General features: G+C 38.0%; 1 protein-coding gene across 1 annotated transcript; it reads left to right on the forward strand.

Moving 5' to 3' along the window:
- Positions 1–37,058: 37,058 nt before the first annotated feature.
- Positions 37,059–112,559, forward strand: CYYR1 (cysteine and tyrosine rich 1). The gene is made up of 4 exons (XM_036446843.2): positions 37,059–37,479; positions 42,408–42,510; positions 103,457–103,614; positions 110,206–112,559. The coding sequence occupies exons 1-4, from the start codon at positions 37,407–37,409 to the stop codon at positions 110,337–110,339; spliced, it is 468 nt and encodes a 155-aa protein (XP_036302736.1). The 5' UTR covers positions 37,059–37,406; the 3' UTR covers positions 110,340–112,559.
- The last annotated feature ends 31,620 nt before the right edge of the window (positions 112,560–144,179 follow it).

Raw genomic sequence — 144,179 nt, forward strand, 5'->3', positions numbered from 1 at the left:
TGTCAATGAAGCAAACACCCTAACACATGTCAATGTATTTTGACAGGAAACAGCTTTATAATTTTCATTTTTAACATCCTATAATCCTTTAATTCTCATAAGCTCTATAACTTAAGAACAGGAGATGCCCAATAATCTTAAATATTTTTTTTGTAGAATCCCTCAAATATTTTGTCTGTATACATTTCATTTACAAGTGCACAACCTAAATAAAATATAATATTTCAAAATGGTAGAAATCTTAGAAGAGGCCATCTGGTAAGAAGAAAGAACAAAACTGTAGCTTCTTTGATGAAAGAAGCAGTAAGATCTTCCTCATCATTGCTTCTGTTGATACTTAGGGTACTAAGCAATTATTATAATTTAAATAGAATTAGTCAATTCAATATAATCCTGGAATCCTTATATAAGACAAGGTAGCTGCCAGGTATATTTTCATCTTAATTGGGAAAAATACTTACATTTTTTAAATCTACAGTATTTACTCAAGGAAATTAAATTTTGAATATTTTAATTTAGCTAATTTATTTTATTTTTTTATTTAGAAGAGGGAGAAAGATAGTAACATCAATGATAAGAGAAAATCATTGATCAGCTTCCTCCCGCACACCCTACACTGGGGATCCAGCTAGAACTCAGGCATGTACTCTGACTGGGAATTGAACTATGTCCTTCTGGTTCATAGGTCAACACTCAACCACTGACCGATGCCGGCTGGGCTAGCTTGTTAATTTACCCTATATAATAAAAGCCCAGTGACTGAAACAGTGGAATGACCAGAATGACCAGAGACCAGAATGACCATGGCCCCTCACCCTGGCTGGCCCCACTCCCAGGAGAAAATTAGGGGCAAACAGGCAGGTAAATAGAGTGGTTAGGGGCGATCAGACAGGCAGGCAGAGGTGCTTAGAGGCATTCAGGCTAGCAGTTAGGAGCCAGCAATCCCAGATTGCAAGAGGGATATCCAACTGCCAGAGAAAGGTCCCAGATTGGGAGAGGGTACAGGTGGTCTAAGTGACCCCCCCCCCCATGCATGAATTTCATACACTGGGTCTCTAATTTTTAAATAAATTCTCACTTATTAGACCATCCACTTGTTCATGGAGGCTTGCCATCCCCATATCCAAAGAAAAGAGGTGAGGGGAAGGGAGGAAAAGAAAGAGGAGAAAGGGATGAATGAAAAAAGAGAAAACAAAGGAAAGAAGGAAGAGAGGGAGGGAGGAAGAAGGAAGGGCAAATGAGAGAAGAGTAGAGGGAAGTAGGAAGAGAGAATGAAAGGACATAAAACTTAATATTTATTGCTTTCTTTTGGCAGGCAAGTGTTTTATATCTTTTATTATAATTAATCATTGCAGCAACCCTATAAGACAGCCTTATTATCTCCTCCATTTATCACCCGGGAAAACTGAAGAACAGAAAGTTTAAATAAAGTTTTAGCTAGTTAAGTGGTGCTAGTAATAGAACAATTTCAGGTGGCTAAAGAATGTGTAGTGCTAATATTATGTTCACTACTGCACAATAAACATGGTTTAACATTTACTAAGTTGAATATTAGAAGCTTAAAAAACTTAAGTCCCCATGCCTCATTTTTGCTTGAAGGATAAAAAAGTCTTTGGTGACCTAAAAATGTATTGCATTTCAGAAAGAAGAATGTAGCTGATGAAAAGTGAATTAAAAAATTGACAAATTGATTACACAAACTATCAATTCTGCTGAAGTTTAATACTTATTCCTTTATTTGTTCAGAACATCAGGCTCTTAAAAATTGGCACCAAGAGAAACAATTTTACATATATTCTATTATTTTCAATATTATTTATCTTTGTTGCATCCCTATCATTTTTCTATCTTTTTTTCTGGATACTGCCTACTTGAGAATAGCCTAACCCCTCAGGCATTTTTCAGAAAGATGAAGTGGCACTTACTGACCCAGAGCCATTCACAAAAAGGACAGTTAGTAGCTGTTTGTAGCCAACACTCACAACTGGGATATGGGTGCATTGGCAAACAAAACCTGTCCAATACCTTCCTATTCTAAAGTGGCCTTGGAAGTTTTGGCCTAAGAATTTACAGTTGGAAACAAATATACCAGATAAGAGATATTTTAGTTCTGCAGTTTTAACTTTACAAAACAGAAGGAAAATCCACTAAGTTAAAAAAAAGAAAAAATATTAAATATGAAAACTTACATTAAAACTTGTGTATGGAGATGGGTTTCTTATGTTGTAGAAAACAAGCCAAAATGTTTATTAAAAGTAATCTTTAGTGATAATTACCTGCTTCTAAGTTTTCCCCCTGTCATTTCTGTTGGATTGCACCAGTAATCTGTCACCAACCTTTTCGTACCTGTAGTAACTTATAGAAGACTCAGCTCTACCCTTAATCCCATGACAGTGATGAGACCATTAGATGAATGTTCAGGGGAGTTATACAAGGAGGCAGTGTTGTTCATCTGATAACTCCATTTTCCACCTAAGAAATCTTCCCTGTTGCAGTAAGAAAATAGCAATAACTTTTGCATGGTAGTGATAATCAATGGCGTGCTTCTGCATGAGAGCTTTCTAGGAGCTTTTGCTGCTGGTCTTTTTCAGTCTCATAATATTATGAAAGTTGAAATGAATTTTGCACATCACCCAATCACTCTCCCTATTGACAAATAAGAACATTGAAGCTTAGAGAAATGTAATGAGTTCCCTAAATCACCAAGGCCACTTAAGGGCGGAATAAGAACCAAGCATCAATTCTCCTGTAAAGTAGCTTATTAGACTTTCCACTGCACCACACATCTTTGCAGTTCTGCTATTGAATATAGACTAAATTCTAGATTCCTGTTATCTATCCACTCACCGATCATTTATCTATTTTATTTATAGACCAGTTTGCTTCGGAAAGGCTGTAAATTGACTTGCAAAAATAGACACAGCACAGTGAGACTTTAAACATTTAATTATGAAGTGAAAAGAGCATGAATTTTGGAAAAATAAGCTGAAGCCATGATTGAGGATAATGAGCAAAATGTATGTTGGGGGACTTTTCCATTGACTAAGCTTGAGACATGAATAAGAATCCAAGATTTCTAGTCTGCAAAAGAAGAAACATGATTGCATCAGGTAGATCAGATAACTGAATCATTGGTTTCAGTGGATTAAAGTAGCCATAAAATAAGAATAACTCACAGATAAAGAAAACTGAAACAAATTCACAGATATAGAGAACAAACTGATGGTTGTTGCCAGAGGGAAGGGGTGAGGAGTACAGATAAAAAAAAAGAAGTGAGGAGAAAAAGAGATACAAACTTCCAGTTAAAATGAAGTAAATCACAAGAATGTAAATTACAGCATAGGAAATATAGTCAATAAGCTCTCAGTAACTTACCATGGAGACCACACTGTAAGGTATAGAAATGTTGATTTACTATGTTGTGTATGGGAAACAGATATAACTTTGTATGGCAGCTATACTTCAATAAAAAAATCGAATAAACCAGTTGCTCAAGGGAGCAGTTAATACTTTCTGACAAAATTAATAAATCATTTTCTTGAAGAAAATGGCACCTCTCCAAAGAAATAAATTGCAAATAAAATCAGCTTTGTGCTGTAGGTCCTTTCTGACCATATGTTCTGTCAGAATGTAAAAAGAAACTGAGTAGAACATTTTGTTCATTATGGTTTTACAAAATTATAAATAGAACTTTTTAATGTTATAACTTAAAGCACAAATATAATTAAACTCCTGCCTGACTATAATTATACCAGTATATTTAAGGATATCATTTTATGTGGAGTCACAGTCAGTAGTAAAATTGCTGCCCCATGATACCATTTTCCTACTGATGTTGGAAACTCTGTCATTTAAGGTGAGAAATCTGGGGTTTATGGGATGTTCTGAAGTTGTAAGAACATCAAAACTCTCAAAAGATAGTGATTAAGCCTGTGGTCACAGATAGTAATCACTAAAACATTATACACTTTAGAAATAAGGCTAATTGGTTCATTTACACTTTCCTTAATTTCTTTAATTATTCTTTGAATATAGTTTATTATGCTTCCATGAGTGATTACAATGTTTATGGAAAGGAAAAATCAGTTCTAATTAGATCTGTTCCATTTCTGGGTCAAGCTCACTAACATTACATAGATGGACAGAAGGTTGCCTATTTATTTATTGTGAAATAATCACTGATTGATTAAAGCAAAAATCCTTTAGCTTTGATCACTCAGAAGCTCAACATTTATCATTTCATCAAGAGATTGATCCCAATCAGCCATGTTGTTACCTTTTTGTGTCTTAGCAATGGCTTTCCAAAGGATCCAGATTCACATTTTGTTTTGGTTTTTATAATTGTGTTTATTTTGCCTCCTATTTCATTTCAACAGTCCATTTGGTCAGTCAGGTAAACAAATTTCCTATCAAACTTTTATCCCAGAGCTCATGAAATGGACTACCCCATTCAAAAGACGCTCATCCTAGAATCATAAATCATAGACCAGAAAATCAAATTCCATTTTTTTTATCAACTTGGTTGAAATTATTTTATTTTTCATGAGAGATAACATAAAGATAAAAGATTTTCTTGTAACGTCAGCTATCCATTGTCTTCCCAAGATTTTAATTTCTTTCATATTTCCAGTTCAGTCTGGTAATGGAACTTCTTCCTACGTAAATCAATAGACATGGGAGTTTCAATGAGTTTGTCAGTTCTCAGAAGTTTACTCAGTGCACCTCAGAGACTTACAGGAAGAAAATGGGTCACCTGTTACACATGCTTTTCCATTCACCATTCCTCAGAAAGTCATCAATAACCATAGTTCTCTCTTTCATAAGAGACCAGAAACATTTTTTCTCTGCCTATCAAATGGCCTTTTTTGTTTCTTGTGGCATTGGGAACTACTGCCTGAGCAGCTCTGAACATACCTTCCTTAAAAATGGTTATACCTGTTGCTTTACTTAGAGTGGTGCAGAATTTATAGTAATTTCTCTTTTAAGCATCATGTTGTTTTTACATACTGATTTCTTCATGATATTCTTGATACATATTTACTTTTTTTTTAGTTGCCTCTTTTCAACATTCTCCTTGGATTATTGTTTTTCTTTCTAGCTAGCAATTTATCATTTTATTAATGAGTTAAAAAGAAGAGAGGCAGTCTTTAAACCTATTCACCTTCCCTCAAACAGATGGTCCATTTTGTTCTCATTGCACCAGTAATTGGGAAATATTTTGGTCAAGATGTCAAACAACAGAGCATATATCTACATTTTACTAGAATAATTATTTATGTTTTCATACCAACAACTGGGACTCAGATAAACTATAATTCCTTTGCCTACTCTGTACACACCCCCCCCCCACACACACACACACAAACTTCTCATGCCCTATTTTTAAAACCCAGAAAATCATTAAAAATTTACAGGGCAAACCATCTATTTTTAATTTAATTTAATTTAATTTTAGAGAGAGAGAGATTTGTTGTTCCACTTATTTATGCATTCATTGGTTTCTTTTTGTTTGTATGTGCCCTGACCTGAGATCAAACCAGAAAACTTGGCATATCAGGATGATGCTTTAACCAACTGAGCTACCTGCCCAGGGCCACAAACTACCAATTTTTAACATTTCTACTGTAATACTGTAGTTGCATTAATCAGGGAGCATTCCATGATGTTAACTCATTTCAATCTCTTTCTGATGAATCTCTGCTATTGAGGAAAAATGTGAACAATGCCAGCCTAGCTCTTTTCTGCAGTCATTGAGTATTCAATGATCCATGAGCCAAGTATCTAAAGTCATAGTCACATTTCTGCACCTTCTTTGTCATGGGATCTTTGGGCTTATAATAATACAAGTCTTCTAACATCAACACATGAGTTTCATAGGCACATATCCAAACCATAGTTTAGTTTTTGTACCAGGTAAGGTCCTGGTTAAAAAAAAAATCATTTATTTATTTTTTAATTAAATTTGTTGGAATGACATTGGTTAATAAACACAGGTTTCAAATATGCAACTCAAGAAAACATCACCTGCTTACCACCCAAAGTCACGCCTCTTTCTGTCCCCATTTTTCTCCCCTTTGCCCACTTCCACCTCTCCCACCTTCTTTTCTCCTGGTTATTACCATACTGTTATCTGTGTCTATGTTTCATAGTGATTTCATATATACATGGTGATTTATGAAGTATAGATAGGGTTTAGGGAATTTAATGAGAGCTGGTGTTGGAACTGAGGCTAACAACGGAGAGAGGTCTTTCAGAGGGGAAGAGAGTGAGAAGAGGTGATGAACTTGCAAAGGGCATCTGTATGGAGAGGGCCTCCTGAGGGAAACTCTAGCTCCAGTAGAGGGAGGCAGCCAATACTCAGGGAGGGAGCCTGGAAAATACATACGTAAGCAAACCTCACTCTCTGTCTGTGCTTCCCATTGGCTGGATCCAACCTGAATCCAGGGATCCTACGATCTAGGTTAGCATCCCAGGACATAGAGCAAGAAAAGAATCAAATGTGGAACTTGAGGGAATAAATGGAAAATATTCAGCAGTCACTACACTTGAAAATGCTATCCAGGTGAGGTCACAAGGCATACATAACAAGACAGAAAATCTGAGCTCTGGAATGGCATTCTAGAAGTGGGACGCTACAGATAGTCTCATTGAGATTCAACTTGCACAATCTGTCATCCGACCTTTACATCAATTTCTAAGCTAATTTGTCTTTGTATCTCTCGTGTCCTTAGATAGTCATTTGCATAGTAAATTCTCAATATATCCATATGGAGTCATTGAATAACTTTCCTCTGACTTTTGTTTTATATGAGTTTCCATCAGTAATGCTTCAAAAATACCCAGACCAGCCATGTATCAACATGTGATGGTAGGCCAGATTTGGGCGAATACTCCAGAATGCTGTATTTCAAAGCAGCGTGATCAAGAGAAGGACAGCAGAGAAGGACCTGTTAAGTGAGTCTATTTAGGAAAGTCTCTTGGAATGCTTTGTAGTTTCACTGTGACTTGGCCTCATAAAGTTAAAAATGGCACAAATGGAAATGTTCAGCAGAAATTCATAAACTCTTTTTTCTCAATTTCACAATGAAAAGAAGTGGGGGAACAGGGATTGCAGCCAGTTTCAGGGGAAAATAAATGCAAGAACACTTTTTCATGCCCACAAAGATGAATGGCCTGTAGCGATTGCCATTTGAAAATGGCAGTCTCAAATTGTAAGCATCAGTGAGCTATTTTTAAAGGCAGGTAGGTCCTGTTCAGATGGAATGCACATGCTTCACTATTCTACAGAATATATGTACTATGTTTATTGCATCCAAGAAAAGAGTTTATTTATTTTTCCCTCTAAAATTTTAGTATCTCAGGAAAAAAAATCTGTACTGGGTAGTCAATGAATGCTCTACGTGAGTATGCAGTTGTATTACTTTTTAGGCACAAAAGTAAACCCTTTACATCCTAGCATCTAATTAAGATAAAAATTCACCCCGCATGCAATTTTGCCTCCTTAACATCTTTTATGGCAGAGTCACTCTGACTGGCAAAGCATCTTCCATTTTGGTCACTGACCCAGAAAGTACAAATGAGAGCTGGTAAAAGGATAACAATGTGCCTTCTGAATGACTCGCTGTGAAATGCCTCAAACTCAAAAGGCATCTTAATAAAAATCACCCACCAATTCCATTCCTCTAGAGAAACACTAGAGAAGCACAAGGAGGAAATTTGAATTACACAGCTCCTCCTGCAATAATCTAAAGATATTTTAAGCTCCATTTATCGATAAAACATTTGGATGTGGTATCTTGCTGTTTTGGAGTCAGAAGAAAATGCAAAATCCTAATAGTTAAACCCAATTAATGATAAATGACATTTCTCTATTTCACACTTTGCTGCTAGTGAGTGTCATTTATCTCAACACCATTTAAAAAGCTCTTTTTATTTCTTTTATTTTTTCTTAATATATTTATATTTATTTCAGATAGGAAGAGAGAGAGTGAGAGAGAGATTGAAACATCAGTGATGAGAGAGAATCATTGATCAGCTGCCTTCTGCATGCCCCCAACTGGGGATTGAGTCTGCAAACTGGGCATGTGCCCCCTTAAGTGGAATCAAAGCTGGGACCCTTCAGCCCATAGGCCAATGCTCTATCCACTGAAAAGCCCTCTTTATTTAAAGAAATATACCAAACAAAAGTAATTTTAAGTAGTTTTATGATATCTTTTTTTTTTTTTAATCTTCTTGCCTCCCTTCACCTGATTCCAGCCCCATCCCAGGCCTTCACCACTCTATGTATTGTGTCCATGGGTAATGCATATATGCATATGTTCTTTGATTAATCTCTTCCTCTCCCCTCCTTCCCTCAGATTTGTTCATCAGTTTATTTTGTTCATTAGATTCCTTGTTCATTTATTTTGACTTTTAGATTCAATTGTTGATAGATATGCATTTATTGCCATTTTAGTGTTCATATTTTTACTTATTTTTTTCCCTTCCTCTTCTTAAAGAGTACCCTTAAACATTTCATGTAATACTGTTTTGGTGGTAATGATTTCCTTTAGCTTTTTCTTGTTTGTGAAGCTCTTTACCTTACCTTCAATTCTGAATGATAGTTTTGCTGGGTAGAGTAATCTTGGTTGTAGGTCTTTGCTATTCATCAATTTGAATATTTCTTGCCATTTCTTTCTGGTCTGCAAAGTTTCTGTTGAAAAATCAGCTGACAATTGTGTATGACATATATTTTTAAAAATAAAGTTCTTGTAATTTGCATCAATTTCAGACTTTTTGGCATTACCTCCTATAACATACTTTTTTGTCTAGCTTATTACATAAATAATGTTAGCATGATGTGTGAATGAATCTATTTGTTTCTAATCATTTTTTAAAATTATAGTTTTATTTATTTATTTTTTTTAAGAGGGGGTTGCATGTATAGTAATTTCCTGGGACTGCCCTAACAAAGTCTTATAAACTGGATATCTTAAACAATAAAATTTTAAAGTATTTTTTAAAATTATAGTTGATATACAATATTATATTAGTTCAGGTGTATAACCCAGTGTTTAGACATTTATATAACTTACAAAGTGATCACCCAGATAAATCTAGTAACAATCTGACACCATACAAACTTACTAAAATATTATTGATTATATTCCCTATGCTATACTTTACATCCCCATGACTAGTCTGTAACTACTAATTTGTACTTCTTAATCCCTTCAGCTTTTCTATCCTTCCTCCCCACCCTTTCCCATCTGGGAACCATCAGATGCTCTCTCTATCTATGAGTCTGTTTCTATTCTGTATGTTCCTTTGTGTGTGTGTGTGTGTGTGTGTGTGTGTGTGTGTGTGTGTGTGTTGGTTTGTTGGTTGGTTATTGTTGTTGTTGTTCCCACATATAAAGTGAAATTATATAGCATTTGTCCTTCTCTGTCTGACCTATAATGGAATATGACTCAACCATAAAAAAGATTAAAATCTTGCCATCTGCAACAGCATGGATGGACCTAGAGGGTGTTGTGCTGAGTAAACAATAGAAATTTATTGTTTCACAATAAACTCTGGAGGCTAGAAGTCTAAGGTCAAGGTGTCTGCAGATTGGTTCCTCCTGAGGACTGTGAAGAAGATGTCTCTCTCTGGATTTCAGATGGTCTGCCAGCAATCCAACACTTCTTGATTTATAGATGAATCACATCAATTTCTGCCTTCATTTTCACATAGCATTCTTCCTGTGTGTGTGTGTGTGTGAGAGAGAGAGAGAGAGAGAGAGAGAGAGAGAGAGAGAGAGAGGGAGGGAGAGAGAGAGAGAGAGAGAAAGAGAGAGAGAGAGAGAGAGAGAGAGAGAGAGAGAGAGAGTCCAAATTTCTCCTTTGCATAAGGGCTTCAGGCATATTAGCTTGTAGGCCTATTCTGACTTCAATATGAACTCATCTTAACTAATTACATCTACAATAATTTCGTTTCAAATAAGATCTCGTCAAAGATACCAGAGGTTAGTATTTCAACTTATGAATTTGGGAAGGGCAGACACGATTCATCCTATGACAACAGGTCTGACCAATAATTTCAGGGTTTTTTTTCTTTTTGTGTCCAGTGGCTATACTTTCAATTACTTCCAAGTTTATTAATGAGCTTCTACAATGTCTTCTGCTTTTAAATCCATTCAATGCGTTATTTCTTATTCTTTGCTTTAGGTGTGCTTTATTTCACTCTTCTACTTCTTTTCTCATTAGTTTCATTTCCCTTTATACTGTATTGTGTGGAGGAAAGGGAGGAGAGATCAACCAAAGGACTTGTATGCATGCATATAAGCCTAACCAGTGGTCACAGACAACAGGTGGGTGGGGGCAAACATGGAAGGGGTTTGGAATGGGAATGGGGGGATTAGGACAAAAATGTGATACCTTAATCAATAAAGAAATTTAAAAAAAATTTTTTAAATAAATACTGTATTGTGAGCTAGGGTCAAGATCTTTTTTTTTTCATTTGAATACCCAAAAAGCTTAATCTATTTATTAGAAACACCTTTTATTAGTGAACTGCTATTTTTAAGATATTTTGCACATTATTATTTAGATTTATTCTTACATGAGATATTTTTTATGTTCTTATAAAGAATATTTTTCTTGCAAGCTTTTTCTCCTACACCATTTCCTGCTTGTATATAAACAAACTTCATCAATACAGTGACACTATTTAAATCATTATTTAACTTAAGAGTTTTTAAATGAAGTAACTTTTTTTTCTTGAATATAATCATCTTGTTCTACAAATAATAAAATCTTTATTTTCCTCTTAACTATCCTCCTACTTTTACTTATGTTTTATATTATTGGCTGGGGACCAAATTAAAATACTGACTTTTTAACAAGTGCCATAATCTTGTTTATAACCTTAAGGGAATATTTTCAATACTTCACCACAATATATAATTTTTCCTACAGGTGTTTTTTTTAAATATTATTTGTCAGATTAAGAAAATCCTTTTCTATTTCTAATCACCCAATGAATTTTTGTTTTGTTGTTTATTTTAATCATTTCAACCACTGAGCCATGCCAACCAGGCCTGATATGTTTTTAATCTGTATTTACCTACCTGGAATAAACCCCACTCAGTCTTACAGATAAAACTTTCCCATGTTTATTAAAGTATCTTCTCAGAGAAATATTCTGAAAAACACATGTTGGAGTTTTTCTTGAAATTTGTCCCACAAAAAGGAGCTTATATCATGACAATTCAGATAATTCCTCAGGGAGGGACACTCTAGGGCGGGAAGTAGCTGTACAATAGTCACTAAATTGGATGGACTATAATGCTACGGTTGGTTAAATATTATGGGCTCTTTGTGAGATTGGTTAAATGACATGAGGCTCTTGCTGAGGTTAAACACCATTAGAATTTTAGGAGGGGCTCATACATTTATTAATTTCTATTAGAGAATTAGAGAATTTTATCAAGAATGGCAATTACTTCCAGGAGGAACACCTGATCACATTAGACCATAACATTCTTCCAAGTTTTGAACAATTCCTTTTAAAGTAAAAAAAAATAATAATAAAAAAAGGATCTGTTTATTAATTAAGGGAGGTTGTGCACAACTATGAGATGTGCCTAAGATTTCATCCAATTGTAGAACAAAAGAACTAGTTCACAGAAGAAGTTTAAAGGGATAGTGGTAAAAAGAACACATATGTTATTTGCTGGAACCCTATTGAGTCCTGTTGATCCCTACACCATGGTACATATCCTTAGATCCACCACTCATTTTTCTAGTTATTTGATATAAAAGGATAACCATGTAGGGATCACACATAGCTGTTATGATTTTCATGTTAGCATGACTTACCCCAAAAAGAAGTAAGAAAATGAGAAAAGGTGGGTGATGGGTAGAAAAAAAAAGAAAAAGACTTCAATGGTTATCACGAAAGGAATGATTATATAATCAGGATCTATCAGTAAAACTAATTAATTCAAATGATGATTATAGGATGTTTTCAATAACATTAATACGAATACATTGCTAAATTAACATCAAAAGAGCAGATTACAGTATAGTCTATTCTCATTAAAAATAATGTGTGCATAAATAATATATATAAAAATCACATCCTATATAATAAAAGCCCAACAACCAAACAATGGAACGACCAGAACGACTGGTCAATCAGTCGTGCACTGACCACTAGGGGGCAGACACTCAATGCAGGAGCTGCCCCCTGGTGGTCAGTGTGCTCCCATAGTGGGAGTGCCGCTGGGCTGACCTGTATGAGTGGTGCTCCAACAAGGGGCCAATCCCCGCAAGCCACACCCGCACCAGTGCACGAATCCGTGCACCAGGCCTCTAGTTATCCTATAAAAGCTTTTAAAGCTGTATTTAAAAAGAAGATTTTCTCCGTGTGAAATCATTCTTTACCATGCTTTATTGACTATATATTAAAATGTCGAGAGAGGTACTCTTTTGAACTTCTGTCTTATTTCCTATGCCACCTTACTGAGATTAGAGCTTAATGTGTTTTTATTCTGAGCATGCCTGCCACAAGTAGAACACATTACTTCACCATAACCCATGGCATCTTTTGTGCAAATCAACTGTCAAGTAACCCACCAAATGCCATTTATCCAGTCCTCCTTACAGTTGCCGGAGGTTCTGGAATCTTGAAGTCGCTGGCCGATTTCCCCACAGCGATACTTTGTGACTCCATCAAGCATTAGAATCTGCCTGCACAAAAGGGACAGGCATAAGAATGTAGTGGCCTGAGTGTCATGTAGTCATTGGTGGCAACTTTCCTGAAAGCTGAGTAACAATTAGGTAAGTGCTTGAGCGAGTAAATCAGATTCCCATTTTAAGTTTGAAGAAAACCAGAACACAGCAGCCAGCTCCCATCTGCAGGCACAGCATCTCCAGAAGCCAGGATTGAGTACAAGATACCAGATGTCATCAGCTTCTTTCATTTCATTCGGCAGAACTCTGATTGAAAAAATTATTGCTGAGTATTCCAAGCTCAGTGTGTGTCCTATTGATTTTTATTATCATTGCATATAATGTCTCAGAGATCAGAGACAGCTGAGAAAAAAAGTAGATTTCTTCCCCCTATGCAAGGTGGAAATCAATTCCCAGTTGTCTTTTCTTCATAAATGACATATTAAATTTAGTGGTAATATGCCTCCTGGCTGTTAGCCAATATTGTCAGCAATCATATAAATTAACATGAAATTTTTTTTCTAGATATTCCATAATACTTCAACACCATATACAAATGCTTGTCTTCAAATGACAAGATATTTATTGAACACATTAATGAAACCCCAAATATCCTTTCTCCAAGGGAATGCATTATACTAAATAAGCAATAATCCAAATGATTGGGATATTACCCTTCATTTACTTAATTTTTCTTTGACAGCTTTTAACCGTGATTGTGTATTTAAGCCATTATATGAACTATTATATAGACATGACTGATATATGGACTAACTTTTGTGACATTCTATAGATGTAGAAATTTAGGTCATTGGAGAGAATGCATATTGATACTAGACACCTGCTTTATTGGAGAAAATGTTATGATTTCATTGTTCCTACTTATTATTTGTACCTTTTTTTTTAAATGTGCAGAATTACATCTGAATAATCTCCATAGTATGGATAGTTTTCTGAATGTACACAAAATTTCAGAAAATTATCTCTATGACTGCTGCCATTAATAATCTTTGTAGTATTATAGTTTTCACAATGGTTTTAAATATATTTACCATTGAAACAATATACCATGGCCTCTTCCTCATTAATTTGACCTCATCCTTTTTGTCATTGTACCTCATCTGTAGAGAGCTTAAAGAGAGAAAAATATTTGGGCAGAGAAGTTTTAGGAGCCTTGGGAGAATCAGGATGGCAGATACAAATGCTTGTCTTCAAATGACAAGATATTTATTGAACACATTACAAATGCATATCAGCATATGTTCAGAAAAACAAACAAACAAATAAAAAAAAAACAGAAAATTTGATGCAGTACTTACAAAGGTAATTTAGTTAGAAGGAAAATTGATTGTTTTGGACAGAACTCTGAGGAAAGCCTGTATAGAAAATATCCAACCATGAAAATGGATGAAGGAAAAAACTTGAAGATCTCTTATAAATCCTGAGGGAGAGTAATTTTATGAAATCAACAAGTATATAGTTAATGAAGTTTCATTCTAAAACAGTTCACAGTTTCTCCACGTTTTCATAAAAATGTTCTAAGTTGCCCAGCCAGTGTAGCTCAGTTGGTTGAGTATCGACCTATGAACAAGGTTATGATTTGATTCCCAGTCAGGGCACACACCCGGATTCCAGGCTTAATCCCCAGTGTGGGTTGTGCAGGAGGCAGCCAATCAATGATTCTCTCTCATCATTTATGTTTCTTTCTCTCCCTCTTCCTTCCTCTATAAAATTAATTAAAATACATTTTTTTTAAATGTCCTAAAGTCATTATAATTGAATTTATTGAGATAGCATTAGTTAACAAAGTCATACAGGTTTCAAGTGTACAAATCAAAACATCATCTGCATACTGCATCCTGTGCTCAGCCACCAAAGTCAAGTCTCTTTCCATCTCCATTTATTCCCCGCTATGCCCACTTCTGCCTCCCCTGTCCCCTTTTCCCTCTGGCTAAAGTCATGTTAACTTACCTGAAGATATATAGTACTTAGCTGTCTCTTCATATGTATCTCCCACAGCATGTACTCTGCCATATTAGAAGTATAAAAGACATTATCTGTTCTCCCAACACAGTTTTGTGCTTGTTTGATTTGATATATTTCACTACTTTTGAATTGGTTATTGAAGTAAAACTTAAATTACTCTTCTCTTAATACCTATCCAATCCCCAAAATCTTAGAGAAAATTATATGTGATCTCACTTGGCATGTACATTTTCTCTAGGAATAAGAAAAGAAACTGAGCTTATGATGTAGATATTCAACTGAATGCCAGAATCAAACGTTTCAAAGAAGAGATGGGAAGAATTCACCAAGTATGTGGCAGAGACCTGATTAGTGTTTGTTCAATGACCACTGAGGGTCCCCTCCCTCCACCATTTTCCAGGCACTATGCAGTGTGCTGGGAAAGAAGGACAATGGGAATACAAGCCTAGCATCCTGTAGCTCACAGTTTGGACAAGACATAGGTAAGAGAGCAAGTCATTACCGTAGTGGGCCAGCATTTTAAGAAGCATATAAAGATGCTATGAGAACTCAGAGGAGAAAATACTCCAAGTGATATTTTTGTATTAATCAAATGTCCAGCACTTGATCATTAGTGTCTACATTTAAGAAACATTTTTTTTTTTTAATTTGCGTAGGTTCCACTGTGAGTTTTTCTTTCACCTCCCTAACTAATGCAATTTGGGTTGTAGTGACATTTAAAGAGAAGATGTTATTTGTTTATGGAAGCAAATAACAGGACATCTGTTATTGTTGCATTTTTTTTTTAGGAGATAGAATACTATAGAGAAAATGTAAGTCAGTGTATGCTCTAGTTCTTGTAAATCAACAGAGATCATGTTTAAATGTTATATATGCAGTATCACCACATAAAAAGCACTTCTCCAGCTTTTTCTTCTTTTACCCAGGTGCAGAGCCAGTAAGAAAAGCCATTTTTTATGCATATTCTCCTTACAATGTATAAACACATCTTTTTCTTGGAAAATTACAATGCTTTATTTCCATGTTTTTTTTTATTTTATTATGGGGAAAATGGCTATCCTACAGATCTGCATGCCCTGCTCTGCCGCCCCATGCATATTCATCAAAGAATAAGAAGATTTCAGAGAAGAGACAACCTTAACTCATGGGAAGTCAAAATCAGAAGAGTGTTGCTAACATCAATTTCATTTGGATTCAGAAAAGGCAGTCTCCATAGCAACATCATTTTCACAAGACACAGAAATGCTGCATTTATTTTATTTTTCAGTGGAAAAGCAGAGGGTAAGATTATCATTTCCCCCCATATCCCATTTATCCTCTAGCCTCTCACAGGCCCTATTGCATTCAGAAGGAGCTTTCTGGACATAAAAGACGGCTCTTTATTTAAGTGGAATAATACTCTTATCTGAGTTTCTTACAGAAACATACAGTGTTAGAGGATTTGAGATCGATCTGCATTAAATGACTCATGAAATTAGAAACATATTATTTGACCCTAACTCTGAGAACTTGGGGGCTAGCTACTTAAACATGAATCTAAACCCAACAAAAGAACTCTTTTAAGAGTCCAATAAAATCCAATTTGTATGACCAAACAGCTTAGAAAAACATCTGGCCTCTCTGTATTTTTGCACTTGCTTTGAGGATTTGGAAGGAGAATTGTTATATTAATAGTTTTAATAATGTTTCATTAATAAAATGTTTTTATATTAATCCTTCAGGTATTGCTGCTTTTAAAATGTATTTTCTTCTTCATGAAAGATGATAGTGAAAGAGGATATGTAGGGAATAATTGACAATAATTTTTTCTCCCTATGTAATTTAAATAATTATCTTTAGAAAAAGTATTGATTTTCTTCTCAGTATCATACACTGAATAATCTAACATCTCTGGTTGTAATGCTAAACTACATTTTAGTATTGCAATTATATTATAATTCTATAAATGCATTTAAAACCTTGGGGAGGGGAAATTCTAAAATAAATGTTTACCCAAGAACCTGGAATAATTTTATTAGGAATAAATACCTATTTATTCAATAAACCAGAATAAATCTTCTTGGAGCTTTCATGGTCCATTGCCTACATTTGCATAATTAGGTGAGAGATTTTCTGATGTTTGTAAATCAATCACATCATGGGTCTGCAAACCAGAGTGATGTTAATGAAAATATTTTGTACTATCATTAAACAAGTAATTCTTTCCTAATACATCCATTTTATATTGAAGGTTTATAAAATTACTTTGTATCCATTAAAATTACAAGATGCAGAAGAAAAACATGAAATTCTAGTATATACATAGCATAGACCTTATCAGTCCCCTCCAAAACAAATTGTTTTATTCCTTTTTGCTTGTACATGATAATGATGGAATTAATGCTGTGAAAAGAAAATTATGGAATTCCCTGAGAAATGTACTTTTATACATTTTATTCAAATGTGTAATATAAATTATATAACTTATAGACAAAAAAAGCTTTATGGGTAAGATTTACATTTTCCAAAAAGAGATAAATTTACTTGTCCAAAAGAACATTTAGTTGATGGAAAAAAACCAGGGTCAAGATACAGCCAACTCTAATAAAACAGAGACAAACTGACAAATGACTAAAAACTCTAAACAAAAACGGAGCCATTAGAGTACATTAGTTTTAAAGATTATAAAAATATATTAAGCAAATATATAAATATCTAATTTTGATGTTGTCCTCATTTGAATATGGAATAATTATAAATGGTAATATTTATTATACTAAAGATCAAAAGCCATCAAATATAGTTTATCCTAATATGCTATTAAATAAATGTAGCCTGCTAATTGCTACATCATTGTAGCATAATTTACCAATATTCTAGAATATTCTGTTAGCTTAATAATTCTGTTTTCTTTTCCTTTATAAATGTTTGCTATTTAAAATCCTCTAAGCACGTATTTATCTTTTATGTTTTTTTGAATCAAATGAAAACTTTTTTTATATCAAGCAGAAACTTTCTATTTCATTTACTTTTCTCTGCTGATATTTCTTACCTTATCTTTTTGTTCCAATGTCTACCATATTTCTAACCACAAAACACTGTCAGAGGCATAGAATCATAGCACAGACTGTCAAACTTCAGAGGGAAGACAGGGGAGTGAGGATGGGGAGTTTGAGGGGGGTAAGAGAACAATCAAAAAACGTGTATGCTTATAAGCATAACCAATGGACACAGATGAAGGCCTGGGCTGGGCTAGGAAGTGGGGGACATATATAATACTTTCAACAATAAAGAATTAATGAAAAACCATGCACCAAAAAATGCAGTCAATACCAGCCTAACTTGTGGGTCCTCTGGGCAACTTTCTCAGTCTTCCACTTACCTAGCTGCCCTCGGAGCCCCTCCAAGCTTTTTGCAGCTTTTTCCATCCTGCCTGACGTTGCACTGCATTCCTCTCACCCTTTAACCAGTGCTTCAAATCTTATGTCCCCTGAAAACTGTTCCCAAATAACCTGTCATTCTTAAACCTACCGCAGAGCATTCACTTCTGAGACTTCTATAATTACTATATTCCTATATTTCTGCAGGCCTCATGCATACCTCCGATTTCCATTCATATTGTTGAGTCTAGAGGACAAGGAGAGTAACTATGATTTCTGACAAACTAAGTGTTTTTGAGTCACTGTGGAGCTCCCAATTTATGAAATGTTTTCTAATTTCCCTCCCTCCCCCCCATGGCTGAATGTGGCACCTCTACTCACTGCCAGTTTTAGAATTTGGGAGGAACCATCTATAAACTAGGACTTCTTTTCTCCCCCCCCCTTTTTTTTTCTTAGTCAACTGGTCAAATGGAACTCCCCAGGAGACTCTCACTATGTGGGTGCTGGGACAGGTGGCAGTTGTGCTGAAGGACGTGCACTGGGAGTGAGAACAGCCCGTTCCCATTACTCAGCTGTGTGCCCTGGATCAGTTAGTGCCTGGTCCAAAATATGTCACCTCCAACGGAGGTGGGTGGGCATTAGTTTATGGGCTGGTGAGTCAGATAACACCCAGTTCAGGAAGAGCAACATGTTCCTCTCGTGTTACCATCAGGGGCCCAGTCTCTACCTTCCAGTTCCCAGTACCAAGCCAAGAGCTGTTTCTTGAAAACAAAACAAACAAACAAACAAACAAACACCAGTTACTTGACTAAATAGGCAGGATGTTCCTCAAATATCCTAAAGAAGTGGTTTTCAAAACTGTGACCTCAGAACTCTGTAAGAAATGCATTTTAATTTGTAAACCAGTACAACACACGAAGACCTTTAACAAATGAACACATTTAATAAATGTTGCCTTCCTATAAGCTACGTACACTGATATTTGCCTTTCTATACTATTCTCTTATATATTTTTCGAATGTTGCTCAAGACTTTATGAATGGATTTCACACCTCACTAATGGGTCACAACACACAATTTTAAGCATGCTACCCTCAAGGCCTCACAATACTGTTCCTACTGGGATTCACATAGAACAAGCCCATCAGCTATAAAAAGCTCAAGCAAAATTGATTCTCCTGGTTGGAAAGGTCCAAATGGCAGAGCAGCTTGCCCTGTAGGACCTGCCCATGACGCTGGGCTTAAGCATCTGCGGGTCACCAAGAAGTGGGTCAGAGCAGCATCCCCAATGGGATACACATGGCCATCAAAATTAAAGGGGTCTGTGAAGCATTCTCCTTCTCTGTAATACAACATGCAGCAGTTTGTCCTTCCGTTTTGAGGGGATTTAACTACATGCTTTAGTAGTAAGAACAATATGTTTCAATATCATCCAAAGTACACTTCTTATCAGTAGCCACCACACCTCCAGGGAAGAGAAAAGGTGAGCCGCACTATGAGATGCTGGAGGACAGAATGCAGAGAGAAGTCTCTGCTTGACACAAAAGGAAGTGGGTGAGACTTTCGGGGTCCCTGGTTGGGGTCTGAAGGAAAAGAATGAACAGAGGTTAGATGTTCAAGTCCAGACTTATGTAATGGCTGAATCTGCTACAAACAGCCAGAGAAGTTGAGGAACCAACCCCAGTGCTGCAGGATTTTGTCCCCGACAGTTCCGGGGGGAATTTTTATGGCAACTGACATGAGGGTCACATAGGACCATATGTCTTCCAGGTTGGAAATGGCAGATTGGCATCATGAGTTGGAGGAAGATACATTATCATACGGATTTCTCTTATATTTGAGGTCGGTGTGATGGAAATCCTTAGTTTTACCTGGGTCTAAAGAAGGCAACAGATGATTGCTCACACTTGGACCAACTCTCCAAACTTTAAAAAAATAAATAAATAACCCAGGAAGTCGAAAGAATCAGACAGAGGGTCAAACGCTGTGTCACTTGCAAATGATTGGGAGGTCAAAGTGGCACTCTAGACTCCACTGAGTCCCCAGCTCCCGGATGCTGTGGAGGAGATAGCCAGCTAGTGCCTGGAGACCGTCAAGTATGCCTCACAAGGACCCAGTAGCCAGAAGTCAGAGCTCCAGAAACCAGAACTGTGAAGCCCCCAGAGAAGTTCCACAATCCCCAGACTCCTGCAAGAGAGGACACACATATTCTGACATCAGCAGAGTACCCAGCTGTACCACAGTAGACACCACAGCGGGTGCCCTGCTAGACAAGAGTCCCATGAGTGTCCTGAGGACACACAACAATTCACATGTAAATCCGGGTCTCTCCCCTTGTCCTCATGGGAGCATGAGAACTGTCTTCTCACTTGGGGCATAGGATGGGGGACAGAGAAAACAGGCCTGAAAGGGGGTTTGAATTTTTCTTGCCTTCAGTGGCAATAAAAGGTAGTTAGGTTGTTAGGAATTTTTGATCAATGATAGAAAATAATGCAACCATTATCCTATATAATAAAAGCCCAGAGACCATAAAGGCATAAAAACCAGAATGACCACTAGACCAGTCATGAGGTACATTGACCACCTCTCAGTCCCTCCCCCCGGCCCATAGGCACCAATCGCCAGATGGCAAATAGGGAACCAGGGTGGGTGGAGGCAGGGCAGGACTGGGGACTGGTGAGCGGGCAGAAGATGGCCCTGATTGCAGGGTAGGCCTAGGAACCTTACCCAGGCACGATTTTGTGCACTGGGCCTCTAGTATTTTATAACATTTGAATCTATAAGAGTACCTAATTGATCCTACTACAGCTTTGACTGGATTTAGGTTAATGAAACCAAGTGAAAGTCTGGTGTTTGAAATTTGCTTGTGCACCACTAAATGACCTGTGTAGGTTGAGCTACAGAGAATAAGAAAAGAATCATTTTCTTTGGGGGCAACATGAATATTGTGAATAGAAAACTTCTATCTACTCATTCAACAGGCAATGAAATGAGGGCTGGGTAGTGTCATTATAAATTGAGTAATCCAATACTGAATTTTACAAATAATAAAAGAGACCAAATAAATAAGGCTTCTTGATCAATATCCCCCACAAACTTAATAGCAGAGCAAGCACTAGAATCCAATCTAGGACACTGTTTATTCCAAAACTTAACTAGCTTCTTTAAACTCTCTTTTATGTATACACAACCTAGATTTGCAATCGGTGCATAAATGTGGAAGAAAGCATCTGTATATTAAGTTCCTATTCACTACATCAACTAAAAAGGTGATGCAGGAGATAAGTGAAGTACTTCAATAACCTACTTTTGCAGTATTCATGTATTATGTATGAGCAAGGAGGATATCAAATTACCATTATAACCCCCAAGAGGGGACTAGAGAGTAAAAGTCTAACAAACACTTGTCATTAGGAGCTTCTGATACATAAGTAAAACATGCATCAGGGAGATAGATAATTATCTTGATAATGCAAATATTTAACCACAGGTCTAAATGCACAAAGTTACACTAAGGCAATAGATTTTATATAAAATGGCAATTGTTTCATAAATAACAATACATTGCACTTGCAACATATATCAAACCATATTCAGGAAAAACAAAGTTCCTAGATTAACACGACACGTTAAATACAGACATGTGGCCTTAGCTGCTTCGGCTTAGTGGTTAGTGTCAGGCTGCAGACTGAAGGGTCCTGGATTTGATACAGGTCAAGGGCACATGCCCAGGTTGTGGGCTGGATGTCTAGAAGGGGGCATGCAGGAGGCAGCCAGTCAATGATTCTCTCTCATCATTGATGTTTCTCTTAACTCTATCCCTTCCTCTCTTAAATCAATAAAAATATATTTAAAAAAATAACATATACAGATGTGCATGAACTCTCATTTGTGCAAACTTCTTTTCAGACTAAAAATATAGTCCTAGATTTCAATCCATATAGTTTGATCTTTGAAAGGGCAACATGACTACCTACTTCTGGTTCATTCATTTCACTATGTCACTTTCTGCAACACTTTCAGCTCTAAATAGCTTGTCTCCACTGCTCTCAACCCCCTCTAGTGGACACTGGTTAGACACATGGATTTCCTTTCCAGACAGATGTGCTCCTTCCCAACAGTGAGCTTCTCCTTTTCACAACCCTCCTATGTAGTCACCCTCCAAAGAAGACCAAAGTCACATCCCTTGACCAGGGGCTCCAGGCATCCAATGATGGACGGATTTAAGGATATGGAGGCCTGGGCTGTTTTGTCCTATTCAGATGTCCACTGACAGCTTAGGCATAGGGAGCTGGCTCTGCTGCCGCCTCTGCACTCTCCAGCTGAGAGCCCAGCTCAGGTCTTCTGGCTGAGTAGCGCTCCCCCTAGGGGAGTGCACTGACCACCAGAGGGCAGCTTCTATTATACATTAAGTGACTGCCCCCTGGTGGTCAGAGCGCATTAAAGAAACCAGTTGTTTCGCCATTGGTTGATTTGTATATTGGCCTTTTATTACTTAGCCTTTTCCATTGTGGTAAAACACACACACACACACACACACACACACACACACACACACACACAAAACATGAAGTCTACCCCTAACAAACGTTAAATAAGCAGTGCATATTGTTAACTATAGGGTGTTCCAAAAAAATGTATACACATACTTTGAATAATTATCAAGGCAGTGTTTATTAAAATACATTTTATTTTCAAAATTGAGCTATCAGCTGTTAGAGTGTGTGTACATTTTTAGCATACCCTTATATACAGCATTATTGTATAGCAGATCTCTGGATCTTTCTTAACTTTGCATGATCCATTGCATTATCAGCTTGCCATTTCTCCCTCCCCCAGCCCTTGGCAACCACCATTCTACATACTACTTGAATGAGTTTAATTAGTTTAGATCTCTCATATAAATGGAATCATACAACTTGTCTTTCTGTGATTGGCTTATTTCAATTAGTATAATGTCCTCCAGACTCATCTTTGTTGCCATATATGACAAGAAGCTCCTTCTTTGTGAAGGCTAAAAAGTATTATGTTATATGTGTAGACCACATTTACTTTACATTCATCTATAAGCACTTAAATTGTTTTTACCTCTTGGCTACTTTGAATAGTTCTGCAATGAACATGGAAGTGCAAATATCTCTTTAGGATCCTGTTTTCAATTTTTTGGAACAAATACCGAAAGCGCATTTTGTTGTTAATTGTCTTGTTCACAGATTAACCTTATATATAGGCCTTAATATTTTATTATCCAATTGAAAAATATATAATCATTTGGATTACATTTACCATGTCATGATCTTTGTACATTATGTTGTTATGTATCTTAGGAAATTAGGGTAGGGGATACGTTATTTTACAGGGGCGATTTTATCTTGTCCAACATCAAGAGTATGAACTAGATCAACTTTTCACAACCTGTGGTTTGTGAATGACCAGCAGTGAGTCAAAGCATTCTAGAGAGTTCATGACAACTCCCATTTCTGTCTTGTTAATTAATTCACAAAACAATATCAATTACCATTACCCACAAGCATATAATGAAGGCTGCTTTTATATATTTCCCATAATATACCTGTTTTCCCGAAAATAAGACAGTGTCTTATATTAATTTTTGCTCCCAAAGATGTGCTAGGTCTTATTTTCAGGGGATGTCTTATTTTTCCATGAAGAAGAATATGGTACACATTTATTGTTAAATGAAAATAAAGGAAAATAATTACCTGTATACGGTACGGTAGTACGGTAGTTGTCAACACAAACCAGACAAACTGTGAATCCTACAGTTATCAAGAATTTACTCATTTGTTCAATGACAATCATGTTATCATCTTCTGGAACATCATCATAACAATCCAATTCCTGAATTTCCTGGTGAATTTCTTGTGACTCCATTTCTTTCAGAATCAGTGGACCAAATCTTTCATGTTTAGCCTAGGGGGGCCTTATTTTCGGATGGATGCCTTATATTTCACTCAGAAGGAAACCTGTAAGTAGGTCTTATTTTCAGAGGATGTCTTATTTTCGGGGAAACACGGTAGTAGATGCCATAGTATTCAAAATTCCACATACATTGACTTCCAAAATAAAATATCCAAATCAGTATAAAGATCTCTGTCTTTTGCCTCCTCAACAGGAACATGAATCCAACACATTTATAAATGTTTTTGAGAGGCAGAGGTAAAATCTCCAGGTTTTTTCCAAGCCCATCCAGACCTCACGCCTGCTTGAGGTTTACTCCTAAAGGTAGATCAAGAAAAACTTGTGATAAGATTAATTTTTCAAATAACGTGGGCAATTCTGCAGTTAAATCAGAATTTTTGTTCTATGTCTCATTACCTTTAGCTCAGCACCCCAGACACCAATAATCATTAAATGATGGTATTTAATATGAAAATTATTTCATTAACTCTAGATCCAAACTAGAAAGATGATCTAAGCTAGAAAGTTTCTTTTTTAAGATAAAAGAGGATGACAGCTTAAACAAGGTGTTTTCCTAAGGGGACTTAGGAATATTACTATTTCAGCTTCCCTTGAAAGATTTAACATCCGATAACATTTCTAAAACTTTCACTTGGGAATGTTGTGTACATGGAGCTGGCTTGTAGTAAATATTGCTACATATACAGCTTTAAAAATATTTCCAAAGGGCCATAAAAATAAATTTTACTGCTCTCACTGTTTAATAATAGATTTTTAATTACAGCTTATTTTTTCCTTGGGATTTGGGAGGTTTGTTTTATTTTTCTGTCTTCTTTATAAAGAAATAATACACTCAAGAATTTATTTTTTCAGGAATTTATGAGCATTCAAGAACTTGTTTCTTAGGTTGTGCTGGGGTTTCTCCAGCGTTCAAGGCTTTAAGGCATATGGACAAACAGTAATCCAAAAGAGAAATGTTTTGCCCTAGCCAGTTTTGCTCACTGGATAAAGCATTGGCCTGCAGACTGAAGGGTCCCAGGTTTGATTCTGGTCAAGGGCACATACCTTGGGAATAGCATGGCGGAGGGCAAGCAATTGTTATGTCTCTCTCACATCGGTGTTTCTCTCTGTCTCTCCCTCTCTTTAAACAATAAAATTAAATTAAAATAAATTAATGAAGAAAGTTTTCTCAGATGAGAATGAAAAAAGGAAAAAAGACAGAGATGTTTTAGTAATTTTCTTCAGCTATTTCATACAATTGACTAACAGGTTATTTTCTTAGCCTGTCTTTATGCCTTCAACTGAAGTGCTTTAAAGAAAGTATTTTGTTATAAATTTGAACTGATTCTTAGAAAAAGAAATGGGCTAGCAAACAAAGGAAAGACATGAAGGAATCTTAAATTCAATATACCAAGTAAAAGAAGCTCATCTGAAAAGGCTTCATATTGTAAGATTCCAACTATACGCCATTCTGTAAGAACCAAAACTATGGATCAGTATAAAGATCATGGCTGGGCCCTAAGCAGTTTTGCTCAGTGGATAGAGCATCAGCCTGCGGACTGAAGGGTCCCAGGTTCCATTCTGGTCAAGGGCATGTACCTTGGTTGTGGGCATATCCCCAGTGGGGAGTGTGCAGGAGGCAGCTGATCGATGTTTCTCTCTCATCGATACTCTATCCCTCTCTCTTACTTTCTGTAAAAAAATAAAAATAAAAAAATTAAAAAAATCAATCAATAATATATATATATTTTTAAAAACTCACAGTTGGGAGTGAAGGGATGAATAGGCAAGCTCAGAGGATTTTTAGGGTAGTGCAACTACTCTGTATATTAATTACAATGATGGATACATGTCATTATACATGTGTCCAAATTCACAGAATGCACAACACCAAGAGTGAGCCTTAATGTAAACTATGATTTGGGGGATTTATGATGTGTCCATCATATTGTTTAAAAAAATAGATTTCTCTACAAATCTTTTGAAGTATAAGCACTACTTAGAAATATCATCTAGGTTTATTAATTAAAATGTAGCCTAGAGTAAAAAATACAAACGTTTTTGGGAAAGAGATGTGCTCCTCTTTTGATTCATTCAGTTGTTTATCTACAATAGAAAAATTTGTTTAATATCATACCTGCTGCTTGAATCTCAGAGAGTAGTTTCTCTGAGTTGATACAGGTTAATTAGATTAGATGAAGACAATCTTCTATTCCCGAACAACTGACTCAATCTGAATTTTCAATCAAGATTTATTTATTCCTTGGTAGTCTTAAAGTGTTTTTAGGCTCCAATTTAAAAGAAATTCTGCTCCCTCTTTGTATACTTCAATATTGCTTCTATTACTGAAAACAGAATGTCTTTCTTTTGGAGTATAGAAAGTATATATGTGCAATGTTCCTCCATAGGTTATTTCTTTAAGCTGATATCAAGTAATGCCTTGGTGGAGAAGAACTGACAGCTGGTGAGAACTTTATAGGTACCTCTCAAGGCATCAGTGAGACAGAAATGAAGGGGGCAGACTGTAGAGAGCCACGCAAAGAGTAAGGACTTATTTTCCCCTCTTCAAAACACTGTCTCAGGGACATCTGTTTAGAGTGGCAGATTGCTCAGATGCATTTTCCCATGCTGTCTTCAGGACTCTACCCAAGATGACAGGAAAGAGTAAACCAAAAAAAAAGGAGAAAGCCATATCTCACAAGGATAAAGAAAGTAGTAAAAGAGACAAGAGCAGACATGTTTTAAAAAGTTAGAAAGAGGAAAACAGAAATGTGATAAAGGATTTAGCTGAAAGCTACCTGCCTTCCCGCAAGTGATGTGCTAGCCTACCAAACTACAATAGCTCTGAGCAGGCAGATGGGGCTCAAAAGAGGAGGTAATTGAAATTCCCTATAAGAAACAGTTCAATAATGGATCCTTCCGCTGCCCAATGCTCCAGGTCAGAGCACATTCCTGAGATAAGGAGTGAATCTTTGATTGAGAATAGCAGGGGCCATATTTTATCATATTCTCTCCCCAGGCCTGGAAAAGAAGGAAGGAGAGGGTGGAGGGAGTAGCAGTTTTACATCCTTTTACTCCACCCCATAATGTCATGAATTACTGAGGCCAGTACTTGGGTCTACACAGACATCTCTCTTGGGGAGCTATGACACATAACTCAAATGAGCATATAATTAAAAAATCATTTTTCTTTAGCTTTTAATTGCATTATGAAAATTGCAGCTTTTTAAAATTTTATACATTTTCTTAATTATGTTTTGTTTTTTGTATTAGTAAAATTAGTCTTAATTCCCTACCTACTTGCCAACTGACAATGAGAGATACAATTTGAAAGTGGAGTGGGTTATCCTTTGAGATAGCTTGGTGGGACCTGGATAGTATTATGCTAACCAAAATAAGCCAGTCAGAGAAAGACCAGTATCACATGATCTCACTCATATGTAGAATCTAATGAAGAAAAAAAAAATGAATAAAATAGATCCAGAGACATAGAAGTATGGAACAAACTGATGATTCTCAAAGGGAAGAAAGGGGTGTGTGGGTGGGTGGGGAGAGATTAACCAAAGAATTTATATGCATGTATGCATAACCCATGGACGTTGACAATAGTGTGGTGAAGGCCTGATGGATGTTGACAATAGTGTGGTGAAGGCCTGGAGGGGGAGGGATGGATGTGGGTGGAGGGGGGTAATGGGGGGGGGGAAAAGAAGACACCTATAATACTTTCAACAATAAAGATACATTATTTTAAATGTGGTAGCCACGCCGAAGCCGGTTTGGCTCAGTGGTAGAGCGGTCTGCGGACTGAAAGGTCCCAGGTTCGATTCCGGTCAAGGGCATGTACCTTCGTTGCGGGCACATCCCCAGTGGGGGGTGTGCAAGACTCTCATTGATGTTTCTAACTCTGTATTTGTCTCCCTTCCTCTCTGTACAAAATCAATAAAATATATTAAAAAAAATAAAATAAAATAAAAAATAAATAAATAAATGTGGTAGCCACAAAAATGGACACTTAGTAAACACATTCCCTCCTAAAATATCAAATAACTTAAATTTATACTGAATCTCTAAGGCTAGGTCATAAAAGTCTAGCTATCTTAAGAATCAATACCAATCTGTAATGATTCTATGAATACAGATAATCATTATCATTCAGAGTATACTTATTCCAGGTAAATAAAATGTACATGACTTGAATTCTTAGCAAAATAGTCACAGAAAAACTTAAATGCAAGGAATGTTGTCATCTAAACCAGCTTGATCTCCTAGAATAGTGATGAAGCTCAAGAAGCCAGCAATATATACAAAATGTTTTATCCCCAATCTTGATGCTTAACAGATTAAAAATAAGGTCATGGAAGACATAAACATTTACTGTATTATGTATAAGGGTATGGGGCTATTATTTCCTGCCAGTGTTGCCTTGACTTACCAACATTTAGGTAGTCATCTTTATTGTACTTTGTATCACAATTAGAAAATTCCCAAACTGTCCGCTGTTTATATGGGTTCATATAAAACCTGGGACCTTGATTATAATGAATGAAATAATGTTTTAATATTTTAATAAGATGATTTATATTTTTATACTAGAAAATTATAGTCAATATTTCCATACCTGGGCTTGAAGCATAATGTACTTTTTGTAGTCAATAATCTATTTTAATTAAGCCATACTCAGAAGAAAAATAAATAAATCAGCTAATTATTATTTTTTATGTTTTGTTTTGTTTTTTGTTTTTGTTTTTTGAGGTTCTTTTAAGAAAGAGGGGAAGGGAGAAGAAGAGAGAGATAAACATCAATGGGCTGCCTCTTGCATGGCTCCTCATGGGGATCAAGCCCATGACTCTGTCATGTGCCCTGACAAGGAATTGAACTAGTGACCTTGTGGTGGTTAGGACAAAGTCATTCCTCAGCATCCAGGTCATTCACTCTCAGACAATAATACTACTGAGAAATCAAAGGTCCACAGTAATGTTCACGTACAAGAACAAAAGTTCTTCCTTTTCTGGTTTATTTCCAGTGTAAGTTAAAAATTATATCTATATATATCTCCTGTAGTCCTCATAATCTCAGAGCCTCATCCCAGAAAACAAGCAAGAATATATGCAACGTCAAAGAGCAAATTCTATCTAATAAAAGAGTAATATGCAAATTGACTGTCACTCCCACACACAAGATAGGCTGCCCCCATGTGGTCAAAGATGGCTGACCTCATGTGGACACAAGATGACCACCATAAGATGGCCAGCAGGGGAGGGCAGTTGGGAGAGACCAGGTCTGCAATGGAGGGCAGTTGGAGGTGTTCAGGCCAGCAGGATAGGGTAGTTGAGAGGGACCAGGATTGCCAGGGAGGGCAATTGGGGGCAATCAAGCCTGCAGGGGATAGCAGTTAGGGGTGACAAGGCCAGCAGAGGAGGGAAGTTGGGGCTGACTGGGCCTTAAGTGAAGGGCAGTTGGGAGGGACCCAGGCCTGCAGGGGAGGGCAGTTAGGGGCAATCAGGGTGGCAGGGGAGTGGTTAGGGGGTGATTAGGCTGGCAGGCAGAGGCAGTTAGGGGCAATCAGGAAGGTAGGCAGGCAAGCAGTTGGGAGCCAGCAGTACTGGATTATGAAAGGGATGTCCCAGATTGGAGAGGGTGCAGACTGGGCTGAGGGACACACACCTCATCCATGATTTAGTGCACCGGGCCTCTAGTTATAGTATAAGAGTAGACTACATTATAAATATAGGAGTGGACAAAAAAAAAATCTTCAGTTATTTGTATGGAAAATAATGCAATAATTAATACATAATAATACAAGAATAAACTATTTTGCATACTCTCAACTCTAAGCCTACATTTGCCAATCCCTGTATATTCATAAAGCAGAAACACATCTCTCAGAGAAGGAACAAAATCTGTAGAGACATAGATGTGCCAAAAAACGTATGCACATCAGTTAAAATTACCAAAGAGACTACATTGTTTTTCAGTTTATAACATCTGCAGTCATGTTTACATACTCAGGAAAGAACCAGAAAATAAAAGAAGGGGTGGTAAGATGCAGAATAAGAGATACATGGAGAAAAATATCCTCTTAGGAGGACTATAATTAGGAAATAGAAGAAAATGGAAGTCAGAACACAGAGGATGAAATAGCCTTATATGGACAGAAAAGCAGTCGGAGGCTTGGGAACAAAGGTCTGGGAAAAGATTCTAAATGGAAACTGAAACCCCTGTTATGATCTGGGAAACAGACAGGAAAAAACAGATTTCTTTTAATTCCACAATTAAATTATGGATAGTTAGTAAGCTTCTTCACCTTCCTGAGTTTGAATGAACTCTATAAAAGAGAAATATTATTGCATCCTTGCTTCTCACATTAAGACATAGAAATAAAAAAGGTGCACGGTCATAGAGAAATGGAAGATGGCAAACCAGCTTTAAAGCACATACAATCTTGCTGTAGTCAAAAGGGAATGCATGTATGAGAAGCCCAGTATGCATATTGAATAATTGCAGAGCAGAGGCACTGATTCCAGTAGCCAGAAGGCAAGATTTCCTCCTCATTATCTTGAATGTCCCATGTTCAAGGGACGGTCATAGAACATGGGTTGCATCAGATGTTATAAAAGGGTCTATGAGTCCACTAACACAGAATATCACCATGTTCACAATGATGTGAAGGCTCCCGCATTATTCACATAAGAAGCTATAGTGAGACTATAACTAAAAATATTGAGTTTTTAAATACTCTGACCTTAACAATATTCTGATGCCATTGTTTATTAGTTGTGAATTGGACACATCTATAAACTCCTTTAACAGATAGCAACAAAAGCAGTACTTCTCAAGGTTGCCAGCCTTTCTCCCTCTAGTTTTTGTGAGGCAGCACTGGCATGAGTCATTGTAAAAGACAGAGGCACAAAGATAACACCAGGAGAAATCATGACAAATGTCTGCAGCGCCTGGGTAGGGCATAATAAGCTTGTCTATGTGGGAGGAAGCACTGAGGTACCCCTGGAGTCAGAAACCAGTCAGAAACCAGGGCAATGGCATAGATCCTCCCAGCTGGAATGCCTCCTGGCTCAGTTCTTAGCTTTCTTTCCTGAATTATTTCTCACATTGAATGTTTTCGCCAGGTCCTTGCCCTTAAAATACCATCTTATTTTATATAAGTAACCCCCTGCTTATATTAGCCTAGTCACTTAACATCACTGATTCCAGAAATTCTCTTATTTAAATGTTCTAGAGTCTAAATATGAGCTGCTCATGAGGTTAGGGTGGAAGGGAAGTGATGGAGGAGGGAGAGAAAAAGGAAAGCATAGCAATTGGTATTTCATGGCTGCAGGGAGATCTGGGGTCCACCTACTTTTATATACCTACTTTAAACCAATCCTTTTCATTTCATTCTTGCTTTCTACCACTACCATCCATGTTTATCTAAACCTCCTAGTTATAAACATTGAAATTGGAGTACTTTTTGCAGATGCTCAAGGGAAGGTGTCTTTGCCTCCTGCCAGGTCAGATACTTTTCCTCAACTGACTTCCTAGCTTCCAAAATTCATGATATTATTTTTCTACAGATATGTTTTCTCTTATTCTCTTTGGCCTTATGAATCAACACACTTTTACCCTTTAATTCTTCTTTGGTGGACTTCGGGAGAAGGGCTAGATACATGCATGTAATCAATCTGCTGATTCATGAGAAGCATCACTAGCATTAATTTTTATTTCTCTATTCCAACTCGACTATTACAGTAACTGGCATAAAACTCTTATATCTGGGTCAAAACAAACACTGCATCATTTGTATCAGAACAATGGGTAGGGTGATAGTTCCCAGCAGTATTTCTCAACTTCAATACTATTGACATTTGCACTGAATAACTCTGTTGGGCAGGGCTGCTCTACGCATTGTAGTATGTTTAGAAGAATCTCAGTTCTGTCTCCAGATATTATCAGATGTCTCCTGAAGGAATTTCCCTGGTTGAGAATCACTAACTTAGACAGAAGTCAGAGTACTGTTGCCAAAGGAAAGAAGAGAAAGTGACAGATATAAGAAAGATCCTCCACTCCTTAATTTAACCAATAAAATGTGACCTGGAAAGCCTTGCAGAGAGACATGCCAATACTTTTTGACCCTGAATTACTGTATGATCTCAGTACAAGCAGGAAACGGCAGGAGCCAAGGTGGATCTGAGGGACTTAGCAGCAGGGTCTTTTGATCTTTGTACATGTGTTTCACTATTTGCAGAGTTGAGCGTCACTCTGTTCTCAGTATTTCCTTTTTATCTACCAACCTGACATGATGTATGTCATATATACATTTATACTTAACACATATTCTTTTAACAGACATTTATTTCCTGGCACACACTATGTCAGGGACCACTGGGGACACTGTACATACATGCAGCAGTGTATATGATATTTAGGACCTCAACTTTCATGGTGTTTACATTCAAGAAAACAATTGGTAGTACATAGTAAATCCATCAACAAGTAAGTTAACTCAGGTGGTGGTAAGTGCTATCTATATTAATAAAAGGGTAATATGCTAATTTGACTGGACAGAAGCTGGTGCTGTGAGGGCAGAGGCAAAGTGCCTAAGCTGTGAGGGCTGAGCCTCTTGCACAAATTTCATGCATCAGGCCTCTAGTATAAAAAATAAAAGAGTGTAATGAGTTAGAAATGAATGGTGATAGGGTCAGAAACAGAGAAGACAAAATTAGACTGGGAAGTCAGGGAAGACCCACTAAATAAATGACAACTGACTCAAACCCAAAACATAATTAGAGGATATAATTAAAGATTTCCCATTTAAAGACCTAGAAAGAGAACACTAGGAGAAGGAAATAACCAGAGCCATTTGTGTGTATGTTCATGTGAATATATGTGTGCATATATGGCTATACATATGTATGTATACATATGTGCTATGATCTGAATTATTGTGTGTCCCCCAAATTCATATTTAAAATCCTAATCCCCCAAAAGAGTGGTATTAACATATGAGGCCTGCCCTAGCCTGTTTGGCTAAATAAGTAGAACATTGGTCCGTGGACTGAAGGATCACAGTTCAATTCCAGTCAAGGGCACTTATCTCCATTGCAGGCTTTATCACTGTCCCTGGTCAGGGTACATATGAGAGATAACCAGTCACTGTGTCTCTCTCACATTGATGTTTCTTTCTCTCTCCCCTTTCCTTCCACTCTCTCTAAAAATCAATGGGAAAATCTCCTCAGGTGAGGATTGACAAAACACACACACACACACACACACACACACACACACACACACACACACAAAAAAAAAAAGATGAGGCCTTTGGGAGGTAATTAAGTGTTGAGTTGGGAGCCCTTATGAATGGGATAAGTACCCTCAGAAAATTGACTGCCCTCTCTACCTGCTTCCACCATGTGAGGATGCAGCTGAGTAGGAAGTGGGCTTGCACCAGAACTGAAGTGGTTGGCACCTCTATCTTGAGAACTGTGAGAAGCAAATTTCTGTTGTTTGTAAGTCTCCCAATCTATGATGCTTTTTGTTATGGCAGCCTGAATAGACTTAAAACAGTAGGTATACATATATACATTTGATGTTTTTCTCTACACCTTTGCTTCTGTTTAATCATAGTCACTCCTTCCTCGTGAACACAGGTCAGCAAATGACCCATTACAGTTGCCTGCTCTCTCCTTGTTCCACCCTCCTATATTTTCAGCTTCTGCTATTGTCGTATTTTGGTATTTCTGAATTTGAATTCATCTGATGGGCTGAACTTACCTTTTGCTGCAATGCTGCAAGTAATGCAATGAACTGCTTGCCAGTCTATGGATTGATTACTCTTGGATCAAATGCCCTTGCCTAATCAAACAAAAAGCTTGTGGTGGAGAAAGGGCAGTTGGTACTGCAACACCTGCTGTGGTTTCCCTTGAGCAGGACTGCAGTCAAGTCAGTTTCTCTTTAAGAGTCTGGGGAAGCAAGCTTCCTGACCAGCACAAATCCTGACATCACCAGCTGGATCGTTCTTTGCTGTGCACTCAAGGTCATTCTACCCTTCATCTCTGCTATCACTCATGTTCCATTTTTAACTTATCATTCAGAGAAGGCCCTGGAATTTATCAGAAAAATCATTCTAGCAGTAGCAGAGGTTAAAAGAAAATAGATGCTAGTAAGTATATATCCTCCTCACAGCAGTGTCATATTGAAACCGATTTTCCCCAGACAGGGAAATGCACATGTTTTATATTTCTTAGTTCATATTCTCTGGTGTGAACCATAAATTTCTGGATTAAGCCAAAAATTATTGCACTGCCATTTGAGCCACACTAAGTTCAAAGCTCTGGGTGAATTATGCCTGAACAACAGGATGAAATCCCTAAGATGGGAGCTTACCCTGTAGAGGGGACAAGCTGTTTACCAGATCTCTGTGACTGCCCAACACTCAGAGCACCTTTCCAAGATCTTGCAAATTTTCTATATAAGCCAGCCTCCCCAAAGAAGATGTCAAAACTCAACACCCCCAGACTCTCTCTCTTTATTTTTTCCAAATTCTTTTTTTGTTGAAAGTATTATGTATGTACCATTTTTCCTCCATTGACCTCTACCAGCTTGCCACCACCCTTCCCAGACTCTCTTGCAGCTAGATCACAGGGATGTGACTATGGCCCTTCCAGTTACATGCACTGATAAGAGATTAAATAAATAAGGAAGTTCCATAAAGACAAAGGCACATAGAGATCTATATTTTTTGTGAGTGCTGTGGTATTGAAAAAAAAAAAAAGTCACTTAAGCCAGAGACAGACCAGTAATAGGAATTTTTGTAGCTGTACTTGGTGCCCAAGAGTCAGAGTCCTTAGGTAAGTGTCCGTATGGTACGATTTGGGCAATTTCTAGATTTGTGCCAATTAATATGGTAGCTAATAGCTTTATGCACCTCTTGGGCTCCTCTCAGAATGTGGCTAGAGCAACGGATTTACTAAATTTGTTATGAATTTAAATTAAAATCTCAAATCAGTTGCTTCATTCTGTTATTAAAAAACTTTTAGGTATATTTGGAACAACATTGGTATGTGTATCTACTTTTACAACTGTAAATTTTACAAAATCAAAATCTAGATCTGGTTTTCTGATAGAAGTTTAGTATCCAAATTAAGAAGGGATGTTATATGTAAAATACACATAGGATTTTGAAGACAATATAAAAAAATAATGCAAAATATCTCAATAATTATTTATGTTGATTATGTTACAATAATATTCTGGATAGACCAAAGTTAATAAAATATATCTTTATATTAATGTCACTCTTTCATTTTTTACTTCTTTAGCATGGCTATGGGAAACTTGAAATACGTATGTGGCTCAGGTGATATTTTCATTGGAAAGCAATTTTCTAGACAGATGGTTCTCAAATTTAAATATACATCAGAATTTCCTAGAAGTCATATTAAATCAATATAGTGTTTTAATTGAGAATAACAGAGGGTGACCAAGGAAGAAATCTGAAGTGACCTTTTAGGTGAACTCAAAGGTTAAGATTTGGGGAGAGGTCTGCTGAGGAGAGATAGGATAGCCTGAGTTAGGGTTCTGAGGCAAGAAAACCACTAGGACTTCTGAGGAGCACAACAAGCTCTTATGGCCAGATCACAGAAAGGAGGGGTGAACATGGGATAAGAACTCAGAAACACAGATGGGAACCAAATTGTACATGGCACTGTAAGTTTTGGTAAGAAGTCTGAATATTATTCAAAAGAAAAAGGAAATCCATTCAAAAACTCAATCAGTGGGATGGGGGAATCTGATATTACTTCTAAAAAATTAATCAGGCAAATGCCTGGAAGACTGATAGACTGTGAGAAGATGGAAATGGACAGAACTATAAGAAGAGGAGAGCAACAATAAATAAAGGCTAAATAAAGTATGCTGAAACAACCTAATGGAATTGCAAGCAGCTACTGACTGTAAAGATTATGGAAATGATACAAATACTGAAAATGTTTAGGATACAATGTTAACTGAAAAAAGTCAGTATATAACATTGAGCAGACATTACACTTCAACTATGGGAAGTTATGTATGCATACAAAGAGTAAATGAGAAAATACACCATCTACCTCAAAAAAGAAAAGAAAAAAGGTGAAAGTATGGATGATTGGTTTCCTTTGCCAAAATGTAAATTAAGCCAATATTATTTTAGGACAATGTAAATTGGGAACTTCTGTTTAATTATTTGAAATATTTATTTTGCCTATATTCTTGTGAAATATTTTTATCAGCTCATTTACTCATTTTTAATAGATCTTACATGTTTAGTTTCTTTTATAATCTTTAAAATCAGAGTGGTTTGAAAAAAATTCATATTGGTATTATTACTGAGTTCAGTTTGATTTCAGATTTATAGATTAATCTAGAGAAAGTTGATATCTTCATATTGTTGAATTTTTCTGTCAAAAGAAGTATCTCTGTTTACTTTTGTCTTTAGTGCCTTTGTGCATATAACAGAACTTTCCAACTGACTTTCCATTTCATAAAAGAATGCTATTGAATTTGTAGTCATTCAACTCCAGTATAGAGCTTTACAGTTTATCCTTTGATTTTCTACGTAAAAAAGCACATCATCAGCAAGTGACCATTTTCCTTCTAATTTTTATAATTCCATTTTCTTCCTCTTGCCTAGTGCCATAGGCCACTAACTCCAGAGCACTGTCAAGCAATAGTGGCCACGGTGTGCATTTTTGTTTTGTTGTTTTTTCCTAATTTTATGGGAAACGCTTTGGCTGCTTAACAAATAAACATTTTTTTACAGCTCTCAGTGGAGCTACCATATACTGGAGGAGTGCTTTCCAATTCTCCTGCATTGTCATCACTACCTTTTTTTTGTCCAATGCCTTCCACCTTGAAAATGCTTTTCATTTGTTTAAATCATATATATGATTCTTCATCCTTATCAGTTGCTTCTAAAGGAAGGGGGGGTGGGAGTGGAAGTCAGAGAGAAAAAGGAGCTTGCCAAACTCCATAGCAACAGCCTGAGCCCAGGGTTAGCAGACCTCCTTTCAGGAGAAGGCCACGCTCCGGGGTCACCACCAAGGGAAGAACTGGGGCGTGGGGAGGAGTCGGCGATGAAATGTGAACCCCCGGTGGCCCAGGACACAAGATCGTCCCCCTCTTCCCTCCCGCCGCCAGGGCCCCCCCGCGGGAGGACAAAGAGCCCTCGGCCCCAGCCCGGCCGGTGCGGCCCCCTCCCCTCTGAGGCTCCGGGCCATGGCCAGGTCTCTGCGCAACGACCCCCCTCCCTGGAGCACCGCGGGCTCCCTCTGACCGACCGCCCTCCATCCCCTCCATCATCTCCTCCATCCCCTTCCCGTTCCGGGCTCTCCGGGCGCTCCCAGCCGGCTCCAGCCTGTCTGTCTGTCTGTCCGTCCGTCCGGCTGGCCTGGCGCGCACCCTCCGGCCACCGGCGTGGATGGACGCGCGAAGGCGGCCCGGCGGTCCAGGGGTCTCGCTTCCGAAGCTGGTTCTGCTCCTTGTGGTCGCAGGTCAGTGGCCCGGGGCGGAGGGGGAGAGGGATGGGGGACCTGGGGCCCTACTGGGGTCCCACTGGGGCTAAGCGATCTGAATGGATGCCCTGGAGCGCAGAGATGGTGTGGTTCCGGGTGGGGAGTGCGGGGGACTGGGACCCTCGACTCCACTGGCAGGAGGTTTGGTTTTGTTCCTTCCCTGGATCGTGCCCTTTCCCCTAAAGTTCCCCTGCTTTTCCTTACTTTTCTTTTCCTTTCTGCACAAAGCAACCTGGAGCCCCCAGCCCCAAACGTAGGGGATTTTACTCTCTGCATAAACGTAGCGGAACATTCTCTGGTTGTATCCGTATCCATCTAAGGAATCTGGGTGATTGGGGACTCAGGGATGGAAGGAGAACATTTTTAAAAAGCACCCGAAGTCCTGAAGTCGAAGCAGCCTTGCTGAAGTTTTCCCCGTGAACAGAAGCGGTGGCTTTTGCATTTAATTGCAGGCTGCTCAGTGCCCTCTCCACCCTTTTGAATATTCCGCATTTTCCCTCCTGGAAATAAAGACCCTTAGGCATTCGTTTTTATTCTTTAGAAGGCGATTCTCTCCTGCAGTCACCTGTGCAATTGGGTGCTTTGAAGTCAAAGGTAAGGTTTTTGAGAGGCATTCATCCACCTGGAGTCTAGTCTGTTTTCGTGGATTTTTGTTGAGCCTGGTTTGTAGATGAAGGTACCTCCTTCCCCTCCTCATTCCTCTCAGGGCGCATTGCTGAAGACTGAGGAGGCAAAGTGCTTTTCTGCTCCAGCTACAGCTATGGAGCCCCATGACATGGCCTTTCATTCCTTACTCAGGCCTAAAGTTCATTGCACACGGGTTTTGCATCTGTTTTCTAGTCACAATACAGGTTAAAAGCAAAGTGTTTTTGCAAGATGTTTTCCACGTCTCTGATTTCCCATGAGGAAAACCAGAGGCTGGTACCCATGACCTTACGATACTAGATTCGTGTATAGCAGTGTGATTTACTCTTTAATATATATAAAGGTTGTTTTTTGAAGCATTTATAAAGCTACTAGAGCTGAAATGAAGAGTTCTGCAACATTATCTGCACATCAAAAGCTTTGAATTCCTCTTTCAACTTTGCCCGAAGTGACACACAATAACTCCTATGGAAATCTTCAGTCTGTTTATTTAAATGCAAATCAGTGGTTTCCGTAAGTTAGTGCAAAGGTATTTTCTTGGAGGGAAAATGAAGAAATTTATAAAAGTAGGAAAAGCACTTTCTGTCTAATGAGGAGAATTTACATTCTAGTCTGTTAACACGTATTTCTTTTACTTAAATCATGCCAGATTTCAGAACTTGAGGGACTAACAGAATTGACTGCATTCATATTTGTTTTAGCTCTTTATTCATTTATTTGAAGTAATGGTAATTCTTTCCTACCCCTTCCCTTTATCAAGAGAAGACAAAAATAAGAAGATCGAACACAGCAAATGCAACCGTAATAACCTCATTTACTCTTACTCAACCACACCATTGATAACAACCCTTTCTTATTCTTTTGTCTGATTCTGTACTCTGTGGTAAAGAGAAGGCTTCTAATGTGCACACTTTCCTTCTCTTGGTTCCCTTCCCCAGGTTCAGGAAGCCCGCGGAGCTACCTAAGCAGCAGGTTGATTAGTTCAGATCGTTTTCTCTCCATCCATTTCTTCTCTCTTTCCCCATCTCTCCCTACTGAGCTACAAAGCACACAATGGGAAGCCAAAAAAATATGAGATTGACTTATGGTCTTTGGTAAGGAATGCTGAGTTAATCTGTTCTTCGGTCTTAATTCCTGAACTCTTTATATCAGAGGCTTTTCCATGCTTTCCATATTCGTTCAACTAATATTTGCTGGGTGACACATAGGACAGAGGCCATTCTCTGAGTCTTGGCTAGGAGGTAGTGTATCTGTTACCCAAATGGTAACGGACACACTACCTCCTAGCCAAAACTCAGAGGTATAATCACGTGCTGTCAGTGTTCAAAGGAGAGGTTCTGATTGCTGGCCTGGGAGTGTAAGCTCCATGAAAACGATGTCTGTTTTGCTCAGCTTAATAGTCTCAGAGACTAGAAAAATGCTTGGCCCATAAGTGGAACGCAATCAATATTTGTTTCCAAAAAATTGAATTGAGTAGGACTTTTAGGAACTAGGCCTTTGAAAGATAGGGGGGTCTTGGACATAGGAGATGGAGTAATGGGACATGGTATGCACCAAGGCAAAAACCACAAGATGTGCCTTTGCAAAAAGAGGTAATTCAGTTTGGTTGGAAGTAAGAGTTAGGGCTGGAAGTGAGGATTGAGATGAGATAAGGGAACATGCAGTAGTAAGAATCATTCAGACACCCTGCTAAATGAGTTGTCAGTTTTAATGGGATGAAAACACAAGTAGATGGGTTGTCCATAACTTGAATTATTTTCCTCAAAGCAAATGCATTCAATTCCTGGTCCATTTGTTAAGGAAATACAAGCAAGTTTCCATACCTGAAGCATCACACTGTATTGTGGAGTCACTTCTGGAATGAGACCGCATGAAGTGTTTACATTATTATCCAACGCCCAGGACAGGCTACAAAGACAGGATTTGGCCAAGGTTTTGCCTTTGCAGTCTCAGCTAGAGTGACTTCTGTCCCCTCCCTTTCCTTCCTCTCTTATCCTTAACTGTAGTTTATAAGAACCTTTTTTTTGAGTCAATCTTTGCAGCCAGATACTGTTTTTCCTGTAGGACTTATTCTTTAAGGTAGGGTGGGGGTGGGGAATCTTCCTCCAGATCTTAGTGCCTTTAACTCCAGATCTCAGTGCCTAAAGACACTGAGCATTGGCTGATTTTCAAGGATATTACTTGAATATTTGGAGCAATATTACTTATTTTCTGAAGACAATAAAAATATTCCTTTTTTTTTTTTTACAAGTGAGAAAACGCTTCTGTATTGTTCAAACTCTGATCTTTGTAGAATTAGTCTCAAATAAAGTGGAGAAAGCAATTAACATATCAAAATAAGCTATGAGGTGTGGTTGGAACTGTGGTCTGGAAATGTCATGGTTGTGAGTGTATTTGCCTGGCTATTAAATCTGCCCTTTTCAGGCATTTAATTCTGGGAAGTAGACAGGAGCACTGGAAAATGCCATAAAAATCTTGAACAATGTGTGACATGGTGATGTTTGCTGCAGGTAAAAGCGAGTTTCTTGGCTGCAAGATCTTGGGCTTGGTTTCCTGTCCCATTGGCTCAAAATATTTTGATATCAGCATGTCCTTACAATAGTAGTAATTGAGTCTTTGATATTCATGGAGTGCTTAGTAAGATCACTGCCCTGGATGCCATTGAAAAGACACCTCCTAAAGCTGCTTACATATTGGTTGTTCTCCCCCAGAATAAGCAGCTCTCCCTGTATCTCAGTGTTTTTTACAGCTTTTCAGATCATGAAGCAAAACATTCCTGCTAAACACTTGAGACCACTGAGCAGTCTAAATATTTGAATTAATTAAACAGCACTTAAAATGAGAGCAGTAAACATTCACTGGGAAAGTGAGAAAATAAATAGCCTTTAAAAGTTTGATGCATTCTGCAAAAAGCATAACAGTCAATAAATCATTAGATTGTGGTTCTGTCTTCAAAATTTTTAAGTGAATTTAAGCAGAGTTACTGCATCTCACAAAGGTAACTATTCCCTCTGCCCCCTCATTTCTTTTTACCGCATCCCAGAAGAAGACATTAAAGTGTGTTCATTTAGAAGTTAGAAATAAAGTAGAGGGAAAGAATATGTGAACTTTTTTCTTGTTCCACAAATGCCACACAGTATTGATAAAGGTGAATGAACTTTGCTACTTTTTGGTCACATCCTTTTGTAAAACTTCATCTTGGCAAGGAGGTGATTTAAAAGCAAAATAATTTTTTTTTTCTTTCTAGATAAATCATTTGGACATGACACCTTATATTTTTATGTGACTTGAGCAAAAAAACAAAAATCTTACATAATTTAGAAAGTTGTTATTACCTTCAGAGATTGAGTTGGAAATGACTTATTTTGTGATTTTTGAACATCTAACTTAAATGATCAGGCTGTACTTAATGTTTTCCTAGCACTATACCTGAAACTCATATATCCATTATAGTGTATACCACTAACCATAACTAAGTGGTAACCTTAACGTGTTAAACATAAATTATGTAGATGGAATAAAGAATTTTTAAAAAGCCAGGGTAATTTTTATTCAACATTTTTGGTATAATTTTCCTAACCAAAAGCATGTGGCAAAAAAGATAATAATTTTGTTTTGTTAGCTCCAATATGTCCTTTTTAATAAAAAATAATAATAATTTCCCCCCATCACAGAGTGCTGTTCATAGTTCATTGATTCTTCAACTTGACATTAAACTCTTAATTTTTCACAAGTTAATTATCTAGGGAAATTTCTTATTTTATAATCTAAATACATTGACAGGATATGCAGACTTATTCGTGTTACCATATATAAGCAAATTGTGATCATTGTGCATTATTTTAAAATTATTTCCAGTTGACTTTATTCATGTCAATAACACTTTCCATTAAATAAAGTTGAGAGTAATACCCTAAAGTCAACAGACTTTACCATTTAAAAATTATTATGAGAACTCAGTTGACAAATTGAATGACGGATTAGTTAGGTCATTCATTCCTTCCTTCGTTGTCTTATTCAATTCTGACCACCAACTATGGTCTTGAATGCAGATGATTCAAAGAATGGTCTTAGCCTTTCCTAGCTTTCTATCTACTAGAGAAGGAAGATTCGTTCAGATGTTTACAAATGTTTTACCATTCTACATACATAAAACAAAAATCTAAATCCACTGAGGAATGGTTAAGGTATGAAATGGGATAATTTTTCAGGAAGTTGTGATTTCAGAACTGTAACTGGACATGTTGTTTTTATTTTTATAGACAATTGTCTTGCTCAGTGTGGCAAAGACTGCAGATCTTACTGCTGTGATGGGACCACACCCTATTGTTGCTCCTACTACGCCTATATTGGGAATATCCTCTCGTGAGTAGTGGTCAAATTTGGCAACATTTCTCATGTCCACATATGGTTTCAAAATGCACTGTTATAGGCATGGGCAAGAAATGTTTAAGAGAGGCTGTTGACAGAAAAATCTATATTGTAGATATAAATCCTCATCACTCTCTAGTACAAAATGTACAAGTTAATATATAAAATAAATCGCCTTCATTGTTGCTTAATCTGTGTTTTAAAATAATAACAATGTTTTAAGTAGAACTATTCATATTACTGATCTTTTTCAACATTGCAAATTATGTTGTCTGCTTTATTAAAAAATTCATAAGTTAGAATTTGTCATGTAATTATAGCCGGTTTATTTTGCCATCCATGTATTTGTCATTCGGTAGATAGAGACATTATGAATAAAAACAACTGAGATATGAAATGTCAATTTTCTATGTAATGCATATAAAGCAACTTTAGGAAACAAGTTTGGAGCCAAGATAGTCTAGGCATCAGCGATGTAAAGGAATAACCAGCTACGAAAAGCAGCGAGACATACGCACTTAGCCTGCGATAAGCATTTCTCCATAACAAACTCACATTTTATTTTAGAGATGCTTCTAGTCACAGGGAAATGGGGAAGCAGGAACTGCCTTAAGGGTTGTGTGTCTTAAAAGTATACAACTCTCAGTTTCTCTCCACATACCGTCATGGTGAGAAATTAAAGGGAGAGATTTGGGAAGGTAAGCCTTTTCTGAGTCAGAATCGCCTGTGTCTTTCAGATAGCTGCAAGAGTCTGGCCCCTGTTCTCCTTAGTTTTTATTTGTCATGTGAACATCAGGATGATTTGGACTCTGTCCTGCTGTGGCTTCACTCATGCCCTATAGGCTTACTTAGAACCAGGAAAGATTAGGCACTAAAGGATGTCCATTGAGATGCTATATAACTCAACTTCCCTTTCCCGAAAATAGAAAACCTGCTATAACATAAACTTTCTAGACTCAATTTTGGGGCTGATATTAGAGATCATGTCTCTGAATGAGAGAAACAAGCATCAGACTTCCAGTTCCTCTTAAAGAATGTCATGGTTAAGTAAGAAAGGTCAGGCTGTGATAAAAATCAAGGGATAGAACTTAAGCATTTTTGATGTGCATATAAATAAAATATTTGATTTTATTTTTTATGGAAGATTTGGTGGGAAAGAGATGAAGTTTCCTCCTTACATTAGGAAACCGTCAGGACGATAGTCACAGGAATTAGCTCAGGATACCCTATTTATAAGTGTATAAAGATGTTGCACATTTTTATATCACTTCATATTTAAACTACATTATGACTGAGTTCCAATGTTGTTTTCGAGTGGTCGCCACGTGTCAGATACTGCTGTGCTAGATAGATGGGTGAGTGATCCCAGCAGGTGGCATACATTTGAGGAACCTGGCATCAAAGTGATTCTGTGGTTCTTTGGCCCCCTGGTTCCTGACCCATTTCCCTATCCACTGACTATACCATACTCTGTGCCCTTTTCTCTCATCTGATAGGTCCCGCCACCCTGGGAAATATATATGTGAGACATAATTTACTAATCAGAATACTTAAAAATTAAGCTTAGGTGTGCTTGATATATTTTCATTTGCAATCTTATTCACATCTTCATGGTACATATTCTAAGTCACTCATTTCACCATTGAATTAAAGAAGTAGTTGAGTTGATATATTTACCTGGTTTATTAGGGCTGTGTACTTATAATATAGGGGGGAAATGGATTTTGTCTTTGAGGGAAATAAATACAGATGGCTTTGTATTTCAAGCAGTTAACACTGAATTCCCTGTTCAAAATAGAAACCCCTAAGTAAATCCCTTGCTAAACAATTCTTAGGGGGGAAACGGAGGGGGTTCTTTAAAATGTTTTTCTCACTGGATAAAGGAGAATACATTTTCAGGATTTCCAGTTATTGTTTAAGATTTGAAAAGAGTTCTTAACTCCACCCGAAGTTTTTTTTTTTTTTTTTTTTTTTTTAAGTTGGGTGTGGGTGGAGGGGTTGAGAGAAAAAATATCAGTCCAAGAAGGCTTACGAAGGTTCTTTCATGCACATGCCTTCAAATATAGCTATTTTGGAACTCAGAAGCCATGCTTTCTCTATTCCAAGCATCTAGACACATTCTTAGCAAAATCACTTTAATCATCTTAACAGAAAATTAAATCTTTGTGGTTATCAGAAAAGTAATAAGGAAGAAAGCAATAAACACAATGGATGCTTTGTCTCATAAATGAACAACTTTATAAAGCCGCTTCTATTTTTGCATGTTTAAAAATAGGAAATATCTTGGCTCAGGTTAAAATGAGCTAAAAAATAGCACAAAATGCAATTTGGGTCATTCTAGACTGTCGGTAACTGGTGAGGTCTGGAACACATATCCTGGTCGCTGAGTGCTCTCCCTAGTCACCTCTGAAATAATGGAGTTCACATGTTCCACCCTGAATTCTCTTTAGTGCAACTCTGCCCTGTTTTGCAGACTAACCATTAAGGCGCATTTTGAAGAGATGACAAGAGCCAACTTTCTTTTTACCTTGTAGTTAGAAAGCCTTATTTTACTGATATTTTACATGAATGAGTTAATTTTCACAAATAAATTGAGACTCTCCTCCCATCCCCCCCTTTATTCTCTCTGTGGTTAGTAACTTTAAAATTTACTTGTATCTCATGGAAAACTTTAAAAACTAAAGTTTTACAATAGCATATATACCTTTTAAATGGTGATATAATTGGCATATAACATTGAGTTAGTTTCAGGTATATAAAGTAATGGTTTGATCACCACTGTAAGTCTATTTAACTTAAGTCTATTTAAAATAGAATATTCTACTTAAACCATTATGGTCACAGATCATGTTTTCAATATAGAACAATAGTAGTTATTTCCCAGAATTTAAGAATAATTTTACAAAAGTCAGCATATACTATGCAATCAATTATTTACAAATACAGAGTGTATGCCCATAACCATGGCAGTACTGAGCTAGATTATCCAGGATGAATAAAGGGAATACCCTGACCTCAAGGATCTTCTAATATAATAAGAAAAGAGAATGTAAACGAAAAATTCTAATTTGATGAATTAATCCATGGTGTGCTATTGGAGGGTCAGGAAGAGAGAAAATAGTGTGTAATGTGTGTGTGTGTGTGTGTGTGTGTGTGTGTGTAGGAAAATGTTTGGAGAAAGCCTCGTAACATAAAATTTGAACAGAACTTTGAAAGAACTTTATTTACAAATGGACAGTAAAAAAAGGTAAGCACTTCTAGACAGATGATCTTGTGTTTTCAAAACAAAGATATAAGAAAGGAAATGACTAGTTTGTAAAAAGCCATGTTGCTCAGCATTGCTAGATAGGTAAGGGTAACCTCTTAATATAACATAAAAATAGGTCGGTAAGGCAAAAGATAAGTTCTTACTTTTGCATACTTTTTTTGGAAGATTTCATACATTTATTGGTCAGGCCTAACACAACTGAAACAAAATAATTCAGTATTTTTGTAGAAATAAGATAGCTGGTTTTATATAGAAAGGACAAATTCTTAGCACTGAAACAGGGACATAGGTAAAAAGGTAACAAATAATGATGATTATTAATTCCATAGAGAAAAGATTTGGAATACACATTTGAGCTGTTACAGTATTTAAAACCATTTATGACATAATGTGTGACTTTGGAATTATTTTGCCATTTTCGACATTTTTTTTTAAATCACAAGAGCAACTACCTGAAGACTAAAGCCTCACCATGCTTGAAAATGAGAATTAGGCCAATTCAAGAAATAAACAATTTCTCATCCAATTGATTCTCAAATATTTCACTCAGCCACTCTTGTCCATGGAAGATAAACATCTGTGATGAATATGGAATAGGCTATTTCAAGTTTTGCTGCTGATGAAATGGAATTGGCATTCCCTAGAGAGAGAGAGGATCCAGGGTAAAGATGTGGTTTGTACAATAGTCTTTAGAATTAGTAGAATTCAAGGGAATAAATACCCAGATGAGTGGCTAATTATTGTTAAGAGTACTGAAAGTGAAGGTAAGCTACTACATAAGTAAGAGAATAATTGTATAATATTGAATAGGAAGCACTAATCACTGGGTTGGACACAGTGAGCCAGATGACAAGAAGTAAGATTTAATCCCCTTCCTCAAAAATAGATTTTTGCTCTTCCAGCTTGCCTTTGTAAGATGCGGGTCTATCTAGGGATTCGTCAGAGAGACATCTGGCCAACTCAAAATCCCCATGGGGAAAAAAATCAAGAGGAAGAACTAATAATGGAGATCCTGGTGGGATTAAGGTTCTTTTCTTCTCAATGAAATGTGAAAGATGTATTACCTGCAGTTTTGTAAAGACAGCTACTAAATATCACAACTGTGGTTTTAGAGTGATATTATGCATGAAAGCAAAACCAAGTTAAAAGATAAAGGTTTCATATTTTCAAATGGCACTTGAGGTTCTATGCTCATTAAGTAGCTGAGCATTCTGAATAAAACATACGAGGCTATGCAAATACTAACAGAAACATAATGCATTTTGAGAGGCCTTTGGCATTGGTAAAAACATTTAAATTAATTAAATTTAAATTTTCTTAGTACTCAGGAAGCAAAACACTTCTGGGATGAGCATATTAAGCAAATCAAAGTCTGTGGGAGTCTCATTTTTGTTTTAGTAATGACATAAAGATAAATAACTAACAATGTTAAAAATATATGAACTTGATTTACATTTAACAAATGATATATATATATATATATATATATATATATATATATATATATATATATATATGAAAGCCTAAGTGACCATTGAACAGATGACCGAACAGGCTGTGTAGGGCAACCAGGCTGGCAGGGGCCTTAGTGGGGGATGACCAAATGACTGAGCAGTGGGCTGCATGGGGCAATTAGGCCAGCAGGGGGAGCAGTTAGGAGTGACCAGGCCAGAAGGGGGGGACAGGCTGGCAGGGGGAGCAGTTAGGGGTGATCAGTCAGGCAGGCAGGTGAGCAGTTAGGAGCCAGTGGTCCCAGATTGTGAGAGGGTGTCCGACTGCCTGTGGGATCGGGCCTAAACATTAGTCAGACATCCCCCAAGAGGCCCCAGATTAGAGAGGGTGCAGGCTGGGCTGAGGATACTCCCCCCCCCCCCCCCCCCGGCCCCAGACACGATTTCATGCACCAGACCTCTAATTTTTAATATAAGAAGAAAGTCAGTGATTCTCAGAAACTTACATACACTTACATTTTATGGGTTATGTTATTAAGGGCAAACTTTATGTTATTAAATGTTTAAAATTTTGCTCAGTCAAATCTATATTCAATTCTATCAGAATTACCTTTGTAAATTAAGACTAATGTCAAAATCATAGTTTGTTTTTAGGAAGGCATAGATTGAATTTTTAGGAAATAGTCTCAGTAACTTATTTCTATAAATATACACAGAGATGTTCTATGTTCTACTCTAGTTACTTGATCATCTTCCTGAAAATTGTTTTACATCTATTTCCTTCAAGTGACCTCCATCCTTTCAAAATTCCTTTACCCCTATGAAAATCAATCTGTCTTTCACTAATAAGCCTGAAGACATGTTCTATGGTAGTAGGAATAGTACTAGTAAATGACTTTATTTTCTTCTATGCACTTTTTGTGTTTTATATTATACTAGAGGCCCAGTGCACAAATTCATAAGCGGGTGGGATCTGGTGGGCCTGCCCCAATGGGGGTCAATCAGGCCAGGCCAGTGGGGGAGAGGGAGGGCTGCGGGAGGTTGGCCAGCCCCAACACTGGTGTAGGGGAGCAGGTCAGAGGTGGGCTGGCTGGGGGGAAAGGGCTGAGGGCAGTAGGCCGACCACACTGTGTCATAGCAACCAGTTGTTCCACTCGCTCCAGGATTCCAGTTGCTGGCTTTTTATATATATAGATAAAACAATAAAATTGCTGGTCTTTTAGTTCAGTGTGAATTGTGTACATTGCTATAAAAAAGCAGCTGATGTGAGCACCCATCTTCCAGTATTTTGATTGTACGCAATCATATCTGGTCATATATTCTAGGGTTTAGGGGCTAACTTAGACAGAAATCAGAGTTGGATATTGTAAGAGAGTCTGTTTGGTGATGGCAAGGATTATGAACGTCATGGGAACTACCATTTATTTATCCCTTTTCTGTCTCAGATGCTTAGGTTATATTAGTTTATTAATCTCCAGAGTAGCCCTCACGACCTAAGTATTATTATTACTCCAGTCTATACAGATAAAGAAACTGAGGCTCAGAATTAAGGAACTTTTTTTTTTTTTTTTCAAAATTCACATGGCTACTATGTAATGAGCTAGCATTTAAAAATTCATGTGGTCAACTCTTCTTGCTGCTCTCCATCAGCTCCTGAAAATCTGCAGCTTTCGGGATTGGAAAATGGAAACTATTCATTGATCTGTGACCTTATGAGGTCCTAAAACCATATTTTGGGGTGAGCCTTTTCTTACCCTCCATAACTGGATTAAATTATTTCTTATATGCTGCCATACATAATCTTTTACCTACCGTATTATTATTTATGACTTTATTCAAGTTCCTAAATTACTTGTCTGACCTTCCACACTCAAGACCAGTGGTTCTCAACCTTTTAATGCTGCGACCCTTTAATACAGTTCCTCATGTTGTGGTGATCCCCAACCATAACATTATTTTCATTGCTATTTCATAACTGTAATTTTGCTACTGTTCTGAATCGTAATGTAAATATCTGTGTTTTCTAATGGTCTTAGGCGACCCTGCTAGCGGTTCTCAACCCATGGGTTGAGAACCACAGCTGTAGGAAGGTACAGAGCCCGACTAACTCAGCAATTGATGATGTGTCACTAAATGCAGAGCAATCCTCTATCAAACATGAAAAACTGACATTTTGTGGGTTCTAAATAAATATGTATCATGTGGATATCTATTTGCTTAGAAAAATCAAATTGGAACTGGAATATGTTAGAATTTATTTTCACAGAATACAAATCAGGTATCCTTCCATGGATTGATTCAGTGACCACTTTCTAGTCACACTTTATATGACAATAAAGTTATAATTAGATAATAAGATTAGAACTCAAATGCCAATGTAGTTATAATGATTTTTACCTGTTGTCATGGTTCACTGACTTAGTGCATATTGGAGTGTGGTCCACCAATGAGGAAGTGTGATCTGCCTGCTGTGACTATTCAGGCAACAGGATGCTGCTATATTCAGTTGCACAACTTTTGGAAATAAAATGTTTTATTGACAATGTTGTGGAAGGAAAAATTATGCACACACAGAGTGATGTTTATCCCATGTTATTGGCAGAAATCTGATGGGCAGCTGCCGGTCAGAACACAACATGCAGCTGCCTCCCAAATGTAAAATGTTAGGATGAACACATGACAAATGACAATGTCAGAGGGCGATGGTAACCTCATGCAGTGAACTAGGATTCCATCTGAAATGCCATGGGTGAAACACTTGCCCCCTTCACTCAGAGTAATTCAAGATGAACAGAATTTCCAGTGCCCACATTCTTTCTTGCAAAAAAAAAAAAAAAAAAGGAAGAAGAAAAATTTTACAGGCAACAAGAAGAATGTCTTTTTATGCCTTTGCCACAAAAATAGGGGGAAAAAATAGGACAAATTACCTCAAACGTACCCTTTATGAATTCACACTGCCCAAAAGGTAGGCAGAACAATCTCTCTATGCCATGCTGCGTTTTGCAGAGAAAATAAGTGCTACCTGTGTTTGCAAATAACCAGCTGCATAATGTTGATACAGCATTTTCCCTCTCCAAACACCGGAAATGAAACAAAATCAGTCTCCAAAGTCTGACCCAGAGGGAAATATTTGAATTTAAATTTATCCAATAAATGGTGAAAACTCAATATGTAGTTGCAATCTTGAGCAGTATATTAAGTAAATAGGCTTTGCCCTTTTTCAAGAAACAGCTCTCTGTGAAAGTTCTTAATTCACAGTAGTTTCAGTGATAGTGGGTTTTAGGGCAATTGATAAAAGTTGTGAGTTTCTCTTTTATGCTGTGTGAACTTTATTCTCCTAATATCACCGAGCCTCAGTTTATTCATTTATATATATATATATATATATATATATATATATATATATATATATATATAAAAGGAATAGCAGTAACATATTACCTATATCTGAGAATAAGGCTAGAGGGAAAATGTGCACATAAGAGAAGAAAAATGTGTACATAAAAGCACTTGGAATGGCTTTGGAAATGTGTTCTGTAATTAATGAAAACATTGGGTGATGAAACCATCTGGAGTTTGAAAAACAATGAGATCAATGAGGAGCAAAGTGACTCCTCCAAGGTCATCTGGAAAGCTCATGTCTGAGCAGCAGAGCATAGCTTTGGGTGTGAGGCTCTCTCTCTGGTTGTTTAGACCGAAGCATGGGCGTCTCTCCTCAGGAGAGCACTCTGAGCAATGACTGAAGCAAGCGATCTACTGAATCAAATATGACTGCAGCCTGATGATGGCAAAGGTAGCTCATTAGGTGGCATGTCCTGCTGCCCAGCAGTTGCTAGAAGCATAAGGCAGCCCTCAAAGTCATGTGCATTAAGTAGACAAATCTGCCTTGTTGCCCTAGACTGACTTGTACATTAGAGTAAACCAGTCTAAACAAAAATATATAAGCATAACACATGCAATACCAAAAATCAGGGGGCAGTGATTTGCTTCATCAAAGGATTCATTATAGAGCTCCAGTTAATTCACTGTTCAAAATTTATTTTATTCACGACTTTTCAGAAGTGCACATTGTACATACAAATGGTTTGTCTCTACTGATGACTTGCCAGTAATCATTTATACACAAAACAGTGGTCTAACTGCTAGCCATTCCAGCAGCGGTCACAGTACTCTATACACCAGAGCATGCTTTTGCATGCAAAGGTTTAGAATTACCCTGATTAGGCATTTTTAGAAAATGTGTTAATCAGAAGTTCTTTCAATAGATCAAGTGCTTAGAAGACTTAGAAGAATGAAACGAGCAATGACATGCCTCTGATGACATTATACACAACATACATAGGCAAATTGCCAGGTTGAATGAATTTTCAGTGATGGCAATAAATGCCAGCTGGCATGCTGAATAAAACATCATTGATCATACAAAGGATCAACTGAGGTCTATCAAATCTATGAGTTTCTTTTTACATAGCTTATTGACTCTAACAGCCAACTTACCATGCTCTGTATTTTGTACTGTGTCTGCAGTAGTTTTTGTTTCATTGCCTTTTGTTGAAAGGATTGGCTCCAATTTGGGGTAAGACAAAAAGCATACTTCACTCTCTGCCTCCCACTGAATGCAGCTATGAAATTTGGAAGAAATGTGCAGAGCAGCAATTTCAGGTATATGGAAATAAAATAATAGCAATCAGATCAGTGAACAAGACCAAAATTTAAGTACCACCTACCTACCCATGAGTTTACCAGTTTTTCCCCTCTGCTTACTCCGCTCTAGACTACACATAGCCCAAAACACAAATAAACTAAAAACCTACAGTGAAATTGAATTTTAAAAAAAAGGCAGGAAAGGAGAATCAATGAAACGACAAACTGAGAAAACAAACAGAAAGCAATTAATAACATAGTAGACCTAAATCCGACATCGATAATTATATTAGTGATCAAAACACAGTGACTAAAATAAAGGACAGCGAATGGATATTTTTAACTGGCAGAGTTTGTCCTATCTCCATGAAACTCCAATTAGAATGATATAAGTAGGTTAAAAGTATTGGAGGAAGGGAAATGGAAGATGTTGTTTATGGGTACAAAGTTTCAATGATCTAAGATGAATACATTCTGGAGACCTCATGGATAATGTTGACTATATGTGTAATTGAAATTTGATAAGAGGTTAGATTTTAAGTTTTCTCAACAAACACACATGCAAGAAAAACCTAGTTATGTGAAGTGATGAATATGTTAATTACCTTTACTCTGATAATTATTTATTAATGTATATCAAGCCATCAGGTTGTAGACATCAAAGATATATAATTTTCATTGTCAATTATATCTTGATAAAGCTGGTGGTAAGGAAGCATGAGCTATTAAGCCATGAAAAGAAAAAAAAGAGGAAGGATGGAGAAAGATATACCATGTAAACATTAAGAAAAGAAAATTAGATTGTTGCTACATTAATGTAACACAAAGTTCAGAGCAGAGAATATTACCAGCCACAAAAAATGATACTGCATAATGTGAAAAGTGTCAATCAACCAAGGAGAACTAACAATCAAAAGGAGAAATTTAAAAAAAAAATTGACATTTGGTTTTTATAAACATCAAGTAAAGACACTAATTTTGTTTGTTGAACTCAGTTTACATGGGAAAAAGAACAAAGCATGTATGTTGACCTACATACAAGGTTAAATGAAATTATTTTTATTTTCCCTTTCTCTATTTTTATTTTTTAAAGTATTTTAATTGATTTCAGAAAGGAAAGGAAGGGAGAGAGAGAGATAAAAACATCAACAATGAGAGAGAATCTGATCAGCTGCCTCCTGAATATCTCACAATGGGGACTGAGCTCACAACCTGGGTATATGCCCTGACTGGGAATCAAATGTGACCTCTTGGTTCATAGATTGACACTCAACCACTGAGCCATGCTGGTTGGGTTCTCTTCTTTATTTTTAATTATGAGTCATGCCAATTAATGCATATAATAAATGGAAGCTTAGTTTTATTCTATTCCCATTCTAAACCAATCTAAAACTTGATAATCTCTGTTGTTTTTTTATAAACACTTCCAAAAAGAAATGAAATCTTCCCAGTGATGTCCCACATGTATGCATTTTTGTAGTGCACTAAAAACCCATTTCAATGATGGTAGAAATGTTAATTTAACATACTGGATGGAGAGTGTGTTCTGTAGGTGACATGGAATAGAGACATGGATACAAACCCCAGAAAATTGAGTGTCGATAATTAAATGTTGTGATGAAAATGACTAAAATTATTAATTTCAACTTGGGTTAATTAGGAGAAATATATTGTCTCATGAAATGTGGAAGAGAATTTTGGAAGGGAAATGAGTGTAATATTAAAACCAAGCCTCTTTAATCACTTGCAGGCTTTCCCAACTATATTCATACATTTTTAAAAATTCATTAAACTTTTTAAAAGAATGATCCTGGATGTTTCTTCTAATCTAATATTGATGAGAAGGGAGAGCTCATGCAGAACTGCAAGACCCCAAAATTCATTTCTTTCTGGAATGAAATTAGGTCATAAGGGAGAAAGTAGCTTATAAGAGAAAAGAGCTTATCCTGAAATGATTCATTTAAAGCCAGTAAAATCTATTCTACTTTTCAGATTATGCTATTAGGAAGACCAACCCCCAGGTGTTTCAATCAATCAATGATCTGATTTAAAGATCTGCAAAATCTTATAGGTTTTTCCCAAAAAAATTATATCATTTATTTCAAAAAGCACTTGTAAGCCTATATTAGCATGGAAGAAACAAACATATATTTATTCATTTTTAAAATAACATTCAAGCTTTTAAATGTCCTGTGATACAATAATTATGTCTGCTAAGCGTAGAGATTTCACACCATTTACATTAGTTTAAATTAGAGGTTCTTAAACTTTAGTATAAGAACCCCTGGGAGTGCTTGCCAAGAGCATATCTAGGAATTCAAGTTCAGTAGATCCAAATGGAGTTAAGAAATGCATAGTTTTTTGTTTTTTAAAAAAATATATTTATTGGTTTTTTTTTACAGAGAAGAAGGGAGAGGGACAGAGAGTTAGAAACATCAATGACAGATATTGATCAGCTGCCTCCTGCACACCCCCCCACTGAGGATGTGCCTGCAACCAAGGTACATGCCCTTGACCAGAATCGAACCTGGAACCTTTCAGTCCGCAGACCAACACTCTACCACTGAGCCAAACCAGTTTGGCAAGAAATGCATAGTTTTATTAACCATCTCCCACTAGGAAATTCTAGAACAAATGGCCCTTGGACCACACTGGTCTAAGTAAACCATACCAAAAACATTTCATTTTGAACTCCTAAAATCCTGTTTGGTTATCAAATCAAGAGATACTAGAAGCCCAGTGCATGAAATGTGTGCATGTGGGTGGGTCCCCTCAGCCTGGTCTGCGCCTTCTTGAAGTTTGGGAGCCCTTGGGGGATGCCTGACTGATGGCTTAGGCCTGCTCTCATCCTTAGCACTGCCATAGTGGCAGGAGAGGCTCCTGCCACTACCATTTTACTCGCCAGCTGTGAGCTTGGCTTCTGGCTAAGCAGTTTTCCCCTGTGGGAGTGCACTGATCACCCCCAGGCAGCTCCTGCATTAAGCATCTGCCCCCAGGTGGTCAGTGTGCATCACCGCAACTGGTTGTTCTGTTGTTCAGTCTATTTGCATGCTAGTTTTTATGCCTGTGGGATTGGGTTGAAACCAGCTCCCCAACATCCCCCAAGGGGTCCCAGATTACAAGAAGGCGTAGGCCAGGCAGAGGGACCCCACTGGTGCACAATTGGGGCCAGGAAGGATGTCAGAGGTTCACCAGCAGGAAAGGACTACAGGAGGGCTCCAAGGTATGTCTGGCGTGTCTTGCTCAGTCCCGATCAGCCAGACCTCAGCGGCAAGCTAACTTACTGGTGGTCAGTGCACGTCATAGTGACTGGTCAACTGTCTGCCCCCTGGTGGTCAGTGCATGTCATAGTGAGTGGTTGAGTGTGCTTAGTATCTCATTAGCATATTGCACTTTGATTGGTTGAATGGATGACTGGACACTTAGCATATTAGGCTTTTATTATATTTACACTAATAAAAGAGAAATATGCAAATTAACCATCACTCTGCTATACCAACAAGCCATACCCACCAGCCAATCAGGAGCAAATATGCAAATTAACCCAGCCAAGATGGCAGCCAGCCATGGATCTGGCACAAGCAGGAGACTTGGGTTGCCCCAGCAATGGAGGAAGCCAAGCTTCCCGCCCACCCTGGTCAGCCCGGGCCTCCACTCAAAGCTACAAAGTTTCAATTAGAGAAGATAAATAAATCCTAACAAAAATGGTAGCAGCCATGGAGCTGGAGCTAAACAGGAGGTTTGGGTTGCCCCCAGCGATGGAGGAAACCAAGCTTCTCTCCTGCCCTGGCTTTCACTCAAGGCTACATAGTTTCAATTATAGAAGATAAATAAATCCTAGATACTTGCTTCCAGCTGGCCCTGGACTCTGCTCAAAGAGGTGCTGGGGAAAAAAAAAAAAAGAAAAAGAAAAAAAGGAGGGGCTGGGACCTTGGGTTGCCTGGAGGTGATCAGGCCAGGATGGGATGGCAGGAGCCATTGGGGGTAAGCAGACCAGCAGGAGGGCCAGTTGGGGCTGAGCAGGACATCAGTGGGGATCAGTTTAAGGTGATTAGGACAGTGGGGGAAGCAGTTTGGAGTAAGCAGACCAGCAGGGGGGCAGTTGGGGGTGAGCAGGCCAGCAGTGGGGGGGCGGGGGGGTGGGGGGAGTTAAGGGGGGCACTTGGAGGCAAGCATGCTGGCAGGCAGGCAGGTGAGCGGCTGGAGCCAGCAGTCCCGGATTGTAAGAGGGATGTCCAACTGCCGGTTTAGGCCCAATCCCTATAAACCGGCAGTAGGACATCCTTTGAGGAGTCCCAAGTTAGAGAGGGTGCAGGCCAGACTAAGGAACTCCCCTCCTCCCCTGTGCACAAATTTCATGCACTGGGCCACTAGTAGGATAATAAAACTGGCATTTCATGAACTATAGTTTCTTTACACTTACACAGACTTACATAAAGGCTTAGTTCAATTTACCATGGTAAAAATACCCTGAAGTGTTGAAAATCAAATGCCATGAAGTTTTATTCGCGTTTAATCAAAGTAATTGAATAGAGTTCTTGGTATCACTCGAGAACCAGTGGGTTCTCAGTAAGCCTATGAACAGTCAAATGAACAAAGCTGTTATCTCTACCCAAAATAGGATTGTAAAATGGTGGTAAGGCAGGAATCTGTTCCATAGGTGACTGCGAGGAATAAACTAGTTAATACTCTGAACCACTTAGAACAGCCGCTGGAGGTCAGTAATTATTACCTAGTGTCTATCCTTTGCCAACATATGCTTTCATTACATCAATTAGTTCTTCCATGATGGGTAACTCAGGAATGGCATTACTATAGAGGAAAGTTATGTTAAACATGACTTTTTCTTGTCAAAGGCAGTAAAAAATAAATAAATGTGGGAGTAGAATTACAATCTTCAGCCAGATAGGACAAAAGCTTTAGCTTAAATGCTACACAGGCTGGACCCCTTCTTGCTCTATTTTAGGAAAAATCAAAATGAGTGCTGGTACTTGGGGTCCCCTAACCAGAAACATGCACCCTCAACCTTGCTCAGCTCTTAACTTCTGGCAGATGGCACTTTCGTCTGCACTGGGATGCTGGTGTTCCCACGAGATTGTTTTCTGTGCCTTTAAATATCCTCTGAGCAGCCTCCAGCCACAGTGAATGTCCTCCCTGAGCTGGGCATGTCTTTCCTTTAGTGTCCATCACAGTTGCTGGAGCACTCCAAGCCCAGCAGAGTCCACTGTGACATTAATGAAGCTTTCTTGTCAGAGCTCCTTTCTTGCAAGGGCCCCTTCACTGCATCTAAGATGGCACAGTCACGTGGTGGGGCATTTTTGTAGCACTGGCATAGTAATATATTTTGACTGTTTCTTTTAAGACCATGGTCTCTTTCTAGTTCAATGTTTTCTTCCCCAGGGGGTTTGGGATGGCTGCGCCCTTTTAGGGATCCAGCCGGGGAAAGTGGAATTGTGGGTAGGTTTACTCTAAGTTTAGTATACGTCTATGTGGTACATAGACACTTCCAAGTACACTTAAGTTATGATACAGGAATGGTCCCCAAAATGATCAAAAATTCAAATCAAATCCCAATCCATCATGTTAGAGCGGCGATTTTCAACTGGTATGTCACAGCACACTGGTAAGCGGCAAGAATTTTTTTAAATATGCAATACCTGACCATTTAGTCAGGGGCACTGACCTCTTTTCCCTTAGATGGGCAAATGAAAAAATGACAACAACCAAAACAACTATAGTCATCTGTTGTGAATGAATCAAAATTATACCTAATTTTTGTCAGATAGGCAAAAAAATATAATACATTTTTTTATGTGCTGCAAAATTTCAATAATAAACATGAGATGAAAAAAGTTGAAAATCACTGTGTTAGATAAAACACTATATTATCTTTCTCTTCCCTGTTTGGAAAAAGATATTGCAAAGTTATTGTCTTATGAAGAGGAGCTCAAAAAAATTGCAGAAAAAAATATATATAATAAAACATTCAGAATTTACACTGCTGAGTTGTGTTAGGCAGTTAAACTAACATCTTTTCTTTTAAAAGGGTCCCCAACATTTTACATGCTTCACACTCAGGAAACACTGATCATCAATAGCTTTGGTTAGCAAGTGGCATAGATCTCTACTGCTCTGCCTCTAACCTGTTTCTCACATAAATCATATTTCTTTTAATTCATGATATTGTAGAACTCGAGTTTTATCAGAAATGCATATATCATGTTATCGCAGAAACATCTGTTGTTGTTGCTATTGTTGTTATTATCACTGTTTTGTTTCACTACAATTGTTGGATCTTGGGATGATGAAGGAAGGATACATGTAACCAAACCTGTTCAGTAACAGAAAGATTTTTTTAGCATGATTTTGCATTTTATATTGTATTTTTAAGACTTTCTATTTTGTGTCTGAAAAACTGCATTTTACCAAAATATCAAGAGAATTAAAACCCGCAGATCATAGTTTTCTTTTTTTAAAAATATATTTTATTGATTTTTTACAGAGAGGAAGAGAGAGGGATAGAGAGTTAGAAACATTGATGAGAGAGAATCAGCTGCCTCTTGCACACCCTGTACTGGGGATGTGCCCGCAACCAAGGTATATGCCCTTGACTGGAATCGAACCTGGAACCTTTCAGACGGCAGGCCGACGCTCTGTCCACTGATCCAAACTGGTTTCGGCAGATCATAGTTTTCTTAATCTTCACTTTCGGGTTGTTAGTCTCATTTGTTTTGTGTTCCTCTGCTCCTCCTCTTCTATCATTGTTGAATTAATTGAAATTGCTTTTGGAATTCCACTTTAAGTTATTGATTGGCTTTTCTGCTTACTTTTTGGTATTATTATTTTAGTGTGCACTACAGATTACGATATACATCCTTAATTTTCAGTCTGTTGAAAGTTAATGGTGTCATAAAATGTAATAATTTTGCAATCTTTTTTTAGTGAAATCTTATAGGTTCCCTACCATTTGTGCTATGCCTTTTATGTTTATCACATAATATGCTATACAGGCTATCATTTTAACTTTAAACAGTCGTAGATACTTTTAAAATTAAGATCTGAATTTTTATCTGGCATCATTTCCCTTTGGCTTAAAGAATTCCTTTAGCCTTTCTCATAGAGAAGGTTTGCTAAAGAATTGTTTTTTCTTTTTTCTTTTCACCTGAAAATGCTTTCATATCACTTTTATTCATGAAGGCTATTTTTGCTCCATATGTAATTCTGCATGAACAGTTTGTTGTTTTCATATGACACTTTAAAGCTATCATCCCACTGTATTCTGCCTTCCGGTGTTTCTGCTGAGAAGTCGTTGGTAACTAGTATTTTTGTTCCTGTCTGTGTAAATGTGTCTTTTTTTTTTCTTTGAAACTTTCAAGATTCCTCATCTGTTGTTTTCATCAGTTTAACTGTCATATATCTTCAAGGTTACTTTGTTTTGTTTTGTTTCTATTCACTCTACAAAAGGTTCCCTGAGGTTTCCAAATCTGTAAATTTCAGAAAATTTCTTTCATTTATTCTTCAAATGTTGGAATTATCCAATTTTTCATCTCTTTCTAAACTCCATTTGTATTTGACCTTTTGATATAGTCCCACAAGTTACTGAGACTGTTATTTTTTTCTTCTGTTCTTTATATTGTACAATTTTGATTGAGCTATCTTCGAGTTAATGGCTCTTCTTTCATTTACAGTATGCTGTTAAACCCACCTGTTGAATTTTTTTTGTTGTTTCAGATATTGTGTTTTTCATTTCTAGAGTTTCCATATTGGCTCTTTTTAATAGTTAGTATCTTTTTTGCTGAGACTTCCTATTTATCCATTCATTACAAACATATTTTCCTTTGTAACCTTGAGCATAGTTACCTTAAAATCCTTGTTTACCAATTTTAGCATCAGGATTATCTCACAATTAGTCTCTTTAATTGATTAACAGACATTTGGCCTTGTCTAAAATGTTCATGGAGACATTTCCACACCAACCCATCAATCTAACCCCATGTGCCATGACAAACAAGGCCTCCAAGACAAACAGGATTATTATTGGCAATATGGCCACAGAACAATTATTGGACCAATCAAACATGATAGTATTTTAATATATTATCCCATAAGCCATAGAATATATAACCATTATGGGCTGCTTTTACCCAAGGACATTTCCTACGCATGGTAGTTTTGGACAGGATGAAATATCAAGCACCATTTGGCATGGATCAAATATGCTCACAGACATGATGTAGAGGACCAAACTTCAAGGGCCTTTTGGCATGGACCGGATGACTCCATGGATACTTTGGACAGGAGAAAAGGTCCTGCAGGATTTTCCTTTCCTTTCCTCATATTATATACTTAGTAATTTGAGATGTATCCCGACCATTGTGAAAAATACGGTAGAGATTGAATTCTGTTATTTCCTCAGAGTTGATTTTCTGTTCGTTTTATCAGGTAGTTAACATGGCAGGACTCACCTCCCAGTTGAGGTCCCTCCTGCAGTGGGTAGCTGCTCACAGCTCTGTTCAGTTCTGTAAGCCTTGGCTGAGCTGCTGGCAGTCTGCCCCATGCATGAGCCTTTCAGAGGTGATTCTGAAACTTTTCCCAGAATTTATGTACAAAATGTAATGTCCCCTTCCCTTTGTCATTTCTCTTCTTCCTGATTTACTCCCCTTCATTTTCCTCTACTTGGATTGTCCTAAGTTCTGTCCTGTGATTCTTAAACCAGAGCACTGCTGTGGGATGTATCCAGGATTTAGCTAATGTGCTTAATCTGACTGGGGTATGCCTTTGAGCAAAAAGTTTTATCAAACAGAAAGTTCACCCAATCCCATTTCCTATTTCTAAGTTTTGATTCTCCTCCAATTTATGCCTACTTTCAGTTTCTTTCCAGTGACTTCAGGTGTATTTTTCATATTGTCAGAATTTGTAGTTGTTTTCTGTGGTAGGGTTGTACCAATAGGACCTACTCCACTTTTACCATTCTGCCAGGAGAAACTGCCAACTCCTCTGGTTGTTGCTTATGAGGAACTCATAGTCTGATGTCCTAAGGAGAGATGCTAAAAGCACCGAGGGAGAATCTCTGTCTAGTTCTTTTAAGAAATGTTTCTTTGCCTTAACCGGTTTGGCTCAGTGGACAGAGCATCGGCCTGCAGACTAAAAGGTCCCAGGTTTGATTCCGGTCAATGGCATGTACCTGGGTTGCAAGGACAGCCCCAGTAGGAGGTGTGCAGGAGGCAGCTGATCAATGATTCTCTTTCATGGATGTTTCTAACTCTCTATCCCTCTCCCTTACTCTCTGTAAAAAATCAATAAAATATTTTTTTTAAAAAAAGAAAAGAAATGATTTCTCCAAAATACAAAATAGATGTCTTTTTGAAGTGGCATTACATATCACCCTTGTTTTCCACTCACTTTTATATTAAATCAGAGAGAGAGAGATATGCTAGTATGAGCGGAAGAAAAGATGTGACTTCAGACATAATAAAATGCTACTTATGTACATATGAATGCATCAAAGCTCCTGCTAAACAGCATAGTTTGGATGCAAATGTCTATCTGTACTTCCTCCTGAAGCCTTACAGAACAATGACAGTAAAATAATTAAGGGGGGAAAAAACTCACAGGGGGGGAAAAGACAACAGACAGACAATGTAAGTAACATTGTGAAATCTGGACTCTTTATCTACTGGTAACTGTAAACTAAAAAATATAATGACCTGAGTCTGTTGAGACACAAAGTGATAAAGCTAGTCATTTCCACACAAAACTATAGCCAGTCTCAGGAATTGGTGGCAACTGATCCTTGAAAGGCAAACAAACAAACAAACAAACAAAAGGGGGGGTGGAGGAAGGTGTGCAGTGACTGAAGGGGAGTTTGGATTGAGCAACTCTAAAAGAGAAGTTAGATGTGCCATATTCCTTCTCTAACCCCACTCCACCAAAAGAAAACCGATCCACTTTTGGGGAACTTTTATCTGACTGACCGGCTCTGGAATTGGAAACTGAGAATGCTAAGGACAGAGGGCGAGTCACTGTGCTGAAATCAGAGGGATGATGGGAAAATCTTCCCACTGAAGAGGGACTTGCTCCCTGCAAGGCTCCAGGAAGGCCTGCAGCCAGGCATACAAACTTGAGGTGGGAGATTGGTACTGCCTTCTGGAAAAAAAACCAATCCACCCAAAAGCATAGGAAGGAGTACTTCCAGGCCTCACTTTTAAATGTTAGTTGACATCCAAGGAAGACAAGACTTTTGAGGCCAGCCTCTGCCGTGAGAACAAAACAAAATAGAATCAAACAAGAAACAAAGAAGGGAGAAAAACAAAGCAGTGTGAAAATAAACACATGAAAGAAACATCGCTAATATCCTAAGAGAAACAAGAGACTCTATTGCCTCCATTACACAAGACCCCAGCACCACACACAGAGGAACAAAAATACAAAGGAGCTCTTGGAAGCTCAATTTTGGCAGCTTCAATAAAAAGGTCAACGGGCATGCAGAATATAATAAGGACAACATGATTCATTTCCTTCTTCCAGGAAGTAGAGGAAAAGTCAAAGAGATGGAAATGGTCTGTTATCTGCTCTACCTATTTCCATCTACAAAATGTTGCCCTGCTTAGTCAATGCCTTCTGACCTCCACTCCCTCACATTACCATCCATTACCATGCCCCGCCCACGCCTGCCCACTCACCTCTGCGGTAGCCAGTGGTTGGAAATGAGAGAAGGTAGAAAATGGGTTGGTTGCAGGCAGGGAGCCAGTCATTTGCTCTTTCCATCTGCAGTGATAGCTGATAAACAAAGGTTCATCCCCACGGTGATCACTACTGTCCCTCACCGAGTCTGTCTGCGTCTCTGCTTCCCAGCATTGTGGTAGCGGCTGCTCCCGCTCCACTGCAGTCTGAGGACCAGCATTGCCCTGTGACTTGTTTTGTCCAGTGAACTGTGCAGTGAGCTTCTGGAAAGATTTCTGAACTGTTTCACCTTTTGGCAGGTGCTCTCCTCCCTGTCTCAGTACAACCCCTGCCAGCTTAGGCTTCTGAGTATCAATAAAGGACAAAAACCCCTTCCTATCAACCCATCTTGGATACAAAGCTTGATAGATAAAGCTCTCTTGGACCAAGCACTGAGGGCTTGGGGTTGGTTGTATTGCAGCATCAGCAAGAATCACTACTGTCTACCTCCCTGCATCTGCTCTTCATGTGTTTTGACATGTGAAGCTAGATGAATGCCACACAGAAGAATAGGATAGAGGAAGCCAACTTGAGCACTAACATCTGAGCCTTGATCTTAGTCATAAGTTGCCTGAAGTCCAGAGGTTTTAAGTCAAACACTGCCTATATCCATCCCATATTTCAGCGCCACACATTCTCTGGTTCCTGCATATGCCATTCTTCTAACTCATAAACATTTATTAGGCCTTCTCATTCACTCTTCAATTAACCAATGTAGGCCCATCCATCACAATCTCCTCCAACATCATTTCCCTAACAAAATATCTCTAAACCCAGTTGCCTGGTAAGGTCCGTGGCTTTATACCCCTGCGCTAGGACTGTTTCTTCACAGTGTTCACTATTATCAGAGTTTCCAAATATTTGTTTATTTTGTTTGACTCCATGAGTGCAACATCTCTGTCTGGGCCAGGTACACAGTAGGTACTCAATACATTCTTAATGAATAAATGAACAAGTAAATGTAATGTCAAGAAAGTTGAGAGCAAGTCTGGAGAATACAGAAGTGATGTGGTTTCGGGGGGGATGCAGAGGTAAAGATCAAGCCACTATGAAAACAGCCTGGTAAGGGGCTTGCTCCGGTAAGGGACTTTATTGTACATTGCCTAGATAATATCAAGAAGATATATTTCCATTCCAGCATGTCAGGGTTTCTAGTGTTACAAAAATAGTGACAATAATCAAAGGGAGAAGTTTTGTTTTGTTTTTCATTTTCTTTCTACCCAACTATTGAATTTTAAAAGCAAAAGGCCCTTTATAATCACATTAGAGTGACGCCTGCCATTCTTTTCTAAAAGGAAAACCTCTGAAGTATGGAGAAAATGGTGTTTAAAATGCATTAAGGTGACTCACACTTTCCCAAAAGTCTTAGGTTCCTGATTTTGGAGTATTATCATTTGACCTTGCCTTCCTTTGATAATGTGCACCATTTCCTCATTCACATAGACTGTGCCTATTTGTTTAAGCATCTCATAGAAAAGCAGGGCTTAATTCCTGTATGACTTTCAACAATATGTTACATCTTCCTTCTACTTCATGTTCCTCTGGCAACTTCGGGGTAAGTGGCAAAGGAGCCACACACTCAGTGCTGGCCTATTGGATAAACAAGTTACACATATCCTCTGTAGAGGTGCTCAGAGTTCCCTTGACTCTTGAGCCTGCTGGAGAAACTGAGGCAAGTCCTTGGAGAGTGGGATCTGAGAGTGGCCAGTGACTCACATGCCAAGGAAAGAACCCTCAGGATGCAAACTCTGCGTATAAAACAAATGGGAGGAGAGAATCTCCTACATTTTAGAGGGTGCTGAAGTAAAGCCTGGTTTAGAATTCACTGACTTCACTCCAAAGCCATTGGGCTTGGTACTAGTAGAAGTCTCACAGGCCTCCCTCTTCCCACCCCCCTCACTCCACACAAATGAATATAAGAGCAAACCTTCAGTAGGACGGTTCTTTACAATAGCAAACATATTCTGAGCTGAGCTTCCTCCATTTCTCCTTTTATAATTCCCCCCTCCCCATGTTACCTTCACAGCAAAGGCCCCCTACACAGATTTATTTGTTTATCCAACAGAGGCCCTCACTTTGGACCAGAGTGTCTCTGTGGCATTCTGCTCTATCGGGAATTACACCTAGCAGTTACTGTGTCAACAGACAAATTTGCAATGACTATGGGGAAGGAAGGAAGGAAGGAAGGAAGGAAGGAAGGAAGGAAGGAAGGAAGGAAGGAAGGAAGGAAGGAAAAAGGAAAGAATTGAGTGAATGAATGAATGAATGAATGAATAAATAAAATACAAGTTCCAGGTAAGATGCATTTCTATTACAGCTAAGTTGCAAAATAGGAATAGCCCTATGTCTCTTGCAAATGTAAGAAGTAAAATTAATTACTTAAGGTCTATGTATGCAACTAGTATGATACCAGATGAGGGTCCCAGCAGCAAACAACGTACTCAAACTGACACTTGAAGTGTTTAATAAAAGGACTTGAATAAAAGTGGAGAGAGGGACTGGAGAAACCAGCACAAGATGGTGCAGTATTCTGGGTTATCAAGAACAGGGCACCTTTACCACTCCTAAGCCCGAGAGAGACAAGGAGGGGGAGCATTCACCAAAATTTGGAGAGAGTAACTGTATGAAAAGGACTTCTCATGAGAGAAGGGCTGTCTAGGGAAAGCAGCCAACTGGAGTGACTGACTAGGCAGGGAGCCAGAGCATCATCTCATTCTCACTTTTGACCTGCAGTCTCCTGCAGCAAACATTCATTGGCCAAACCCAAACAGAAGTCAGAAGGCAAGTTGGTTTGGCGATGCAGCTGTTATGGGTCAGCCTTCCTGAATACTGAGCAAGATGGAGAAGGGTGGAAGGTGGGTCAGGAGGCCCAGAAGAAAATATTCAGCACATTAACACAACTACGTGGAGGTGCAGTGTGTGGCCACCAACTCTGTAGCTGAGCAATGAAACGAGAAATTAGCAACTCGATTCATTTACTCACTCATTTAACAGGAAACCTATATCAAGCCCTTATTATATAAAGGAACTCAACCAGTTTCCTGGGATACAAAAAATAAGACATTTCTGCCTTCGAAGAGTTGTAATGGAGAAATCAGACAAATAGGTGAACGATAGTAGAGAAATATTGGCAAAGTGTTTGTACAAGGTCATTGTTCTGAGATTCTGGTTGACAAATTACTTGAACTGATTTGAAACAGATGCTGACACAGTAACAGAAATATTAGTGAATGGCATGCCATGTGTGCTTGAGATCCATTTACTTAGAATATGATACTGAATCTTACTTATGTCATTTGAATCAATCTTATAGCAAGTACACCTGAGTCCTAAATTATTAACAGAAGCTTCTAGGGCTTTTGTCATGAAAGGATAAGTGGCTTTGGCTGGCTATGTTATTTAAACTGGTGCTTGTTAAGATTCAATTTTATAGTCTTTTCACTCTCAGAACTAATGCCAAGCATTGAGCACAAAACACACACATGCACAGCACATACTCACACATCACCACCACTGGCAATAGTAACAGTCAACTTAACAGTTTGTCATGAACAGTTCTTGAAAGTGCTGCCTATAGGGTGACCAGAATAAGAGAATACTCTAATTCTGAATATCAGTAAAATTTCTCCATTAAAAAAACAAAAACAAAAATAAAACATAATTTTACTAGAGGCCTGGTGCACGAAATTTGTGCATTCATGGGGGTCACTCAGCCAGGCTTGTGCCCTCTCACAGTCTGGGAGTCATGGGGGCTCTTCCCATGGAGAGTGAGCCTAATCTAACTGTCAGACATCTTTAGTGCTGTCACGGAGTCAGGAGAGGCTTCTGCCACTGCTGCTGTACTGGCCAGCCATGAGCCTGGCTTCTGGCTGAGTGGCACGCCCCCTCTGGAGTGCACTGACCATCAGGGGCAGTTTCTGCATTGAGCGTCTGCTCCCTGGTGGTCAGTGCACATCATAGTGACCACTGTTTGGTCAATTTGCATATTAGACTTACATAGGATTATGGCAGAACACAGTCATGCATGCTGCTTGTGAACAGCCTGAATTCTATAAACAGTGTGTCAACCTCAATGACTTTCATAACACACAAACACGAGCAAACTGGCTGAAAAATCTAAGCTTCACATTGCACCCCAAATAATAGAGCTTTTAGAGTTTGCTCTAGTCTCCCATGGAAGAACTGCTCATTTATTTATCATAGTTTTAGGGTTGCTCACCCATACTAACATGTCACTATTCCTGTGGACATATACTAGTGTTGCTACACAGTTCATCATTGCCTCTAGAAAAGATTAGTTGAGTACAATAACAACATTGTTGAGAAAGAAGCTTTCAGATTCCCTTGGTTTCTGCATTTTGAAGGGCTAACTCTTAATCTCTTCCAATACACCTCTGCCCTTCAACCATTTCAGCAAACAACTTAAGTGCTTAATGATGTAAAATCCAATACCATTGAACCAAAATGACCTCTGACAAAAAAACTAACTGCAGCCAATAATTTTAAATTAAATGAAAGAGAGATGGGTAAGAAGTTGGACTGTGTCAACCATGTTCTCCTGAGCCTTCAGGATCTGTGTTTGTATGTGCCATGCTATTGGTACAACCACACTTCAAGACTACAGCAGTGTGGACTTATTCCCATGCTAACAACTGCTGCTGCTTTAACAAAACCATGTTTTCCACAGATATCATCCACTTTAGGCATAGCAATGAGTGATCCTTTGTGTTAAAATCTAAATAAAAATCGTGGTGACTTGTTTTCTTTGTGAATTGTGTACTTTATAAATGTAATGCATGGCACTTGAATTACTGATTGCCCCATATACTAGTATGTTAGTATGTCACTTAATCTATAAAGGATCATTTATATCCAGTTTATCAGAAACATATATGCCTAAGCGACGGTTAAAACTGAATGACCGGAATGACTAACCAGTCACTATGATGTGCACTGACCATCAGGGGGCAGATGCTCAACACAAGAGCTGCCCCTTGGTGGTCAGTGCACTCCCACAGCCAACCTCCCATGGCTGGCCAACCTCCTGTGGCCCATTCCCCCTGGCCAGTCCCTCCTCCATGCCACCCAGCTAACCTCCCATGATCCCTCCCCCCAATCATCCATCCCAATGGGCCCCAATTGGGGCTGGCCAGCCAACCTCCCACTGTACCTTCCCTGAGCTGGCCAAATTCCCATGGTTCCTCTTCCATCCCTCCCCTCAGCCAGCAGGCATTGATTGGTACTGGGCGAGATGGCACCGATCAATCCTAGGGACCCCACCTGTGTTTGAATTTGTGTACCAGGCCTCTAGTTTATTTCATAAAACTCTATACCTTTCTAAAAATATACAAAGGGAATATACATAGGAAAATCTGAGGGGATAGACACAGGTGGGCTTTGTAGTAAGCAGACTTCTATATGAATTGCCACCTCTGCCACGTTACTAACTAGGTGAATTTAGGCAAGTTACTAACCCCCTCTGAGCCTTACTTTATATGTTAAGTAACAATACACCTATTGTATTGTTGTGAGAAATAAGTAATATGTGTATGGTATACTTGTAAAGTGTAGATAGGATGGACTCAATAATAACTTTAATTTCATCTTAACACCTTTGTTTGCTATTAATAATGGAGCAGACAGGTGTGAAATAGATAATAAACCAGTAAAGCTTTATGGTGTTAGCCTGCCTACCTCAAGAAAACCTTTATTGAAAAGGGTTATAACAGATTTATTTGAATGCTTTTTTCTTTTCTCGTATATTTTCTCCTCTAATGGCCCCACATAATCAATAACCAAGCTCCTCAATACCATTAGGTCAAATTATTTATGATCAGGAAATTGTCTCCATCTATGCAAGAACCAGCCTAACAGATAGAACTAAATTGTATATTAAATTTTCACTTTCTTCTCCATTTCAGGGTCTTTCCAAAGTTGCATCAACAAATTTCTGGAAGTTTTTACTTAAATAGAAATTTCAAAAATAAAAACTGTTCAAATGGAAACCTTCTTGCTCTAAAAGCAATAATTTAGTTATTAACCCAAATAATAAATAATAATATGTTGGCTAAAACAAATATTTTAATTTTTATTCTATCAAAATGGTTTTCCTTTAATGATATGTGCCTCTTTTTATAGACAGTTGACCAAATTTCAACATTTCTAGATTTTTCTCATTTTAAGTATAAATATTCACCCAGGACCTACGAAAGTTTCTGATACCTCAGACCTGAGTTTAGCTTTGAATTTGGCAGCAGAAGCCCTTGTAATGTAGCAGTGTTTCAGAGGAGCTGAACTTTTTTCATAAATCATTCAAATGGCCATATTCATTCAAAAGAAATATCGAGGGGCAGCAATGGAATGGAATATATTCATCCCAGCATCTGCCATTTTGCCTGATGATGAAAACAGATCTGTTCAACAATCAAGAAATATCCAAAAGGAAAGATTCCTAAATTCAGGGAGAATGAAAACAGCTACTTGGTAGATATCCTTTCTGAGTTAGCTTTCTATCTTAGAGGTTTACACAACAGTCATTGAGAAAAATAAAAGACATTTGACTTTGTTGGTTATATATATTGGATTATTTTACATAATTAAATATACTGAGCTTACACAGCTCCATGCCTGCAAAAAACGAACAAGATAAAAAGCCATAATATTTTGGAAACTCTGCTAGGTTACCTCCAAATTCTAAGCCTCACTGTATTGACAAGACTACTTGTTTTGATGATATTGTGGACAGTGAAGAAAGAAAAGAGAGAATCAGGCAGTGCTTCAGCCTTTCCTCTGGCTCTAGTTTGTTCCAAAGGTATGAATGCCCTTTCATTGGTTTCCAAGGCAGAACAGAGTCACATGCGGACAATAATTCCTGGACTTCTGATCATTCATATTATGAACACACCAGTATATTTGCAAGAAAAAAAAATAGAATTCCAAGTACCTTTATCTTTGGGGTCAACTACTTTATGGTCTAACTCACTATGAGTGATTGGCCTGAAGTCTTGGATTTTTTCATGCAAAAGAGGACCTCTCAGTATATGTTGAGAATTAATGGGGCCACAGTGTTTGGAAGACATGTAATGCATTCTTAAGTGGGGTTGCTGAATTTTAAAGTGCTTTCTTAAAGTGTTGGGCTTTCTTATTTCTTTTGACACATAGAACCCTAAAGTAAAGACAACAATTATTATGTCACTTGAAATATTTTTTTTTTTTAAAAAGACTCAAAGAAGTGAAGAGCCCTTCACAAGTTTTACAGTTCCTTAGCTAATAAAAACTCATTGTAGGGCTCAAAAATAAGTAAATATCTCTATGGACTAAAAAAAAGATAAATACACATATTAGGTCTGAAGTCTCTGTAGAGGGAAGCAGCCAGAAAAGACTAGATTGTTGGTCTGAGATTGAAACCTGTTAGTTTGTTAGTTTGTTTGTTTTTAATCTAATGCCAGGATACCAAGGTGGAAATAGGTGTTCCTGGCATCCTGTAGTTGAAGTTGGATTCCTTTTCTAAATTTTTATTTGATAATCATATAAATTATTTTGAATGCAGTTTGAATGATCATATTCATCAAATAAATTATAATTCAAAATTCCTGTCATAGTCTTAACATTTAAGTCATTTTTCTATTGCAATAAGAGTTTAAAATGTAATTTCTATAAAACAATTTATTATTAATAGTAAACTAGAGGTCCAGTGCACAAATTCGTGCATGGATGGGGTCCCCCTACCTGGCTGGAAATTGGAGCTGATTGGGGGTCTTGCCAAGTCCTGATCCTAGCCAATCAGGGCTGGCTGGCCAGGAAGAGTGACCATGGGAGGTTGGCTGTGGGAGTGCACTGACCACCAGGAGATAGTTCCTGCATTGAGCGTCTGCCCCTTGGTGGTCAATGTGCATCATAGCCACCGGTTGACTGGTCGTTTGATCTACTGGTTGTAACAGTCATTAGGCATGCATATATATATAACAGACTGCCTCTAGCTACTTTAGCAAGCTAAAGTAAAAGTCTTCAATCAATGGGAACTACCCACCATGTTAGCAGAGTAAAATGATTTTAATGTAGACAATAATTTTAGAGGTTTATGAGGATCAGATAGCCTAGGATAGCTTTAATCAATAAGTGGGTCCCTTCAGAAAAATGACAAGCTTCCATTTAAATTCCTATGTATATATAAGAATAACTATTTTTACATAAGAAGTTGTAGTAGAGCTCAAAAATAGGATAAATAACTCCATGGAAACCTCTAGGAAGAGAAGCAGGCAGGCATGGCTAGGAGTTAGAATCCAAAGTATGGCACTCATTATAGTGGGGGAGGGGGGCAGAAGCAGAGGGTGGACACAACGGGTCTGGAAAACAGACTCACTGCTTGAACCTGTGGCAATTATGGACTGAAATCAGCTCGCCCACCTATCAGAGAAGCTGAAAAAGCTGCAAAAGAATAATATGATGAAGTACTGATAGTTGACTCAGAATAAATAGTGTAAAGATTCTCAGAGACATAGAGGAGCTTTATGAAAAAATTTGAGAGAGCAAGAAAAGCAGGCAGAAATGAAAAAAGAAGTAGGTGAAGGAAGAGCAATAATTAAACATCCTAAAAGTTGAAAAAAAAAAGTGACATTGAGATACATTGAGATAAAAGGAAAATTGCATAGACTGAGATCTATGGTTGAAGAGAGACTTAGTGAATTGGAAATTGGAACTGAGGAATTCATAAAGGGCATCAGAAAGGGGATGTCAGAGAGAATGTTCTCACAGCTACATTGCAGTTATCCATTTATTGCCTGTGAGTTCCATATTCAGCCTTTAATATATTTTCTTTGAAAGTGAGCTTGATGTTGAGCTCTCTCAGTAGAGGGCACTGGAGGTGCATGGAGTTGGAGAAGGTCAGCAGTGTGAATGAGAGCACATACCAAGAATGCAAAAATCTACCAACAACCTTGCAGCTTTGGCCTGACCGTAACCTTTTCCAGGCCCTTTAACCAAGGAAACCAGAGCCCTGAAGGCTTCTTGTCAGCACCAAAGACTTCCTACAGACAGTCCATCCTCAGCTTCCACTCCCTCTGCAGATGCCCATGCAGCCTACAGCACCCCATACAGTTCCAGCAGAGCTGCCACTGGCTCTGCAGGCCTAAACCATTGGTTTCTGATCACCAGTTCCCTGCCTGCTCTCTGGAGGGTGTCGTCCTGCTTGCCCACTGACTACAGATCACATCTGGCCAAACTGTAGACTTTTCTGCTCTTCAGTGACTGAACTAAACCTCCTGCAACTGAAACCTTCCCAGTACTTCCTTGGGCACTCTCTCTCAGCACTAGCATCCCATATAATTTCCATATAGCTTATATTTATTTTATCAAATTTAATAATTCTTTATATATATACTTCACCTGTTTAAACAAGTGTGTGGTTTCTATATCCCGATGCCGGGGCTGACCAGCAGACCCTGAGCGATGGATCAATGATTACTCTGACATAGGTTCGCTGTGAAAGAGAGGGCTAAGGGACTGCCTGGCTCAAGGAACCAGACAGCCTCGATCGCCTGCCTCATTAGGCTTTTGTTGTAACAGGAGTTTGAGATAAAGTTTATCTTTTAGATACAATCGGTAGGGTAAGTAATCTTGGGGGGGGGGGAGGACATATGTTTCTGCAAAGTCCATAAAGCAAGGACACCTAAAAATTAAGCATAAGGATTCCAGTAAACACCTGAGGGTCTGCATGCGCACAGGCTTGTTTGGAAAAGTAAGGGAATAATTAGGAGCACTGCCTTTGGCACTCCCCTAAATCGGAATTCCGATAAACAGGGTGGGCTGCCTTCAGCACACTTTCCTTTTTCAGAATGTCCTCCTTACAAACTTCCCAACCAAGTCTCCCATGCTTCCCTACATCCTGATGCAATCTGTCCATTATTTGGAAAGTGAATGGAGATACAAATTAACTTTGGATTTATTTATGACAACTCTACATGTTAAGGACCCTGAAAGAACAAAGATATAATATAGTACCAAGAAAAGGGAATAAATTAAATCAATTTAATCAGTCCAAAAGAAGAGGAAAAGGAAAGGAAAAAACAACCAAAAGGAAGCCATGGTTTAAAACCCATACACACAAACAATATAGAGCAAAAAGGTCCAAAATTATTATCTATAATAATAAAAGTGTAATATGCTAATTAGACCAACATCTTCTGGACGACCTTTCAGGTGAAGCCAGAGTTGCAAGGGAAACCCAGGTCAAGGGTGCCAGAGAGAAGTCGGTGCCAGCAGCTGGTGGGGGGTAAGGAAGGCCTACTCTTGAATGAATTTCATGCATCGGACCTCTAGCAATCACAATAAAGGTAAACCAATAAAATCATATATGAAAGGACCAAAATTTTCAGGTTGGATTTTTTAATTTAATCCAACTATTAGTTTTTATAAGAGACAAAATGATACATAAACAAAAGTTTGAAAATAAAGAAATTTCCTCACCATGCAAATATTAAAAGAAAGTGTGGCAATATAAATTTAATTAGACAAAAAAATATATTTAAAGCAAAAAGCGCTATTAAGAAAAATTGAAAGTAAAGGCATTATTATACAAGAACGTTTATTACTTATAGATCATAAGGCACAACCTACCAGATCAGTTACCATGAGAATGATACATAACCCTAATTGTCCATCTATCATAAAGCAAAATTTGAAAGAACCACAAAGAAAATTGACAATGCACAATCATGACAATGGGATATTTTAACACACGTCTCAGAAATAAATAGACTTTTAAAAAATATAATTTGTGAGGATCTAGATTAGGGGTGTCGAACTCAATCAGAGAAGGGGCCAAAATCTAAAATCCAGCCTAAATCGAGGGCCGAATGGTTTACTGAACAGTCATAAACTGTCATTGTGATGGAAACGCAGCGGAGGGCAGTGATGGAGTGCAGTGATGACAGCGCGGTGCGGGCCACATTGCAAGGCCTGGCGGGACGGATTTGGCCCGCGGGCCTTGTGTTTGACACATGTGATCTAGGTAATTAGAAGATAGGTAAATATGTTGGTTAAAAACTGCACCAAAAAGCAGGGACTTCACTTTTCTTTCAAGAATATTCTATGCCGCCAGTTTGACTCAGTGGATAGAGAGTGGGCCTGAGGATTGAAGTGTGCCAGGTTCAATCCTAGTGAAGGACATTTGCTAAGGTGTCCAGATTTTAACATTGGTAAAGCAGGACACCATTGACTGGGAGGTGTTTCTTGATTAAAAATTTGTTCTCTATGGAACAACAAAAATTTTCATGGAACGCAAAAATAGTATTGTAATATATATTTTTTTTAAATTTCAAAACAAGTACAATTTACAAATATAATAAATTAAAAAAAATTATCTATAGTCGTGTCACTTTCAAGGCCGGCGCTGGACTTTTTGCCACCACTATAAAATATAAATAATACAAGTACTCTCTGCTAAATTCAAGAAAATTTATGTATTTATGAAATAAATAAATAAATTACTTACCTAAAGTATCTGAATAGCTGATTTGTAGTGACATCACTTGTTTAACTAGCTTACTAGCATGCAGTACAATGTGTATCCTCCAAGAGACAGTTACAAAATGTTTTCATCATTGCCAATCCCCAAAAATGCCATTGTTCATTAAGTCCAAACAACGGTGGTCAAATTCTAACAACTGATCAATAATGCAAACTTTGATAAGCAGTTCTCAATAATCAGTTCTTAACAATTATTTGTTATTATTAAAGTTTAACATTATAAAATTAACAGAAATAATATAAGACTCATAACCTGGCTAAATGGCCACATGGCTGCCAAAAACTTTATATTCCCTTCCCGTTCTCCCGCCGTTCCCTAGCTTGTCGTGCATTCTTTCCAAAAATCGGAACTTTTTTAAAATGCCGTGGACGCAGGACAAATTGATAAAAATCGGGACTATCCTGCCAAAAGCGAGACGTCTGGTCACCTTAACATATGCCCAAGTTGCAAGTTTGAGCCCCAGTGAGGGTATGCAGAAAGCATCTGATCAATGATTCTCTCTTATCATTGATGTTTCTACCTCTCTCTTCCTCTCCCTTCCACTCTGAAATCAATTATTTATATATATATATATATATATATATATATATATATATATATATTAAATTATATACAGTGTGTGTGTGTGTGTGTGTGTGTATATATATATATATATATATATATATATATACTGTATATAATTTTCTCAGTACTGTTTTTCATGGTATATGATTATGATTTGTGTCTGTATCTCTCCTTATATAGTGTGAGATTCTCAGGGGCAGGAACCTAGACCTTTTTTATATATATATATAATATATAAATGAGTATATATCACATTTACAAATTATGACTACCAAGAAAATTTAAACAGATATCAAGAAATAATATCCTACAGACCACCCAAGGTACAATGAAAGTTAAGTATCAAGCATCTAAAGATAATTATAATACCTAAATTTAGAAAGTGGGGGGAATATATCACTCATATAAATCATAGATTAAAAAGAAAAACCTTAAAGGAAATTACAAAAATGACTTGAATTCGATAGCATCAAAAGAACTATATGAATTTTTCTGAAATGTGAACTATTTAGAGGAAAATAGATCATTTTGAAAAGATTGAAAATAATTGAGTTAAGTATTCAGCTCAGGAACTCTGAAGGCAGCAATAGAGCTTAAAGGAAAGTAAAAAAGAAATGATAAAAAATATTTCTTTTGCACCAGTAATTGGAATGTAAATCAGTAGAACCTTTGAGACATTGTGAAAGGGGCATATTCAAAGATGTTCATGGGGGCATATTCAAAGATGTTCATGAGAGAGAGAAATAAAACAAACTTAGCTGCATAATATTCACCAAGGAGGAGAAAAAGTAAATTGTGGGATATTTAGGCGATGAAATACGGTATAGTATGCTCACACTCTAGTTCTCTTGCTATGTCTGGGAAATCTTGTTCATCTTTCCAGCCTCAATAATTCAATCTTCCTGGGGATAAAACTGCTCTTGAATTCATTTTCTTAGTACTGTTTTTCATGCTATATGATTATGATTGTGTTTGTACCTCTCCTGATATAGTGTGAGATTCTCAGGGGCAGGAACCTAGACCTTTTCTCCCCCCATCACTGTATCCACCAGTGTATAGTGGGTGTTCATAAATATTGGTGGAAATAAATGAAGGTCTATTTCATTGTAAAAAACAAACAAAAAAACAACAACAAAACTATACCAGGTGAAATAAATTATTTTCTTCTAAGTTTTTTGAGGTGGACTGTCATCACAGGTGCCTTTGAAATTGTAATAAAAATAGATCAATTAATGCTGGGATTTTTGTCCCAGCCTTACAAAGGGTTCAGCATTCTGGAGAAAGGGGCTGATGTATAGATGATTAAAAAGTAGTACAAGGGCCAAAACCAGTTTGGCTCAGTGGTAGAGCATCGGTCTGCGGACTGAAGGGTCCCAGGTTCGATTCCGGTCAAGGGCATGTACATTGGTTGCGGGCACATCCCCGGTAGGGGGTGTGCAAGAGGCAGCTGGTCGATGTTTCTCTCTCATTGACATTTCTAGCTATCTATCCCTCTCTCCTCCTCTCTGTAAAAAATCAATAAAATATATATTAAAAAAAAAAAAAAAGTAGTCCAAGGATAAAAGATAATTTTGAAAGGCATTGGGGGTCAGAGGATCTTCAGCTAAAGGAGCTAGAAGACTCCTTCCTTGACTCAGGACCCTGCTTTTATTAGCACAGTTTGTCCTAAGGCAAGGTGGAGATAATACACTTCAAAGGGTAGGGTTTCAAAGGGTACAGAAGCATTGTCAGTCTGGGAAATAGCCTACAGCTGTTCAGGTGTTTGGCCAACAGGAGGCAATTAAATGCCTTGAGCATTCTGGCAGCAGACAATCCTATTCAGGTTTGGGGGAAGTGCCATTTAGCCATTTTCAACAGATAAACTACATATGTGCCTCACCCTTGTTGAGCTGACCAAGCTTCAACTGGTGAAACTCTTATAACTATTACATGCTGGAATTGGTTCTTGGCAAATTAATAGATTCATATTAATGTGTGACTTTGCTACATCATATCAATGTAACAAATAATTTTAGAGGTTACCAGGCCCACTTAAACCCACTCCTGAAATAAGTCAAGACTATATTATGAGCTTTCTAAAAATAATATACAATAAAACTCCTCTGTGGTTGCAATATTGACCATGTTATCTATTGCTACTATTCTCATAGTATAGCTGTTTAATACTGTGGCTGTTTAAAATGTGCTAATAAATAAAGGTTCTAGAGTACCTTCATCTCATAGTACACATACAATAATTACTAAAATTCTGTGGCATACCACAAAATAAGTTAAAATTTTAGCTGATCTGACAAGAACAATAGGTATAATGTTGATTCTTTCACATGGGAAGGCTATTGTTGCCTGTTGTCATTTTTTATTTGACAATCTAAAGGAAAAGAGGTCAGTGCCCCTGATTAATAATCAGTTATTGCATGTTTTAAAAATCCTTGCGACACACCAGTTGAAAACAGCTGCTCTCTACAGCATATAATTTTGGCAGAATACCACATAGAACAATACAGCATCAGTGTAAAACTTGGTGAATTTTCGGATAGACTTTATTTGTATAAGGATGACAGTGTAACCTTTTCAATCTGTACCACAACAGATTCTTTTTCTGAAGGACAAAACAGATAACAAGAACCTAAAAAGAGAGAAAGGAAAAGAGAGAGAGAGAGAGAGAGAGAGAGAGAGAGAGAGAGAGAGAGAGAGAGATGCTACCTTGGCCTGCTAAGAAAATAGATTGGATTCCTTCCTGAACGTGAGTAAATATTTCATTCTGTCTCATCATGTTTTTTCCTTTGGAATATGATGGACCTGTGACTTAGATGCTATGTCACAGATGAGCTATGAGTAGGTATATTTAAATGTGTAGCATCTATTCAGGACCCAATGAAATAAAAATTTGTTGATCATTCTCTTTGCAATAAGATATTCAAGTATTCAATAGAGTACTGTATTTTCCCATGTATAAGACACTATTTATTTTTTCTAAAATCATTAGATTGAAAATTGAGGAGCGTCTTATACATGGAATTCAGCTGAGGAGGGAACCATGAGGATGTGTAGCTGCCCATACCTTATCAAATAGGTTCCTTCCAATCACAAGCCTTATTATTACTGATGTCAGCTGATGCCGTAATAGGAGGTGGAGGTGGAGATTGCACAGATACAAGAGGGACCAGAGCGTTCTGAGCCCATAAAGATGTCAAAAAATAAAAAGATAAATACCAGTAAGTGATTGTCTTACTCTGCAAAATTGAAACTGAATGTAATCAGCTATACAAAAGAGCATGGAAATAGAGCTGCAGAGAGACAATTTGGACCTCCTCCCACTGAGTGTATGATCAGACAATGGAGAAAACAGGAAAAACAACTCCTTAAGATGCTCAAAAAGAAGAAGGCCTTAAGAGGAAAACCAGCAAAATGTTTAAAATATTGATTTCTTAATTTGGGTCGGAAAAGTGGGGGGCATCTTATACACAGAAAAATATGGTAGTGGTTCAACAGGAATTCTTTTTTTTTTTTTTTTAATATATTTTATTGATTTTTTACAGAGAGGAAGAAAGAGAGAGAGCTAGAAACGTCGATGAAGAGAAACATTGACCAGCCGCCTCCTGCACACCCCCTAACAGGGATGTGCCCGCAACCAATGTACATGCCCTTGACCGGAATCGAACCTGGAACCTTTCAGTCCGCAGACCGACGCTCTATCCACTGAGCCAAACCGGTTTCGGTAACAGGAATTCTTTATAAAAAAACAATAGCTAGTAACACTATTGTATGGTCGAAATTAGAAAACATTGAAGGAGACTATTCTTCGTTATTATTGATTAATGCAAATTTGAATGTTCCTTTCAGATGTGTTGGGTCTGATGGATTTTATTAGAATTTGTCATTGAATTCGGTGTCTATTCAATGTACCAGCTCTTTACAAAATTCAAGAATTAAGACAACTTGGAAAATATCTTATTGGCCAGTGCTGCCACATCTATTTAAGTAGATATCTTTAGTACAAATCTAAAGCCATTTTAGCCTGGCATAGAAAGCATAATAGGTTAATTCAAGTAGGGACCAGGGTTGCTGATTTTATCTCTCAAAAGTGTCTTTCACCTGGAATACTGCAATTTCTTCCATTTTAACCCCACTCCCACAGTCTCTTATCCGCCCAGCAACTAGAGTGATAGCTTTCAAAATCTTATCAGCCTAACAACTAGCCTGATAATTTTCAAAATCCCAGGGTTGTATTATGTCACTCCTCTGCCGACAACCCTTTTTAGCACTTTCCATTTTCATTCTGAGTAAGAGCCAAAGTCCTGAAATAGCCTACAAGTCCCTGAGGCCTCTCAGCCTATGACTTTATCTCCTACCATCTTTCCCCTTAGGCACTCTCCCCAGCCACACTGACATTCTGCTCTTTCTGGGCCATCTGCTTGGAATGGCCTTGTCCAGGTGTCTGCTTGGCCAACTCTTTCACCACCTTCAAGTCTTTCTTTGTCTCTCAGCTAACCTGTATCCCTTCCTTGGTCCTCCTTATCCTGCTGACATTTTATTTCTTGTGGAATGTAATATCTTTGGATAATATTTACACTTTATGGCATAAATATATATTTGTTATGCATGCTTATTGCTTGCTCCCCAACTTCTTCAAGGATGTAGTCTCTTCAAGGATAGGTATTTTAATAATATATTCCAAACATTTAAAATAGCTCTTGGCACATAGCATAGGCTCTCAGTATATTTGTTGAATCAGATTAATGAACAGATTGTTGGACAACCTAATATGTATCTATTAATTCATTCTGAGGAAACCAAAATGAATAAGACACGCTCCTGCCCAAACCTGAGTTTACCTCTAATCTTAAGAATTACATTAAAGTGTTTGCCACTGACCTCAGACAGGCCTGAATGAAGAAGGAATAGTTCTACCAGATCTACTCAATTTCAGGAGAAAATATTTCAGTGATATTCAAAAAAATGTGAATTATTGCCTAATTTCTGAATTCAGAGCTCTTTCTTAAGTAGTCCATTGGTGAGGAACTAAATTGATCCATTGTTTGGTATATCAGAAGGCTGAGCTTTAGGAAGAGAGCAGTTTGGGAACAAAAAGAATGAAGCTATGAGGAATAAAGTAGCATAATCTGTTTTTCACAAGTGAAGAGATAAAAGCAATTGATTACAAAGTTTGTGTCCTAGACAACCATGTCAGGGACCTCAGATGATTGCAGATCCACAGGCACTGATTTCTGCTTTCATAACTCACACTTGAAAGCAGACTTCCCTTGTTAAAGAGCCAATACCTTCATCATAGTTGTGTGTAGGAAGTGCTGGAGCTGAGACATAAAGATTCTTTGATGTGGGCCAAGATCTTAGGGCTACGGGAAAGGAACAGTGATGTGAACATTCAGGTCTTAGTTCACTCAGACTGTGATAGCACAATGTCAAGACTGGGTGCTCAAGCAACCAACATTGATGTCTCACAGTTATGGATACTGAAAGGCAAGATCGGTAGTGTGGTTGTGTTCTTGGCCAGGGCCCTCTTCTTGATTTATACTGGGGCCAGGGCAGTGAGAGAGTCAGTTTTCTGGTCTCTTTTTAAGGCCACTAACCCCATCCTGGGGCCTATACCCTCATTATCTCCTCTAAACCTGGTTCTCCCCCAACAGCCCCACCTCCAAATATCATTGCATTGGCATTGGGGCTTCAACATATGAATCTTGCAGTTCACACATATTCAGTCCATAGCAGTCCCTGAGAAATACCTGTATATGCCTGTGTAGAAATCTCCAGAGGTCTCTTAGAGGTTTCTGAAGATTTGTCTGTGCTATCTCAAATTTTAGGATTCCCTCTCCCCTCCCCAACCAATACCCCCTACTTCCACCTGAGCCAGTATACCTAATTCCCCATGCATCCAAGTCCTTTTATTCGACATGAAAGAATAAAAAGAAAAATATTTTTATGTAAACTAAATATGTCTAAATGAATTAAGTTTTCAGCTGCATATTTTTTTAATAGCAAGTCATTTCTGGGAAATAATTAGGTTTTTCTGACAGCAGTACTTGAAAGATTAGAAGTAATACCATATTAGAATTGCATATAATAACATGAAAAGTAAAAAATGGCTTCTAGGAGAAATAGGTTCAGATAATCCTAGTATAGGGTGTTCTATTTCTTTCTTGTAATTCATTTTATTGATAGGTACACTATTTTTAGCCTTGATCATAGCCAAAATTACAATTGGGTAGATTAGCCTAGTGAGTTATTAAATCCTGGCTAAACATTTCTTTTATTATTCCCTAGAATCCCTTCATTACTTGCCAGCCTTTATAATAATTTTAACATTAAGTTAAGCAAAGAATTCTCAAGTATATAGCCCTTCAAATATGTAACACGTTCTAGGGACCAATATAAGCAGCTTTAAATTTGACCATTATGATACATAATATACATAGCTACTATTGTCTATTTATATAGATAATTAAAAATTGATTATATTTTTGGAAACCTCTGTTTACCTATCAAAACTAGGGAACTTATCAACCAGCAAAATTCATCATTTTGATATTCTGCAATCAATAATTTTAAGGTACAATTTTCAAAAGAATATATTTCTTACTTTTAGCTTGCTTTCATAATGATGACTTCGTATAGTCACTGCAAACTCAAAATTATTTTTTCATAATTTAGTACCTTTTAGGTTTCCATTAATAAATGCATTACTATTTATACAATGAGAAAATTCTCTTTCAATATAATTTTCAAATATCCTAAATATGTTTTGCTCTACCATTCAAATTGGCTTCCAAAGGGCCCTTGAGAACAATAGGACTGTCACAATGATGTGAATTATGTCGCAAAAGAAATTATGCAGTTATTTAAATAGAAATACTTGGAAGGATATGTGATCATAGGATGGACATCAGTATGTTTTATTAAGATTTTTGAAAAACAGCTTGTATGACAATAAGCCTATACATATTAGTGATATGGGAAGTATTTTTAGACTTGGATCTCATATTGGCTTTGCAAGTGATTAAAACAAAGAGCCATAGTCTACCTTCAAATTCTAACCTCTTTTTCCATTTCATAGAGTTGCTTCTTTTTTTTTTAATCCTCACCCAATGATATTTTTCCATTTATTTTTAGAAAGAAAGTGGAAGAGAGAGGGAAAGACAGAGAAACATTGATGTGAGAGAAACACATCAATTGGTTGCCTTCTGCAGGAGCTCCAACCAGATACGTCCCCTTGACTGGAATGGAACCCAGGACCCTTTGGTCTGCAGGCCTACAAGGGCTGCTTCTTTCTAAGTAATTACAGTGGCCAGAAAAAATTATATTAACTAGAAATACTCAAATCACACACACACACACACACAACACACACACACACACTCCAAAAAAAAAAAAAAAGGGTTAAATGTGGGAACAAACTTCAAAGAAAAGATTGCCAACAGAGAGTAGTCTAAGAAAGTGAAATTTCATTTATATATTATTCTTTAGTACTTACATTTTTATTAATTTGAGAGAGAGAGAGAGAGAGAGAGAGAGAGAGAGAGAGAGAGAGAGAGAAATATTAACTTGTTGTTCCACTTATTTATTTGATTGATTCTTATATGTGCCCTGACCTGGGATCAAGCCAGCAACCTTAGGTATCAGCACAATTCTCTAACCAACTGTGCCACCCAACCAGGGCAGACTAAAAGGAGAAAAGCAATCATTCTCAACAATCTTTGGGGTGGGGTGTTAACTCTAACCCTTGAGCCAAGGCAGTAGTATAAATTGCCAGCATGTGGAAACAAAGGAGCATTCACTTTGCAACCACCTAGTCCTATTTTCTTTCAACACTTCTTATAAAACAGCTTATGAAATACACTCTCTCTTTGAATAGCCTGCACTTGGGCATGTGTCAGAAATCTTGGTTCAGTGACCTTCGGCTTCAGAGAGCTTTATCTCATTGTTCATATGTTGTGTGCATCCCAGCACGCGACTATGGGTATCTATTTGTGGCTAGTCTTGGTAGCTCCACCTTCTTTTGTTTATATCAGAGTTATGTGGGACAGTAACGAGGCAGGAAAATACCATGACATGGTTCAAGTAAGATATCCTCATTTGTACTGACTGGTTGGTGGTCTCTAACATTTTAGGCTATCAATCTATTTCTTTTAAATGACTGTAACAGTGCTCCTGTTTAGTATATGTGCACAGTACTATTACTAAAAAAAGAAAAAAAATCTTTGGAACTAGAATAATGAGTGGAGGTTCTAAAGAGGCAAATGTCTGCTTAATATATGAAATATTTTTCTATCAGAGGTATATATAGAAATGGAGTTAGCTTTCACATAGATAATAAATGGCATCTCAGCAGGACATTATGGTAATTTATAGACAAGCTAATTTCAAAATTTATATGTGGGGTTGGGGAGACAAGAAGAGATAAACCAAAGAACTCATCTGCCCATGGGCACTGGCAATAGAGTAGTGAAGACCTAGGGAGTTGGGGGGTGGGGGCGGGCGCGCACGGAAGTTGTGTTGGGGACTGGGAGGAGAAGAGGAAAGGAGAGGGAAGGGAGATATCTTTAATAGTATCAATAATAAAAATGTATTTTAAAAAATTATAGCCAAATAAATTTTGGAAAAGAAGAATAAAATTACAGGAAGTACACCCTCCAATTTTAAGACTATTTACAAAGCTACAATAATAAAAATAATGTGGTATGGGATAGACACCTAGACCAATGGATTAGAATAAAGAATGCAGGAACATACCTGCAAAAAAAAATTGTCAATTTTTGAAAAGTTGCAAAAACAATTCAGTGGAGTTTATTATATGTTAAGTATACCTCAATGAAGCTTTTTTATTTTTTTATTTTTTAAGGCATGCTAAGTTAACAAGAAATTCTCCACAAGAACAGTTTATTAATTTGGTAGAGAATTAGAACAGGTGACTTAGACTCCTTCTACCCTTCTGTCATAGGATTCTGCCTGATTTTTCCACAGAACCCAAAGTGTATTTTCATTGTAGAATCCACATTGTTAAGTATTTCACATTAAATGTATTTAAAAATTAGATTTGTTATTTATAAGACTTCTTTGACTATACAAAACTGATAAATAAGATCATTATCACCATTATTAATATTAACCTTTCACCATCAGTAACAGTTTTAGGTGACTAAGAAAATAACTGTGTATAAATTTAGTATCTTTTTGAAGTCTGACAACAAATGTACTCATTCATTTTCCAACACTATAAAAACTAAGGTTATTAAAAGATTTTGATATATGCTTAAATACATTCTGATATGATTTTCAAATAGCTGATATTGGTTGATATTACACTTTGTCCTAAATACACATCAATCCTTAGATAATATGATTGACCTTGTTGCTTAGTAGCTGATCCAGGAGGACTCTCTCCAGCAACAGAGCACAAGATACCACATAAGCTGCCAATATTGGAATCATTCATGCTTGAAGGCAACCATAACACAAAAGTATCTTCATAGTCTGCAAACGTGTGCTTCTGGTAATCTTAAATGTTTGTTCAACCTCTGAATTTCCTTGGCATTTTCTTCTTGCTCATTTCATATACTACACTAGACATAAACTTCAGTGCTTAGTTATAACAGCTATGAAACTGGCAGATCTAGAAATGCTACCATTCTCTATAGCTTGAACAATGGGATGACTTTATTTTATCAACATTGATGTAAAATGGGAGTATAATTGTTTTTCTCTCATACAGGCAGGCTTTCCGTGTTTTATTATTTGTGCATTTGCATTTGAAAGGGACCATACATTTAGGAATCCTATTTTCGAACTTTCAGATTTGAGACTCACAAACCCCTGTGAGATAAGCAGGATATGGATTATTTCCCCTTGAGGACTTGAAAACAGTCCCAGAGATGATAACTGATTTAGTCAAGGCCACATGGATAGTGACTGGTTTAACCAGCTCTTAGGCTCAGCCCTACACTAGTGCTCTCTCCAGTACATCAGGCTGCATCTTAAAAAGATCATTCCAGAGTTGGCTGCTCTGGTGGAATTGAGGAGTACTCACCAATATCCAGGTCTCTTCCTTCCAGGGCAAATAGAAGACTCTGCTTCCTAGGACACCCTCTTGTAGTGAAGTGGACTCATTGGGGTAGCTCTGATATTGCACACTCAACAAAACTGTGCACCATTTCTGGGCTGGGTTAGCTAAAAGCCTCGGTGGGACCTTTCAATGCAAAGAGCCTGAATCCCTGAGTCACTGTATGGAGGAGAGCTCTCCTGGTGAATTGTATGACTTCAGCAGACTTTGGTGGAGGAAGAAATAAACTTCTTCAGTTTAGCTACTGAGATTCGGGGCTTGTCACAGCAGCAGAAGCTCAGCCTATTTTAATACTTCTCATCTCAATTATTTCTACAGCTGCTATCAGCAGTTGACCAATAAATATCCCAATACACCAGTATCTCCCATTAAGATGTCTCAAAGAAGTACAAAAACCAAGTTGTGAGAAAATAAGGCAGGAGAAAATGGCAACTTTTGCCTTAGCCACGCAAAATTGCTTGTTGTTTTACAAACTTTATCAGCTATTTCACACATCAGCGACTTTGCACATGCCCTCTGCCAGAATATTTTTTTCATCTTGTTTAACTGGCAAATTCCTACTGCCTTCCGCCTCTGCTTATATGTCATGCCATTTGTAAAACTTTCTCTGATCTTCCCTCCAGGGTCTCTCATATATAACTATTTCAATGGAGACATTGAGCTTACATCTGCCCCCTTCTCCCCCAACCCAAGACAACTCTGTGTGCCAAACCCCTAACACAGAGCTATATATAGTAGATACAGAGTAAGTGCTCAGTCCATGTGGAATGAATTCATAGCTCTAAATACCCATTCTAGCTCTATTGCCTGGGATTAATGTAATTTAAAAGATGACATGCCTATATCTCGACACCCATCCATCCTAGGATGCTCATTGAGTAAAAAGTGGCATTTTTAGTCATATCCTTCATGAGGGAAAATGTAGTCTTTTCTTTCAGCAGTTTATTGGGAATATTGAAAATAATCAGTAGTTTGATATTGAACTTTTCTTACTCGGGTTTTGAGGGGGGGCATTTTATTGCTCCAGATTGATTTATCTCTGTAATTCCTTTTTTGGCTCATGGCCGTTGGTATTAGATGATTACTATTCTTCTTAGGGCCAAGCTTATTTTCTTGTGCACTCTGTGCTTTGGCTTTGAAAGGGAAGCTTGTTGAGAAAAATCAGCTCCTAGTTTCTTAGTTCCTGTGGGGATCTGAATTCTGTAATTTGTATAAAAATAGATTTCATTGAAGAGAGCAGCTATTCTAAAATTAACAATTAAATAATGGGGAGCGTAAAGATGTCAGATATTTTTAAGGGACTACATTTCAGGAATACAATGTTGTTTAGTAATTTTATTTGGATCTTTTTTTTTTCTTATTACAGGACAACATACGTTCTGGTTGGGGCATTGCTGTTTTTGCCTCATCAACTTGAAAGTCCTCTCTAGACAGCATAAGGCATGTTTGGCTGAGTCCTGCAATAATGTGCTGTTATAACTGGTGGCTGACTCATCTGTTTTTACAGGGTTGGTACTGTAAAGAACTGAGTCATATGTCTCCTGTCAAAATTGAGTGAGAATTTTAAAGTCAAAAGTAAAATGAACCCTTTAGAAGAGAGGAGTGAAAAATCACAGCAACTGTGGGCTGAGGGTTTTCATAGCTACTATTTAAATTCTTCCCAAGTTGAATTATTATACTCTTCACACTTTTGTGCAGCAAGTGGAAAAATGCAACCTCAGAGCTCACTAGTACTGTTATGAAAAGGATGGTAATAGGAATGATTCTAGTTTTTCTGCGATCACCTATAAACCTAGAGCCTCTGTTTATTATGCATTTTGCTTGTAAAACTCACATGAGGGACCAGGGTCATTTTGCAAGTGGGGCACTCACCTAGACTGGGTAGGGAGCTTCCGAAGATCATGCATTTTCGGAGCCTGTCTCTCTTCCCTAGAATGAAAGGATTCATAGCATGAGCATCTGGGTCAGGTGTCTAAGGTGTACGACTCAGGGCCCCAGGAGACACTGATACTAGAGAAACACAGAGAGCTGCTTCAGACTATTATAAAATCACTGGGCTCATTCATCTGTTGCAGCGCTTTGACTCTGAACGTGGCACCAAAATCACCTTCAGGGCTCTGTGAGTCTGTTTCTGTTTTGTTTGTTGATTTTGTTCTTTAGATTCTACATGGGTGTGCACATATCTCTTTGGCAGTGAGCTTGTTTCCTTCAGCTAAGTACCCAAAAGTGGAATTACTAGATCATATGAGGGCTGTGCTTTTACTTAATTTTTTGAAGATCCTTCACACTGTTTTTCCTAGTGGCTGCACCAATTTACAATGCCACCAACAGTGCACGTGGGTTCCCTTTTCTCCACCTTCTCCCCAGCATTTGTTATCTTGTCATTTTGATGGCAGCCATTCTAATAAGTGTGCGGTGATATCTCACTGTGGTTTTGATTTGCATTTCCCTGATGATTAGTGATGAGCACCTTTCATGTACCTGTCAGCCATGTGATTGTCTTCTTGGAAAAAATGTCTACATTTTTTGGGTTCTTTTTTTTTTTTTTTTTTTTTTTTTACCCATTTGAGTTTTTGCTATTGAGTTAAATGGGTTTGTTATATATTGTGGATGTTAACCCTTTATGAGACACATAATTTGCAAATATTTCCTTTGATTTCATCAGTCGCCTTTTCAGTTTGATTATCGATTGTTTCTTGTTGTTTCTTTGCTGATATGATGTCCTTATAGCTGTGTTTCCTCTCCTTTATTGTCGACTTTTTTTTACAGTTGTTCTTATGCCATTTTATTAATTTGTTGCTTTAAAACGCCTTTGGGATAAAGAGAATGTCAATAGATTCACAGAAAAACTAAAAATACAGATAATAGAGCCTTTAGAATAGTTTTTTTAAATTAAGATACATAAGCAATGTGGGGAAACCTAAAATGTTCACTTATTTTTTTAAAAAGTACATATTTCAATTTTTATCACACCTCCCTTTTGCAAGGAGTTATAAAATTCAGATTTTCCCAAAGGTATTTTTTCTCCTCTGAATGCTATACTTGCTATGATAGTCTGAGTAGGTAATATCCAGACAAGTGTTTTATTGTGACTTTTTAACAATGTTACCTGCTTAAGACAAGCTGATGATTTCTGTCAGCTCCTCATTAGATGTTAAATCTCCAAGAGGCCGTGATAGTGCATGTTCTTCAAGAGTGGTCTCTAGGCAACAGGATTTCAGGCAGATAGGGAATGGGAAGGACACAAAAATGAACAGAAATAAAATAAAAATGCTGAGGTTGAAAAAAAAAGAAGAATGTAGAAGAAATCTAGATATCTTTGATAAGATATATATGAGAATATTCTAGTGTCTTGGAGGGAGGAGTTAAAACAAAAATATTTAACCTATAATTTATTTCTTTTTAATTTTATTGATTTTTTTTTATAGAGAGGAAGAGAGAGGGGTAGAGAGTTAGAAACATCAATAAGAGAGAATCATCAATCAGCTGCCTCCTGCAGACCCCCATACTGAGGATGTGCCTGCAATCAAGGTACATGCCCTTGACCAGAATCAAACCTGGGACCCTTCAGTCTGCAGGCCGATGCTCTCTATCCACTGAACCAAACCGGTTACGGCTATAATTTATTTCTTAAATTAGACTATGTTATTTTTTATTATTATTCCTTTAGGACTTGTTTAATAACCTTTGAATTTTTAATCAATAACATGTATTTCTTAATAATGCACTCTTAAAATATATTTTTATTCAATTTTAATCATATACCTCAAATTACATTTCCCTTTTTAAAAGAATAAAGTATTTAGGAAGGCAGGACTTGGATATTTGAAAGCATGTCCCACTACTCAAGAACAAACTCCAAATTATCTCACTAATATCCCAAATAAATGAGGTACCCATACATTCTCTCCTATAATGGAGAATCTTGGGTGGGGAAGAATGAGGGGGGGAAGAATGTTAAACTTGTTAAGAGTTTTATCCCCTTTATTTTCCTTTCCTCCTCCCATCTACCTCCAGAATTAAGTATAAAATAGACATTTTTGACAAGAGCAAATACCCTCTTGACCATATTTACTATAGAGCAGAATATAAGCATTTGGTCAAAAACAAACTAGCACATGTGAATAAAGAATAAAAAGAAAATTCATCATCAAAAGCATGCACCTTCAGAAGCAGAGTACCACCTGTTCCACAGAGAGCATTAAAGATAAGAGAACTTAAATAAAATGTCTTATCTTAGCTGTAACATTGCCTGCAGCTCACAGGTGTATTACAACATGGAGACAAATAAGAGGAAAAAGGAATATATTTGGGGGTCAAACAATTTATAGACTTATGACACTTGTTTCTGGAATAGAAGGAATTGGTGATCTATAAAAGAAAAGACAGATACTGTGATATTTCATCCTTGTAGATGCAAAATCCAAGAGAAATTATAAGGGCCAAAATAATTTAACTATTTTCTATTGAGGGGATTACAGCCTAAAATAATTAGTGTATAAGGAGCATACCATGACTTTATCTTCCTTTTGAAATGCTTATGTTCATAAATAACTTGTTATTCTCCTATTGCTCTATAAATGTAACTTACTCTTCTTATCAAATTTGCTATACATTTTCATCTACACTCTGACTACCTGCAAAGCAAATGGCAGTGTCTTAATCTGCGTGGGCTACCATAACAAAGTCACTGGGTGACTTTGCCTTGGCCCAGCTGACATGGCTTAGTGGGTGAGCATCCACCTATGAACCAGGAAGTCATGGTTTGATTCCTGGTCAGGGCCCATCTCGGGTTGTAGGCTCCGTCCCATGTGTGGGGCATGCAGGAGGCAGCCAATCAATGCATTTCTCATCATTGATGCTTCTATCTCTCTCTCTTCATCTCCCTTCCTTTCTGAAATTAATATAAATATATAAAAACAAGAAAAGACACTGCCTTGTATTTGACTGGATAGAAATTTCCCACATTCAGCCCTAACTCCCTCTCTGCCTTCACTGCCATAGACCCTTTCCTCCAGAAAGAAAATACTGCATTCTGTTCATTTCCCACCCTTTCCCATTTTTTCCCTATTGTTGAAGAACATAATTCTTTTTCACCATTTTCATGTGCTCGCTGATATTTTGTGCATTCAGACCCAGCAACTTTTCAGAAATAAAACCTCCTGCTTGTCTGTCGACCTCATTTCTGGTCTCACTCATGAACTCTCTGCCATTCTGCTCTACTGTACTTTGTAGTGTCCCAAATGCACTGTGTTCTCTCCCTCCCCTTACCTTGGCTTTCTCTTGCTTTGCTGTATTTGTTTACTGATGAAGCCATAACAAATTACCAAAAAGTGTAGCTAAAATCAAGAAAAACTTATTCTCACAGTCCTGGAGCCAGATGTCTGAAGTCAAGGTAGCAAGATATTAGCAGGGCCTGGCTCCCTCTAGAGTAGGGGTGTCGAACTCAATCAGAGAAGGGGCCAAAATCTAAAATCCAGCCTAAATCGCGGGCCGAATGGTTTACTGAACAGTCATAAACTGTCATTGTGATGGAAACGCAGCGGAGTGCAGTGATGACAGCGCGGTGCGGGCCACATTGCAAGGCCTGGCGGGACGGATTTGGCCCGCGGGCCTTGTGTTTGACACATGTGCTCTAGAGGCTCTAAGGGGAGACTCTCCTCTTGTCTCTTCTAGTTTCTGGGGGCTATTGACATTCCTTGGCTTGTTCCACTCTCTGTCATTGTGGTCACACTGCCTGCTTCTGTCAAATCTTTTGTGCATGTCTCTTATAAGGATACCTGTCACTGGATCTGGAACCATCCAGATGTCCAGGACGATCTCTTGATCTCAAGATTCTTAAGTTCAGTAAAGACCTTTTCCAAATAAGATAACATTCGCAGGTTCTGGGAGTTAGGCCAGGGACGCATCTTTTGAAGAGCACCATTCAATCCACGGCACTTGCCCATGCCTTTCCTCACCTCTTTTGCAAACTCCTAATTGATGACCCGGTCTCTCCATTCTTGCATCTTGCAAACTATTTGTTAATCTATGGATATTCTGCTGAAAGACATCTCTATTCTTGCCGCTGAGCTCTGCACTATCCAGTCACACTTTACCGTGGTTTTCAAGGCCTTTTATGAGCTCTCTGATCTCATCTGCAACCATTAGTCTTCCTGCCATCAAAGCTACTTACAGTACTTACTATACTGAACTGTTTTCTCTTACTATTGGCCCTACCCTCTTTCTCACTCTCTTACAGCTTGTTTTTCTTTCTGAATACTTCCTTTTACTTCCTTGACCAGCTCACCTTTCAAAGCTCATTTTAATTATAATTTCTTTAATATTTCTTAATATCTTGTCTAACTGTCATCCATCTCTGGTATCATTTAAAAGAGACACTTTCTGGATCTACAGTTCCTAGACAAACATCTGAATAGGTACTACATCCACAGTGGACAAATTTATGAAGAGATCTGTTTCTCATTTGCTGACCACTGGGTTAGGTGCCTTGAGCCACCATTGTCTCCACAGAACAATCTGTGCACAGCTTTTAGCCCTTGAAAAAGCCCAAGTTCCATCAGCCTTCTGTGTTACCTGCTGCACTTTCATGATAGTGTAGACAATGGGTAGCTTACAGCATTCATTCTTTTTTGAAATGTAAAAGATGGGAATATTATAAAGCTGATGTCAAATTTAGCTGCTTGAAATTTCAAACCTAATGAAAATATATGACAAAAATGGCATATGGGAACTCAATTTGAGATTTAATTCAGACTTTTTCATTCAGTGGAGAGCATAAAATCAATATTTACACATGGGTCTCCTGAAAAAGCCATGTTTCGCTTGTCTTTCAATGTAGAAAAGAATGCTTGTTTCTTAGGCATTTTAAAACATAACATTTAGGGGCCTTGATCTTAAATGGATTTATCACCCCAAAAATTTTATTAGTTTTATATTATCACAATATTGTCAGAAGCAGTATGTGTGACTCCTTCTCGGGTTGGTCGTATATGAGTCACATTTCACTGAGTCCATGGCATTTTAATAACTTGAACTTAAAATAGTAAAAGACCAAGTTATATTTGTTTTATACTCATGTAGTACTAGAACTTCCCTTAGGGACAAATATAAGTGGCAAACTATCCACTCGTAGCAGATGGGGGGAAAAAGAGGCTAAGATTTATAGAATAGAGCCAAAAGCTCTATGATCATTTTTCTTTGTAGGCATGCTAGCTGATTTGTTTTTTTAAAGAATGGCCTTTATTTAATAGAATAAAATCCAAATTCTTGTTAAAGGATTTATTTTATGTTCTATGGCTTGATAGAAGATTGATGGAACAGTCTTTGAAGTCATGAACTGGTGGACATAATCCCAAACTCTGAAATTTTTATGATTTGAATTTCCTGATGAGGTTACATTGTTGAAAAGAGGCTTACTTGCAAATTAAATCTGAGAAAGTGTGTGAATATTTGAAGCACCAGAAAAATTTATTAAGACTGTTGACTTTGATGCCAAGTAAAGAAGAAAAAATAAAATCCCTTGGCACCCATGCAATTTAGTGTAAGTGAATAGAGTATTCTTTAATGACCTTTCTATATCCTCAAAGCCAAGAGATTATATGTTACTGTCCAATTTATACCTTTCATTGCCAGCAGATACTTTCAAATTTGTCATCCCACTGGACTTAAGCAGTTCAACAACTGCTTAGGGAAAATTTTAGTAACAGTTATAAATGACTAAAGGAAATTAAAATATACATTTCACTAAGTTTTACTTATATCTTCTAGAAAATTGATCTTTCTTGCTAGATGTGGGTAAAGGTCAGCAATAGAATAGGATGTTGGATAAATAATGGGTCTGAACCAATCTGTCAATTCCAGGTTGCTGGACTAAGCTTTCTCCCTATTTGGGAAGGACTGATCTGCCTGTTTCATAGAGCCAAACATATATTTTAATGACTATCTCTGAGCAGTAAAGATTGCAAACAATTGCAAACTCTGTATTTTTAACTTTTTGTTAAGATTTTCCTAGTTTTGTGTATGACCGATCAGACATATTTTTCTATCTTGGAAATTCATTTTGTGCACCCATAATTTCTTCCCATATTTCAAATGCATTCAGTAGACTGAAAACATGAAATAAAATGAGGGCTGAAAAGAAAATAATAGTCATATACATAATGATGTTTCTTCTATTTCATTTTTGTAAACAGAACTATTTTGACTTAAATTACTATCTTTTTTGGTGAGAAATTGCTGCTAAAATCATCTCTTTTTTCCAGTTCCACATATCAGATTCAAGCTTATGTTTCTTCCCCCTGGACCTGCCCTTCACCTTCTTAACCAATTTCAGCTTAAACTGAAAGCTCTTAAGTAGCTTTAGACCTCTTTGTTATAGCAGCTCATTGATCCTCAACTCTGAGATTCTAGATTAGCACCAGAAGGTGACTTTAAAAAATATAACAATATCAGAATCTCATCACAAATACAAATCAGAAATTCTGATTTAATTACTTTGTATTAGGGCCAGGCATCAGTATTATGTGTGTGTGTGTGTGTGTGTGTGTGTGTGTGTGTGTGAGAGAGAGAGAGAGAGAGAGAGAGAGAGAGAGAGAGAGAGAGAGAGAGAGATTTAATTTAAATCTAACATGAAACCAGAGGTAAGGACCACAGGCTTCACTCTGAGGCATAATGGGACTGGCGCTCATATTCTTGACCAAATCAGGATAACTGTGGGCCTCATTCAGCTGCAGAACTCAGGGAGCCTGATAGCCACACCTGATTCCTTGGAAATTACTCCTGTCTTAAAAGGTAGCATTTCCAGGGCCGACCCCTGGACTTCCATAATTATTTCCTGAGTTGAAGCCCTTTTACAATGTCTCATTCTGGTAGCAAGATTCTTGCCCCCGCAAACTGAAGCTCAGAGAGGTCAACTCACAGAGCTCATTAGTGGTAGAAACAGGATTTAAACTTTGTCATGGTAAATCCACCTCCTATGCTCTGAATCAAAACATCCATACCTTAGTCAAGATACTTAGGCTATTCTGCAGAACCAGATAAACTCTGAAATCTAAGGGTCTTAGCCCAATACCACTTCATTTCTTGAACACAAAAGCTGTTTGTATCTCTCTCAAGCTGTGAGGCAGCCACTCGATCTCCTCCATACTGTAGGCTCACCATCCCGGAATGGTTCCAGTACCACAGACAGGCTGGGATAGTAAAAGAAGGTGAAGAAGAAACACAGAATCCTTACTAACCTGACTGGAAGGGATGCAGCACTCGCTTTAATAGTATGTTGAGAAGAATTTGTCACATAGTCTCTTTCCTCTAAGAAGCTGGGGAAGCTGGGAAATGTAGTTCTTACTGTCTCTGCCACATCCCCGCTGCCTGCACTCACTCACCTTAGATAAATCTGTGGCAATAAAGATGATCACCTGCTAATTCCCTAATGCTGTGTTCTCCTTGTTGGATCTTCTTCTTTCTGCCCAATCTGCATTAATTTGATCAGAAGAAATTTTAATCTATAGTAGTAATTTTCAACACACTGGTGTGCTGCAAGAATTTTTAAAACAGCTATTTTTAAATACCTGACTATTTAGTCAGGAGCATTGGCCTTTCCCCCTTAGATTGGCAAATTAAAAAAAATGACAATAGCACACAACAATAGTTGTCCAGTGTGCATGCTCCATCTTGTACCATAAAATATATTGATCATATAGTAGAGTTGCATCTTATTGGTCAAGTCCCATAATAAAGTTGCATCAGATTGGTTAATTCTTCGTACCAGAGATCTTTATATACAAGTATAGGCATCTGATTTTTTAAGAGTCATGTTAGAGCAAAAATGGTAAGTAACTATTATTATTAATTATTATTATTATTATTATTATTCTGCAAAAAGCTTTATTGTTTCCATTTGGTCCAATGCATGAGAGAAGGCTTCAGGGTGGTTAAAAGAATGGCTAGTAGTTTAGGGGAGAGGCTCAGGCAAAAGCCAGACACAGGAGGATGCTGAGGGGCCTCTGAAAGGCCTCTGGCCTCCAAAGGCTCCTAGTCATGCCTTTCAAAGAGAAACTCGCTCAGCCCAGCCTGAGGGCCAGCAGCCTGCGGAGGTGAATCAGGTGTAGCCCATCTTCTTGATGAGTTTCACCTCCTCACCCCGGAAGTGGTCCTCCAGGAAGTCCCAGAGCTGAGGGTCTGAGCAGGAAGAACCAGGACATGAAGCTCCAAGAGGGCCTGGGTCAGGTTCCCCTCCAAGGCCAGGGGGCTTCCAAGGGCGCTGAGTTTTGCCCACTCACCTTGGAGGTGTCAGCACGTCCTGGAAGAAGATGTGGCCACCACGTTGGTTTTGCACCTTTAAGAGATGCTCAAAACCTAGCACTTCTTCTTCGCCAACTCCTGAAAGAAGTGGCCCACACCCCTGAGAGCCACATCTTCAGGGTCACCATTGAAGCCCCAAGAGAGCTAGGTCTGGGAGGCCTGCAGAGGCAGGGGGGACAGGCGGTTGGCAGCAGCCTCCACGTGGGTGGAATTATTCTGATGCATTTGGGAGCTCATGGTTGTTTGGCTCTAAGGTAGGGGTGTCGAACTCAATCAGAGAAGGGGCCAAAATCTAAAATCCAGCCTAAATCGCGGGCCGAATGGTTTACTGAACAGTCATAAACTGTCATTGTGATGGAAACGCAGCAGAGTGCAGTGATGACAGCGCGGTGCGGGCCACATTGCAAGGCCTGGCGGGACGGATTTGGCCCGCGGGCCTTGTGTTTGACACATGTGCTCTAAGGAGTTAAGGTAGAAAAGAAACCAGTGTGTAGGCTGGCCTGAGGGTGGTTCTGAAGGTGGTGACTGGATGAGATACAGGAGGGAGGCTGGAAGAAGGGTGAGAAAAGTGTCCCTGAGTCTGTTCCGTCCAAACACTGTTGAACCAGGAGACAGATCCGGGATCAATGAGGTCATTGTCTTTTTTTTTTTTTTTTCTTTTTTGTCAGATGGGCAAACAATACACTATACTTTTTGGTGTGCTGCAGAATTTGTCATTAGTTTATGTGTGCCATGGGATGCAAAAGGTTGGAAATCGCTGATCTATAGTGAACACCCACACTGTAATTTGCTATTCGCTTGTCTACACTGGCAAGGTAATTACCTGAATAACTACAGTTTTCCTTATTCTGCCGGAGGACACAGCTTTATTAGCTAATTAGTTTTCTTCCCAGTAGGAGAGCTGTCATTTCCCAGTCCAGTTCTCCTTCTTTTCCTCTGTCCTACCAGATGGAACAGGATGTGAAGTTTGCCTGTCTTCTGAGGCACTCACAAGAGAGAAAACTGGTTTCCTGCCACTCTGATACCCAGAGTAATTCACCCCCACACACACCTGCACACATGGTTCATGGCAGTGAGAGTGAGGAGCCCCTTCCCTAGCCTATTGGAATGCCAAAGAATACAGTGAAACCTTCAAGCACATTATATTAGCTGCTCCTAAAAATGCACAGAATCGATTGGACTTCTGAATCATTTATGCTCTTTAAAAAAATCATGTATAATACCTTCCAAACCAAGCATTGCTTGTGGTGTAGCCATTTTAGACAATATCTTCAGGACAAGACTATCTTTGAAAGCAGAAATAATTACTAGTAAGTGAGAGCTAGATAGATGATATGAATAAGTGCCTGCAGTTTTAATTGCTTAGATAAAATGCTTAATGCTATCTGGATCATTATTACATCTCTACCGACTTGAGATCATTGCTTAAATTGACAATAAACGAGATAAGAATTATTGAAAAGCGTTATCTATTCCCACCTCAGAATTAGAGGTGATGTTGTGGGAGAGATTTGTGTGAATAAGTCAGCGGAGCTCCTATTACAATATTCATAGAACTTTGTTCTTGTTGGACTGGAATTAATTATCACACAGGAAATTCAAACTCTTCTAATCTTTTCTTGTATCTTCATTAGTGTGAGAGTTCCACCTCTGCTTTGCTTTCTCTTCTTGACCTGCAACAGCTGTATTATAATAATAAAGTGGAATCTCTGCTAATTAGCTGTGCTACTGAGGAGCTGGAGGGGATCCCAGGCATTCTCTGATCCAATTAGATTCTAACGGTAGGAAAACCTGGAGCGGAAGATCAGACTGCATGCAGCAATCTAAGAATAACTCAAAGGCTATTATTTTTAACTAGAGGCCCGGCATGAAATTCATGTGCAGGTACTGTCCCTGGGCCTGGCCTGTGATCTGGGCCATCTTCCCTGGCTGCCCTCTGCCGGCTCTGCCCCCTCCCACCACCCACTCCTGGTTCCCCATTTGCCATCGGGCAATCAGAGCCTGCCAGTCAGGGAAGGGGACTGAGAGGTGGTCAGTGCACCTCATAGTGATTGGTTGAGCAGTTGTTCTGTTCGTTTCGCCCTTAGGGTCAATTTGCATTTTTTCCCTTTTATAATAGAGGATAGAGGCCTGGTGCATGGGTGGAGGCCAGCTGGAACCAGGGATCTCCCCAGCAGACAGTGATCAAGCACAGGCCTGTTCTGCAGAGGGTGAGGAATTGCTAAGGTCCAGGAAGAGGATCACAATTGTTCGGGTGGGCAGGCCCACTTGTCATGAACAGTCTAGCAGTGGGCAGCGCCCCAGGAGAAGACACTGGGTTAGACAGCAGGTGGGCTCACTGCCAGGGGTCCACCGTGCCATCATGGTCTGTTACCGGTTTCAGCAGTTAATTTGGAAAGGTTTACAACTTCCGGCATCCAGCCCAGTCCTATAGGAACCTGATTAAATTTTTAAACGTCTGAGCCTGAAAGGTAGCTGCTATTCTGCCAGGTCAATAACTGGAGAAGCCACGCTGCAGTTGATGGGAAGGAAAGTAGGTTACTCTGAGGGCTCTGTATTTTCAACATCCGGTGCCATCTCTTACGTCTTAGGACTTAAATCTCAACAAATAGATTTCCAATCGAAATCCTCGCAGGCACTGCTGAGAAACCACTTTGTGATTTTTTCCCACCACTCAAACGATGATAAAAAAAAAAAAAAAAAAAAAAAAAAGCCTAGAAAGAGAAAGAAGAAAGCCCTGTTTGAAGTAATCACCATGCATTAAAGTAATTACCTCAGTGTGAGTTTCAGCAAAGGTTGCTTCAGAAGGGTGAGCTGTGCCAACGCGTTAGGAAGGGGAGAATCCCATCTAGCAGTAACTGGGGATTTTTCGGTTTGGGAGGCAGAAGGCAGGGAAAGCTCTGTGTGGCTTCTGTTTAAATCTAGCTTGTGATCGCATGTCTCATAGAGTCTCCATTTCAGCACAGTTTTATGAACCATATGCCATCACCCACATGGAAGAGACTCTACACTCGCTCCTCTCACGCACCCCCCAATCCAATCTGGCCATCAGGCTTCAGAGCTTCAGTCCCCCAACCGTTCTGGGAATCCTCTCTCTCCTCTCCTCTGCTTCCCAGTAAGACTTTGTCCATTGATCTGGCAGAGGGAAGAGACTCGGTTACCTTTGCAGGGTAGATGAGAGAATGTGGGCAAGGCAGTCCCTAGACCACTGCAGTATAAACAGCTCTGGGGCTGAGCTAAATGGATTGGATTCTATTTCACAAAAAACATCCTCCTGGTCAAAAAATTGTATATGCAACCAAGTATTAAGAAATCAGGCCAGCCAGCATGGTTCAGAGGTTGAATGTCAACTTATGGACCAGGAGGTCACAGTTTGATTCCTATTTAGGACACATTCCTGGATTGTGGGCTCAATCCCCAGTGGGAGTGTGCAAGAGGCAGCCGAATAATGATTCATTCTTTCTCATTATTGATGTTTCCATCTCTTCCTCTCCCTTCCTCTCTGAAATCAATAAAAAATATATTTTTTTAAAGAAATCATTATTACTCTCTTCATTACAATATTTTAATGCATTGGCCAAAAGAAAGAGTTATTGAGAACATGAAATAGTCTGAAGAATTTTGCCAAGTTTTGTTTTTCTCATGTGTGCATTTTACTTTCATCCCTACTGTTTGGAATGATATTTTTCCTTGCTTTCATTCATCACACATGAATTATCTTAAGTAAATATAATTGTTTAATATTTCCTTCTTTGATAAAAAGATTAAAATGCTTCCCTTCACTTATAATTTGTTATTATAATAGAAAAATTAACTCATATTACACTGTTTTTATAAGACGCTTTTGTAAATTGACCATGTCAGAGAAGAAGGGAGATGTTGCAATTATATTCTTTTCATAACTACTATTTATCTTAAACATTATTTAATAGTAAAACCATGTCAAAATATCTATACTAAATTACTATTTGGAGTGCTGAGCCTAAAAGTGTGTTGTGAGTATAGTTATAACAATCATAACATTTATCAGAATCTTTTTATTTATAAAAATCTATTAATGGAATAAATTATTTTATCTCTGAGCATTACTGTAAACCACAGTTTCATAGTATCACTAGAGTCACTACAAATACATTTAATATTTTAATTATAAAGTGTAATATTGGTGCAAATTTTAAGCTATAATTTTGTTCCAAACTTTTTCAGTATCAGCAAATGGTCAACACCCAACCATGGAGTTTGACAATACACACCGATACTTATATGCATTTATAAAGACTTTTGGCAGCCAGAGAAGGACAGCTGACACTAACTATCTGGAGTTAGAGTCAGACCCCACAGGTTCAGGGCTCAGTCCCATTAGGTTGCACTGACTCCAAATATCAGTCACAAGCATCAAGCTCCTAGATACAGCCCTCTGTCTCAGGGATGCCCACAACCCCTTCCTTCAGGTTTAACTAATTTCTATAACAATTTCACATGACGCAGGAAAATTCTGTACTTACCTGCTCACCTGTGTATTATAATAGCCAAATGGAAAGTATGCATAGAATGAGATGTGGGCGAAGGGAAATAAAGGGTCCATTGCTTCTGTTACTGCTCCCATCACCAACCCAGAAATGCTCTGAACCTCACCTTGTAAAGGTTTGGGTGGAGTGCTTCTTGAGCAGGTGTGATTGATTAAGTCATTGGCCAATGGGAATTAACTCAATCCTCCAGCCCCTGCCTCCTTCCCCAGGGGTCAGGAGTGAGGCTGAAAGTCTAACCCTGTAACCACACTTTGGTCTTCCTGGTAACCAGAAAATGTGCATGCCCTGAAATACATGCATTCTCTCAAGAAAAGAATCCCCTCCAGTTTTTTTCAGGGTTTTTGTGATGTCAAATTGCTCAACTTGATAGCTTTTTTCTTTCCAACCGTTGAGCAAACCAAATTATTTATATGTAGAAAGATTAGCTTGTTACTGCTTTTTGAATTGTAGCAAATTATGCTATACATTTTATACATGTTATGTCTTAAATAACGAATTTTCAGTTGTTAATGGGTATCAGAGGATCAAGGGCACCTAAAATTATGATTTAATAAGAAACCTAACCTAACACAATAGTTGCAACCTCATTGTTGACCTTCAGAGCAGACAGTTTGGCTGCAGCTGCCAAGGAAACAAAATGAAGCTAATTTTCTACTTTTCTCTGTTTTAAAAGGGATTAATGAATATAAATATCTCTATGATATTAACAGCTTTTTTTATATATATTCTTATTGACTTCAAAGAGGAAGAGAGAGGGAGAGGGAGAGGGAGAAGGAGAGGGTACTTTTCTTACTGAAGCTTATCCTGAAAGCCTCCACTGTCACAGCAGAGAGAGACTGTGTCTCTGAGCTGAAAGCATGAGGATTTTGTAAAAGCTCATACCCTTTTGGGTAAAACTCCAGACTCCAGGAAACTGGCAGCCTCTCATACTCCCAAAGTGTGAAGTTGGAGGATCCTTTTAAAGAGAAACATGAACAGCTACAAAGGAAAAAAGTATGGGAACTGACCTCAGATGATCCTGGAAAATTCACCTGCCTGATGCTGGCCTTGCACACTGAACTTCCAAGCAGATAGTTAGTGCCTCTTTCATAAATAGGAGGAAATTGGGGATAAGTAGACATTTATGGAAAATATCAAACATGAACCAAATCAGAATAAACAACCAGTAAAAAGCAATCTAGACAGAGGAAATACAAAGAGTAGAGAAAAATTCAAATAACATATTAATACCTTCAGAAATTAAGAGAATTACATCCATGAAAACAAAACAGGATACTTTAAAAAAAAAAAAAAAAAAACGGGGGGGGGGGAGATTGCAATAGAGGATATGATAGAGCATCTGGAAATATAAAAGGTGATAGCTGAAATTTAAAAGTTCAATAAAATATTAGAAGATAAGTTAGTAAAATTCCCCAGAAAGTAGTTCAAGAAAACAAATAGGGATAATAAACACAAAAGAATTTATCCAGGAGGTTCAGAGGCTTATTTCAGAACTAGAGGCCCAGTACATGGATTTGTGCACTGGTTGGATTCCTTAACCTGACCTAGCCTATCCAGGACCCTTGGGGAATGTCGGAGAGCTGGTTTAGTCCTGATCCCTGCTGTCCAGCCCAAGAGACCCCACCAGGGACTAAGGGCCTCAAGTATGCATGTAAGATCTTTGGTTAATCTCTTCCCACCCTCCCCACAGCAGCAACCTAACCCATGGCTTATTTTGCAAGGAATTGGCTTCCTCCTCTACTGGTCAGAGCATCTGCCCCATGATGGTCATTGCACTTCATAGCTACTGGGTGAACGTTTAACAGTCAGATGGTTGCTTAGGCTCTTATATTTATAGGTAGGCTTCCACAAAGAAAAACAGGAAACGGTGGCAAAGAAATTGGCAATTTATGAAATGGACTCAAAGCTGAGGAAGGTGGGTCTCTGACATAAAAAATCTTCAATCCCAAATTCTAGAAGGCAATGAACATTGCTTTCATTTTTATGAGAAATAATGTATTTCAGCTTAGCATTGCATACCCAAACTATCAAGTGAGTGTAGCATTAAATCACTTCCAGGCATGCAAGGATCCTGAAGCATCTATTTCCCTTAAACCTTTCTTTAAGAAGCCACTCAAGAATGTGCTTCAGTGAACAGGGAAGTTCACCAAGAAAGAGAAAGAATGTGGTCCAGACACTTCACATCCATGGACCATAAGAAGGTCTAGAAACAGTTCCAGGTTCAAAAAGCATCACTGGAGATGGCAGGCTATGAAGGAAATCACCATGGGGATAAAACAGAACTGATAGAATGATTGTTACTGTGTTTGAGAGTTTGAAAATAGATGATAATTGAAAGATTTCTAAGAATTTGGGGACAGTAAAAAGGGAGTAACAATAGGTATAAGGAAAAGTGGGAACTCATTGATATACCTTACAAAATAAGTATAAGAGAAATGAAAGGTAACAATGACTTAGAAGTATTATATCATGTCAATATACTATATACTGATGACTGATTTAATGAAGGATTAGATGTGTCTGAGGAGTTTACAATTCCAAAAACTGTAAGAAAAGCCAATAGCTAATATGTGGAAATAAAATTTTTTAAAGAAATATACTAATATTTTGAGAAATAGGAAGAAAATACTAAAAAATGCCAATAGAGTTGGAAATGCTTGCTCCTGGAGAGTACACAAATTAAAATTTGCTTTATTTTCCTATCCTACAAGGTAGTCACTATACATTCAAAAATTTCATTTGATAAAGATACAATTTACCCTCTTTCAATCATTCTGTTGATACTGGTATTATTCTGTTGACATTTGATTTTTCATTTGCTGTATTATTATTCAATTAACCATGTATCCTGAACATTTCAATTTATAGACCTCTTCACCTTTTAAATCATTGTATAGGATTCATTCTCTATGTATATATTATATTCTTGTCTTTTTTTGTTGTTGTTGTCAATTCCCTTTTTAGGGAAATTAGGATGTTTCTGGTATTTTGCTCTTAGCAACAACACTTGGATAAATATTTTTAGTACATTATTTATACCTATTTGTGTTGTATTTCTTTAGGACGCATTTCTTTTAGGACATATTGCTACAAATGATATTGCCTGTTGAAAATTTACATATTTATAAAGATTTCCATTACTTTCCAAAATAGTGGACAAATAGATTCATACAAATCATATTCTCTACACTGAATGATAATATTGATGCACGCAGTATTTTTTCTTTCTGTGATTTTGTTGCATGATAAAAAACTTTCTGTAGAGAAACATTAACATTGATAAAATAAAGGTTTTGTTTACATTGTTCCTCAATCTAATGGGAATCTGACATAACTGTCCTCTGTATAAAATTTTTAAATGTTTGTTTTTCTTTTTCATTAAGAAAATTAATTCTAATTCTACTAAATGGAGAGTTTTAATGAGGATAAATGTCAAACTGTATTTAACATTTTGACATGTATCAAGTTGTCTTCATTAAACAGATATACTCTACAGAAAATAAATAAATTATTTGATGTTTAAGTACATGGCAGAATGTATTTTTTTTAATTATTATTTTAGAGAACATATCTGGAGAATTGTGTTTTTTATACATACCTGAATTTTTAAAACCAGAATCTGAATGATGAGTTTGCTGTTCTGGAAGAGGATTCCCTAAAGATTTATAGCTTTCATTTATTCATTAGAATGTACAAGACTATTTAACTGAACCAGGGAATTATCTCTCTCTTTTTTAAAACATTCTTCTTAACATTCATAGAAAAGCACTTGTCATATAGTCATTGAGCTGTATTTGAAAGTCTGAAGAATCCTTATGAGACTTTTTAATAAATGTACTTTTGTTTTTCCTTCTTTAGGGGCACGGCGATTGCCGGTATTGTTTTTGGAATCGTATTTATCATGGGAGTCATTGCTGGAATCGCCATATGCATCTGCATGTGCATGAAAAACAACCGTGGGACCCGGGTGGGTGTCCTCAGCACTGCCCGCATCAATGCCATCGCCTCCTATCCTGGTAAGCAAAATTGCTCACTTCTTCTCAGGAAAAAGTGATGCTCTACTCCTTGGAGAGACGAAACATTAAAGAAACTCACTGAAATAATCTTGAGTATGTAGTGTATTTCTAAATTAATGTAGATTGAAAATATAGCTTTCATTGGCAATTACTTAGATCCAAATAATAAAATCCACCTGATATTTGAAGATATTCATATTTTCAATGGCTGTCTCATTGACTACAATGAGCAATCTTCCAGTGTATCTATCTGCCACTGGGGATTGAGCCTGCATGTGCCCTGACAGGAATTAAACCTTGACCTCTTGGTTCATAGCTTTATGCTCAAAGTTGAGGCACACCAACTGGGCTAAAATTAATTTCTAAAACATTTAAAATATTAGTTATAAAATTATAAGACATAAAATATTTTCATGTGAAGTCTTGTGGGTTTTTGTTGGGGGGGGTTGAACTTTCTATTTCACACATGGAAACATGTTTTTTACATGTTATAGTGGCATCATTAACACTGGCAGATCACAGAGGCATGTTGCATTTTTAGTAAATGTCTGACTCTGGAAACCGATTAATGTAAAAAACATAATAAACCTTATGGTAGAAACATTTTTACTGCAAAAAGACAAGGTCTTTGAGACATAATGTGCTTGATTACTTCTCATTTCCTTCTCAAAGACACTAATTAAGCTTTTATTTAAAGGATAGGGGAAGCAACTCAGAGTAGAATTGAATGCTTTTCAAAATCTTCCATGTGTGGAAATATAAAATGTTTTTACCCATAGTAATTAATTAACCCTGTGATAATAGAGATAGTCTGGAGGCCACATAAGTGAATAGAAAATAATTTAGCCAAGGTTATAGTACCCCTTGGTGAAAGTGCTCAGTAGGGAACCTGACAGTGAACATAATTACTCTACTGGGAAGGAGATTACCAAGAAAAGGTAATCTGCCATCTCTGACCCTTTGGACAGTGACCTTCTGAAATAGTTTTGTTGTTGTTGTTGTTGTTGTTGTTGTTGTTTTTTAATTCCTGTCATGTTGGGTAGAATGAATGATGTCTGTTTAATTATAATTGTTTTTAAAACTATCTGTTTGAAAATAAGGATTATTATTTCAGTCTTACATTTCCACTACTTGCCAGAAATTCAATATAAACAAAGAAAAGTAATCATATTAACCCCTTTTTAAGAAGTTGGCTTGTATTACACACAACTGGAAGGAAATAATACAGAAGGACCCTAAAAAGAGATAAAAGTCAAATGCCCATGAAAGGATAACAAGGCATTTTAACATTATCAAGAGAGTTGAGATTTGAAGTGCATTACTGAGTACCTGATGACTGATTGATAGCAGATAGGCATCTAGATGATAGGTAGATAGATAGATAGATAGACAGACAGGCAGGCAGGCAGGCAGGCAGGCAGACAGACAGACAGACAGACAGATAGATAGATAGATAGATAGAAACAGTGGAGGAGGGGGAGGTTCTTGCTAACAGAAAATGCCAAAGGATACATATAGAAAGGAGTTGTGGAGTTGGAAAATTCATTTTAAAACCATCATAAGAAAGATTTAGGACAAGAATCATCAATTTATGGTAAGTAAATATGTGCATGTTCTTTAAGTATTTCCAGATTCTTGTTAATTATAAAATTGAAGAAACCCAACATCTTGACCGGGACATAAAAACTAATATCACCAAAGAAAGACAAGTGGACATCTTATATTGTCGGGTGACACAGCTTCATCTGTGTAGTATTTTGGCTGGAAGTTCACAGCCTGAATCTTAGCACGAAAACTTATCTGACAAACCCAAGTTGAGGAACATTCTATAAAATACTAGCTTGCAGTATTTAAATTCTCTTGGAAATATTTCATTAAGAAATTAACACTCCTGCCCTGACCAGTTTGGCTTAGTGTCAGCCTGTGGACTGAAGGGTCCCGGATTTGATTCCAGTCAAGGGAATGCACTTTGGTTGTGGGCACATCTCCAGTAGGGGGTGTGCAGGAGGCAGCTGATCGATATTATTCTCTCATGGATGTTTCTAACTCTCTATCCCTCTCCCTTCCTCTCTGTAAAAATAAATAAATAAATAAATAAATAAAATATATCTTTTTAAAAAGAAATTAACACTCCATTTGAATCAGTGAATTAGTATTTGAGGACAACCTTATAGGAATATGTATAGGACATGGAAGACTTTCAACTACTCATCTGAGGAGAAGTTGATGATAAGGTGTCTTCTTATTGTGCCTATTTTTTAAAAAATGAAATCAGAAGCAAGTCTTACACTAAAATTGGGTTAAGGAAGTGTTTGTAGTTAAGGAGAAAGAAAAATGCATGAAACAGTAATCTCAGAGAATGGAGGGGTGCTGAAATACTTAATTTCCAGTCACTACCAACAGTCTGAACACTTAAGAATCAATCAGCACAATTGTGCATTTTTATCTTCCTATTCTAAGCTCCTGGGTACAAAGCTGGGGAGCCAAAATGTTGGATTTAATTAGGATTGGAGTTTCCTCAGGCAATGGGGAAAGAAAGAAAAAAAGAAATTGATGATAGATGCACAGAAATGATTTCTGTGATGGACCATAAATATAAGCTGCATAAAGATATGAAGACAGAAAAGAGGTGACATCAATTTAAATTATCTTTTTTTTTTAATGTCATCAGTAAATTGAAAATTCAGGTGAGGTTCAAGTTGTTTTGGAATGTGTCTTCTAGAAAAAGAGTTGTGTTCATATTTGCAAAATGGTAGAATTATTGGCTACAAAGTGAGAAAATGATTTTTTTAAAAATGTATTTTATTGATTTTTTACAGAGAGAAAGGGAGATAGATAGAGAGCTAGAAACGTCGATGAGAGAGAAACATCAACCAGCCGCCTCCTGCACACCCCGCACCGGGAATGTGCCCGCAACCAATGCACATGCCCCTGACCGGATTCGAACCTGGGACCTTTCAGTCCGCAGCCCGAGGCTCTACCACTGAGCCAAACTGGCTTTGGCAGAAAATGATTTTTGAATGCAGAGAAGTAGGGTCACTTGTGTTAAAGAATGACTAAAGCAGATAATTTAGGTGATAACAAACCAACACCATGACGTAAGCAGTCTTCAAAATGAAGATTACAAAATGAGCTGAAGGGGGGGAGTTTTTACAAGGTAAAAAAATAAAAACAAGGAAGATAAAGATAGTAAGTGCTAGCCAATTAGGTGATTCTTGGAATTTTATTCTAAAAAACCAATTCAAAATAATAAGTCCATGTGCAAAAAAGACATTTATCACGCTATTATTTATAATAATAATAAATTGTTGATCTCAAAACAATAGATGATCAGTTGAATAATATGCAGTTATTAATAATGTTTATGAAAAATATATAGCACGATAAAAAGCACTATGTTATAACACAAAGTATAAAAAAGCATCTAACATTTTATATCACCACAAGGATATAAAAAAAAAACAAATGACTAGAAGAGAATATATAATCTTTAGTAAATTGTGGTGACAAAATTTTAGATGATTTCTTTTGTTTGCAATTTTTCTAAAATAATGTTGCATAGTTTTTATAACACTATGCATCTTCCTTTTACTTTTGCTTTAGAAATGTTGGCCTGAGTGGGTGAAAAACATTAAATTTTTTTCTATGAATTGATAGCACCCTTACATTTTCTAATATTGTAGACAACTATAATGACATTAAGGATAAATGGCACGCCTGCTCTACTTTAATCAGAAAACCAGAATATTGGTTATAAAAGAATTTCTAAGGCACCCTTATCTCTATCTGCATCCGTATATCTTTTAGAGATGACTTAACCTTTAAAGAAGAACAAATCCTTTTAGAGTTAATCCGGAATTCTAAAAATGGATACCCCGTGCAAAGTCGCTTCCCAGTGAAACCTTATTATCTGCAAGAAAGAAAGATAGCGCAGCCCACAGATATACAAGTATTATTTCAAAACTGTCTTCAAGGAGCTGGGACCATAAACGATGTGCCATGTCTATTCCATGATGGATCATCCAAATATTGCTCTTCAGCATTATACGAGCACTTCATCAAAATTCAAGGGCTAGATGAATGCAAGAACACTGGTTCATATGTTAGATTTTCTTGTTCAACATGCAGCTGTGTACACCATGGGGACTCTCGCTGAAATGTCCTCCGGCAGTTTTTATGCAGATGGCAAAACATAAACGCTTTGTTACCTAGGCATAGCCGCATACTGTGGCCTCCTGACAGAAAAGGATGCAGTCAATCTGTAGAAGCATTCGGTGTGTGCTCCTCACGTGGGAGGCAGGGAAAAGACTCGATATGAGAACAACTTAAAAGCACATGCTGCAAAGTAGCAGTTCAATGAGTCTCCAGCTGTAGCTTCCTATGTTCCATGAAGGCTGCATTTCTTGGCTTGGAGGAAGTTCATTAGAAATCTCTTTGTCTCAATCCTCCTGGACAGAAAGAAGCAAAGGAGTGGGCATAATGCGGAGGGGATGTGTGATTAGGCTCCACAGGAGTTATTCCATTTGATTGTAGAAAATAAGGCTTGAAATAGCCCAGCCTCCAAAGGTCTAAAGCAGCCATGGGGATGCTGGAGTTATTGCTGCTTTCTCTACCAAGCACTGTCCTTGTCAGAAGCCCCCAGTCTGCTCAGACCACTGAAGACTGGCAGAGCCTTTGCTGACCAGAGAAATCCCTGGAGGATATCCCACCCAGTACTATGTCTCCATCTTCCTCTTTTCTTAAGTCCCTCAATCCCACTTCCTCATATGGATGGGCCCCTGGTTGGCAAACTGCAGCTCGGGAGCCACATGCGGCTCTTTGGCCCCTTGAGTTTTTAGCAAAGGCCAGCTTAGGAAGACCCTAATTAAGTTAATAACAATTAACTGTATAGTTTAAGTTTGAAAATTTGTCTCTCAAAAGAAATTTCTATCATTGTACTTTTGATATTTGGCTCTGTTGACTAATGAGTTTGCCGACCACTGGGATAGGCAGATCTGTAAATGGTTCAAGTCATCCAACTCCTGGCAAAGTCAGCCAACTAAAAGGGATCGAAAGAACCAGTTTGTGTTTACCAATAGGGTGAAGGCCGGTGTTTGCCCAGGTATATCTGTCAGAACACTGTCATAATCTTATTGGTACAAGCACATTTTAGAAGACACGTTAGAGAAATAAGGTGGTTGAAATGGTGCTTGCTCTCTCCTTCCATTCTAATGTTAAGAAGCTGGCCTTTGGTTTGGTTTTGGCATTATTATGACACTAGGCTACCTTCACAGTAAGCAATTCGACATGTCAATTCCAAGTAGAATCATGATCTGGTTGATGATTCAAGTACTGGCAATCATCAGAGGGCCTGGTGAGGGTTTGCTCAGATGCTGAGGAATGGCTGGGATCTTAAAGGTATGAAGCACTCAGGGGTACCTCTCTTCAACCCTAAAAATGGGGTAGAGATCACTACAAAACAGACATCCATACATAGCCATAATAAAGTGTATTAGATGTGATTTAAAAACACACTGACAGCCAAAACCGGTTTGGCTCAATGGATAGAGCATCGGCTTGGGGACTGAGAGGTCCCAGGTTCGATTCCGGTCAAGGGCATGTACCTTGGTTGCGGGCATATCCCCAGTAGGGGGCGTGCAGGAGGCAGCTGATCAATGACTCTCTCATCGATGTTTCTAACTCTCTCCCTTCCTCTCTGTACAAAATCAATAAAATATATTAAAAAAATAAATAATAAATAAATAAAAAGCAGTTACTTCTTAAAAAAATAAAAATAAATAAATAAAAACACACTGACATATATTTTAATAAAAAATTAAGAAAATTTTTCAAATAAAATTTAGGAAACTAAATTCTTCATCCTTCTTTGCACACCTGTTTATCCTTTTTTTTATTTTTTATTTTTTGTTTTTTGTTCTTGTAATGACTCCATGACTTTCCAAGTAAGTATGGGAAGCCAGTACAGGGTGTCCAATACTTCAAACACCTTTTACTCTCCACACCCTTCTCCACCTACCCATACCCAGTCATCACCTCTGAGCTCAGAGATGCTTAAGGGCTCTTATGACTCCCTTCCCCCTCCCATACACTGCCTTATAATTGCTCACATAGCTCTTATATGATCTCAGTTTTTCTTTGATCCACCTCAATTCATACTGCAAAGACACATTCACTAGAATATTCAAAAAAAGTCTCTTGATAATTGTACACTGTTCACTCCTTGTGTGATTTTCAAAGTCCACCATGATGATAATACTATCAGATTCCTCAACATCTTTCCCATTTCTCCCCTCCGTGTTCTTTGTGCTTTGTACAAAAATGTTTTTCTGTTTCTGTGCTTTTGCTCAAACTTGAATTATCCTCTAGCCTCTTCTCTGTCTGTCCTTTCACATCATATTTCCAAGAAACTTAGCCTAAGCCACCAACCCCAAATACTTTGACCAATAGCACTCGGCCCTCAGCCTGATAAAACTCAGATTTTTGCAGGCAAAAATGATGTCCCCTCTCAAAGCACCCAGCTTAGTGGCATAAACATGGTGGATTCTCAAATATTTGCTACCTGCCTGATGCCCTTTTCCTTTTCTTTTTCAGTGGCACCACCTCCCTATAGTTACAACCATGAGATGGAATACTGTGCAGAACTGCCTCCTCCCTACTCCCCAACCCCACAGTCTTCAGCACAGCGTTCTCCACCCCCTCCTTATCCTGGACACTCAAGGAAATAATCTTTCTCCCCGAAGAGAATATGTTCCTGTCATACGTCTTGCCATGAATAAAATGCCAACACTCAGAAACAGACAGGAAAGGACTGCTGTGAGGAATAGTCCTTTGGGTCAAACAATGAGTCAAGTGCAATGCCTAGGCTAAGAGATACAGGGTTTTTAACCCTTCTCAGAGCTGACCCCCATCTGGAGTATTATATTTGGTTTGATGGAACCACATTTCAAGAGATCTACTGATCACCATAAACACATTTGGAAGAGAATCATGAGAGCGACAAAATACCTGAAGATCATGTTGGGTATGGAAATTGCAACATTGATCCAAAGAGAATATTTATGTGAGATAGGACTACTTAAAGAAACCACCAGATTCTGTATGCCATGTAGCTTTAAGAGTCAGAATAAGAATTATTCATCCTTCCGTTCATCAGTAAATGCTGATCAAATGCATGAGAATCTACTCTGTGCCTTATACTGTTGGAAGCACTGGATGGAAGTTAAAGGAACTTTGGTTTCAGGGCTTTTGTGAAGTGCCCTGTTACCAAGGCTTCAAACAGAACCTGGCTGATGATCTGTGAGAGATTTGCTTTAGAAGGGTTAGCTCAGTCAAATGGTCGAAGGTGGATCTCAAAGTTCTGCTCATGTTATATGCAGGTGTGGGGTAGATTTGAATGCCTCCAAAAACAAAAACTACTAGAATAGTTGGTTCTTGCCTATTTGAGAGTTAAAACAGGATCAAAGAGATTCAAAGTTGCTTGAAGCCAAGAACTCTTCAATGCTAGTTACTGCCACCTAAAAACCATCTGCCTTTATTTAGTGTATTACGACAAAGGTTATTTCAATGATGGGGAAAAAATGTATGAAGTTCCATAAGCAACAAATTCTTCACCTCATATTAAAAGATCATAAGCCAAATATTTTCTTTCTGTGTCAGGAAGAAAAATATCTTAAAATTTGACCATGGAGATATATAGGTTTGCAAAAAAGAAGAGGAAGAAATTAGGTGGGGTTCTGTGGATTTCCATTCATCCATAGCTTAGACAGATTTCTATTTCTCTTTTGTGATATTTTGATAATCTATTCCCTTGAAAAAGTTAATGGAATAGGTTTGCTATTAATACCAAATTGTTGCCTTTTGCCAAAATCCAAATGTTATCAAGTGCCTATCTTTAGGTGTAAACATTGTTAATAAATAATTCTAATGTGCCATATTTTTCTGCAAGTGGCCTTAAAATTTATGTTTTTATGTTGGACTTCCCATGTATTTAAAATTTACACTAAGAAAATTTTGGGACTAAATTATTAAATTTTTATATCACTTTGCAATTAAATCTAAAATGTTTAATCCAACATCATTGTTATGCTTCAGTGAAACCCCAAAACAGTGCTAAGAATTTGCTGAATAAAACAAAAGAAATGCCTTAAGGTATAAATTATAGTTTCCATTCTTGTAGTTGGGAAACTTAGTAGCTAATATACATAGCATATTTTACTTACAAATACTTCTATCTGACTGAAATACGGTTTAACTGCCAGTGAAATTTAAAAACTAGTGAGTTTTCAATGACTTGCTTGGTTTTAGGCACCGACAATTATCTTACTCGTGAAGACACAGAGCATTCAAGAGTTCCATCCTATTCTAGTGACTGTGCTTTAGCACAATTTTCACACTACATCCGCTTTCATTCATCTCTCTTCTTTGCAGTATGATCAGACCCAATCCCACTGAAGCTTACAGCTCAAAGGACCAAGGCCTCTGTGACTGAATTTCAGAATGTTCGTTGCAAATGCACCATATATTTCTTAAGAAAAACAGAGAAGAAAAGACCAGTGGAAATTGAATTCTCATCATCTTCACCATCAATAAACATTTATTATGTGCCTCTTATAGCCTGCAATCATTACCCACATAGGAGCCATTTCTGTCCACATCATCTCTCTTCTTTGAGTCGTTTTATGGTCTCCCGTAAAATATATCACAAACCCATAGACCTACCAGAAATGACTATTTTTATTATTTGTATTTAGTGTCACAATAGCATAAATGTGCACATTATCAGGATGGACTTTTGGAATTCACTGATTATTTTCATAAATGAAACATCTTGGGGGAAAATAGTATTTGTTGTGAAAGCTTTGAATTATGATTATTTAAAAACTACTGTATTTGCCGAGGCCAAAATGTTTACAATAAGCAATAAAATGAAACAACCCATTATAACATATTTTAATTGTGTCTATTTTATTTTGCTCTTTCTTCCTGCTGATCTAGCCTTGTTCTTCTGTACAGAAAACGCAAGACTGGAGCCAGGTAGACTTTATTTTCAATCTTGTCTCCTGCCTGTATAATCTAATACAGGCCACTTCATTTCTCTAAAATGCAACTTTCTGCTCTGGAAAATGTAAATCATACAATGGGCTTTATCAGGTTTTGTGCAAATTGGATGGATACATACAACATTCTGGCACATAGAAAATGTTCTATTAATATTTGCCAAAAATACATTAACAAAAGAATGAGAGCCTCTAAGACTGTGCTATCCAACACATTAGCCACCATCTACATATGGTTATTTAAATGTAAATGAATTCAAATTAAACTAAATGGTCATTTCCTCCATCTCACCAGCCACATTTCAAATGCTATTGTTATGCCCAAGTGTCATAAACACCAAAGACTACCAGGGAGCCGAATCTGATGCAATTGCAGAAAGCCTGTATTTATTTCGGACTAGTCTGAGCTCAGTCCCACTTACACCAAGGAGGGCATGGCGAGAAAGAGGAAGAACTTAACATATCAATGGGTTTTATAGGGAGGGTGGTGCCGCTACCTTGGCTGACCTGATTGGTTGGGTTAGGTCTAGGGTCCATTTACCGGGAGCTGGACCCGCCCCACCTGCCCTCTCGCCCTGCCTGCCCTCTTACCTGGTCCTGCCTTCTCACTATACAGCCTCACTTGGCTACTAGCTACCTTTTGGGGCAGTACTGCTCTAGAAAAATCCTTTATGTGAAATGCAATGAGGTAGCAGAAAGGAGCTGAAAAAGAGACCTCTAGAGTTCTCTATTCCGGGAGTTGACTTTGTCAGCTAATGGCGATGTCCATCACCAGTATGTGTGAAGAGGCCATTGCTCTGGAAGTAAGGCTGTGACCTGCAGGAGAGCTCATGAGCAATGAGAAGCCTACTCGGGGTCAGGGCTGAGGAAGCTATTATAAGAGCTGATGGGCTGAATCTAGATCACAGACCCTGGACCCAGCCCAGAAGTTAGTGAGATAGGACCACAGCCTATACTCAGAGTCTAATAAATTCTGCAGCTGCCCTGCTCAGCCCTAAAAGTCATAAGAGGAGTATTGAGGCCACCTACATCTTCCTAAGATGTGGCTCTGTGGTGTATTCTTCTAATTCATAGCCATCTTGCTGCCACCAGATGAAATATGCATTTTCCACTCACCCACTCCATTCCCAACTTATCCCTGTAGCCAAACCTATTGCCAATGTGGGGCTGTTGCTGAAATAGGATCTTGAAACCATCAACTAGTGTGGCTCTGGGTGCTATTGCTTTATTTTTTAACTTAATTAAAACAACACCAGAATGTCAGTCACATGATCATCTTACTCATCACCAGAGAGGCTGCTAAGGACTACCAGAGCCTCAGTCAGAACCTGGTGAAAATATGCAATTTTAATTTTCAAACTGATATATGCCCAAGCTACAAGGAATATAGCCAAACTTGTGTACGTTCAATGCTCTTCTGATCTAACCGCATTTGGCGGCATGGTTCAATGCAAACTGTGTTGGAACCTTGAGAAGGAAAAGGTGACATAACTAGCTTTAAAAGATCTTACAGGTGAACCCAGCCCTTGCCTCTTATGAGTCATTAATGCAGAGGAAAGAACAAAGGTTTCCGAATAAGAGAGTCTTGGGTTTCTCCCTCATCTCTGTCACCTTCTGGTTATGTGTTCTGAGCCAAATAAGAGAGTTTTCATAATCTCAGTCTATCCAAAAGATGTGAACAGCACCACCCTTGCCAGGTTGTTGCAATGATTGTAAACAGTATATGTAGAACATCTGTCATAGAGATTCTATCTGGTTGATGGCTCAGACAGACATAAATAAATATGCTATTCTCTTTCCAAACTCTGTGCCCCAATTCACAAGCCTCACCACTTCTATAAGCAAATGTGATAGTGATCCACTGCTGTGTAACAAATTACCTGAAAACTTTGTGGCTACAGACAATGACATTTTCTTTTCTTTCTTTTTTTAAATATATTTTATTGATTTTTTACAGAGAGGAAGGGAGAGAGATAGAGAGCTAGAAACATCGATGAGAGAGAAACATCGACCAGCTGCCTCTTGCACACCCCTTACTGGGGATGTGCCCGCAACTCAGGTACATGCCCTTGACCGGAATCGAACCCGGGACCCTTCAGTCCGCAGACTGACGCTCTACCACTGAGCCAAACCGGTTTCGGCAGACAATGACATTTTCAATAGAAAATGAAATCTAGGTGTGGCTTAGCTGGGTCCCCTGGCTCAGGGAGTCTCACAGGCTGCAATCATCTGAATGTGCAATGGAGGAACGATCTGCCTCCAAGCTCAATTCCTTGCCATTTAGGTCTTTCCACAGGGCAACTGCAGACATGTCAGCTTGATTCCCACAGAGCAAGCAAGCAGAGCAGAGCATGAAGGAGCATGTCTGCAAAAACAGTGTTGGCAAGAGGGGAAGCATAGATTGTTAAACCTAATCTTGAAAGTAACATCCCATCACTTTTTATATGTTCTATTCTATAGAATTGGGTCACTAGGTCCAGTTTGCACAAAAGAGAGGCGGGGGGAGTACACCACTGCACAAATAGCAGGAGGTGAGAGCATTTGGAGCCAGCCTACCATCACAGGGATATTTCATCTCATTCCTGAAGTCCATTATTTGGAGTTCAGGCAATCTTTCCTGAAATCTTTCTTTCAACCCAACAGCTGAAAGAATCCGAGGGCAGTTCTTGGCTATGATCAGATTGTTTTTAGAGAGCTGATGGGTAGAATGGAGCCAGCAGCATTCACAAGGCCATATTAATTGGGTAAGTGCTACATTCGTAAGGAATATATAGAAGATGACGCAGAACATTGGTGTTTCTCATGAACTTCATTAATGAGCACACACTAAAGCACATCGTGTTTTGGCAAGGAGCGAAGAGTGCCACATACCTTATAAACAAGTCTTAACGTGATCTCAGCTCCTTCCAAGATAGGTAATCTTCCAGAAAAGCGTTCCACAGCAAGCTTCCACATGAGTGTTCAGTGGATCACATTGCTACCAAACCTAACCCTGAATACCTTCACTGCAAATGGAAAACACAATCCAAGGCAATGTTTGGGACTGCAGAAACACATGCTGGGAATGTTTGCCTTCTCTGGGCAGATTAAGCATAATTGGTTTTCTAAAAGTTGTTCCAAATCAGACTCTCCGATTCCTATTTCTGCGCTGTTCCCATTTTCTCACCCAGTCATGAGCAACTCCTGAGTGTGTGCCTTCTGCCATTGCTTGGTGTGAAGAGGAGTCAGGGGAATCATTTTCTGAATCACGTTTGGTCGTGGGTGATGAGTGAATAAGAGCTCTCATGTTGTTTACATGGCCTGAAGGATGGATCATTTAAATTTTTTTTCAGATGAAAATCCAAGGAGAACCAAATGATCTGATGTTCCCATTTTTGTCTCTGATTGTAAGTCAGTGTCTTCATTATCAAACATGTTGTGCATTATCTGCTGCTTTGGAGACAACTTGGAAGCCATTCAGAAGTTTGATTCCTTCTGCTTTGCCTGTGAAAATGTACATGGAGACCCACACCCTGGGTCTCACTCCTTCATCTTTTTGCTGGGGATGGGCCTCTCACTTTTTCTGTAGCTAATGAGCTTACACTCTGAGGAGAGATCTGATCATTTTTCCAGTCCTTTTCTACACCTATTTTGTAGCCCTCTTATACTGTTCATGTCTTTCTCCCCATAGTCCATAAGGTCTTTAAGAAAAAGAACTGTCTATTAGGCATTGTAATCCCCAGTGGGTAACTATATAATAAATGGAACAAGACATAAATGATGGAATATATTAACTCAGCAAATAATATTTGACATTAAAGCATGTTAAAATAACTTTAAGAATTAGAGGAAGTATATTCTAAGTAGGGTCCATACATTCCAAGGTATGGGTAAGAGAACTGGACAAGAGGTTGATAGTTTTTTAGTTTTTAACGGATGACATGTGCCAATGCAGATCCAGTTGGATCCAGTCACTAAGCACAGTGTTAGCACATGTCAAGTCCATGAACGTACTCAGCTTCATAGACTCATTCGAGGAGAACCGGACAGCATGCACTTCCACAATCCTTTAGATTAGAATTTGGCTTATTTTTTTACACAGAAGGAATACCAACCAAATATCATAAAATACTTGATGCCTCATAAGTCACATTTCCATAGAATGGATTCTAACATACTTTATATTTCAGAAGCATTGTCCCAAGAATTCACTGAAGATGTTTTTATTAAAATAGGTTGCCATAGTTTTCACATTACAATTTCTTCAGGGTATGTTGATAAAACACCATTGAATATTCTCAAGTGAAAAAAAAAAAGGACAAAAACTGCAGGAAATGGGTCATAAAATGGCTACCAACTTTGGTGTTATTGTTATTTGATGCATATGAAGAATAAAAGCACATTTACCCAAGTTCTGAAAAGCAATAATGCCATTGTAAAAAAAAAAAAAAAAAAAAAAAAAAAAAAAAAAAGATTGATTCTCAATGGAATCAACCCTAGAAATATGTCACCTTAAATCATAATAATAATAACAATAGTTTTTGGTGGGTGGAGGGAGAGGAGGCCAGGGTTGGTATAGGAACTGTTCTAAGCATTTTACATTTAATTACATTTCACCATCCAAATTCATGATGTAAGAATTATTATTTCCCCATTTTGCATGTTTAGAAACATTAAATATATCACTTCATAATTCTCTAAAAATCTTTCAGTGAGGATCTTTCAAATCTGTCAACCTGTAGCAACCTTGGAGCTAATCATGAGCTACCTTGGCATGGCTTAGGTTCCAGTGGATGATTATACGTGTTTGAACAATCTTAATGACTCACATCCTTCACTTTGTCCTGCTGTTGCAATTCATCATTCAGTCTGCATCAATTCCAGTTTTTATGTGCAGCATGGATGAGACATAGAGTAGAAGGACCCTTTTATCTCTGATTCAACACCTGGTCCCAGCAGACAACTTCACCCCATTATCTCCCACATCATGACTTTTACTTGGACAGAAACTACTATACATTTTTTGTGTGGATGGTTTATATTTTTTCCTGATCAGAATAAAGGGATAAGTCAATATTTATGGGAAAGGGGTAAAGAAAGGGTCGTCTACAAAATGATGTGAAATTTTATTAATTTCAAAGGAACAATAGTGAATGTTGGTAAACATCAATGTAAATTGCAAAAGTTGGTGTCTACTTTGAAAATATCTCAAGTCCTATGGAATGGGTTGTTGATTTTCTGTGATATGTTATATTTAATATATTTGTATTGATTTCAGAGAGGAAGGGAGAGGGAGAGAGAGAAACATCAATGATGAAAGAGAATCATTGGTTGGATGCCTCTTGCATACTCCCTACTGGGGATTGAGCCTGAAAACTAGGCATGTGCCCTTGGTCGGGAATTGAACCTGAGACCCTTCAGTCCACAGACTGATGCTCTATTTACTGAGCAAAACTGGCTAGGGCTGTTGTACATTCTTTTCAGAAACTTAAGATCTCTACCGGATTTTTAAAGAAAAAAATACTTATAAGCAATAAAATATTAAACTATATAATAATAATAATTAGAATACTTAGGGAAGAATTTTTCAATGAGAAAAAGATTAATAATAGTTTTCCAAATACTTCTGCCTAAACAGCAGCGATCTCTGGTAAATGGGGAATAAAATAGTTTTTATCCAGCACAAAGCCATATATGCATGAATGTCAAAATTAAAATATTTACAAAGTCTGTGGTTCTCCGGGCCACAGCAATATAATACGTGATAGTATTTACCCATCTTGGGCTTATTTGCTGCTGTAGGACTTCCAGACTCTTGAAAAATACAACCTATATATTGGGGAATTCCCAGAAGGTATTTTTTTGTGTGGCTTCTCAGTTACCAAGTTGCATGCTACAGGGTTGTGTTTTTTTGTTTGCTTGTTTGTTTGTTTGTTTTCTCAAGATCCTCTTTACTGTTATTGACTAGACACTTGCCAACCACGGAGTTGCATGAAGACCACGTGGCATGGCCATGCTGCTTAGAACCACCATTGAGATGTGCGAATTGGTTTGCTGTGCCCAGTCACCAGTACTGATGTTACTTCAGGATCTTTCATGTTGCAATGTCACTCCCCTGTGGCTGAGTGATTATGGAGAATGACTGGGCTGCTGTGTCTTCCTCTGGCTGTTGTTGAAAGCTATTGGCCCAGGTGTCATGAGAATTACGACATCCACACCCTGAGGCCTGGCCCGCTGAACAGGGGGTCTTCAGTATGCTGGAGCTTCTTATGTTCTCTCCATTCCTCACAAAATTGTGTATTCTGAGCTAAATGGGGAAATGCTTCTTTTCCTTTTACTGAAGATATTGGGCTCATAGCAGCAATGCTTCATGTTCCCAATATCTCAGGGGCTATTTTGTGAAACTAGTGCTTTCAGTTTTGACAGAATATCCTCTCCTGTTCCTCATACTCAGACATATAGGAAACAGCTCTAGGACAAATTGTGGTGATAGACATTGTACCTCCATTACATAAAAAGATTACTCTCTGAAGATTGGAACATTTTATGGGAGCATAACTCTGGTTCTTTCCTCCTGTGGGTGAACTTTGCCCAGGAGACTTCATAATCTCATGCAAATAAAGTCTTGGTGGACAGGCCCCACTACTCAGTGTTTCAGACACATCAGGAGTGAACAGTGTAAGCTCGCCATGGGCACCTGCCTTCTGCACTACATAAAAAATACAGGCAGTCCTCGGGTTACTTTGGTCTCGACGTAGGTTGTTTCGTGGTTACATCACCATCTCCCATTTATTTATTTTTAAAAAAAAGTCATTTTGACCTTGTACATATGTGCTTTATGTTTTTTATTATTTATCTACCACAAGTAAAGTTCAGGAATTGTTATTTTTCTTTTAATTTTTTCTCTGGTATCTCAGAGTCAACCCAAAAGATAAAAATCTAAAATTGCATGAAGTACCTTAATTTTGAAATGTTTGATGACCCTAACACATGCCATTAGCAATGAATTGCTCAGCCGACTGCACCGGGCTAAGGAGCAAGGGAGTATAAATAAGTGTTCTACCTCTATTCTCTCATTCGAATGTTGGTCACTGCTGGTTAAACAGCAAGACTATATCAAGTGCTACCGTGTTTGGTCTCTCTCTATGCAGTTTTGTTTTGACAGTAATGTGTCACCTAAGTGAAGGCCCCCTGTGCCTGCCTCCCAGGGATAAATGCAAATATCCATTATTCAAGTCAGGATATATTTTTACCTGACAGCAACCTGCATTCTATTCAGGGTGAAGGTAGAGTGATCTGTTGGACAAGAGGCCAACTCATGGATGCACGAGTTGTTGGAGTATGAATAATTGATATTGGACATAAGTCCTTTTTTGGTCTCCATTTGTTAGGGGAAAATCCAATCAGGAGCACTGTTTAACGTCACCATGTTTGAAGAATATCCTTGGAAATAAAAACATTGCTTTTTACATATCCTGAGCATGTACAATATTTAACTAACTCAGGCCCTATTACTATGACAAAGCATTAAAATTAAAATAGTAGCAGCAGCATTTCTACTTATATTAAGGAGCACAAAATAAAGGTATTCCAATGAGCCCATTGATAAAATGGCAGCTCCAGGCCTAATTTTAAAAATAAGATAAGGCTGGTAGATTTCACAGGAAAAAGACAATAACCTCTTTCTGGTAAGTTCCACAACAGTAAGCATTTGTGGGTACCCTTTTTAGAATCATGTATTCAATAGACATTGATTGCACACCCACTATGTGTCAGTCATGATTCTAGGTGCTGGGGATTTACCAGGAAACAAAAACTCCCTGGAACTTCAAATATAAGAAAGAAAGAAATAATATCAATAGAGAAAAGGGTCTGAAGAAGATAAGCAAGGTAAAAGGAGAGAGAATGACAGAGTTGCGGGGAGGGGGTGTGTAAAAGACTTATTAAAACAGCCTCCCCTACTCCCCTAGCACATGCCTTCACCCTGGAGCCAGGGGAAGGTCAATGGGGGGGGGGGGGGGGGAAAGGAGACATATGTACTACTATTTCTAATACTTTAAACAATAAAATTAAAAAATTAAATACACAAATTTTGTGAACTATTTCTTTTATACTGATTGAAATTTTTACACTTATAAAAAAAAATAAAAAGATCAGGGGACTCTTGATTCAATGCCATTTAAGCAGAAAATTTAAAGAGGTGAGGGAGTGAGGCCTGCCAATATCTAGGGCAGGAATGTATCAGGAAGAGGGAAAAGCAGAAGATAAGAGCCTGCGATGGGCAAACCCTCCACCCATTTGAGGAAAAGCAGGGAGGCCACTGGGGCTAGAACAGTGAGCAAAAGGGAGATTATGTTGCATGAGTATCAGAACAGATCAGGTCAAGCATATAAGTCATGGTAAAAATTTTACATTTCATTCTGAGTGAAATGGGAAGTCACTGGAAGACTTTGAGTCTTACATATCCTATCTAATAAAAGAGCAATATGCAAATTATCCACCACTATGCGACAAAGATGGAGGCATCCATAGCTGCTGGAGTGGTGTTGTCCTAGCAATGCTAGCCCAGCATTCCTTCCTCAGCCATGTGGAGGGAGGGGAAGGGCTCTGGCCTTGCAGAGAGAGGGGAGGGGCCTTTGGCCAGAGGCTGGGGTAAGGGTCGCTGGTGTCATTGCAGGGTGGGACCACACCCCCGCCCCACACAGGGCCTCTAGTGAATATATATATATATTTACTTATATATTTATATTTACTAAAATTCAAGTTTTAATTCAAATGGTAAAATTGTATAATATATGTCTTTTTGCTCTATTATTGAACGCTTGTACATCGCTCTTTAGATTTCAAGGTGTTTTCATCTATGTGACTGCATTTTTTTATGCTCATAGGGACGCTTAGTGGTGGAGTGAGATTAAGAGATACAGATATCTTAAGGTATATATGCAAAAATGTAGCCTGGGACCATTTAAAATTAGGTCATGGTTATCTGTCCCATGTGACATGCATTAAGTTATCAGCACAATGCTTCATGTAGCACATCCCTAATGAATATTCATAGACTATAAAAGAGAAGGAAATTTTTAGAAATTGGGTCACTATCATAGATCTTGAGGGGGCTGAGGACATGGCTGGGTTGTTGGGTAGCAGTTTGGAGTGGCTTGCAGAGAGGCAACATGGGATAAAATTAGGATTACTTCAAAGTGGGGAGTTATGGTTCCCTAAAGATTTTCTTTTAATTCAAAATGATCCCTAATACCTGGAGAAGACTGGTCAAGCTCTATCCAGTCCTTCTCAGCCTGCCCCCTAGAGGCACACCCAAAAATAAAATTTCCTAGAACAAGATTGGATCTCAAAAAAATTTTTTTTCATTTTTAAAAAGCCAAAGTCTTCTCTTTAAAATGTTCCACCATCCAATTTATTGTTTCCTGACCAAAGAATTGGGTTCCATGTGTTAATAGCTCATGGTGTTTTCTAACTTTCAGTGCTATCCTTATGAGTCAAAGGAAAGAAGACAAATGTAGACATTTTCAAGAAAAGTGCTATCTCTTGTACTCAAACTTTTCTTTCTGGAATAAAAATGCTGCCTCCTAACTAAGAACCAAAATATGATAATTTAGTGGTTGAATGGCTATATTATAATAAAGTAATGTCATTTCATTACTGACTTTCTAACCCCATTTGATGTTTCTGAGTGTTATGAAGGAATACTCAAGCTTTTCAATGCATACAGAATGAAATTTAACTGAACCCAAGACTGAAATTACCAAACCGTTCAATTTCCTAGGATGTAGCTGAGGAAAACATAAAACATTCAAATTTCCCTGAAAGAGGAGAAGGTGTGAGAAATACTCCAAAAGGATGTAAAGTGCTACTTCCAAATATCTTTTATAATATCCCAACTCATGAATGTGGTTGAAAATAACATTCCTCTTAGGTTCTGTAGTACAGAAGACTCAGTCTTAAATACAGATCCCTGAACAATTTTTATTTGTCTAAAAATGGTGGGATGTCTCTAGTTAGTATAGCTCAAAGAACAGAGTGTCAGCCTGCAGACTGAAGGATCTCAGGTTCAATTCTGGCCAGGGGCACAAGCCTAGATTGCAGGCTCAATCCCCAGGAAGGGATATTCAGGAGGCAGCCTATCAAAGATTCTCTCTCATCAATGATGTTTCCATCTCTTTCCCCTTTCCCTTTCTCTCTGAAATCAATAACAATGTAAAAAATAAAAATGGTGGAATGGTTTTTAAAATATGCCCTGAACAAAATCATGAGGCATTTAGTCGGTTATTGTGATAGCTGCCTTCCTTTCTGCCTCAGTTTATCCTCACCCACATTAGATGTCAATGATTATGAAAAAGAATCTGGGTTACTTTTTCTCTTCTATAATGTAGATTATCTACGGATCAGGCCAAAAAGGTAGGAAAGGTTAGTGTGTGTGGTGGGGGAGGGCATGCAGTGTGAACATACTGTGTACTTCAGAGTCAGTTGGTATTTAAATCTCAGTACCACTGCTTACAAACTGCAGGATCTTCTTGAAATTGCATAATTTCTCTGAGCCTTAGTTTCCTCATCTGTAGATTGTTAAGCCATTCAGCATGGACTATTGCTTTGTCCAAGTTTCCAAGAACGATTATATGTAAAAGTTAAAGGCCCCTGTGTCATTAGCTGTCATTGTACCCAGATTCAGAGGGAAGGCTCTGTCACTGGCTGGAGTCCTTATCTTATAACTGAGAGCTATCGCCAGGATTCTGAAAGCCATCTCACATCAAACCCAAAAGCAGACTGTCTTTCTCTTGGGCACTGGTTTCTAAAACACAAGTGGAAAAAAAGGATTCAAAAATAACTCCATCAGAAGCGCTATGAAGTGAGGCTGAGATTATTCTTTGTCCTGAATGTAATAAAAATAATGCCATGCCTTGAATACCACCACTGCTCTTCATCAGAATTTCTAAGGGAAAAACCTAAACCAAAGTCACTTTTACTGCAGAGTCGATATTATTCTCATAAGGTAAATTGATAGAGCCCAATTTCTCAATAACCAGACATATAATTCACTCTCTCATCTCACTTTGGACTCCATGACAACCTTCTATTAGCACTTAACCTGATTTTACCTGGGAAGATGTTGAATTTTATAATCATTGCTTAAGAAGACATAATTACAAACTTTCACAGTCAGACTATACCAAGATTTTTAAATGTGTGTGGCTTTCTTCGTGTGTTGAAAACCTATTTTCTAAGATAAATATGTGTCTTGTAGAGATATGGGGTACAGGTGCATTTGTGCCCTATCAGGACGGACACTGCACAAATCCAAACACATAAATGTGGGTATCTTTTGGCTCCCTGATATCACCCTGAGGAACTAATCTAAAGGAAATAACAGGACAAATATGCCCAGATATATGCATGAGAATCATAATAGCAATGTTGAATATAACATAAAATAAAATCAGTATAACTATGCATCAGTAAGGCCAAATGTGCAACAAACATCTGTGCAATACAGTTCTCCACAGCTACCACAGTGAACCATGCAAACATTATATCAAGCAGAAAAAGAAGGATTTACAGCGTGCTTTCATTTTTCTAATCAAAATGCTATTTGCATATAAAATCTAGAAGAATATATACAAAAAGATTAAAAATTTGTTATCTCTGGGTTGTTAGATGAAAGAGTACTATTATTTCCTTTTTTTAGATTTTATTTTTCACAATAAATAGTCCATTGATTTCTATAACCAGAAAACAATAGTTATTTCAAGTTTTAACTATAGATAACTAAATATGACATATTTTTACATGTTTTAAGCAAATGTTTTAATTTTTGAAGTTTCAATTGATCATAATTCTTAACATAAGGCATAAGCAGAAGCGGATATTTTTTTTAGATTCAAACAGAAAGATTTCTTTGGAATCTAAGAAACCTACTCAACTGCCTAATAATTCTGCAAATGCAAATAGGTGAGATGTGCGTTAACTACTGAATAAATATGTCTGTCGGTGTCTGTAAATCCATGGAGAAGTGCTAGCAGTTCGTCAGTGAAGGACATGTGCCATGTGATGAATTCCAAACACTATCATTGACTCCATTGTGTGCAAGTTGACGAGGCTTTTGTTATTGTTGCAGCTGGAGCTATATTTACATTGTAAGTTTGAGTAGCAATTTCTCTCTGGATATTTTTTCATTGTCTCTCATAATAAGTCTTTCTTTAAACTAAACTCCAACAAGAATATGGTTTAACATGAGATCATTGGTAAGAGGAGTGCAGTTATTTTTGAAGAGGAATGATGCAGATGTAGAACAGAGGAAAATAAGGTATTTTTCTAGCAAGATAACAAATTAAAGGAAGCAATTTGACTCTCTGTTCCAGGACTCAACTGTGAATTGAGAGGTGTGATGAACCTAGTTGCTTCTTAGTTGTAAGAATGGAGTGACAACAAAATCAATATACATAATAAAATAAATAATAGATAATAAAATTTAACAATCGATAAGACAGATCTTGCTATGACAGTTTCTGCATAGGAGGGAGGTGAGAAATTGTTGTGGGGTCAAACCCTGGGTTCAAAATGAAACCACCAGAGGCTAAGGATTGATTTAAAAAAGTAGACAAGGATTTATTGAAATAACTGGCCAGGACAGCTGCAAGAGCTACCACACGCAGGTGGACTCCACACGACTACACCATTTCAGGGGTAGGCAGTCCCTTTTAAAGGTTAAAATCACAGGAATTTTCCTTTGTTCCAAATTCTGAATCCTAAAGAATACATTCTAAAGACTGGGATCAGCCCGAAGGGTTGTTGCTAGTCACATCTTGCTGGACATTGAAATGTGGCCCTATCTTGCGATAGCAAGATACAGAAGCAGAGCTCAGAGGTTATCTACAGTTTCTATCTCTGAAGGTTATCTACAATTTCTATCTCCTGTGGTCCTGGTCCCAGGCAAGAGAAAATTGCCTTAGCCTCCAGGTCTCCACCTGGAAGCTGAGGTAAATATTCTGTTGTTTAATCAGGTGCAGGAGCCAGACTTAGCAGGGTTAAGATTCAAACAGCAGTTTTTACCAGAGATGTATATTTTTAATGTCTTCTTTCAAAATGGGTCTTATGGAGGAGGCAGGGCAGGGTAAGAAGAATATGGAGGACTCAAAACAGCTCCTACTCATAACTTGTATAATAGTCTTCTTAGATTTTAACAATGTTATAGCCCTAGGTGTCTTTGATTTATGCAGCTGGTATTGAGACTAGCTCTAGAAACCATGCCTAAATCAGGGTTTCCATATATATATTTTGTTTTGTTTTGTTTTGTTTTGTTTTGTTTTGTTTTTGCCCACCAGAGGACATTTGGCAACATCTGGAGATATTTGGGGTTGTCACAACTGGAGTAGGTAGAGGCTAAACATCCCATAGTCCTCACAATAAAAAATTTTCTGGCCCAAAATGTCATTAGTACTGAAATTGAGAGACTACCTTAAGCATGTATATAAAAGATATAATAATGTCTTCTAATAATATTCCTTGACTGAATTAATTTTCAATGGCCAAGATAAAGACTAATTCAGTAAAACATAATACAGAAATAACTTGGAAGCTGGTGATATCTGTGGTCCTCACAATGTGAAGTGGATTTCTCTTGCTCTTTGATAAAACATAGGAAATCTCAGACACAATAATATCTTCAGATTAGTTCTGTCATGTCAAAGTCGTTGAACAATTATACTCATGTTTCAATTGAAAAGTCAAAAATGTTAAGCATAGATTCCTTAAAAAAAAAAAAAAAAAAAAAAAAAAAGAAAAAAGAAAGAAAAAGAAAAGGCTGCATGTTTAGAAAACATAGCATGTGATATACTCAAGACCTCATGATAGATTCAACATGAGCATATGAGATGAGTAAAATTTTGTCATACAGAAAATTTTCTACACAGGATGTTTTAGAAACTGCTATAAGATTAAATGTTTGTGCTCCCCTCCTCCCCCAATTTCATATGGAAAACCTAATCCCCCATGTGATGGTATTAGAAGGTGTAGCTTTTGGGAAGGGTCATAAGTATGAGCCCATAAGTGGGCTCAGTGCCCTCATAAAATAAACTGAGAGCTCCCTTGCCCTTCTACTCAGTGAGCATATGGCAAAAAGACATCTATCTAAGAAACAGAAAACAGTTGCCAGTATGGCTCAGCTGTGGTTCAGTGGTTGAGTGTTGACCTATGAACCAGAAGGTCATGGTTCAATTCCCAGTCAAGGCACATGCCTCGGTTTCAGGCTCAATCCCCAGTAGGGGGCATGCAGGAGGCAGCTGAACAATGATTCTCTCTCATCACTGATGTTTCTATCTCTCTTTCCCTCTCCCTTCCTTTCTGAAATCGAGCAATCATCAATATATCAATATAAAAGAAATAAGAAGCAAGTTCCCAGCAGACACTGAATCTGCCAGTACCTTGAACATGGATTGCCAGCACCCAGAACTGTGAGAAATAAATGTCTATTGTTTATAAGTCACACAGTCTGTGGTATTCTGTTATAGCAGCCTGAACAAACACAGGAACCTCCAACATTTACCCTAATTCTTATAAACTGTTGTGTGTGCGAAATGGAAGGTGACTCTGATTTGATTTAGTTATAATTAGAACAGATATTTGACAAATACTTTCTGTAAGATCCTTGACCAGTGGTTTGTATGTGTGAATGTGTGGTTTGTGTGCATGCTTGCGAGCATATGTCTGTCAACAACCACAGAGTTGGTGTTGCTGAAAGGAGTTTATAAGTGTGGTAGATGGCAGCACTGCAGAAGCTTCATTCATCCTACAGAGAGGAAGACTAGATGCTTCTTGAGAGAAAAATGCTTCCCAATCTTGGAAGTTAAGCCTTTCTCCCATAAGATACAGCTGATTATTAGAAACTAATTATTTTCTCAAGAGATGTTTTAAGGATTGTGAATTGAAAGAAGAAAATAGTACCTGTTTTAGTGCACAAACTCACTAAAAGGAGTAAAGATAACTTTGCCTAAGAATTATATAATCAAAAGGCATAACCTAATTCTACCAATTGTCATCCAAGGCCAACTCCTGTCAAGAATCACCCTTTTGGCTTGGGAGAAAGATCTCTCTGCACAACATGGTGTTTCCCAAGCTTATGGACAATACCAATAGTGCATGTCCAGATATTTCTAAACCCAACACTTCTCAAAACAATGAGTGAAACAGTGGCCATTTAAAATTATTTTGGTTCCTAGAATTTTCCAGCCATTTCTGGAGTTCTAGAATCCCAAACAAAATACAAGCTTTTAGTGATTTTTCATGGCATGGGATATGCAGAAAGACTTCAGAGTCATACATTTTTTGATATGTTGGAGATCCAAGTGGGAGAAAAAAAAGGTATAAAACATTAACTTTTGACATCAGCAAAAAAAATAAAAAATTCTATCATGTACTTCTATAATACAAATGCCTACTGGGTTGCACATCAGTGTGACTACACCTAATGCCACTGAACTGAACACTTAAAATTATTAAAATGGCCAATTTTATTATTCATATTCTATACACACACACACACACACACACACACACACACACACACACAGCCTCCTAAGGTAGCCTAGTCAAAAATCCATGATGTGAAAAGTCTCAAGATGCTTTATTTTCTAAAACTAGAAATTTATGGAAATCTGAGTCCATGCTAGACTTTCTGTATCAACAACTGTTATCTGCTCCCTCTTTAACTTTGAGGTAACATGCATAGCCAGACCCTCTCTTATGCATTTTCTCATGTCCTCTTGGCTCAACATTTTACTGCACGTGGCCACTCAGGAACCACCTCAGCACAAGTATGACTTTGCGGCACCTTCTTCTCAGGGTACCACCCATCTACCATGCTCAGTCCCAGGCCCTCTCCGCTGCTACTATGCCTGGTACACCTGAGGAAACTACTCAACCATTATGACGTGGGCACAATACGGAAGTAGAAGGGAGTTACCACCGCATGGGAAATACATTCCACATAGCTCGTTAGAGGGTCCCCAGCATATAGAATATACCCATAGAAGTACATTTTGTATATGCAGCATAGAAGTTCTCTGGGAAGATACCCAGGGAATCAGTGACACTCTTATCTCCAGAAAATGAAACTGGTGGCTGAAAGAGATGTGTGAAAAGATAACTTTCAATGAATATTCTTTTATGCCTTTTGAATTTTGAACCATGGAAATATATGCCTATTTTAAAATTAAATAAAATTAAAATATAAACAAATAAAATTATCCTTTGTAATGTTAGAACATCTTATTTAGTATGAGAATACTGAAATATTCAGGCCTTGGCCAGTCGTATAAAGTGGGGGATGGAGGGAGACATAATATAGATATGCTAGGATTGTCACTGAGAAATTACCTTAAAAAGTCAAGCTTGTCACAGATTATCTGCCCATAAAGGATATGTTCTATAGAGGAAATGGCATTAATAGTTCAGAAAGCAATCATCATATTAACTTAATTACATTTTAGACAGTACATGTTGGACATGTTGGGATGAAACTATGGATAGAAGCTATTTCAGCTGACCTCAAATTGATTTTATATAGAAAGTAGTAGGAAGATATATATCATACAGCATACTAAACTAAAATGCCTGGCAATGGCATTTTAATTTTCTGTGGTATTTTATTCAGAAGCCTTGTTCTACAAATACATTTAGGTGAATCCAGAGAACTTTTGTGGGATCATTTCAAAGGAAGAATTCCTTGATTTTGGTAGACTTCTCCAAATGGCCCCAAGAGCTTTTGCTGTCAGATTCAACTTTGGCTATAAAACAGACTTTCACATCACAAAATATGGAAATTCTGTATACCCTCATTAAGTTCATTATAAACACAGTGGCTTCCTTTATTGGTGGTCTCTGCTGTGGTTTAAGCAAATATGAGATGTAAAAATCTACTTTACAGGAACATTAATCAATTCTGTTTTAAATAAACTGCTTTTTCTAGTGAATCTAGGTTTGTTTGTATAATATAGCTTTACAATGAAAACCACAGGAAATCTCTTTGTGCATAAAATATGGCTAGAATATTTTATCTTGCTTTAGAAAACTTTCTTGCAGCATATTTTTAAAAGCAGCATTAGCTATAATTTTTCCATGTTTACATGGTAAAACTAAGGTTAGAAGATGGGTTTGGCTTACCCAGCTCACACAGTGTGATGGTTTTCAACCACCATTATGTCCAAGAAAGAAGGCATTGCTCATTTGCACATGGCCAAACCATGGGATGTGTTCTCTATACTGCATTTTCCTTCTGTGTTTTACTGATTAGATATATATTTTACTCTTGACAAAGTTATAAAATCAAATGTGCATTGAATCAAATTAAGGAAAAAGGATAAAATTAGGCATTCTTAAGTACAGCAGAAAAGCAAAAGTACAACCATACAATGTGACCGCCCTAAAAATACACCGCTGGTTTCTGTCCCAAGTGTTTGCCTACAATAATTTATGGGAAATACTATCACATGTTTGCAGAAAGCATAATTAAAATTGCCTTCTGGCATTTCCCTACATAATATAATCTATTTATTCAGAAGCTCCACTTTGTCTTGCAAAGGTTGATCCAGGAGCTTTTTAATCTGACAAGATATGTTTTATTATGTTTTCCTTCGTAATGAATGTTGGAATAGTTAATGTGGGGACTGCTTCTTTATTAAAAGCAATATATTATAGGGAAAAACTCTCACTCTGTCTGAGAAAGCAATCTCCCAGTTCCCAGTATGTGCTTATTAACCATCTAAATTTGATCTTCTCATGAAGCTAATTTTTAATTGTTTTCAGAAAGTACATTCAAGGTCTTTTATACCAACAAAAAGGTAACTATTTTAAGTTAAACACTTATTAAGTAGCAAAAGCAATGAACTTTGTATTTAATAGGCTGTATACTTACTGAAGCCTGAAAATCTTGGTTATTACCACTTATATAACATTGAACTTGGTGCTTATGTAAGAGCATGATAGAGGTAACATTAACCAAATTAAAAATAAAGAAAATTCCCCTTGAGAGATTATCGACTGGTCATCAAGGGACATTCTAGAACTACCTGGAGATTCACAATACTAAGATAAGCTTCTGCTGTTTGGAATAATATTTCCTGGAATTATGGGAATGAAGCATTCAATCTTGAAACATCAATTGCCCTTCCTGCCACTCAATACTATTATGGGGAATGCACTTTTAGTCCCAGATACGTTGTTTCGATTCCCCATTTTCTTTCTTCACCATTCCAAAAATTCATAGTTTTCATGGGAATAGTGAGAATTTTTCTCACAAGAAAATAGTGCCTACTCGGTTCCAAAACAGTCAGGACATTGTTTGATCAAATGAGCCAGCCAATTCAAGCAAAGTGAATCTGCAATATCATGTTAACAAAACAAAATCATTGATGATGATATTTAATTATTTAACCTGCCATTTGGTGATTTTATAGGTTCAAGCATCAAAATATGAATTTATACTTTCAACTTTTAACCCATATCAAACTCAATGCTCAATTCAACCTTGAAGGGGGCCAGAGGAAATACCTAGAAGCTTTTTCAAGAGTAATCTTCTAAAGTAGATTTTAAAGAGTGAGGAACCTGGCCTGTGTTTCCTCCAGAAATACCTGAAGCACATTTCAAGTATGAACACATCTTCTCTGTAGAAATGTTCAAAACATTCTTGTATTTGTGACTCTAGGTAGCAGACAGTCCCCCAGGAGCTGCTCTGGGCATGTTAGACATGATGGACCTGACAATATATGGAATGAAATGTGACAGGCTGACCCTCCAGTTGAAATCGATCTGCGCCTGTAAACTTTGAAGCTTAAAGACTTGTCTGCAAGTATGGAATTCCCTTGTAACAGTTTACAGAGTCGAAGCTTTGATCACTGTGCAGTACTTTAATTCTTTTTCTTCTGCAATACTTGACTATGACTTATAGTTGAGGCAGTAACCAAAATGATGAAATGTAGAAAAAACGAAATTGTCTGGCCACAAAGCTGAGTATCCATCCCAGAGATTTACAGCAGGGACCACAAAAGGCACCTAGTAGTCAAGAATTATTGCTAGACTCCTAGAACTCATGGTGTTCTTCATTACATTTCACTTAAAAAATTGGGGTTGAAGAAAGCATTGTCTTATATTCCATTCATACTGCAGTAATGGTGGTAAAGGGAGTCATTACTAGTCATTACTAGCTATTACTAGTAATAGTGATACTTGACATAGAAATATTACAACCTGATAGTCTCAGAGTTCTATAGTAGATTTAGCTATAATCTTCTGAAGGAGGCTGACTGAATCTAACTGGAAAAAAAAACAACTAGCCTATATGTAGCAAGAGCTCTTTTTTCTCCAGCTTTATTAGGATCCTAGAGGCCTGATGCATGAAAATTCATGCAATAATGGGCTTTCCTTCCCCTGGCTGCCAATACTACCTTCTCTCTGGCCTGGAGCTATCTTTCCACCTTCTCATGCTGCCCAGAGGCCTAGAGCAGCTCTGGCAGTGTGGAATGCCTGTGTCTTATGGCAACGACATAAGCATCCTACCCCACACCTGACTGCTCAGCACCTGTGTATGCAAATTATCCCACCATATCTGCATACTCACTCCTGATTGGCTGGTGGGCGTCATGAAGGTACAGTCAATTAGCATGTTACTTTTTTATTAGGCAGAAGATAATTGACATACAGCACTGGGGTCTACTCTCTTAAAAGTTCTTGCCAAGAGAAAAAGGAAGAGTTTTTAGGTGCTGCAGAAAAAAATTGATGAGGTCATGCAAAGAATTTGGACTCAAAATATGAGACCCTTAAGTAACTACACAAAGTTGAGTTATTTATTTAATCTCCTAGGATCTTGATTTTTTCATTTAGAGAATAAAAGATTAACACTTCATCTCTGCTCAATTCCAAAATTCTAAGATTCTCTAATAAAATATGGCAGTAAAAATCTAGTTAATATTAGTTTTGCACCAAAATTACTACCAATCCCACATTTTACATTTTGTGTAAAGATAGTTTTATTTCCTTATTGAATTGTGAGCAGCACTTGAAGAAGGCATTTGATTAAGACTATCAAATACATTACCTCATGGAGTAACCAGCAATCAAAACAGGATAGTCTCACTTTTACAACTCAGAGTCCCGTGTCCCTGGAATCCCCTCAGTCCTGAGCAAACCAGGAAGGCTAGTCACCCTAACTCACCACAGCACTACACCTGCCACTCCCTTCCACAGCTCCTTCTCTTACAGGAGTCAGTTTCTTCAGTCAAAGAGGCAGTTCACCCCAGCAACTGAGTCAGTCTTTACCAAGAAAGACCTTACATAAGAAATTATAATCTAGAACTGCCTTAGTTCTATTTCATAGCTGCCTTATTATGGGCCTGAGAAGAACCTTAGCCAGCTGCTTGCCCACTAGGAGTTTATTTCTGCAGTAGATCTGAGATCTCCTTATAAATAACCCCCTGACCTCTTACTTATGGCCTTGAGGATAACCACACCCTTCCCCCTTTCTCCTGTAAGTGTTGCCATTTGCATTCACATTCACACCTAAGAGTGAGTTCCACTGCGCCTTCCCTTTCTATGCAACAATCCTCAGACTTGGCTCTCCTCTCACTGTTCCTAACCCACGGTCCACTCCTGAAAGAGAATGTAAGCCAGTATAGCTCAAGCTGAGATAACCATATCACACTGAGCACTCTAATTTGTGCCAATAGTCACTCCTAATTTGGGGATCACTCCTGATTCCTCTCCATCCTGGTTTGCCCATCCTCCCCACTACCTTGCATTATCAGAAGTCCCAGTAGGAAGTTTGAAGTTCCAGTCCAAGCTTACCCACCCTGGGATATGGTCCTGTAATCCTAAACATGAAATTTCTCATATTTGACTCCTTCAGCTTTAATGTACTGCTAAAAGTGGTTATGGAACAGCTAGTATTGATGCTCAAGGCTCTGCCCTCTCCCACATTGGTATCAGCTATCTCAAGGTCGCTGGGCATGGCTATGGAAATGTTTATGTCAGTACAAGAATGAGTCTCTCCAAGTACTTGATGACCAGCTAGAATTTTATGTGACTTTAAAAAAAAATTAAATCTTCACATAAGGATATCGATATTTTCCCATTGATTTTTAGAGAAAGGGAAAGAAGGAAAGACAAAGAGAAACATTGCTATGAGAGAAACACATAGAGTGGTTTCCTCCTGCACAAACCCCAATCAAGGCCCAGGCTGGGAAGGAGCATGTAATCAAGGTACATGCCCTTGACTAGAATCAAACTCAGGACCCTTTTGTCCATAAGCCGACACTCTATCCATTGAGCAAATTGGCTAAGGTTATATAATATTTTAATGGATTATATAGATAATATCATTTTAACATGGAAAATGTATTCTAGATGAGAAATCAGGACCTTCACCTTTAAGTGATGCCTTCAGATGATATTGGCTGGGAATCAAATCTGCTGTCAGTTGTCCATCAATAGTCCAACCAGGAATATTGCTTCAATCTTAATTCATACTTCCTGGTGAAGCTCTCCAAAGCAAGACCCAGAAATTACATGCACAACCTCAGTGAGGAGTTAAGACCACCCATGCCCAGAAGGTTAAAATGGTGACCATGCTACAACCTTTAGAATAGCAATATATTCATTTAAAGCTAAAATACAGACCTCACAAAAGGCACAGTTCGATGTGTGAGGAGAAAGAAAAGCACCATAGTAATTATTGCCCACAGGCCTTTTCCCCAAAACAATTCCAAAGGATTGGATTCAAGTGCCTGTAAATGGGGGCAAATCTTAAGTTAAATGGAGCAAAAGACCTGTGAGTACTACCTGCTAGATAGGGAATGTTATGTGGATTGGAAAATCTGGGAGAGCACAGGAGACAGAAACAGACTTGAGTGGTCAGGAGGCAGGAAGCCAAGAGCTGCTGGAGTTAAAAACTGCTGAAGAGTCAGGCTTGGCTGCAATTCTGGAAAGAAGCAGCAGAGCAGAGAGAGAGAGAAAGGGAACCAACCAAGTCAGAGCAGCAGCCAGCTGAGTCAAAGCACAACGGAGTCCTGTGTGCACAAGACAAAGCCAGGCTGGAGCCCAAAGAGGTGGCAGAGGGATGACTCACTAATTCAACAGGTAGAAACTATGAAGATGGGGAGTTAGTGAGTCTGCTTTTCCATCATGACTTCATTCTTAAAACTCTTGACAAGAGGTAGTACACATTGAGAAGTTCTTGTGTCAGCCTTTCTTCACTGACATGACTTCCCAAGTGTCAGAAGAATTGGGTGTATGAAACCAACGGAGTGACCAAACAGATATTTAAGTGGTAAACTAATCTATGTCCAAGGCCTTCTTCATAGATGGAGGAAAGAAGTGTCAGAGTGACTCATGCCTACTGAAAATTTACACAAAATCTGAGGGTAATGGAATTTGGTCAAATGCACTCACCACCATTGAATTTCTGGTGTGCAACATAGAGTTGAGGAGAGACAATTGCTTTGTAAAGACTAATGTTTTCTCTACTAATCCTCCAATGACTTCTGCTAACTATACCCTCTTCTCCCATCCCCCACACCTCTGACAAATACATACAGTGGAATAATAAACCCTGATTATTATTCCAAAGAGTGGCAGGATGGCAGAGTTAAGATACCAAAGTCAAGATGGGGATAGGACACTTATAAATCATAAAACTTTACACACTACCTAAAGTATCAGACTCAAATTTTTTATTTGTAAAATGAAGGTGGTGATATTGCTTTCTCATTCTTGTCATAAATAAAAGACAAAGTGAAATATGAAGAGTGAAGGTGCTATAAATATACACCACAATTACAACTATAAGAGGACTAGAGGCCCCATGCATGAAATTCATGCAAGAGTAGGCCTTCCTTCCCCTGGCTGCTGGCACCTGCTTCCCTTTGGCACCCAGGACCCAACCCAGGCTTTCCTCTTAGCCCCGGCTTCGTCTGGAAGGTCGTCTGGTCTAATTAACATATTACTCTCATTTTTTAAATATATTTTATTGATTTTTTTACAGAGAGGAGTAGAGAGGAATAGAGAGTAAGAAACATCGATGAGAGAGAATCATCTATCAACTGCCTCTTGCACACCCCTTACTGGGGATGTGCCCTCAACCAAGGTACATGCCCCTGACCGGAATCAAACCCGGGACCTTTCAGTCCACAGACCAATGCTCTATCCACTGAGCCAAACCAGTTTTGGCAACATATTACTCCTTTATTATTATAGATAATATGAGACATACTTATATCTATTCTATTCTATTTAATTTCTTCCTTCTTTCTCTTTTTAATTTCTCTACCTAAACATATGGGGAATATGCTATTCCAGATTGAAAAGCTTTCCAAATCTAATAAAATGAGATAAAGTACATAGAAGCCAAAAGGAATTTGGAACATTGGATGCATCAGAAATTCTTTTTTTTTAAGATTAAATTATTAGATAATGTCTGCATACTAATCATTGACAGAATATTAGCATCAGCTCAATAGCATGATGACATCACCAAATGTTTTCCCCATTTTCCTTCCCACATAGTACATTTTACTTGTTCTCCCTTAAAAATTGGGACATTTTATTCATTAAAATAGGCTTTATGTTAAAATGTCTGTATGTTACAGTGAAAATGTCTGATTTGTCAAAGTCTCCATCTAATAGAGACAAATTCTGAAGCCACTGTTCTGGCCTTGTGGCTTTCTTTACACTGTAGAAAAGGAATTGGGGCAGGGCAAAGTGAAATAGAAAGAAATATTAGCAATATTTTTATTTAAAATTCCAGGTTATCCTGTGCTATAGACTAAACATTTGTACCCCTCCCATACAATTAACATGTTGAAACATAATTCCCTGTGTGATGTTACTTGAAAACAGAGCCTTCAGGAGGTGATTTGGTCATGAGGGTGAAGCCCCTGTGATGTAAGGATTAGTGCCCTTACAAAAGAAGCCATGGAGAGAATGGTTTGTTTGTTTTTAATATATATTTACTTATTTCAGAGAGGAAGGGAAAGGGAGAGAGAGATATATATCAATGATGAGAGAGAATCATTGATCAGCTACCTCCTGCACACCCCACACTGGGGATGGAGCCCACAACCTGGGCTTAAGTTGAGGTACTGAAAAGAGTGGCCAAAATTTAGGGTTCCAAATGATAATGGGGGATGGATGAAAAAGGTGAAGGGATTAAGAAGTATGAATTGGTTGTTAAAGAATAGTCATGGGAATGTGAAGTACAGCAGAGGGAATATAGTCAGTAATATTCTAAAAAATAGGCATGGTGCTGGATGGGCACGGGACTTATTTGGGTGATCATTTATTACGTTATGAAATGTCTGATCACTGGGGTGTACCCCTAAAACTAACATAATGATATATGTCAATTGTAATTGAAAGTTAAAAATGATTTTAAAAAAGGTACCGCTTGACTTTGGTCTCATCAGTGGAGTACAGTGTGGACGAGAAGGCCCTTTGGTGACTGGAAATCTCATCTGGAGTGAATTGTCAGGGACTCCATAAACCCAGAGACCTGCAGAACAAAATTCCATCTTAGAAGCCATTAAGAACACCCTTTTTGCCGAGACATAGAAAGGCCAGGAGCTTTGCCCAAGGTCCATGGCTAACGAGAGGCAAAATGGGACCTACAACCCAAGCCCTTCCCAAACTCCTGTGTTAGCCACACACATCTTTTCTGAAATCCTGTGTGAAAAGCAAAGGAGAGAGAGAAGAGTTAAGCAATCAGGAAAGGGAGAACAGAATTTCATATCCAAAAATGCCAAACCCTAATTTTTTTTTCTATATTAAAAATGCAAGCATGGAAGAATACAATATTCTAAATTTGAATAAATTTTTAATTTACATTTAGATATGTCTTTATTTTGGATGTTTTTTGTGTGTTTTTTTTAATTTACAAAGTCACCGTGTGAAAGCTAAAAAATGCAGTTATTTTTTGTTTTAAATGCTTCTCAAACTACAATTTAAGTGTATTTGTAAAACTTCCTATCTCTGATAATTGAAATATACTTATATTTTTCTTTCAATTGTAGAAAGTTCTTTGCCTTTAAACCTAACTAAGCCATAAAGAATGTCACACTCTTATATTCACATAAAGCAAAGTGAAATGTATTTTATTTGTCTCAATAAATTATACTGTTAGCATTAGATGAATAGTGGTTGCAAAATAAGAAATCATTTGAAAACCTAGTAATTTGTAACAGACCTTTGTGTATCTCCGAAGTACTGGTACATTTATATACATTCTTTCATTCATTAATTCATTGATTAAACAAAAATTGTTGAGCACTTATGGCTCATAACTATAAGGCTTAAAAGATAAAAGAAATTGTTTAAAATATTCTTCCTGTTCCCTAATCAGAAATATTAATTTAGACCATCAGTGCTGTTAGAAGAACATAACAACTCCAGGCCACCTGCCAAGTGTTTCCTGTTATCACTCTCCCTGGAGGGAAATGCATCTTGGGCTCACCTCACCTTTACTTTTCCCTGGGCTCTAAGTGTCAGAGTTGACCCCGAACAGCAGAAAAATAGATTCCTGACTCAGGAAGCTTACATTACATTGGAGGAAACAAGAATAAACAAATAAATATCTTATATAATAAAAGCCAAATATGCTAAGTGTCAGGTCATCCTATCATCCATTCAACATAATCTCATTAGCATTTATGAAAGGTCACTTTGTTTTCCATATGTAAATTGGACTTTAAATTGGTTATAAGGCAGATGCTATTCTACCTAGAATTTAATGTTCAGAATGTACAGGCCTTTTCTTAAATGATAAACTTTAATTTTAATAATAGCCATAATGAAACAAACTTGAGCTCAGGATGCACTTTTGATATCTGGAAATGTTCAACGAGGGGGGGGGGGGGGGAATGCAAAGCAAAGCAAAACAACATCTAGTTTCATTTAAGCTAGCAAGCATCTTAGCATTCTTCTGCATCTCCCAGAGGACAGAAGCAATTTCTGTGCACACCAAAAACACCCAATAAGTACAAGTTGGGTTGAATTTTAACTCACCAAATCCAGAGAAATTATGGTTTAAGGCACATGTGTCAAACACAAGGCCCGCGGGCCAAATCCGTCCCGCCAGGCCTTGCAATGTGGCCCGCACCGCGCTGTCATCACTGCACTCCGCTGCGTTTCCATCACAATGACAGTTTATGACTGTTCAGTAAACCATTTGGCCCGCGATTTAGGCTGGATTTTAGATTTTGGCCCCTTCTCTGATTGAGTTCGACACCCCTAGTTTAAGGGAACACCAAAACAAAATATCTGAGGTTGCCTAAAGCTCAGGGTTCTGCCAAGAAATCTTAATAGCCATGATCACAAAGTACAGGTCAAAGCCAAAGCAAATACATGGGCAATTTCTATAAGAAATGTCTAAAAAATATATAAAAGCTAAGACAATAAAACCAACTAACCACCTGAGAGATGGGTAGTTCGTGGGAATTTCTCTACATTTTCATTTCATTGTTCATGTCTTATGTATCAGAAATAAGGAGTAAGCCCTCCCAAAAATCTTGAATCTCTTCTCCATGCAATTGTTAGTTTCTTTTCTCTGAATCTGGCAACATTTATGAGAACATTTCCTTTAATTAAGATAATGTTGGCTGTGCTCTTCAAGCTAAAAAGCCCCTCTCCACACACTCAAGATGCTATATTCAGGAGACAGGGGAGAGCTTCATGTTCTCAGAGTAAGACTACCCTTTTCCTGCCTCCATGCATCACTTAGAAGCCATAAAGGGGTATCTGAGGCCCCTACTCTTTGCTACCTCTCAATATTCAAAGATGCAACACCACTCTGCTTTGCGGTCACCAGGATTCATCAAATTATGGCCCTTTCTGCTATTTATATGCATCATCCCAAGAAAGTCCAACTCTCAGTTGACCTTTCACCTTCTCCAATCTCCACATCTCTCCATATCCCCGAGTCTGTCCCAATGTCTGATATATCCTCAACTCCTGAAACTCTTCCTCAGTGTCCTCTGGAACACAACTATCTCAGCCTTTCCCCTGGGGCACTTTTGTTCTTCTTAGTTTAAGATCTGAATCTCCCTGTTAGTATGCTGCCACTCAATCCCTCTCAAGAGGTATTATCTCCTCCCACAATCCCATACCCTAAGTGGGGAGCTTAGGAAGGGATCCCCTTGGCCCCTCATTGCCACTTTCACAGCATTCCATCATCTCTAAAATCCCCAGCTCTGGATCACTCTTGTTTCTCTAAATCCTTAGAATCTAGATTTTTAAAAAAATATATTTTATTGATTTTTTACAGAAAGGAAGGGAGAGAGATAAAGAGCTAGAAATTTCGATGAGAGAGAAACATCGACCAGCTGCCTCCTGCACACCCCCCACCAGGGATGTGCCCACAACCAATGTACATGCCCTTGACCAGAATTGAACCTGGGATCCCTCAGTCCGCAGACCTATGCTCTACCATTGAGCCAAACCAGCTTCAGGGAATCTAGATTTTTAATAATATTTTATTGATTTTATACAGAGAGGAAGGAGAAGTAATAGAGAGTCAGAAACATCGATGAGAGAGAAACATCGATCAGCTGCCTCCTGCACATCCCCCACTGGGGATGTGCTCTCAACCAAGGTACATGCCCTTCACCAGAATTGAACCCAGAGCCCTTCAGTCCGCAGGCTGAGGCTCTATCCACTGAGCCAAACTGGTTTCGGCGAATGTAGATTATTGTTCCTCTATTTTAAAAACTCCTTCAATCTTTCACTCTATGATTTAAATATTCATATAGATGAATTTCCCAGCATGCTGGATTCTCAGATCATTAAACTTCTCTCTTCCAAAATCTTGATCTGAACAATTCCTAAACTACAAACTCCCATGGTCATAACCCAGGACTGGTTGTAATAAATAAATGCAATTCATCCTTCATCTCAATTACAAAAATTCTATTCTCCAACATACAATAATCCTTCTACTCTAATAAAATCTTCTTTCCTTTTACTCTGCCATCTTTTCATTCATTCTCCTAGTGGTTTTCTTTTCCTCCTTACCAAAATGTAAATTCAATTTCAATCATTATAAATTCTCCCTTGTGAATATTCTCAGTTCATTATTCCCCTCTCACTTTGTAACACTCTTTAAAGAAAACCTGATCAAATGCATCTTTCTAACTTCTCTACACTTCCATCTATGTACTAATACAGGTGAGAGTTAAATGGACAAAATTGCTGGTTAGTCTCATTTTAAATTTTGGCTTCCAACATCTTGTGGGTCTTATTGCTGCCAAAAAATTATGCTACAATACATTTCCTATGGTTGGCAATTGCAGCTCAAGCCACATGTGGCTCTTTGGCCCCTTGAGTGTGGCTCTTTCACAAAATACCAGGGCCTGGGTGAGTCTATTTTGGAGAAGTTGTGTTAGAAGTTTAAGTTTAAAAAATATGGCTCTCAAAATAAATTTCATTTGTTGTACTGTTGATATTTGGCTCTGTTGACTAATGAGTTTGCCGACCACTGCCTTAGCCCATTCGCACTCCTGTTTACTAAGTGATTATAAGATAACTTGACATCTTTCTTTGAATCTCTGACACCTCCCAACCTTTTCACTCTCCCAAATTATGACTGTCCTTTCTACTTTACTGAGAATAATTAAATTATCAGAAGATAACTTTTTCAAGTTCTGGTCAGCATTGACCAGTCTACTAGCATGGACTTGCATATACTACAGCTCTACTCCTATTACTATACATCTGTAATCCTTAAAGAGTGGTCTCCTGCTCAGCAGCATCATTATCACCTTGGATATTAGAAATGCAAATCCTCAGACTGACTCGGACTTATTGAATCAGAAGATCTAAGGGTGGGGCCCAAATCTGCATTTTACTAAGTTCTCCAAGTGACTTTTGATACATACTAAAGCTTAAGAACTATTTTTTAAAGATTATGCTGGATCCTCTTCTAGATACCATGCCTTAATTTTTAAGGGATGAAAGATGGATATCAAGAGTTTTAATGGTGATTCTAATATGCAGAGTTGAAAACCATTTCTATAAATGAACTGTCTGTCTTCATATCTAAGGACAATCTCTCAATTTGATCAGTAGCTCCCATCTCCTCTTGCCTTCCCCAAAACATTGCCCAGCAATTCTCTTTTCTTCTCTCTCTCTTTCATCTTCAATTTTCTCTTTCTTCTAGACGTAGGGGTGTCGAACTCAATCAGAGAAGGGGCCAAAATCTAAAATCCAGCCTAAATCGCGGGCCAAATGGTTTACTGAACAGTCATAAACTGTCATTGTGATGGAAACGCAGCGGAGTGCAGTGATGACAGCGCAGTGCGGGCCACATTGCAAGGCCTGGCGGGACGGATTTGGCCCGCGGGCCTTGTGTTTGACACATGTGTTCTAGAGCATTCCTAGATTTCAAAAACATGCTGTTTTAGCTCTTGTTTAAGAATATCCCTCTTGGCTCCCCCTCTGGCCAGTTACTGCCCTATTTTTCTCCTCACCTTTGAAGTAAAACACTCTTAAGAGAAATCTATACTAATTATTTCCAATGCATATCTTTCCATTCCCGTTTTAATTAAACCTCCTCTAACCAATTTCTTCCTCCCCATTGCTCAATGAAATCCAGAGGTATCAAGGACACTAAAGATCTCGTGCTACTAAAGCTAATGGCTAATTCTAGATCTCCATTGCACTTGATTCAGCAGCAGCCCTGACACTGTGATCAGTTAATCCTCCTAGAAACACTTTCTTCACCTTTTAGAAAATGACCTTCTCTTCTTTTTAATTTTTTTCTCCCTGCTACACTGCCAGCTCCTTCTCTGTCCCTTCGGGAGTATTCCATTTTCCAGTTTTTCCTCTCCCTCTTTTTTGTCTGCACTGGCTCCCTTAGTGATTTCATCTTGTCTAATTGTTTTAAATACCATCTAACATTAACATACACAACATTTCTATCTCCTGGTAAGATCTTCACCCTAAACTCAAGATTCATAAATCTAACTACTACTCATGTCCTGACATACTTCCAACTTAACATGTCCAAACTGATTGCTGAGCTTTTCCTCAAAAACCCTGCTCCTTCTATTGTCTTCTCTAAATTAAGCAATGGCAATTACATCCTTCCAACTTGGAGCCATCCTTGATTCCTTGACTCCTCTCTTTTCTCTTACACACACCTCCACTCAGTCTGTCACCAAGTACTGTAGGCTCTACTTTGAAAATTTACTCAGGAACCCATTTCTTACCAGCTCCATTGTATCCACCCATCCAAACCACCATCTCTCTTTTTGGGATTAGGCAACACTCTTTTCATTGGTGTCCCAATGCCATCCTTATCTGACCACATTCTAATTTTAACTCAGCAGCCAAGAAGATACTTTCCAGATATGTCAGTTCATGTCATCTTTTCATGCAGAACTTTCCAATAGTTCCTTGTTTCATTCATAGTAAAAGCTAAGGACTTTAGAATCCCTGAGAATGCCCATCAAATTCCAGTCTATTTCCCTCACCTCATTTCCTAGTACTTTTCTACTCAATTGCTCCTGTGTAATCCCAGGGCCATCCTTGCTGTTCCTCCTCCCTTCAGCCATGATCTTGCCTCAGGTCTTGCTTCATATATTTTAGTCCACTCCTCCAGACCTACCCCACCCTTTTTATCCCTGTTCTGTGACAAGGAAGGATGAAACCTATGATTGATGCACTGGTATCCCTGTCCCTCTTCTTCCAAGTGGATTTGTCCAATGGAGAGGCCAGCAGAAGATCTGAAGGAGGGAATAAGCATGAGGTTAGAACTTTTCCTTTCCTCTCCTTTCTGATGCTTCCTTCCTGCAGTGTTGGTGCAGGTGCTACATCACTCAACCTAAGGTCACAGCTCCAGTCAGGCAGACTCTCAACACAGCTGTCTCTTCCTCTAAGTTCCAATAACCACTTACCAGTCACTCACTCAAGCCTAGTGATGATTACAGCACCTCCACTGTCTCTAGCTGCTGAAGTCTAGGCTGTTTCTTGTCATTTCCCTACCACCTGCTGACATCTTTGTAAATGACCACTTTTTATCAATTCTCCTCCAACTATCCAATTTGATTGAGTCATCGGTCTTCTGTGCTGACTGAATGCAGCACCTTTGCATTCGCTGTTTCCTCTACATCTCTCACCTCAAGCCTGTTTCAAGTCTTTGCTCAAATGAAGTTCTTCCCTGTTCTACCAATTTAAAATTGTACTTCTCCTCATCCTCTTTTCCCTGTATCTTTTCTATCTTGTTCTTTCCTATGGGATTTACCATTCTCCAAAGTCCAATTTATTCATTTATTTGTTTTATTACTTGCTTATATTCCCCTTCCTCTCCTCTCCCCTCAACTAGAAGCTCAGCTTCTTGAGAACAGGACTCTTTGTTGGGTGTTATTCACTGCAATATCATGAGCACTCAGAATAATGCCTAGGTGCAGTAAGCTTTTTATTAATGCATGCAAAACAAAAACAAAAATAGAATAAGCAAGAGAACTCCTAAACATCCACAAGATC

The sequence above is a fragment of the Pipistrellus kuhlii genome, unplaced genomic scaffold, assembly GCF_014108245.1.
Source record: "Pipistrellus kuhlii isolate mPipKuh1 unplaced genomic scaffold, mPipKuh1.p scaffold_m20_p_2, whole genome shotgun sequence".
Classification (NCBI taxonomy): Eukaryota; Metazoa; Chordata; class Mammalia; order Chiroptera; family Vespertilionidae; genus Pipistrellus; species Pipistrellus kuhlii.

Excerpts from the sequence above, each read along its gene's own strand:
- CYYR1 (XM_036446843.2), top strand. The coding sequence starts at position 37,407 with ATGGACGCGCGAAGGCGGCCCGGCGGTCCAGGGGTCTCGCTTCCGAAG. Across the intron at positions 37,480-42,407 it reads TCTGCTCCTTGTGGTCGCAG|ACAATTGTCTTGCTCAGTGT; the intron begins GTCAGTGGCCCG and ends TTATTTTTATAG. Across the intron at positions 103,615-110,205 it reads TGCCATCGCCTCCTATCCTG|TGGCACCACCTCCCTATAGT; the intron begins GTAAGCAAAATT and ends TTTCTTTTTCAG.